The sequence below is a fragment of the Malaya genurostris genome, chromosome 2, assembly GCF_030247185.1.
Source record: "Malaya genurostris strain Urasoe2022 chromosome 2, Malgen_1.1, whole genome shotgun sequence".
Taxonomy (NCBI): Eukaryota; Metazoa; Arthropoda; class Insecta; order Diptera; family Culicidae; genus Malaya; species Malaya genurostris.
Genome location: NC_080571.1, coordinates 116,567,513 through 116,689,408, shown reverse-complemented (window position 1 = coordinate 116,689,408; position 121,896 = coordinate 116,567,513). Strand labels below are relative to the sequence as shown.

General features: G+C 37.3%; 2 protein-coding genes across 2 annotated transcripts; both read left to right on the top strand.

Annotated features, from left to right (window-relative positions):
* The first annotated feature begins 1,073 nt into the window (after nucleotides 1–1,073).
* On the top strand, nucleotides 1,074–61,861 carry LOC131428779 (uncharacterized). Its single transcript, XM_058592824.1, has 10 exons — nucleotides 1,074–1,382; nucleotides 13,021–13,264; nucleotides 13,324–13,425; nucleotides 13,485–14,452; nucleotides 21,742–22,367; nucleotides 22,460–23,056; nucleotides 34,898–35,090; nucleotides 59,761–60,004; nucleotides 60,060–60,161; nucleotides 60,220–61,861. Exons 1-10 carry the CDS (start codon nucleotides 1,195–1,197, stop codon nucleotides 61,186–61,188), a joined length of 4,233 nt encoding a protein of 1,410 aa, XP_058448807.1. The 5' UTR covers nucleotides 1,074–1,194; the 3' UTR covers nucleotides 61,189–61,861.
* A 10,292-nt stretch (nucleotides 61,862–72,153) lies between these two features.
* On the top strand, nucleotides 72,154–80,756 carry LOC131432529 (probable cytochrome P450 28a5). Its single transcript, XM_058598862.1, has 4 exons — nucleotides 72,154–72,369; nucleotides 78,074–78,317; nucleotides 78,377–78,478; nucleotides 78,538–80,756. Exons 1-4 carry the CDS (start codon nucleotides 72,182–72,184, stop codon nucleotides 79,507–79,509), a joined length of 1,506 nt encoding a protein of 501 aa, XP_058454845.1. The 5' UTR covers nucleotides 72,154–72,181; the 3' UTR covers nucleotides 79,510–80,756.
* The last annotated feature ends 41,140 nt before the right edge of the window (nucleotides 80,757–121,896 follow it).

The following is a 121,896-nucleotide window of genomic DNA, read 5'->3' as shown; positions in this document are numbered from 1 at the left end:
TGGACTTACATAAATCAAGAATCATTTTAGCTCAAAATCACTAACCATTGTGTGACGGAAGATCCCTTTAAATATATTATTATTGAATAAAAAAATATGATTCACTGATCAACTGATCTTGAAAAGATTCTTCGGCAGTGATCTCGTTTTGATGAGGTCTTTATTTTCTTTATTTTCTCAGCCCTGTATGCTTACCTAAAACAATAATATATCTGTGTACCCCTAGGAGGAATAAAACAGATGATTTAAATGTTTCATCAATTGTAACCAAATACTTTTGTTAATTTATATAATTGATTTTAATAAAATAATTCCGATTATTTTGTAGTTTTAGTGATATTTTTTAATCTAATGACAGCATGTAATAAATCGATTTTTCCCTCATATTTGTATGGTTTGTCATACATATTGAGAATGTATTGAGATGAATTTTTTCAATTTGAATTCGTGACATGTGACATTGGGGGGTGGGGGGTCTTTGATTCTGTGACAATTTGTGACAAAGGGGGGAAGGGGAGTCAAAAATCGTTAAAAAAGCGTGACGTCTTTTATGGACAGCCCCTAAATAATTATATATCTGTTTCCAATTTCGGGAGGGGCCAGGGCTCTCTCGGGCCTCCCCTCTCTGGCTACGTGACTGGAGGTGGAAGATTATAAATATTGCGCAAGGTTACACAAGCAATTTAATGAATATTACCATAAATAATGTGAGCGAAGCGATCCCAAATAATCTGTCAAAATACCAACAGAACCAAGAATTGATATCTAATATTCAGAGTTCATGCACTATACTGGTTTTTGCATTATTTTCTCACTTCCACATAAGACTGGAACGATAAAAATAAACACTAAACTATGATGGTATTGTATTGGATATGTGTTAGATAAACGGAGACATCGAAATAAATGTCGTATGTGTACACCGAGATGAAAATTTTTAACTTACCACCCCAAACATACATGTTCAGACAGGTTTCAATTGTACTAAAATCCAAAATCGTAAGTCTGCTCGTTCCGCAGCGATAACGGTACTTGGTCTTAGTAAAGTGCGATGTGTTTATCAGGCGGGCTACTAGCATTGACCTTGATCGAGTATTATAGCTAACTGTCTGAACCAAATGATTCCATCAACAAAATCTGCCTTCGAAATATCAGTACGATTCCGCCAGTCAACCGGCAAACAAGCGAGTGAAAATGTTGTGTACTATTCTTAGCTGCCTGGCGGGTTTCCTAGGCGTAGTTTATCTGTTTCTAACATGGGAGTTTGATAAATGGAAGAAAATGGGAATCAACGGCCCAAAACCTCAAGTGCTGTTCGGAAATGTTCCCAACTTATTGAAGAGAAAGAGAAACACATATTACGACTTGGAGAAAATTTACAAGTGAGTGTCTATCGTATAGAATGGCTGCATGCAAACATCGGATAAGTGCAAGGTTTACTAACTTTGAAAAATTCATTCGATCGTTTTTGAATTCGAATCTCTTACGCAAAGGTTACTTAAATTTATCTTTAGAACAAGAGGCCGACTAAAAGTTGTTCAATGCTAAAACCTTATGAAAACTTAGCCGGTTATTCGAGACTAAATACTTCTATTTGTTTTTGGGTTGAAACTTTTCCAGACGTTCGCATCCCGCGGCCACAATGAAAACAAAGAAAGTTTCACAGCAAAAACCGGATAACAAAATTGGCAGTTCTCAAGTTGTTAACTGGCTTCTGCAATTTTCTTGAACCGTTTTTTTACGTTTTAAACGGCATTCAGCTGGAGTTTCAAAGTATGTATCTTATACGCAAAGTTCAAAAATACTAAACTGGGGTTATTGCACCAATTATCTTAACTTATTTTGCAAAACACTCGACTTCTAATCAACGAATTGTAATATAATTGGATACAATATCTTTGCCCCGGATCTGAAAAGAAACATCACAAAAAATGGTGCAACAAATGTGCACTGCTGATAATTTTAGTGATGGGATGAATGATGGAACTGAGATGCAAGAGAATACTGTCACTTATGCAAATAAGAAACGGTTCTGACTATAGAATATAATGCCAATTCCAGAAATATGTGAATGAAAGTTTTTGTGTGAAGAGCAATTCCAGAAATTAATAGCAGACAAAAATGGAAAAAATATCCATTTGCTCAGATTTAGATGACACTTTGTACATGTCTTAAGTATGACAAACTCAACTCGAAAGAGTTAATTGTTTTGAAATTATGACTAACAAGAAGTTGAAGGAATCGATTGGGTTATTTCAAAATATATACACAAAAAAAATTATAACGCCTTTTCAATAATTAAAATTACATTCAGAACAATCATCTGTTTAATTTCTAGTAATATTTTTATTTCAAACTATTAAAATAATCATTGAGTGTTCATTCGATAGTATGTGCAATTTAATATAATAAATTTCCCGCAAAACAATTTTATATCATTTGAAAAAAATAACAAAAATCTACAAAATATAAGCACATAAATACAAAATATTATTGTACATACAAGAAGCCAAATATTTGGGCTTAGCATCTTTTTTGCTGTATGCAGCCGTTTTCAAGGACAGTACTTACTCGAAAAAAAGGCGGATGGGTGATGTCAGAGAGAGAACAGTTGTACGGTGCAAACATAAAATAGAACACACAATAGCAAAAATTTACAGGACAAGACCGATTACTTAAAAAATGAAATGTTCAAATTCGTTTATAAATTCAAAATCTACTACAAACCTATCTATGGCTAGCTAGGATTTCTAAATTTAAGTTAAAAGTTGATATAGCATTAGCTACCATAACATACTTGTCATGCCCATCTCAAAAATGTGAACTATATAGTTATTAGAAAGAAAAACCATAAACTGAAAGCCATCATCTTCGATCTCAACGATTCTACAATTATAAAGTCTTAACATTTAGGGATTTGTTGGTTTGTGCAAAAAGCACATATTTTGTTTCGATTTCTCTGGTGCAATATTATTAAAGTGTTGCATAAATAGTGCAAACTTTGCGTCTGCTTAGCGGTTTAAATTGAACTGCTAGGCGGAGATGGCAGCTCAATTAGAATTATAAATTATTGATATTCATTCGTCCAACATGGATAAATAGTATCCATAATTCATTCAAAAAATCATGAAAAATGATAGAATAGCATTCACTTATATACTGATATGATATGCACTACTCAAACTAGATGTTATGGATAGATCTTGTATAAATATTATTTTCAAAACGTTTCGTAAGCCCACTGCGCTCAGTAACTAAAAATATTCCGTGTTTCTATGTGTCGGTGTTGTACGATACGCTTTGTTCAATGATTCGGTAAATTCATGCGGTTGAAATTTTTCGCGACTTATTTTGGCACTTAATTTCACCTTAATGCTCGTTCATACCAAACATTTTAGAAAACTTGTATTTTGAGTTATTTGTTGTTATCTCATATTACTGCAAAACTTTATCATAAATTGCTAACCATATTTCTAATACTATGAATAAAAAGTTGCTCCATTCCTGGCAATGAAAGAGCCGATATTTTAGCCAAACGTGGTGCTATTGAGGGTGAAATTTATGAGCGACCGATTGATTTCAACGAATTCTATAGCTCGTCTCGCCAAAGAACACTTGCCAGCTGGCAAGCTTCTTGGGATAGAGATGATCTGGGTCGGTGGATGCACTCAATTATTCCGAATATATCGACAAAGTCATGGTTCAGGGGACTGGATGTGAGTAGGGATTTCATTCGTGTGATGTCCAGACTCATGTCCAATCACTACACGTTAGATGCACATCTCCTTCGAATTGGGCTCTCCGAGACTAATCATTGTGCTTGCGGAGAAGGTTATCGGGATATTGATCATGTCGTTTGGACATGCGTGGAGTATCGTGATGTCAGATCTCAACTAATAAATTCTTTGCGTACCCAAGGTAGACTATCCAATATCCCAGTTCGAGACATTCTTGCTTGTCGTGACCTTTCATACATGAAACTTATTTATCATTTCATAAAGAAAATTGGAGTTTCAATTTAATAAAGGCCCCTTTTAAGACTTAGCTCTGATCCCAGCTGCGTCCATGAGTTCAACCAATAGCTAAATTAGAATAAAAATTATGTAATGATACAAACAAACTCGAAACAGTTTATGAAATTATCAACAAAATGTCAAAAAAACAGCTTATTTTATAATTTATAGAAGGTAATCGTTTGGTTCAAATAATATTTCCGAGTAGATTTCATAATTAATGACGAGTTACTTAAGATGATATTTAAGCTATAAGAGAAAATGTTTTAATAAATTCAAAACGTTGTGACTATGTTAGAATTAAATTAGGGTAAGAATATTATGTAAAGAGATGCTACGGCGAAGAAAAACTTATGTAAACTGCCTTAAGAAATAAACGTATTTATGAAAAAAAAAAATGAATAAAAAGTTATGTTGTTGCGTTAAATACAACAAGACATATTCAGACATTTTCTCAAGGATTAAATGAACACAAATAATCTATGAGTTCGCAACATTTTTTATTGAACCTCCTCTCCTATGGTAAATGCCTGCACCATGGACTTAACACTATCCATTAATCTCAATGCAACACTTGCGCTTCCTTTCTTACACACTTTCATTCATTCTTTCTTCAAATCCTTGTCGGTTCCGAAGAGCTTTTCTGTTTTTCCGTGCTTTCGCTACATAATCGCCCAGATTTTTATGATTGGCGTTGGAAGGATTCTTAGTGTCAGTAGGGTCAGTAGGTGTTGAGTGACGTAACCAAAAAAACGCTTAATTTTTTCTCCGCTCAATTTTCTAGGAGATGACTGAATCGATTTAAACAACCTTTGGCTGTTACTTCCCATTCCGTAGTTATAGTGGTATAAGTGACGTAACCGACAAAACGCTTTTTTCTCTCTTCGCTCAATTTTCTAAAAGATGTCTGTATCGATTGCAACTATCCTAGACTCGTTTTAAAACTACTGTTGGATCATTGATCAAGTTCGAAGTTTAAATTGCATATGCTGCCGGTTCCGGAGATATAATTGTACAAGTGACGTACAGGATAAATCACATTTTCTTTCTATCCGAAGATTTTGTCAAAAAGTGACTGATGATCAAGTTTTTGTTTGCCTTCGAGAATGTCATCGGATATGTGACGTAAGCGTTGAAGTCCGCTTTGGTGAACTAATCGAATCAATCTTACTGAACGGTCGAATTGTCGATTCCAAACTGTTTCACGATCCCCTCGCAGGACTGGCCTAAATTTTCCACAACCGAACACAAAATATTTTACTGAAACACTTCTTGGTTAGAATTCATCTCGATAACTACTTGACAAATTATTATGTTAATTTTCACATGTAAAAATTACAGTTTCTTCAAATTTTACCCATCCATTAAAAATTTAGACAGAAAAAAAGTGTTGCAGATATCTGAGATATAAAGTCTAAATATCTCGATGATGACTACAGTCTGCTACAGCGGTACTCATTTTTGAAAAATGGTGAGATCGAATTGTAATCAATAATCAGTTGATTTATTCTCACATTGCATGAAGGACACTACTGCCCTCTGTGTTAGAAAAAATTACACCATTCCACTTTACCTATCGCGAGTAATCGTGACCACGCCCTTATGTAACCGACTGGTCTTCAATGAGAAACGTCACAATAAGTAAATTATCTGAGGAATTATGTTCTAGTATATAAATGACTATTTATCATCAAATCATTCTCGTTTTCTAAACGTCTTCAGATAGTTGTGGCTCTAATTTCTCTAATTGGTTTCAAGAATGCACTAATTACTAATGCAGAAACGTAAACATGCGTTTATTTCTTAATTTGTTCATCGAATACTCTTCCAATTCTTGGAAAAGCATTCAACTTTATTTATTGTATACAATGAGGTCTTTTTTATGCGGAGGACACGTACCGCTCAGAAAAAAATGCATAACTTCGCTTAAAGTACACTAAAACCTCTATTTAAACAAATTTCAGTCACGAGTTTTAACGCGATTTAAATTCAAATTTTGGGCATGTTGAAGGAAATTTCCATTTATACGAATACGAAACAATTCAATATGCTTCAGTGAATTGAATTTTATGAATTGTGCATTACGAAATTGTTTGATTTCAAAGAATCTGGTCAAGATCAGGGGCATCCAAGATCAGATAAAAGAAATCAGTATATTAAGCGTGATTGGTGACATTTGTATAACTTTTGATTACGGTATTCAGCAAATTGACATACTGTGGAAATGTCTGTGGAAGTTCTTGTCCATCCAAAACCTCCAATATAGGCCTTTGAGGTCTACCAACAAAACCGAACACTTTAGTGTGTTTTTGATGATGATGATGATGATGATGATGATGATGATGATGATGATGATGATGATGATGATGATGATGATGATGTAGATGATGATGGTTCCACCTCATACCCCTACAAAGATGCGAGCAGAACGAGTTATCTAAATGATAAATAATATTTTGGCACATATCTCAACCAATAAACAAAAAAAAAACGATCTGATTAATTTAGCAGGTATAGATTCTTCTTCAAAAGAACGACTGACAACAAAATAACATTCTAATATTTCGGATTCACTATCCAGGGTTATTTAAGAAAATTTCCAACCCGGGAAGATCCTTGATCACATCCGGAATCGAACCCGATATCTTTACCAGTATCAGACAGTAATTCACCTGACCCTTCCCGCCGGACCAGTTCATCGCTACAAACATCAGCTGCGATGGAGTAATGAGACTGCGGATGAGCAGAGCCAAGCCCAATTCCATCAACAACTGTCGATCCCAATTAGTTTCCAAATCTATTCCTTAAATTACTAATCAAACATTGCGATCAAAGTAAAGAGTCAAACTTAACACACTGAATGCCAAGACTCTTCGGCCAGTCCTGTTCGCTTTCCAAATAGTCACTACCTGTTTCGCGCGCGAGGCTCAAACGTTTGTAGACTGCTCATTATTTTTAACTCTCAAACAAACTAAAAATCCATCATTATCATACCGAACACAGTAAATTAATACGTCTCACAATAATATATATAAACAAAAAGAACTATTTTGTGCTCCATAACCATGGTTTCACATTCAACTAATTGGATCATTTTGGAGTATAGGCCTATAGATCTACCTGCGTAGCCAAGTGGACTATAAAGATCCTTGTACGCGGTTCATGTTCGTAATACCACATGCAAATCATTTGCTTATTGTGATTATTCTAGGTCATCCAAAAACTACCTGGAGTTCAGGCCTTAAGATCAATCAGAATAGCAAAGTTCAATAACAAACTTATTGATCACGGTCTATACTCGTGATTCCACTTACAATTAAGAAGTTTATTGTAGCTCTGGGTCACACAAAAACTACCTGGATCTCAGGCTCTAAGATCTACCAGCACAAGGAACTGCGTTTACGAACTTTTTATTCTCGGCCCATACCCGTGATACCTGATAAGCTGCTGATTGTTCGTGAAAATCTTAACACTTGTTTTCGCTGAAGCTCTTGGACTACTAAGAACATACCTGGAATGGCTATAACTAGACAAGTAAGCATTTCAATGTGTAGGTCTATAAATATGAACAGCAAACAAAAATTAAACATTAGCCGTTGTAGTTTTTGCTGTGGCACAGTGTAGTCACTGAGGACAATATTCCAAGTAGTTCTTGGATCTTGGAATATCTCTTACGGATTTTCGTAGTCTAAGTATATACTCAGATGGTCCTAGATGCTTTTGAGTATGAACGTAATTGGATTTTTTGTGTTATTTACACTAAAATCAAATGAAATTGAAAAACCCTTCTTAATCCACCTAGTGGTGTGATAATGCCTTTCTCTTCTTTCATAACAGTCTCATGAAAATATATTTCATACTTTTATTAAATATTTTCGGATACTAATTTTGACACCAATTGATTCAGATTGATTCGAGTAGTTCACAAAAGCATGATTCAGTGTTTATGTCCCACAGTCAGCATCATTTTTTCAAACTAGTGCTTACATTTGCGTTGCCTATTTGTATGAGAAGAGTGATGCTAATCTAAAAAAAAACCCTTCTTAGTCCACTTAGTGGAATTTTCATATATCTTGGAAAATCACCATAGGGAGGAGTACATGAAATTTTCGAAATCGAAAAAATAATTTTGATGCCAAAAGGCTTAGAATTACATGAAACGGCGAGATTTAGTGTCATCTCGAAAAAAAAAGTTGAAAAAATCGACTTTTTAGGACCTAGAAAAAATATCAAAATTTTTCCAAGTCCCAGAAAGTTGATTTTTTCAAAAAAAATTTTTTCACAAAATCTCGACGTTTCATGCAATTTTAAGGTTTTTGGCATCAAAAAAAATTTTCGGATTCGGAAATTTCATGTACTTCCCGCTATGGTGCTTTTTTAAGATCGAATATTGTCAAACCTTAACCGCCGGGCAGCACCCCTTACGCATATCCGATTTAGCTCAAATTTTGCATGAGGACATTTTTCGATGTGCTTCAACTTTTGAGCACTAGCGCTTTACGAAATTAGAGGTGATTCCAAAATATTGGCACCCTTATATGTATAAAAGCGATAGAAATCAACGTGTTTTGTCGGTTACGTCACTTATACCATCCCCAAGTAACAATTTTTGTTACGCTAACTTATTTGTGACTAGTTTGCAACCAGAAATTTGAGTGATTGTTACTAACATCTAACCACTAGCGTAACTCAAAAAGCGCAATTTCTATTAGTTGCTAAGTCAGCTAAAAATAAGTTGTGGTTACGTTGGAATGCCATACTGAAATAACTTATCTTTCCATAACTTGAAAATAACTTGTTTCCAAGTAAACTAGTTGAAACTTAGTCACCATCGACATTATAAACATTGAATGAATCCAGAATACTTTTCTATCATCAATAAAAAAGCAGAAGAGTACTTTAAGTCACACACTTGATACAAGGTACAAGTTTCATAACGATCCAAAAACTGTCGAGCGGAATTCAATTTTACTTAACTGTTTTTTATGCGCCTTTAATCAAAATCTGTATATAAAGATATAAAAATAAACAACAAAATAACCCTATAAACCATTGCAAGATACCTTAGATAAATTGTCCGTTTGGGCTGTTCATCTTGGTATCGAATTCTCTGCGGAGAAAACAGAGTTGGTCGTCTTTTCAAAAAAGCATGATCCCGCGCAACTTCAGCTTCATATGATGGGAAGAATAATCGAGCAGGTTTTGACTTTCAAATACCTCGGGGTGTGGTTTGATTCCAAATGCACGTGGGGAGGACACATTAGGTATCTGATAACGAAATGCCAACAAAGAGTAAATTTTCTTCGAACAATAACAGGGTCTTGGTGGGGTGCTCATCCGCAAGATCTAATAAAATTGTATCAGACAACGATACTTTCAGTGATGGAATATGGATGCGTTTGTTTTCGTTCCGCTGCAAATTCTCATATTATCAAACTTGAGCGAATTCAGTACCGTTGTTTGCGAATTGCTTTAGGCTGCATGCATTCGACACATACAATGAGTCTTGAAGTTCTGGCGGGAGTTCTTCCATTAAAAGATCGATTTTGGGAGCTTTCATCACGCCTGCTAATAAGATGTGATGTGCTGAATCCCATGGTAATTAATAATTTCGAACGACTAGTCGAGCTTCGATCTCAAACAAAATTCATGACAGTATATTTTAACCATATGTCACAGGAAATCAACCCTTCAAGATATATTCCTATCCGTGTCAGCCTCCTAAATGTACCTGACTCAACTTTATTTTTCGACACATCCATGCAGCGCGAAGTGCGTGGAATCCCGGACCACCTACGCTCTATGGAAATCCCAAAAATATTTTCAAGTAAGTTCAGGCATATTAACTCTGAGAAAATGTTTTACACGGACGGATCGCGAATGGAAGAAGCGACAGGGTTTGGTATGTTCAACAATAATGTTTCGGCCTCATTCAAGCTTCAAGAACCTGCATCTGTTTATATTGCAGAGTTAGCAGCAGTTCATTATAGCTTGAATGTAATCGTCACATTATCTCCAAACCATTATTTCCTCTTCACAGATAGTCTGAGTGCAATTGAAGCCATTCGCTCAAACGCTGCTGGCAAAAATGAACCGTTTTTCTTGGGTAAAATAAAACAGTGTCTGAACGACATATTGAATAATAATTATCTAATCACAATAGTTTGGGTTCCGGCTCATTGCTCCATTCCAGGCAATGAAAGAGCCGATATTTTAGCCAAACGTGGTGCTATTGAGGGTGAAATTTATGAGAGACCGATTGCTTTCAACGAATTCTATAGCGCGTCTCGCCAAAGAACACTTGCCAGCTGGCAAGCTTCTTGGGATAAAGATGATCTGGGTCGGTGGATGCACTCAATTATTCCTAAAATATCGACAAAGGCATGGTTCAGGGGACTGGATGTGAGTAGAGATTTCATTCGTGTGATGTCCAGACTCATGTCCAATCACTACACGTTAGATGCACATCTCCTTCGAATTGGACTTTCCGAGACTAATCATTGTGCTTGCGGCGAAGGTTACCGCGATATTGACCATGTTGTTTGGACATGCGTGGAGTTTCGTGATGTCAGATCTCAACTAATAAATTCCTTGCGTACCCAAGGTAGACTATCCAATGTCCCAGTTCGCGACATTCTTGCTTGTCGTGACCTTCCATACATGAAACTTCTTTATCATTTCATTAAATCCATTGGAGTTCCAATTTAAATTTTATTTTATGTTAAACTGTTTTCTCTTCCATGAGTTCAACCAATAGCCAACTATAGGATATTGAATATAAGTGGTGAACTGATACAAACAATCCTGAAATAGTTATAAGATCATGTACAAAATAAATGTATTTTATTTAATGTAATTTAAAATAGCAACTCGCTTGATAAAAACAGTGTTTAGATTAACTAATGAGTACCAACATACTAATATGATATTCGAAATGTATTAGGTTTAAACTACTATGTATTGTGGATGCCACGGCGAAGAAAAACTTATGTATATTGCCTATGAAATAAACGTATTTATGAGAAAAAAAAACAAAATAACCCTATGTTCAGAATGCTCAAAATTATTCCAAGTAGAGTGATTTCTCTTCATTTTAAACTCATATATCATGAGAACTATAATATTATCACAATCGATGTTCAATCCCTATATTATTTTCTTCGTGTTTATGACAGTGAATAGAACAAAAATGACTATTCTGCCTTTCACTACTTTCGGCAAAAAGTAGTTTTGAAAACAGTAATATCCTGGTTTTATTTACGTTTCATACACTTCTTGAGACTCCATATTGTGTTCGCCATATTCAAGCCAACAAAGGTTGTTTTGTTTGCATTTTAGTTATCATAACGTTGGGAAAACTTACCGATAACTATCTGAATTAATGAAGAAATTATATGTTATAATCTTATAATATCTAAGTTATTGCTATGTCAATTCACAGTAACGATTCATATATATGTTAACGTATTTATAATGGTTTCGCAACGGAAAATAAACCTTTTTTCAACTAGTAGCTAAAAACATAGATGTGATTAAAGATATGTTAGAATCAAGTAACGATAACTTACAAATGATAGTTAGTTTAATGTTTACGTTATAAAGAAACACTGCTGTCACCTTGTTTTACCCAGTATAACATAAAAAACATGTTCGTGTTCTTATTGCAACACAGTTGGGTTAAGTGGTATCAAAACTAGTTATGGGTTGCTACTATTGAAGTCAAATAAACTTATTTTTAACTAGTGGCTAGAAGCATTGTTGTGATTAGAAATATGTTTGGATTAAGTAACGATAGCTTATGAATTATATTTAATTCAATATGACACAAAGATGTTATGATTGGAAACCTAAATAACTGTTTCGTAACTAGTTTTTGTTATGATGAAACATTGCTGTCACCATGTTTTAACCAGTATAACATAAAACACATATTCGTGCTCTTGTTGCAACATAGTTTGGACTTTGTCGTATTAGAACTAGTTGCGGATTGCTACTTGGGTCATATCTCTGGAACCAAAAATCACAGCCATTTGATCTTTGAATTCGATTAATGGCCCGACAGTAGCTTTCAAACGAGTCCAAGTTTGTTAAAATCGGTTCAGCCATCTCTGAGAAAATTGAGCGCGTATAAATACAACGCGTTTTGTCGGTTACGTCACTTATACCATCATATCTCCGGAACCAAAAGTCACAGCCATTTGATCTTTGAACTTGATCAATGGTCCAACAGTAGCTTTTAAACGAGCATAAGTTTGTTAAAATCGGTTCAGCCATCTCTGAGAAAATTGAGCGTGTATAATTACAACGCGTTTTGTCGGTTACGTCACTTATACCATCATATCTCCGGAACAAAAAGTCACAGCCGTTTTCAAACGAGCCCCAGTTTGTTGAAATCGGTTCAGCCATCTCTGATAAAATTGAGCGCGTTCAAATATCTTCTAAAAGTGCAAAAGTGCACACACACACATACATTCATACCCCCCCCCCCCCCCCCCCCACACACACACACACACACACACACATTTTCCAATCTCTTCGAACTGAGTCGAATGGTATATAACACTATGGGTCTCCGAAGCTCCGTTCGAAAGTCGGTTTTTACAGCAATTCTAATACCTTTCTATAGAGAAAGGCAAAAAACCTTTTTACGCGAAAAAACGTGATACTTTAGTTAGTTTATGCATAAAAACACCCGACTTTGCGCATAAATTGAGGGTCCAGTGTAATCGATTGATTTCCGGCAACTTGTTCTGACAATTATTTTGTACAACTAACAGTTCCCGAGTAAATCTCACTAGAAGAAAGTGCAAACAAAAATACATCCGCCTTTTAAAAATCAGTCTTGAGTCGAATTGGTTCAAGACAAATGGTTTGCTATACAGGATAAACTGTAAAAGTATTCAAGTAGCTCGATAAAAATTTAAACGCTTCAATCAGTTTTATTAAGAGTCGAAAATATTTTATAATATTAATAAGTTTGATTTTTTTCATGCAATTTTCATTGCAGCGACTACAAAAACGAACCCGTGGTTGGCTACTTCAGCTTACGTACCCCACAGTTGATGATTCGAGATCCAGAACTTATCAAGGAGGTACTAGCGAAAAGCTTTAACCACTTCAATGCCAACCAATTCTCCGACCTAGTTGATGAGAAATCAGATCCGTTGTTCGCCCGAAACCCGTTCAATCTTTCCGGGGAAAAATGGAAGACAAGACGAGGCGAAATCACTCCAGCGTTCACAAATAATCGCGTAAGTTTCAATATAGCAGATATGGCAGTACTTGACCTAACAGTACATATTTGTATCAGATAAAAGCCCTTTACACGTTGATGGACGAGGTATGCATTCGAATGACTGAATACGTAAACAAGCAAATCAAATTGAATGGATCGACATTCGATATCAAAGAAGTATGTAGTTTTTAGTATCAGTGAATATTCACCAAGCTTTAATGATTCTTGTTTTGTAGTTGATGGCCAAATATACGACCGATGTCGTGTCCAACTGCATCTTTGCCATCGATGCGCAATCATTCACCAAGGAGAAACCTGAAATCCGAGAAATGGGACGTCGAATTATGGACTTTAGTCTTATCGCACAGTTCGCACTGGCCGCGTTAACATTCTTCCCATCAATCGTTAAGGTCTACAAATTCACACTTGTTCCTAAGGATGTAGAGGAATTTTTCATTCGCATAATGAGTGATGCAATTCGTCATCGGAAGCAAAACAACATTGTTCGGAACGACTATTTGGATCATCTTCTCTCGCTGGAAGCAAAGAAAAACATTTCAGAGCTCGACATTGCTGGTCACGGTGTTTCGTTCTTTGCGGATGGATTTGAAACGTCCAGTCTGGTAATGAGCTATTGCTTGTTTGATTTGGCATCACATCCTGAGGCCCAGAACCATTTAAGGGAAGAAATCCGCCATATTCAAGCTAGTAAGGGAGGCTTGACGTACGAAAATTTGGGAGAAATGACCTACCTAGATCAGGTCCTGAATGAATCACTGAGACTCCATGCCATTGGCCCAGTGTTGGGGAAAAATTGCACGCAGGATATTGTTTTGATTGGATCCAAGGGCAAGAAAATTCCCGTTACCAAAGGTACAACAGTTACTATTCCATTTTTCGTCCATCTTGACCCGGAACATTACGATGAACCGAAAAAGTTCAAACCGGAGCGCTTTGCACCGGAGACCGGAGGCACCAAACCGTACAGAGAGAAAGGAGTTTTCCTTCCGTTCGGAGAAGGACCCAGAATGTGCCTCGGAATGCGATTCGCTCTGGCACAAGCGAAGAGGGGCATCGTAGAGATCATAGACAAATTCGAACTCACTGTCAATCCGAAAACAAAGGTTCCATTTGAATACGATCCCAAACTGTTCTTATTGTATGTGTCGGGAGGAATGTGGCTGGACCTAAAGCCTTTGAATTGATAATCACGTAGCACATTATAGCCCGAAATGAAATTCATTAATTTACACGAAATACAGTATTTTGTTCGTTCTAATAAGCCCAAGCCCCGTAAATCATTTCCGAAAGACATTCGGCATATAACAGTTACTTTAGTACAAGCAGGATTTTAAGATTTCTTCGACAAGGATTATTATGTTTGAAATCTTTTTCTCCTGGTCGATGCACAATGGGGAAAAAACGATCGAAAACGCGACTTTGCTCAATAATTTTATAAAAACCTAAGCAAATATTTTCAAAGTTAGTATTTCTTACGCAAATTTTTCTGTAGAATCGATTTATGATAGTTAGAAGATCCGAAAAATTCACTATCATGCTCGTTTTGCTCCAATTCCTCTTTTTTCTGACTTTACTTTGAAAACTAACTGTGAAACTCAGGAAACAAAATCAATTCGACCAATCGGAAGGTATTCCTGATATGCTCATAAGTTATATAAATGGATTGTTTTTAATAAGATTGACCACAAATAACTATATTCTGTTTTACACCCAGTCATCTTCTTCCATGAATGTACAGAAAAAATCAGTGTGTTTGGACCAATATTGGTTAAACAAGACAGTTCTATGTTTCGCATATAACCTCAAATAATAATTAACAGATAGTCTCCTTGATCACATGCGTCGTGCTACATCATTTTACCCCAATTTTCGCAAAAATATAATTTTATGTTGAAATCAGATTTACAATCCTGAAGCAGGTCCAATATGACCTACCAATTTTTTTTATTTTTTTTATATAGATAAAATAATATTGGTATATGAGTTAAAATTAAATTATTAAGATTTAAATTGGGTGTTCAGCCACAAGTGGTGACTTTTCAGCCCTGTTATATATATATATATATATATATATATATATATATATATATATATATATATATATATATATATATATATATATATATATATATATATATATATATATATATATATATATATATATATATATATATATATATATATATATATATATATATATATATGATTTGGTTATTACCATGAAGACATCATTTGCTTCCGCAATTCTGAGATTTTTGTGTAGGGAAAATTCTAAACCTACTTGTATTGTGTAATGGGGAAAAGGAACTTATATACTAACTTACTAACTAATACAGAGAGCGAATCGATTCAATTGAAGATTGCATCGATTTTTGTCGGAATTTGCTTATAATATTATGTGACATTACATCTAATGGTTCTATATTTGTGAGTCTGTGTAACTCATTTGTACTAAACCAGGGAGGACGCTTCAAAATCATTTTCAGAATTTTATTCTGAATCCTTTGAAGCGTTTTCTTCCTGGTGGAACAACAACTTGACCAAATTGGTACCGCATAAAGCATGGCTGGTCTGAAAATTTGTTTATAAATTAACAATTTGTTTTTTAGACAGAGCTTAGAATTTCTGTTTATAAGAGGATATAAACATTTAATATATTTATTACACATTGCCTGGATTCCTTCAATGTGATCCTTGAAAGTGAGTTTTTTGTCATACGTTAAACCTAAGTATTTAGCTTGATCAGACCATGTCAATTCCAAGCCATTCAATTTGAGAATGTGATTATTGTTTGGTTTAAGAAAAGAAGCTCTTGGCTTGTGAGGAAAGATAATTAATTGTGTTTTTGCTGCATTTGGTTTAATTTTCCATTTTGACAGATAATCACTGAAAATATTTAAACTTCTTTGTAGGCGACTGCAGATCACTCTTAGATTTCTACCTGTGGCTAACAGACTTGTGTCGTCACAGAATAGCGATTTCTGACAACCAACGGGTAGATTTGGAAGATCAGAAGTGAAAATATTATACAAGATTGGAGCTACACTCGAACCCTGCGGAACACCGGCTCGTACGGGTAGCAATTCAGATTTACAATTCTGATAGCTAACCTGAAGAGTACGATCAGTTAAATAATTTTGAATCATTTTGATCAAATAAATAGGAAACTGGAAATCAGACATCTTTGCTATTAAACCTTTGTGCCAAACACTGTCGAATGCTTTTTCTATGTCTAGAAGAGCAACTCCAGTGGATAACCCAGAAGATTTATTTGATTTTATCATGTTCGTTACTCTGACAAGTTGATGAGTAGTTGAATGTTCATGACGAAATCCAAACTGCTCTGGTAAAAAAAATTGAATTCTCATTTATATGAGTTATCATTCTCAACAAGATAATTTTTTCAAAAAGTTTACTGATAGAAGAAAGTAAGCTAATTGGGCGATAACTTGATGTTTCTGCTGGGTTTTTATCAGGTTTTAGGATAGGAATTACTTTAGCGTTTTTCCATCTTTTTGGGAAGTAAGCTAATGAAAAACACTTGTTGAAAATTTTAACCAGGAGTCTCAAGGCAACATCAGGAAGATTTTTAATAAGAATATTAAAAATTCCATCATTACCAGGAGCCTTCATGTTTTGAGTTTCCTAATAATTGATTTAATTTCATCAAAATTCGTCTCAATAATGTCATCGTGTGATAACACTTGGGTTGAAATATGATCATACTTCAGTGAGACTTCATTTTCAATAGGACTCACAACGTTTAAATTAAAATTGTGGACACTCTCGAACTGCTGAGCAAGTTTTTGAGCTTTTTCACCATTTGTAAGAAGTATTTGATTTCCTTCCTTGAGAGCAGGAATTGGTTTCTGAGGTTTCTTAAGAACCTTAGAAAGTTTCCAGAAAGGTTTAGAATATGGTTTAATTTGTTCAACTTCATTAGCGAAATTTTCATTTCGCAAAAGAGTAAATCTATGTTTAATTTCTTTTTGTATATCCTTAACTATGTTTTTCATAGCAGGATCACGAGAACGTTGATATTGTCGTCGACGAACATTCTTCAACCGAATGAGCAGTTGAAGATTGTCATCGATGATAGGAGAATTTAATTTAGTTTGAGCTTTGGGAACTGAAAGATTTCTAGCTTCGATAATATAATGATTCAAATTGTCAATTGCTGTGTCGATATCCGCAGAATTTTCTAAAATAGTTTCATGATCCACATGATTTTCAATGTGAGATCTATAATCCAACCAATTAGCTCTATGATAGTTGAAAATAGAACTAATTGGATTAATTATAGCTTCGTTGGAAAGTCTGAATGTTACTGGAAGATGATCTGAGTCAAAGTCAGCATGAGTAATCGGTTCACTACAAATGTGACTTTGATCTGTTAGAACCAGATCAATTGTAGACGGGTTTTTCACGGAAGAGAAACAAGTAGGATTACTGGGATGAAGAACTGTGAAGTAACCAGCTGAGAGTTGATTATGAAGTATTTTACCATTACTGTTATTTTGCCTACAATTCCACTGGACATGCTTAGCATTTAAGTCCCCTATTACGAAAAATTTCGATCGATATCTTGTAAGTTTTTGCAAATCGCCTTTAAAGAAATTTAATTGTTCGCCGGTGCATTGGAATGGCAAATATGCTCCAGCGATGAAATAAATTCCATGAATGGTTTCAACTTCGATTCCCAAGCTTTCAATAACTTTAGTATTGAAAGAAGGTAAAATTCGATGTTTAATTTGCCGTTGGACAAAAATGGCAACTCCACCACCCATTCCAGTAAACCTGTCAAATCGATGAACCACATAATGTGGATTACTTTTCAATTTGACATTTGGTTTAAGAAAAGTTTCTGTCACAATGGCAATATGGATTTTGTGAACTTCGAGAAAATTATAAAATTCATCTTCACTCGATTTCAAAGATCGAGCATTCCAATTTAAAATATTCAAATAATTATTTAAAATCACTGTTAAATTTTAAATTCATTATAATGTTATTTGCAAATTTCCATCCGATTTGAAATGCTTCAAAAAGTGACGAAGTCGAGTTCATTTGGATGATCATTTGAAAAAGTTGATCTTGTAGGTAGATCATTTTATTTTCAGTTATATCGCCTAAATCGACTTCATTTAAAGAAGCGAATGGCATTGAAGGAATATTTGTAGGTAGACTGTCATTAGAAGAAGATGGTTTAGCCGGTCTACCTATTAATAAATTGTTTTCGTTAGAAGATGAACTGCAAGGCGATCCTGTGTTTTGATTATTTACATTAGAAGAAATGGGTGGTAGATTTCTACCTAATATACCAGCATAACTGACATTGGAAGAAGATGATGACGAGGTCGATCTACCTGTCAATAAATTGTTTTCGTTAGAAGACGAATTGGCAGGCGTACCTGTTTTTTGTTTTAAATTAGAAGAAATAAGTGCCTTAGAAGAATTAGGCGTGGCATTTGCAACGGTTTTTTGATTTTCAGGTATGTTCTGTAAATTTAAGGTCGTTGATTTGACTTGTTGTCTAAGCGAACGAGCATTTAAAATTTTTTCCCTGACAGGACATTTCTAATGATTGGATTTATGATTTCCATCGCAATTTGAACATGAAAATTTATCAGTGGTTTCATTCATTGGACAAACGTCTTTCGAATGCGATTTACCACAATTCAAACACCGTATATCCATATGACAATTTTTGGTTCCATGACCGAAGCCTTGGCAACGACGACATTGCGTTAAGTTTGCAATACGATTATGCCGTTTATAATGTTTCCAATGAATTTTGATGTGGGAAATGAAACGTACTTTTTCTAAAGTTTTCAAATTGTTTACATCACTTCGATTGAAGTGTATTAGGTAAAGTTCATGGGAAATTCCAGAGCGTGGTTTAGAAGTACCATTCGCTCTTTTTTTCATAAGTATTACTTGGGAAGGGGCAAAACCAAGCAATTCTTTTAGTTCATTTTTGATTTCATCAATACTTTGATCATTTGATAATCCTTTCAAGACAGCCTTGAAGGGTCTGTCTGATTTTATATCATATGAATAAAATTTATGAAGTTTCTCGGGCAAATATCGAATAAGACGTTCGTAATCATCCAATCCATCCACCAAGACTCGACATTCTCCTCTTCGTCCGATTTGAAATGAGACTTTTACTTCCGGGAGAAAAGTAGAAAGCTCAGTACGAAATGCTTTGAAGTCGGAAATCATCACCGTCACTGGTGGCATAGATTGATGTTTCTTCCCAGAACGACAAGCGTCCATTTTGGGAATTTTTGAAGAATTTTCTTCTATGTCGCTACAATCGGATTCAGGAAGAATCTCGTAAATATTGTTAGACGGCATAGGATCAACGGAAGGGAAATCCGTCCGTTGTCTTTTATTTTTACATTCAGATTCTATAAGATCGTGAATGTTATTAGAAAAATGTTGAATAACGGATTGTGATTTATTCCGTATTGAATTATTTTTAGCCTTAGGCTTGTTGCCTTTCCGGTTGGACGCAGGCATTTTTGAAATTAATGAAATTTTAAATTAAATTTACTAGGCTAAATTAGTCTTCGATTAGACTCCTAGCTAGCCTTAAAAAAGGCTGATTAATTTCTTAGTCACTCTAATATCACTCTTTGTATCACTTAGTCACTCTTTGTATCACTTAGTCACTTAGTTAGTGATTCAGGTAGCCTTGAAAAAGACTGAAGCCTTGAATCAATGAAACTCTAGGTAGCCAGAAAAAAAATTCCAGGAGCCAAGAGCTATACGCGTGCGGTGCGAACGACTGTTCAACACCGACTATGACCTACCAATATTTGTTCATATTACGTGCAAAACATCTTTGATCCAATTAAACACAATGAGAAGGACAGTACTAGTCTGTTTAACCCGTTTTACCCCAATTTAATTCATAAGTCGTATTTCTGGTTAGACTTTCTTTCGCATACCGCAGGCAGATTGCGGTTAATGAAAATCGATTGATATTACGAAGAAAGACCTGAAAATAGGATTACAAATGAAATCAATGACCGCACGAATCTTGTTATACCGTTTTACCCCAATTTATCCTTGAACTGAGTCGTAAGATTTGGCTAAACAACCAAACACCGATCAGTAGAACTTTTTTTCTGTAAATTCATGGAAGAAGATGACTGGGTGTAAAACAGAATATAGTTATTTGTAGTCAATCTTATTAAAAACAATCCATTTATATAACCTATGAGCATATCAGGAATACCTTCCGATTGGTCGAATTGATTTTTTTTCCTGAGTTTCACAGTTAGTTTTCAAAGTAAAGTCAGAAAAGCAAAACGGGCATGATTTTGAATTTTAGGGATCTTCTAACTATCATAAATCGGATCTACAGAAAAATTTGTATAAGAAATACTAATTTTGAAAATATTTGCTCATGTTTTTATAAAATTATTGAGCAAAGTCGCGTTTTTGATCGTTTTTACCCCACTGTGCTATGGTTCATATTTTTTCCTACGTTCAATAATAACTCTACCTTCTCCGTTACCTTAAAAAAAACGGGTGGGTAATGCGCATGACATAACCGAATTGACGTGAATACGAATAAAAATGGTTCGCTGAAACTCAATCCATGCCCTAAGAAAGCAAAATATCAACAGGTCAAAATTGGGCTAAATAGAAACTATATAATAATATTAAATTCAATATCAAATACGATAACACACAACGAATGTATAGGATATATCAGAAATAGTACTTTACTAAAACGCATGCGGTATTCAATATCATAAACATTTAAACTAGAGTTGTTTTACAAAGCTGTGGAAATATTCTATGAAGAATATTATTTCTTATATCTTGAACCTAGAATCTTGACCTCTACCATTAATATAATTTCGTTAATGTTTCAATTACTGCATTTTTATTGACATCACAATCGTTTTTCTTGTACACAACCCTGAAATTTTTTTATAGTCTAATATGATGACTTTTTGGTTTTGGTTTCGTTAAGTTTGACTTTGTATACACCTTTCGTTTCGTGCTAGAGGTTTTTTAAAGTTAATTTGGTAAATACGTCTTGTTTGGAAGCGGTTACCTGTGATTCGTTTTGGCTAGACGTTTTGGAAGCATTTCCGTGTGGAGTTCTAACTGATCCAAGTTTTACGTGCCGGTAAACCCCGAGTAAACTCTACCAAAAGTGATTGGTTGCTTGCTTTGTGTGCGTATCCATTATCGTCGCTGACAGCAGCTTCATCGACTTCGTTAAGTTCTTCGGTATCCATCGGCGTGTGCTACGAATTTGAAGAGAGACGCAATGGATAAAAAACAATGCGGCGAGTGCCAAAATGAGATCAACGATCTCGAGCCCATGCGATGTGGTTTTTGCGATGCCTTTTTGCATATCAACCAAACCTGCTGCGGCATCAACACTAGGGGTTTGAAGGAAGCTTTTGCTCTCGGCAAAATTATGCTGATATGCACCAAATGCAGGGAGGAGCTTCAAGGTCGTAGCATTCGCGCCTATATTGATGATCAACGTCAAGTAACTTCCAGTGAGCCACCTAATTCTAAGAGTTTGTTACCTGATTTAACAGCTCAAGTACAACAGCTTTCGGATGCGGTGGCTGTCCTGAACGATAAAATCATTAATATAACGGGATCAGTAAACCAGCCCGAATGGCCTAAACCGGACAATCCCACATGGCCTAGAAACTCAAAACGCCGTCGTGTGGATGAAACGACTACCATTCAAGCCCCATCCGACCATGGAACCAGTCAGATCGATTTTAATGATCTTTCCGTGTCTTCTGTTAGTACCAACGTGGAAAAGTTCTGGTTGTACCTTTCAGGGTTGAACCCGTTAGTCTCGGACAGTGACGTCCAGAAAATCGTCGCTCGTTGCCTGGATTTGAATGATCCAATCAACTTAGTACGGCTTGTACCAAAAGGCAAGGATGTATCTGGCATGTCATTTGTGTCCTATAAAATTGGACTGAATCCTGACATGAAAACAAAGGCACTGGACCCATCGTGTTGGCCGGTTGGATTACTGTTTCGGGAATTTATTAACCAGCCAAAAAACTTCGACCGGCGAATGACTCCCCCCAGCTCGAACAGTTCGTAAGGAGGCACATTCCATTGCGATGCACTGCGGACGGTGGAAACCCTAGGGTTTCCACCAGAGGCGAGTATTTTTGTTTAAATCCAGATATTCCAGCACTTGATGACAACGCGTTTCAGCATGGCGATAACGATAATCAAATCTGGATCTATTACCAAAACGTACGAGGTTTAAGGACAAAGGTTGATGATATTTTCCTGGCTACGCATGACTGCTGTTACGACGTCATCATTCTGACGGAGACTGGACTTGACGACCGAATAAACTCGTTACAACTGTTTGGAAACTCATTTAACGTGTTCCGTTGTGATAGGAGTCCAGGAAATAGTAACAAAAGGAGTTTTGGCGGTGTTTTGATCGCCGTTTCACAAGCGCACTCGTGCTCATTAATCGAAACTGTGAATGGTCGTTATCTAGAACAAGTGTGTGCTAGTGCCACCGTGCGAGGCAGGAAACTGCAGATCTGTGCTGTGTACATTCCTCCCGATAAAAGTCAAGACGTTGGTATTATTGATGCGCACATTTGTTCTGTATCGGAGATAATCAGTAAATCATCACCTAATGATATTGTCTTGGTGTGTGGTGATTTCAATCAACCACGCATTGTGTGGACGGATGGAATCGATGGAAATATAAATTCGGGTTTCTCTCAGCTCACCGCTGCTAGCACCGCTTTGATCGACGGTATGGACTATTTGAACCTTTCCCAAGCAAACAAACAAAATAATCACAACGGACGTATTCTCGATCTGGTTTTTGGCCCTTCCGAGCAGCAATTGAATATAAATAATTGTACTGCTCCACTGCTACCCGTTGACCTTCATCACCCTCCCTTGACAATATCGTTTTCAATTAACTGTGATGAAGATATTAGTCGTGCTGCTCCTTTGAATAAACCGAGAGCATTAAACTACAGGAGAATTAATTTTGATGCTTTGATTGAGTTTCTTCGAAACATAAATTGGGAACCTCTCAAGGAGCTCGATCATGTGGATGATATGGCTGTGCAGTTTCGAGATCTTTTGTTGGAGTGGCTAAACTTAAATTTGCCTTTTGTAAAGTGTGCGATTTCTCCTCCGTGGGCAAATTCTCGTCTTCGAGCTCTGAAACGTGAACGGAATTCATGGCAGCGTAAACACCGTCGTTGGCGTTCTACTGAAACTAAGAAAAACTTCAAAAAGTCTAGTGATGAATATCGTTTACTGAATACCGGATTGTACAAAGCTTATGTTATGCGAGTACAGAATGACTTACGACGGAACCCTAAAAAATTCTGGAGCTTCGTCAACTCGAAACGAAAATGCTCGTCAATTCCTCCAAACGTTCGTTTTGATGAGGTAGAATCCACTTGTACATTTGATTCTTGTGAACTGTTTGCAAGTTTCTTCGCATCTGTTTTTGCTAACAGTACCGCCTCTGCCACGCAGGCTGAAACCGCCGCAATGGACGTTCCTGTTAGTCTAGTGGATTTAAGCACATTTGAAATCACTCCGGATATGATCGTCACCGCTGCTAAAAGGTTAAAAAAATCATACTCTACTGGACCTGATGGTATTCCAGCAGTAGTTTATAGTCGATGCGTCCACGTCTTGACTGATCCTTTGTGTGTGATATTCAATAAGTCGTTCGAGCAAGGCGTATTTCCGACAATCTGGAAACAGTCTTATATCTTCCCAGTATTCAAAAGTGGCGATCGCCTAAATGTACGAAGTTACCGTGGTATAACCAGTTTGTCAGCAGCGTCGAAGCTTTTTGAATTGGTAGTTAGCACTGTCTTACTTTCCAAAACTAAAACGTACATCTCTACTGATCAGCATGGTTTTATGCCTGGACGATCGGTGAACACGAACCTGTTGGATTTTACATCTACCTGTATCACTCGGATGGAAGAAAAATCTCAAATTGATGCAATTTATACTGATCTGAAAGCAGCGTTTGATCGAATAGATCATGAAATACTTGTAACTAAATTATCCCGACTAGGCGCTTCGAGAATGTTTGTTAAATGGCTGAGCTCTTATTTATGCGACAGAGTGCTACGTGTGCAGTTAGGCTCGTGTATTTCTTCTCCTTTCACGAATAAATCTGGTGTTCCTCAGGGTAGTAACCTAGGTCCACTATTGTTTGTGCTGTTCTTTAACGACGCTACTTTACTACTTGGCGTTGGATGCAGACTGGTTTACGCTGATGACCTGAAGCTGTATCTGGCAGTTCGGTCTATTGAGGACTGTGTTCGTCTCCAGGAACTTTTAAATATTTTCGTTGGCTGGTGTAGAAGAAATTTTTTAATTATCAGTACCGTGAAATGTCAAGTTATAACATTCCATCGCAAAACCAACCCCATAATATTCGACTATCAAATCGATGGACAAACTCTTGGAAGAGTCGACGTTGTCAATGACCTCGGCGTTTTGCTGGATGCTAAGCTTACCTTTAACCAACACCGATCAACTTTGATTTCCAAAGCAACACGACAACTCGGCTTCATAGCGAAAATTAGCCGAGACTTCAAAGACCCGTACTGTCTAAAAGCGCTATACTGTTCGTTGGTGCGTCCATTACTCGAAAATGCGTGTTTGGTTTGGAGCCCGTACCAACTCGTTTGGAACTTACGAATAGAACGTGTACAGAAGAGATTCGTCCGGTTGGCTCTGCGGCACCTCCCATGGCAAAACCCTCTGGATTTACCACCGTACCCTGACCGCTGTCGTCTGATTGGCCTGGAGTCGTTAGAGCGACGAAGAAAGATGCAGCAAGCGTTACTTGTGGCTAAAGTAATCAATGGCGATATTGATTCACCAAAATTGTTATCTCTTCTTGACTTCCGTGCTTCTCAGCGATCTCTACGCTCGACGAGTCTACTTCAACCAAGATTTCATCGTACTACTTTCGGACAACATGAACCAATGACAGCATGCATACGTGCATTTTCCAAAGTTGAGCATCTCTTTGAATTTGGTGAGCCGACGCACAAGTTCTCACAGAAATTATTAAGTGTATCCTTGTTATAAGTTTGTTCGTTGTACTTCGTGTTATTCATTAAGACTTTTAATTGTCAGATGGATTATTTTAACAAATAAACAAATGATCAAGTGGTGGATGCCAGAATTCATCAGCACCTCATACATTAAAATTCTAAGAACGCAATTTTCGTCTAATGCGTCAATGAAGATATTACTTCTGGGTTCAATTATAGTGTTACTTATATGAAATTAAATTCAACCTCTTTATATGACGCCAGGTTTCGTCAGTCTTAATTTTCGAAATATACAAATTTTTATTTTTAATACATGGCATCCCTGTCCCGGCTCAGTGTGAAGGCAGGTTTAAAGATTTTATCGTTGATTCGAAATGACACCTATACTAGTATAAAGATGTGTTCCACATCAACACTTTCATTTACGCATTGCGTGTGAGCGTTGCTTGTCAATGTTGAATGCGTTAGTGACTTTTTTGAGCTTTCATTTTGAAGAATCCGATGCTTCTGGTAAGAAATGGAGAAATTTCAAATAATTCTATTTGATGATTGGGCAGAACTGAAATGGCTCGAAATTCATTGTGATTTTGGATTTGGATTTTGGATTGGATTTCAAATAAGATAGAACAATCGATTACAAGGGGGATCAGTAGACGTATTTGGAACTCACAATGAATTCCGACTTCAATGCCGGACAACTTAACTGAGCACTAATAGTACTGTTATTGTACCGTTTGATTCTACTATGTCACGTCATTACACTCTCACAAAGTCACTATTTTCACTGTCACTATTTTCACAAAAGTGTATCAAACGTTATAGTACAGACACGTATTTCGGAATGTTATTTACATCCTTCCTCAGTGTATTGGTTTTATAAGTTTAACTGAACAGCGCTCCCATGTTGACTGACTTCCACTGGCAGGCTTTTGGTGTGGTTTTGCTGTGTGCCCGGTTGCAACTGCTCTTCGACACAATTCTGCTGTTCGGCGCTTGCTTCATTCCAAAAGCGTAAGGTCTTCGATGTTGCTTTTCCGTATGCCTTGCATCGACAACCGATTTTATACCGATACAGTTATACAGTAGGAGATATTTTATTTTCTTACTGACATGGGTCAATTCAGACAATCACTTTAAATCAGATTGTTTCAATACATTTTTAAGTGGACAAATTTTGATTTTATTACTAGTTAGATTATATAAATCCCTCAACAGAGAACTGAGCTTCGAGCATTCGGTTTTTCTCCTTGATACTCGTTGATTCCAAACATTTCAGAAAAAAATATTTTGTTCGATTAAATTGATGATCATATTTGCGAAGGCATGTAGCAAAAATTATGCTGATACGTTAGATACAACAAGAGATATTCACAATCAAAAGCTTATCACTCTCTCACAGGGTAAATTTTGAAAAGGCGCTCCATAGTAAAATAAGTCGTATTCAAAACTTATGAGATTGATTATAAAAATCTTCAAAATCCAATTAAAATCGAATGGGCATTAGAAAAAAACATTTATACGCGTATTTATAAGAAAGAGATGTAATTTCTCTAGTAGATGGTTTAAGTATGTTTTCGGCAAAAGATTTTATTTCAACCCAAAAATATGAACATGTATCACTTTCAAATAGCCTCAAGTCATAACGACCAATTATCATCTATTTTAGGTATTTTTCATAATTTTCACGAGCGTTGTAACACGGTCAAAGTTTGTTTGGAATTAAAGAGACTCCATGAAGCACTTGAATAAAGAGAAAGAACAGATTTTTGTATCTGTAGATGGAAATATGAGAATAAGGGAAAAAATCGACGAAAATTTTATAAATGGAAGATGGATTTACATTGAAAGACAAGAAAATATTAATATTTCACTTTAGCAGTAGGGGACACCGGGGCCAAGCCGGACACTTTAAGGAAATTGAAAAAAGTATCCATTAAAACTAGGTTTTTATTCAAACTTTCTATACAGTTGTGTAGCTTAACTCTTCAGCTACAATTCTCAACATATGGTTGGGAAAAACATGCATCAGTTTCCGTAAAAAGTCACGAAGAAGTGACCAACCTAATATCCAAAATTTCAGAAACTGTCATCATGTCAGTCACATGAAAAGGCATTTATAAAGTCAATCCAGCTGTCTGCACGAGCCCCGATCTCCCCTAGTCATGCAGTGCTGAACATTTTCATTTGCATTGACTTATACTGTCCGAAAAAAACGCTATTCGTAGCATTCAAATTTTATTTTGTATCGGAGAAATATTTAGTGTGCACAATAAAAACTTTTCTTATGATTCATTCCTATGGAACTTGCTAAAAAAGGCTAGTATATCACTTGAGTAGCGTTTACAGACCTTTTAAAATTTTTAACGTTGTACAATGGAGAAGATTTTTATTTTGCAATTTGCTGTCTTCCTAGTCAGCCAACTGACAACATTCTGAAACAATTTTATTCATCCAATTTGTTACCAGAAAACCGACAGGAGTATAAGTTGAACCAATCATATTCTACTTGAAACAGTCAGAAATTGGCAGTATGAAAATTAGTAATCTGGAAATTCGTCGTGAATTTTACAACCATTTTGCTTTCAAGTATCAGTTTTCGATACCTGAAAGAGGCGAAATCGTCACGAAATTAGCTTAACTAATTATTCATTGACCTTAACGGTATAAAAAAACAATAGAATCGGCATGGTTATATTTCCGCGCCAACTCTAATCACAAGTAGCAGAATACAGAGATAACTGATAGAGGTGTTGATGCTCTTTCATATTTGGAAGAAAGATAAGCACCACTCATTAGCCATGATTGAATAATGAATGGGAGCGATAATAAACAGAAAACAATTATACACACAAAAAATATTGAATTCAGTTTTGAACAAATAATGCAATGTTAAATAGCATGGGTATTATTGAAATCCACTGTCTAATTTATATTCATACCCGAAAACCTCTTCTTAATCCACCTAGTGGTGTGAAAATACCTTTCTCTTGTCAGTCAAACAGTCTTATTAAAACGTTTTTTTTTTCGTTTGGATAATTTCTGACGCAAATTTGTGCTGATTTTTAACACAAATTTCACAAAAGATTGTTTCGATTAGTTTAGAAAAGCGTGACTCAATGCTAACGTCGCATATTCGACAACATTCTCAAAACCAAAAGTATCAACAGTAATTCATTTAGTTACTTTCTGAAAAACCTGTTTTAATCCACCTAGTGGTGTAATGATGCCTTTTTTTATTAAATAACTATTTATTGGAATATGAGTTAAAATTAAATTATTAAGATTTAAATTGGGTGTTCAGCCACAAGTGGTGACTTTTCAGCCCTATTATAAATATGATTTGGTTATTACCATGAGGACATTATTTGCTTCCGCAATTCTGAGATTTTTGTGTAGGGAAAATGACAACCAACGGGTAGATTTGGAAGATCAGAAGTGAAAATATTATACAAGATTGGAGCTACGCTCGAACCCTGCGGAACACCGGCTCGTACGGGTAGCAATTCAGATTTACAAGTCTGATAGCTAACCTGAAGAGTACGATCAGTTAAATAATTTTGAATCATTTTGATCAAATAAATAGGAAACTGGAAATCAGACATCTTTGCTATTAAACCATTGTGCCAAACACTGTCGAATGCTTTTTCTATGTCTAGAAGAGCAACTCCAGTGGATAACCCAGAAGATTTATTTGCTTTTATCATGTTCGTTACTCTGACAAGTTGATGAGTAGTTGAATGTTCATGACGAAATCCAAACTGTTCTGGTAAAAAAATTGAATTCTCATTTATATGAGACATCATTCTCAACAAGATAATTTTTTCAAAAAGTTTACTGATAGAAGAAAGTAAGCTAATTGGTCGATAACTTGATGTTTCTGCTGGATTTTTATCAGGTTTCAGGATAGGAATTACTTCAGCGTTTTTCCATCTTTTTGGGAAGTAAGCTAATGAAAAACACTTGTTGAAAATTTTAACCAGGAGTCTCAAGGCAACATTGGAAAGATTTTTAATAAGAATATTAAAAATTCCATCATTACCAGGAGCCTTCATGTTTTTGAGTTTCCTAATAATTGATTTAATTTCGTCAAAATTCGTCTCAATAATGTCATCGTGTGATAACACTTGGGTTGAAATATGCTCATATTTCAGTGAGACTTCATTTTCAATAGGACTCACAACGTTCAAATTAAAATTGTGTACACTCTCGAACTGCTGAGCAAGTTTTTGAGCTTTTTCGCCATTTGTAAGAAGTATTTGATTTCCTTTCTTGAGAGCAGGAATTGGTTTCTGAGGTTTCTTAAGAACCTTAGAAAGTTTTCTTTACGTTTCGTCTTAGACTCGTCAGTGCAGAGCAGTTCAAATTGAACTGCTTAATGCAAACTTAAACAGTTCAACTTGAACCGTTTTTACTTTTCGGTGCCAATTAATAAGTGTTTTGCAAGTAGCATTAACTTTACGTCTGCTTAGCGGTTCAAGTTGAACTGTTTAAGTTTGCATTAAGCAGTTCAATTTGAACTGCTCTGCACTGACGAGTCTAAGATGAAACGTAAAGAAAAGTAAAAACGGTTATGTGCCCTAAGCACAAACTTAGGTTTACCCCTAAATGACTTAGAAAGTTTCCAGAAAGGTTTAGAATATGGTTTAATTTGTTCAACTTCTTTAGCGAAATTTTCATTTCGCAAAAGAGTAAATCTATGTTTAATTTCCTTTTGTAAATCCTTAACTATGTTTTTCATAGCAGGATCACGAGAACGTTGATATTGTCGTCGACGAACATTCTTCAACCGAATGAGCAGTTGAAGATTGTCATCGATGATAGGAGAATTTAATTTAGTTTGAGCTTTGGGAACTGAAAGATTTCTAGCTTCGATAATGTAATGATTCAAATTATCAATTGCTGTGTCGATGTCCGCAGAATTTTCTAAAACAGTTTCATGATCCACATGATTTTCAATGTGAGATCTGTAATCCAACCAATTAGCTCTATGATAGTTGAATATAGAACTAATAAGATTAATTATAGCTTCGTTGGAAAGTCTGAATGTTACAGGAAGATGATCTGAGTCAAAGTCAGCATGTGTAATCGGTTCACTACAAATGTGACTTTGATCCGTTAGAACCAGATCAATTGTAGACGGGTTTTTCACGGAAGAGAAACAAGTCGGATTACTGGGATGAAGAACTGTGAAGTAACCAGCTGAGAGTTGATTATGAAGTATTTTACCATTACTGTTATTTTGCCTACAATTCCACTGGACATGCTTAGCATTTAAGTCCCCTATTACGAAAAATTTCGATCGATATCTTGTAAGTTTTTGCAAATCGCCTTTAAAGAAATTTAATTGTTCGCCGGTGCATTGGAATGGCAAATATGCTCCAGCGATGAAATAAATTCCATGAATGGATTCAACTTCGATTCCCAAGCTTTCAATAACTTTAGTATTGAAAGAAGGTAAAATTCGATGTTATTTTTGCCGTTGGACAAAAATGGCAACTCCACCACCCATTCCAGTAAACCTGTCAAATCGATAAACCACATTATGTGGATTACTTTTCAATTTGACATTTGGTTTAAGAAAAGTTTCTGTCACAATGGCAATATGGATTTTGTGAACTTCGAGAAAATTATAAAATTCATCTTCACTCGATTTCAAAGATCGAGTATTCCAATTTAAAATATTCAAATAATTATTTAACATCACTGTTAAATTTTAAATTCATTATAATGTTATTTGCAAATTTCCATCCGATTTGAAATGCTTCAAAAAGTGACGAAGTCGAGTTCATTTGGATGATCATTTGAAAAAGTTGATCTTGTAGGTAGATCATTTTATTTTCAGTTATATCGCCTAAATCGACTTCATTTAAAGAAGCGAATGACATTGAAGGAATATTTGTAGGTAGACTGTCATTAGAAGAAGATGGTTTAGCCGGTCTACCTATTAATAAATTGTTTTCGTTAGAAGATGAACTGCAAGGCGATCCTGTGTTTTGATTATTTACATTAGAAGAAATGGGTGGTAGATTTCTACCTAATATACCAGCATAACTGACATTGGAAGAAGATGATGACGAGGTCGATCTACCTGTCAATAAATTGTTTTCGTTAGAAGACGAATTGGCAGGCGTACCTGTTTTTTGTTTTAAATTAGAAGAAATAAGTGCCTTAGAAGAATTAGGCGTGGCATTTGCAACGGTTTTTTGATTTTCAGGTATGTTCTGTAAATTTAAGGTCGTTGATTTGACTTGTTGTCTAAGCGAACGAGCATTTAAAATTTTTTCCCTGACAGGACATTTCTAATGATTGGATTTATGATTTCCATCGCAATTTGAACATGAAAATTTATCAGTGGTTTCATTCATTGGACAAACGTCTTTCGAATGCGATTTACCACAATTCAAACACCGTATATCCATATGACAATTTTTGGTTCCATGACCGAAGCCTTGGCAACGACGACATTGCGTTAAGTTTGCAACACGATTATGCCGTTTATAATGTTCCCAATGAATTTTAATGTGGGAAATGAAACGTACTTTTTCTAAAGTTTTCAAATTGTTTACATCACTTCGATTGAAGTGTATTAGGTAAAGTTCATGGGAAATTCCAGAGCGTGGTTTAGAAGTACCATTCGTTCTTTTTTTTCATAAGTATTACTTGGGAAGGGGCAAAACCAAGAAATTCTTTTAGTTCACTTTTAATTTCATCAATACTTTGATCATTTGATAAGCCTTTCAAGACAGCCTTGAAGGGTCTGTCTGATTTAATATCATATGAATAAAATTTATGAAGTTTGTCGGACAAATATCGAATAAGACCAATCCATCAACCAAGACTCGACTTTCTCCTCTTCGTCCGATTTGAAATGAGACTTTTACTTCCGGGAGAAAAGTAGAAAGCTCAGTACGGAATGCTTTGAAGTCGGAAATGATCACCGTCACTGGTGGCATAGATTGTTGTTTTTTCCCAGAACGACAAGCGTCCATTTTGGGAATTTTTGAAGAATTTTCTTCTATGGCGCTACAATCGGATTCAGGAAGAATCTCGTAAATATTGTTAGACGGCATAGTGTCAACGGAAGGGAAATCCGTCCGTTGTCTTTTATTTTTACATTCAGATTCTATAAGATCGTGAATGTTATTAGAAAAATGTTGAATAACGGATTTAGATTTATTCCGTATTGAATTATTTTTAGCCTTAGGCTTATTGCCTTTCCGGTTGGACGCAGGCATTTTTGAAATGAATGAAATTTTGAATTTTGAATAATAGTTCTTTGAATAGATAGCCTTAAAAAAGGCTGATTAATTTCTTAGTCACAGTCACTCTAATATCACTCTTTGTATAGCCTTGAGAAAGGCTGACTAATTAGTCTTTAAAAAGTGATTCAGGTAGCCTTGAAAAAGACTGAAGCCTTGAATCAATGAAACTCTAGGTAGCCAGAAGAAATTTCCAGGAGCCAAGAGCTATATGCGTGCGGTGCGAATGACTGTTCAACACCGACTGATGTTATGATGCCTTTATCATATCAATCATACTATTATATATAATACTGTGACCGTGTGAATCTGAATTTGTAAAAATCGGTTCAGCCATCTCCGAGAAAAGTAAGTGCAAAAAAACGTTACATACACACATACGCACGCACACACACACACACATTTTGCGTACTCGACGAACTGAGTCGAATGGTATATGACACTCGGCCCTCCGAGCCTCGGTTCAAAAATCGGTCTTCACAGTGATTGCATAACCTTTCTATATGAGAAAGGCAAAAAGCTGTGTAAAGCATACAAGTGAAAATCCGCTAAAAATCACTGCTGCGTACGACTTTGTACGCATGAACTACCATTGTATGAAAGCTCGAACGCAAGAGCGCCTCTACAGGAGAACTGCTTTATAAAATAGCCATTAAATTTCGTATACAAATGCAAATCTCTACTTGAATGTCTGTTCTCAATGGTACATCCACAGAAAACAGACATTCAAACTCATACAAAGTTTTTTTATCTATATAAAATTCGGTAAAGATCACCGTTGCGTACATCTTTGCGCGCATGAATTACCGTTGCATGCAAGCTCAATTGATATCTCTACTTGATTGTCTGTTCTCTGTGGTACAACTCTAGCGCTTAATGTGTGAAAAGAGAATAAATCATAAACTGGCTTTTTGAAAAGCGATTATTAAGTAACAATTATCGTGAAGAGACGCTGCGAGCGGTTTAGCTAATGTTACCAGTCATGTACCCAAACCCCCCTTTTGTTATTTCTGTAACACATGTCTGAGACATTCTAAATAATTATATGTTTTAGATTTCGGGAGAGGCCAGGACCCCTTGCCCCCAACCCCCCCGAAATCTAAAACATATAATTATTTAGAATGTCTCAGACATGTGTTACAGAAATAACAAGACAGTAAACAGTTTACAGATAGTAAAATCCAATATTAGTTCCAGTGGAAAAGTTTAAAGTGTATGTTAAAAACAGCCGTAAAAGGTACACTGAGAATTAGGTACACTCTTCAGTAACATTATTTTAATGGAATTAGGCACTCTTCAGTAACATTATTTTTTAATCTTTGGACCCCTGCCGAAATGAAATCCTGGGTACGGGCCTGAATGTTACTATACTGTAATATTTTCTACGTGCTAAAACGCTTTCCGTGAAGATTGCTCTGGTTTGAATGTCTATTTTCTGTGCTATCAATACCACTGAATACCAATGTAATCATAAAACTTATTCGTTGAAAAGGTAATTGAACCTAAAGTCGTCTCATTCGTGGAGACACCACATTTTTTGTGCAAAAAAATGTTTGCACAATCCTTCACTTACGCATTATACCGGTTGGGAACCCTATTCTTATTTGTGGAATAAATCGATTCATTGAATAATGTGATATCGTGTAGATCACAAGCCGTACAATCTACAATTTTCTTCATATCACGGTAAGAAAATGGTTACAAACATTACAAAGCATATTCTGAATTAATCGATAGGGAACCTCTGAATAAAAGGATTAAGGACAATTCTGTAAAAATTTAGACAGTATATCATGTCATGTTTTGGAATGAATGTTGTAATCTTGAAATTATTCAAAAAAGCTTTATCTTGTTGTCTTTCTCAAACCTTAATTCCCAAAAATTCATTCATCTCTCCATTGCTTCTCAAAAATTCACCGGGGAGAGTAGGGTCAAATGGCATTCCAATTGCAAAATGAAACCCAACAAAAAAGGATGCTACAGTAAAACGTTTTCTACTGTGGAACAATGTATATAACAATGAAGGTATATCAATTCCTCCAAATAAATTATCATCTAAGAAACATATCACTTGCCGTGATTGTGCATTCGTACGGCTTCGTAAAACGCGAAAAATGATTGCGGACTGTAATAAATATGTTTATCAAGTAGCATCCTCACATTGACCCTGATCGAGTGATGCAATTGACTGTGATTTAGTTTTGCGTTTTGACTGGAAGCGACAGTCCGCTATCATCAGTTCGGTTTCACTAGTTGACCGGTAAGCTTCGGCAACTAAATTGAATTAAGAAAATATGTTGTGCACTTTGGCAGGCTGCCTGATTGGACTCGTGGGAGCGGTGTATTTGTTTCTTGTTTGGGAATTCAACCGATGGAAAAAGTTAGGCATCAAAGGACCTAAGCCAAAAGTTCTGTTTGGAAATGTTCCGAGTATGCTAACACAAAAACGGCATGCGTACTATGATTTGGAGAAAATTTACAAGTAAGTTACGATCGTTAAAGTGTTACTTTTCATTCACGTTTCGTCTTTAACCCATCACCTAAGCAATTTGTTTAATTGTCTATATTGAACCTCTAAGTAACAGTAGGAATTCAATTCGAGCAGTTAGGCATAGGTAAATCGAAGATGAATCGTGAAATGCAAACCTAAGTGCATTGATCCAAAGTAAACACATTATGAATCCCTAAAAATCACTGAACACTGATAAAATTGTAGTGTGTTCAAATATATTTCATCACACATGTAAAATATTCAGTTATAGAAAAGTTATGTGTGATTACAATGGGTGTCAAATTGAGATCTTCGTGACACAGTAGGTGTTTCTTCGATTCATTATCTTTCATCTGTCCGGTAAAGAGATATCACAACCTTTATTTAATTATTCACACGTTCAATTTAATTGAGTAATCATAGCAACTGAGATTTAATGCGGAATTATAATTTCCAAGATGGCGATTGCAACAAAAATACATCAAGAGAAGTCAAATATTTCAAAACAAATTCGACTGCAGGAGGTGATTTTATCAATACATTCTTGTTCGTTCTTTCAATGTCCAGTTTATATTCATTGTATGAAAATTGAAGATATCTTCATATCTATCCTTATCAATTTGTTTATTTAGCGGTTGTTTTACTATATTTATTGAAGATAAGTTAGAACCAGTAAAAATCAGTTATTGTTTCATTACAATAATCATACCAGTATAACTGATTTCCTCTTAACGTTGAAAATACTTGTTTTAGAGAAATTTGTTCCAACTAAGACTCTAATTAAAAAGTTTAAAATAGTAGAATCGCAACAGCTTTCCTATCGAAAATAAACGAGAATCATGATACTGGAAAATTGAAAATTCGATGCGGAATACAAATTCTACGAGGAAACGTCAAACTGTAGTGGTAAATTTTTTTTGACTTCGAAATTTTACTTTGAAACGCACCTTCGATTAAGTTCTGATTAAAGTGAATGAAATGTTATGAAATTATCAAAAGTTGGTACTTTTCAAGAGCTTGCTGGTTTGAAATTTGAATAAAATACATGCCAAACTATGAAATGGTCATTTATATATTATTTACTATTTCTTGCCATTTAACATTTAAATATGGTTTATCCTCATGAACCAATGACTTCACGTATCCCCACAAAAAATCATCGAATGGCTTCAAATCACACGAACGCGTAGTCCAATTCGCCGGTCTATTTGTCGAAATAATGTTGTCGTTGAAATGTTCTTTCAAGAAGGTGATTGTTTCAGTCGCAGTATGGCAAGTGGCACCATCCTGTTGAGACCACATTTCGTCTACATATCTTGAGGATTTGGTAACAAAAATTCATTGATCATGGTTCTGTATCGATTTCCATTCACGGTAACGCATCAACCTTCATCATTAAAAAAAAGGACTGATAATTCCACCAGTCCTTAGACCGCATCAAACAGTACATTGTCGATGGCTTGGCACCCAAAAGAGTGAATGTAGACTGAAATTAGGTAATTACGTTCTTTATGGTGGTCTACAACGGACGATTGTGTGCACCGTGAAATTGACGAAGTGTTCTATAAACGGTTTTAATTGAACATTGATTTTAAAAATATATTTCCACGATTTGGAAGCGTTTTTCTGGAGTTAACCTATTCATGATGATTTGCCAAACAATCCTCAGTAGAGACGTCACTTTACATTGTTAAAACAACTTTCAGACAAAAGAGTAATCCCAATTGAAAAAAATAAACCTCCCGAAAAACGCTTGTCCCCGGCGACAGATGGCGATTAAAAATCCCTCAAGCTTCTAATAGGGAGTTACTTATAAACCCCGTAGACTCTCTGAGATGATGGAGGGGTTTTATACAAGTCAACGTTGCTCTGTGCGGACGTGGTGGGGAGAAGGTTGTTTGTACGAAGTTCACGTAGTCCCATAATTTACTTTATTCAAAAAAATGCTTCGAAATTCAGCCAACTCAGTCCGCCATTTTTTTTTGGCGTAATATCATCATCGGTTTAGTTTTACTCAACGAAAAATTAATTCGAGAAAGATGAATTCGTCATTAGAACCACTCTTCGAAAAAGTCATATTCTGTTTCCTATTGCTCATCTGATTTGTGTATCTTGAATAAAAGATAATTAATTTTCAAAATAAAGAGATTTTCAAAACTTGTACACGAGTTTGCACGGTTCTGAAATTTCTTAATAATAATAAATATTTAAAAATTAAGTTTCTCGGCATAAATCCATGTAACTTTTTGCCTTTCTCATATAAAAAGATTATGCAATCACTGTGAAAACCGACTGTTATATACCATTCGACTCAGTTCGTCGAGTACGCAAAATGTCTGTGTGTGTATGTGCGTATGTGTGTATGTAACGTTTTTTTTTGCACTAACTGAACAAATGGCTGAACCGATTTCCACAAACTTAGATTCAAATGAAAGGTCTTGTGGTCCCATTCAAAATTCCAGAATATTATTTGGATCAGATATCCGGTTCCGGAGTTAGAGGGTTAAATAAGCAAAAAAATGAAAATTTGTGATCTAACTTTTCTCATGGATGGCGCGACCGATTTTCACAAACTTAGGTTCAAATGAAAGGTCCTTGTGATCGATACGTAATTCCTGACGGCCAAACAAACCGATTCCGGGTTTTCTTTCAAGATTCGAAGAAAATCATTTCGAAGAATATCACAGTATTATATATGATAGTATGAATGATAACAGTTCGGCTGAAAAGTTCGTATCGTTTAATAGAAACACACACTTTTTTGCCAATATTCGTTCTTATTATTCAACATAATTGCCATCAGAGGCGATACAGCGATTATAGCGATCTTCCAACTTTTCGATACCATTTTTGTAGTACGATTTGTCCTTTGCCTCAAAATAGGCCTCAGTTTCAGCGATTACCTCTTCATTGCTTCTAAATTTTTTACCAGCGAGCATTCTCTTGAGGTCTGAGAACAGGAAAGAGTCACTGGGGGCCAAATCTGGAGAATACGGTGGATGAGGGAGCAATTCGAAGCCCAATTCGTTCAATTTCAGCATGGTTTTCATCGACTTGTGACACGGTGCATTGTCTTGACGAAACAAAACTTTTTTCTTCTTCAAATGAGGCCGTTTTTTTTTAAATTTCGTCCTTCAAACGCTCTAATAACGCTATATAATAGTCACTGTTGATGGTTTTTCCCTTTTCAAGGTAGTCGATGAAAATTATACCATGCGAATCCCAAAATACAGACGCCATAACCTTACCGGCCGATTGTTGAGTCTTTCCACGCTTTGAGTTCGGTTCATCGCGTGCAGTTCCCTCAGCTGACTGTCGATTGGACTCCGGAGTGAAGTGATGGAGCCATGTTTCGTCCATTGTTATATATCGACGAAAAAAATCGGTTTTATTTCGATATAACAGCTCCAACACTGCTCAGAATCATCAATTCGTTGTTGTTTTTGATCGATTGTGAGCTCACGCGGCACCCATTTTGCACAAAGCTTTCTCATATCCACATATTCGTGAATAATATGTCCAACACGTTCCTTTGATATCTTTAGGGTGTCAGCTATCTCGATCAACTTCACTTTACGATCATTGAAAATAATTTTGTGGATTTTTTTCACGTTTTCATCGGTAACAGCCTCTTTTGGACGTCCACTGCGTTCATCGTCTTCGGTGCTCATATGACCAGTACGAAATTTTGCAAACCACTTACGAATTGTTGCTTCGCCCGGTGCAGAGTCTGGATAACACTCATCAAGCCGTTTTTTGGTATCGGCGGCACTTTTTTTCATCAAAAAGTAGTGTTTCATCAACACACGAAATTCCTTTTTTCCATTTTTTCACAATAACAAAAGTAGCTTCACTCAAAATGCAATATCTCACAAACTAATAACCAGACAGCTGTCAAATTTATACACGTCTCTTTTGAAGGTTGGTGCTAACTGAAAATGGAATGGATTTAATTCTAGTGGCGCCCTCTCATAGAAACGATACGAACTTTTCAGCCGATCTGTTATGAGAAAGGTATCATCACACCACTAGGTGGGTTAAAACAGTTTTTTTTTTGCCATAAAACCAAAAAATAGTAATGTTGGAGCAATCTGTATAGAGTCAATATCAATAACCTTTTCTTCAATAGAATAAAAATATCTTCTGTATCAAACATCGGCTAAGAGTAACCTACTTTGAAAAACCCGTTCAAATATTTGGGAAGTCAAAAACCTGTTTTAATCCACCAGTGGTGTAATGGTACCTTTCTCATCTCACTCGTAATCATTTTTTCAAAACTCATTCCATTGAATCTTTAATATAAGGAGTGTGTCGAAAATAAACCATCCACAAATTTCTCTTTCAAAATATGATAAAAAACGATATTTTATTCAAACTAAAAACTGATCCTTTATTGTACGAGGTTAAACTTGAGCATAATGAAAACCGGATGAAATTTAAGTTATTCCTTCACGAGTTTTCGATCTTTTGATCGAACGCTCTCCATCAAGTTCCGGACAAGTGTTGCATCGCAGTTTTTGGACGCTTGAGCCCAAATTTTTCTGAACTCTTGCATGTTCCCAGCTGCCTTACCAGTTTTCTTGAAGACACTCTTCACGATTGCCCAGTAACGTTTGATGGGTCGAAGCTGAGGGCAATTTGGAGGATTGATATTTTTCTCAACGAAATTTATATCCTTTTCCGCAAGCCAATTCAGAGTAGTGAGCCGACGCTAAATCCGGCCAAAACAGTGGAGGCGTACTGTACTTCTTATATAAAGGCAGCAATCTCTTCTGGAGACACTCAGTTTGATAGATTTCTGCATTTATAGTTCTGGTAATGTAAAAAATGGTTGACTTCAAACCACAGGAACATATTGCTTGCCATACCAGTACCTTTTGACCGAATTTCTCCACTTGAATCGACCTGTCCGCATCGACGACAGTAAAGTATTGTGGACCTGGAAGGGTTTTTGAGTCCTCCTTTACATAAGTCTCATCGTCCATCTAAACGCATGCATCCGGACACTGCAAAAGACGCGAATACAATTTCCGGGCCCTTGTTGCTGCTCGCTTCTTCTGTTCTACACTTTGTTTCGAGATTTTCTGCTTCTTGTAGGTCTTCAGGTGATTTCGCCTCTTGATACGCTGGATCATTTCGATACTCGTTCCTGCTTGTTTGGCCAAATTTAATACATTATACAGGGTGATTTTTTAAGAGCTTGAGAACTTTTTTAAACAATAAAACGCATAAAATTTGCAAAATCTCATCGGTTCTTTATTTTAAACGTTAGATTGGTACATGACATTTACTTTTTGAAGATAATTTCATTTAAATGTTGACCGCGGCTGCGTCTTAGGTGGTCCATTCGGAAAGTCCAATTTCGGGCAACTTTTTCGAGCATTTCGGCCGGAATAGCCCGAATTTCTTCGGAAATGTTGTCTTCCAAAGCTGGAATAGTTACTGGCTTATTTCTGTAGACTTTAGACTTGACGTAGCCCCACAAAAAATAGTCTAAAGGCGTCAAATCGCATGATCTTGGTGGCCAACTTACCGGTCCATTTCTTGAGATGAATTGTTCTCCGAAGTTTTCCCTCAAAATGGCCATAGAATCGCGAGCTGTGTGGCATGTAGCGCCATCTTGTTGAAACCACATGTCAACCAAGTTCAGTTCTTCCATTTTTGGCAACAAAAAGTTTGTTAGCATCGAACGATAGCGATCGCCATTCACTGTAACGTTGCGTCCAACAGCATCTTTGAAAAAATACGGTCCAATGATTCCACCAGCGTACAAACCACACCAAACAGTGCATTTTTCGGGATGCATGGGCAGTTCTTGAACGGCTTCTGGTTGCTCTTCACTCCAAATGCGGCAATTTTGCTTATTTACGTAGCCATTCAACCAGAAATGAGCCTCATCGCTGAACAAAATTTGTCGATAAAAAAGCGGATTTTCTGCCAACTTTTCTAGGGCCCATTCACTGATTTGCAAGCGTTGCTCGTTAGTAAGTCTATTCATGATGAAATGTCAGAGCATACTGAGCAAATAATAATGCATGAAAATCATAACCTCAAAAAATCTGAGCAAATACTAATGCATGAAAATCCTAACCTCAAAAAAATCACCTTTTACAATACAATACAATACATCTTCATGATTAGAGATACCACTTTCTGGTCCAGTTTCGGGTTGGAAGAGCCGGATTTTCTGCCTCTTCCTGGTAGCTCATCCGAAGAATAGCGTTCCCCAAACTTATCAATGATGGTTTTAACACTGGCATGATGAATTACAAACCGCTTCGCCAATATTCGCATAGTAATACCCTTCTCACTTAGCCATGTGTCCAGAACCTTAATTTTCACTTCCTTCTCAATACGCGACATTTTGAAAACGCAAAATTTCAACCGCACAAACAAGTAAACAAACGAAAGCTGACAGCCAAACGCACAGCATGCTGTGATCTGAGCATAAAAAACCATCACAAAAACATGCGTGCAACACAACTGTATGTGGATAGCTTGTTTTCGATACACTCCTTAAACAAAAAAGTTTGTACGTACACAAATTTGTTGAAACAGTTTTGAATAAATAAATTTAGTAGAATTTCTCCCGATTCTCCGTCGTCGCTCTTAATGATGATTTCAAATTTTGAACACACTTCACCCGGAAGTTCCAGATCTAGAAGCAGTATCCGGATGAGATTCAACAGCAGTATATAGAGCCATAATACCTTTTATTTTAAACTAAGAATTTGAAATTCTATTCGGTCATCACTGTAAAAATCAAATGAACTTCGTTTCGAGGTTATAGAATTGATTATTTGGCCATCAACTGATATATCTTTCAAATAGGAACAGTTTTAAGATAAACTTAGAACAAATCTTTTGACTACTGTCTCCGGTACTTCCGGAACCGGAGAACTAATAACCGATAAATCCTAAATCAATTTTTATGGCCAATGAGATTAACAAGACGTACACAACATAATTTTTATAGCTCATAGGATTTTTTTTTTCGTTTTTATCTTGTCATGTATAGAAAATCGCCTTTACAATGAACATTTTTCTACTCATCACCGTGCAATTTCAAAACCGGAAGTAGTATCCAAATAAAAGTCAGTATTGTTATACGAGTATGTGAGAGCTTTCATTTGAATATAAGTATGTAAAAATCGGTACAGCTGATTCTTGTAGGTAATAAGCGTTTAACATGGATAAATCAAGTCCTGGTCAAACATCGCGTTTGAAGGAAAAGCCTTATTCAAACGCATACGCAACACACCATTCAGGACGTCAGGGAAAAAATTCTGCTACAACACTTTCTTTTCAATGAAAAGAACCTTATCGTAATGTAACATGAATTTTCGAAGATAACACGATCATGCACACACATATCTAAGGCACATGGGCTTTCACACACACGAGAATATTATATTTAATGCTTTTATGCTTTAGATATTGTTTATTGTTTGATTTCTTAACGCATCGATATGCTTCAGACACATACCTAAAGAGAAACTGAATGTATATTATAGATTTTTATTCAATATTATAATATAATTTTAAGGCACACTGCTTAAGCTCTAAGATGCCAAGGGTATTTACTAATCTTAATTACGACTAACTTAAAACTAGAATAGTATCATTATGTAATGTAGCGGTAGCGGATTCTCGAGAAGCGATCGGTAGTGGCCGGTGAATTGAATATTGCATGAGGGTCTTCCATATGCCGTTGGCGAAGATCCATGTTGGCCGCATCATTCGGTCCGTGTGGGTCCGCGGGAAACACCCCCAGGCTACGAAGGCCCGGCGGGTGGCCCGCGTGCTGGTTTTCGACTGGGGCGGCCTTCCGTGGACGATGATGGTGATGTTACGGAAGAGAATGAAAAAAAAAAGTAAATATTGTGGAAACGGGGTAAAAAGGGGATGTGGGAACAAAATGTTTGAAAACGATAAAGATCTAATTAGTTGCCATCGAGATGGTGAAGAGACAGGGAAGGGGTAACGAAAAAGTTAGTGACAAAAAAAGATCTTGTTAGTTCCAATGAAGATGGTGGACAGGGACGGGGATCGAGAGAATCGGGCGGATGTTAGTGTCGAACCTGTAGGTGGAGTTTATACTTTCTGAGCGAGGGATAGCACATTACACTTGTATATCAATGTGTTTAAGGTACTGGTATATGAGAAGCATATATAAACTATCCCGACTCGCCAACACATCCCGAACCGGAACCTCAGGCGGTCTACCTCGGGCCCTAAGGGATTCCAGTAGCTTCGACCTGGCGTCACGATACTCTACGCACGACCACACGACATGCTCGATGTCCTGATAACCGTCGCCACAGGTGCAGAGACCGCTCTCCGCAAGCCCAACACGCCGGAGATGTGCGTTGAAAGTGTAGTGATTTGACATGAGCCGCGACATAACACGAATGAAATCGCGACTCACGTTCATCCCCCTGAACCAAGGTTTCGTCGATACCCTAGGGATAATGGAATGTAGCCATCGTCCCAGTTCGCCATTGCTCCATGAAGTTTGCCAACTTTCGAGAGTTTTCTGACGAGAGATACTGAAAAATTCATTGAAGCAGATTGGTCTTTCATAAATATCACCTTCTAATGCGCCCACCTTAGCCAATGAGTCTGCCTTTTCATTGCCTGGAATGGAACAATGCGAAGGGACCCAGACTAACGATATTAAATAAGACCGTTCAGATAAAGTTCGCAAGTGTTCCCGTATTTTCCCCAGGAAATATGGGGGATACTTTCCTGGCTTCATTGCCCGGAGAGCTTCTATTGAGCTTAGACTGTCCGTGACAATGTAGTAATGGTCTTTGGGCAAGGTTTCAATGATCTCAAGGGTGTACTGAATAGCAGCTAATTCTGCGACGTAAACTGAAGCCGGATCATTGAGTTTGTGAGAAGCGGTGATGTTTTGATTGAAGATGCCGAAGCCTGTGGACCTGTTGATGTTTGAACCGTCAGTGTAAAACACCTTTTCACAGTTGACTGTTCTAAATTTATTATAAAAAATATTTGGGGCCACTTGAGGGCGCACGTGATCCGGGATTCCACGAATTTCTTCTCTCATGGATGTGTCGAAAAACACAGTAGAATCAGAAGTATCCAAGAAATGAGCACGATTGGAAACAAACGAAGAAGGATTAATATTCTGAGCCATGTAATCAAAATACAAGGACATAAAACGGGTCTGAGAATTGAGCTCGACAAGCCTTTCGAAGTTTTCAATCACCAGAGGATTCAAGATATCGCATCGGATTAGCAATCGATATGAGAGATCCCAGAATCGGTTTTTCAACGGTAAGACGCCCGCGAGCACTTCGAGACTCATCGTATGAGTCGACTGCATGCAACCTAAGGCAATACGCAAACAACGATACTGAATTCTTTCCAGCTTGATGAAATGAGTGTTCGCCGCGGATCGGAAGCAAAAGCATCCGTATTCCATCACGGACAATATCGTTGTTTGGTATAACCTGATCAGGTCTCCTGGGTGGGCACCCCACCATGATCCGGTTATTGTACGAAGAAAATTGATTCTCTGTTGGCATTTTTGTTTCAGATACCTAATGTGCCATCCCCAGGTGCCTTTGGAGTCGAACCAGACCCCGAGATATTTAAATGTGAAGACCTGAGCTATGGTTTCACCCCCTAGTTGAAGCTTTAATTGTGCTGGTTCTCGCTTCCTTGAAAATACAACCAGCTCAGTTTTCTCCGTGGAGAACTCGATACCCATTTGAAGAGCCCATGTCGACAAGTTGTCGAGGGTATCTTGCAATGGTCCTTGGAGATCGGCAGCTTTGGGTCCTATAATAGACACAACGCTGTCGTCGGCAAGTTGTCTTAGCGTGCAAGATGTGTTGATACATTCATCAATGTTGTTCACGTAAAAGTTGTATAAAAGGGGGCTTAAGCATGAGCCCTGAGGAAGACCCATGTAACTGAATCGTATTGTCGACAAATCACCATGCGCGAAATACATGTATTTCTCGGACAACAGATTATACAAAAAGTTATTCAAAATTGGTGAAAGACCATGCTGATGCAACTTCTCAGATAGGATGTTTATGGAAACTGAATCAAAAGCCCCCTTGATGTCTAGGAAAACTGACGCCATTTGTTCTTTACGAGCAAATGCCATTTGAATTTCGGTTGAGAGCAACGCAAGACAATCGTTCGTTCCTTTGCCCCTGCGGAAGCCGAATTGTGTATCTGAAAGTAAGCCATTAGTCTCGACCCAATTGTCTAGACGAAACAGAATCATTTTTTCGAACAATTTCCGGATACAGGAAAGCATAGCAATCGGCCGATACGAATTGTGATCGGAGGCTGGTTTCCCTGGTTTTTGAATGGCAATAACTCTTACTTGTCTCCAGTCATGTGGGACAATATTATCCTCAAGAAGCCTATTGAATAAATTCAATAAGCGCCTTTTGGCAGAGTCAGGCAAATTTTTCAACAAGTTGAATTTGATTTTGTCTAACCCCGGAGATTTATTGTTACACGATAAAAGCGCAAGTGAGAACTCGACCATCGAAAAAGGTGTTTCGTTTCTGTTTGATGAAGCAACGCGCATGATTGCCTGTTCCGGAGCAGAGTCAGGACATACTTTTTTAGCGAAATCGAATATCCAGCGGTTAGAATATTCCTCGCTTTCGTTTGTGGTGTTTTTGTTGCGCATTCGTCGGGCTGTATTCCAAAGAGTGCTCATTGATGTTTCTCTCGATAATCCGTCTACGAATCGACGCCAATAACCGCTTTTCTTCGCTTTAATCAAGCTTTTCATTTTAGCGTCTAATGCCGCGTAGTTTCTAAAATTATCAGGTGTTCCGTTTTTCCTAAACTCGACAAATGATAAAGTTCTCTCCGCGTTTAATTCTGAGCACTCTTTGTCCCACCACGGGTTGGGGGGACGGATGTTAGTTTTCGCGCCGGGTACACGTTTCGTCTGAGCTTGAGTCGCGGTGTCGAGAATCAAGCCAGCCAAAAACGTGTACTCTTCCTCCGGAGGAAGTTCTTGTGTTGTTTCTAGATTCTCAGATATCAAATTTGCGTAGCATTTCCAATCAATGTTTCGTGTGAGGTCATACGAAACATTGATTGTTTCCGATGGTCTTAATCCGGTGGCGATTGAAATTACGATAGGCAGATGATCGCTACCGTGGGGATCAGGGATTACCTTCCACGTGCAATCCAACCGTAGCGATGTCGAGCAAAGGGATAAGTCTAGCGCACTTGGTCTTGCTGGTGGTGCAGGAATTCGTGTCATTTCTCCCGTATTCAAGATTGTCATATTGAAGTTGTCGCAGATATCATGGATCATAGTTGATCTGTTATCGTCGTGAAGACAGCCCCATCCCGTACCGTGTGAGTTAAAGTCTCCTAAAACCAACGTCGGTGCGGGAAGAAGCTCTATGATATCATTGAGCCGCCGATGCCCAACCGAGGCTCTTGGGGGAATGTAGATGGAAGCAATGCAAAGGTCCTTGCCTTTGATTGTAACATGACATGCGACAACTTCAATACCTGGTATCGAGGGGAGGTTAATGCGATAGAAAGAATAGCACTTTTTGATCCCCAAAAGTACTCCTCCATAGGAATCATCTCGATCCAGACGAATAATGTTAAAATCGTGGAGGTTTAAGGGTATTTCAGAAGTTAGCCAAGTTTCGCACAATGCAAATGCGTCACATTTCAGATTATTTACTAGAAATTTGAAAGGATCTATTTTTGGGATGATACTTCTACAATTCCACTGTATAACAGTGATTGTATCCGTGACCTCGGTGGGTGTCTTAGCCATCGAAGGATACGATCGCTGAAAGAAGGGGCCATTTTGCAGTCAACTGCTTCAAGAATGTTTTAACTGTAGGAATAAAAGCCATTATCAGGCTTTTAAGAGGTTCAGAAATATTGAAAGTAGACATGATCCAGTCCACAATATCAGAGAATTTAACAAACCCAGTATTTGGTAAATTTTCTGACTGATCTTTAGGGACTTTCGAGGGTTTTGAAGTCCCAGGAAGTGATGGAAATTCTTGCTCGGAATTTAATTTTCCAAGGCCTGGAGCTTTTCTCTCTGGTTTTTTGCCATCACTACCAGTTGTTGTAATTTTTCGAGACCCATCAGAGGACATCTTCGAACCCTTACTAGGGAGCTTTTGAAAAGATTTATTTCTTCTCTTTCTGTATGATGAGCTAAGAGGGACAGCCGAAGATGTACCTTCGAGGGGGTCATCATATTCGCTCTCGTCAGTTGCCAAACAAGCGTACAGGTTTACTGGAGGCGTAGCACTCTTCAACATTTCAGCAAAAGAACGCTTTGAATGTTGCTTAAGTGAACGCCTCATCTTATCCTGGCGCAATTTGTACGCGGGACAATCAGAGAGGTCATGCGGCCCCTCCTTACAGTAGAGACACTTTTCATTGTCTCCACTGCAGGAGTTATCCGCATGACTCCCTCCACACTTTATACACCGGGATTTATTGCAACAATGGGATGCTGTATGTCCCAATTGTTTGCAATTAGTGCAGTTCATGACCCGCGGCACAAAAAGGCGAACAGGTAAACGAATTCGGTCCAGGAGGACGTAGTTAGGCAAAGCCGAGCCAACGAAAGTCACCCGATACGAGTCTGATGGGATATAGGACTTAGTGCCATCCTCAGCGGTCGATACTGAACGCAATTGCTTGCAGTCCAGTATCTTAACGTTCTTGAGTAAGGGGTTTTTAAAACCGCCTGCCCCATGCTTAAGAACGTCCTCGCAAGTCAGACTCGGATCGGTGATCACGCCGTCTATCTCGACTTCGCGAGCTGGTACGTATACGCGATACTCCCGCGTGAAATGCTCATTTTGAACGATCTCATTAGCCTGTTTTGCACTGGCTAACAAGACCCTAAGCTTGTCCGGGCGTACTTTTTCAATTTTTTGTACGGTATTGTATCGCGAGGACAGGTCTTCAGAAAGTCTTAGAAGATTCAATTTTTTACCGTTGGCTTTGGTCCGGATGTAAACCGCATACGGTCCGGCCGGGAGTGCAAGTCCATCGGGATAATTTTTTACACGAGATATTTGGCTATAAGATGATTCCATTTTGTCATCTGGAGGGAGGTCAGGCAATTCTGTGCCTTCTGTCATGGCACGGAAATGTGTCCGTGCGGGTAAATATTGGAGGACAAATGTAGTGGTATTGAAGAACAGGGGGAAAAAAGAAAAAGGCAAAAATACTTAGCTTTAGCTCTCAAAGGGTGAACGGCAGACAAGGCCCGGTCCTAGGCAATCGGTGGATATTCCTGATCAATAAAGTGCAAAAAACCTCCTAGAGGAAAAAGCACTTTTTTGCAGTCTCTTTCTGCACTGTACAATGGAATCTTATACGTTTTTTCACTATACACTGTCCAATGTATTTGTTAACAATATAGCAGCAGCGCCCAGCTGGGCGCTGGCTAACGGTACCACACAGTGCTTCTTTACACAACTCACAATTGACCTTGAAGACGGATTAATTCGAACTATCACTCGACCGCACTGATTCAGACAATAGAATACGAAATGACCTTGAAAGCGGAATAAAACAATTTACCGCACCACTGGAGAAACACGAACTTGCGTCCGATCAGCCCGATAGTTGCAGTGGAACTGTGTATATTATAGATATAGATATGTTTAGTTGCAGCTCTTGTATGTTGATTCGAATGCAAGTTCCATTTCTTTCATTGAAGTTCGACTACGCTACCGTTTGTAGTTAATAACGATTGCAGTTGTTCGTTGCACGACACATTTCAACCGGAATGCTTTGAATTTAGAGTCCTAATATTTCGAAAAAAATTTCTTCTAGGAGAATCAAATTTAAATGTTTAAATAACTATTTTTCATCAATAACTCAACTGCCCATACTTGCATATCAGTCCCATATGGAAAATCGGCATGTCGAGAAAGAGACGATCAAAATTTTATTTACAAATTTTTGGATTTATTGTGCTACCTAATACTAAATCATGGTATTATCACATGAAATATCGGTAATACACCTTTGCTATTTAAATATTGCAACAAATGAAATTATTGAAATTTGCACTGCAAGGGACTGATATGCGGCTACTTTGCATATGGGACAGACATGAGTTGATATTTTTTTCTCATTTTACTAAACAAACCCTCAACTTTTATTGCAATTTCTGAGAGTATATTGAGGATGGATTTCATTCCTCAAACTAACTCAAAATTGGCGAAAATCTATATGGGACTGATATGCGTGTATGGGCAGTTAATGTTTCACCAATGTCTGTAAATAATTTAGCTGTAACATCATTTCTGAAAAGATTGCAAAGCAAAGCTCTAGTGTTACAACATTCGTTTTGTAAATTTTGATCATTCTATTTCAAAATACTGCAGTCGATTCTTAGCATACAAAACCATGGTTTCACCATCTTTTCTGTTATTAAAAACCAGAATTGATCATTTGCACTAGACTAAGGGCTTCTTTTGATGACTAAGACTGTGGCTGACAGTTTCACCAGCGTGCCTAGATTTAAATCCCATACTAGGATTCTAAATTTAAGCTAGCGAGAAATGAAATCTCCCGCATCGTCGAGCTCCCGGGTTACGACATCGAATCATAAAATCCGTTAGAAATAAGAGCAACGACCGATGTCGTCGTTTAAAGGGCTAAAATAAAATAATGTAAGCACTTATCTCGAGCAGGGCTATGACCTCCTCGAAGAAGGAAGGAATAGCATAAAACACATGCCTCGAGACAAGTGAATGACCTCCTTGAAGGGAGGAGAAACAGCTGGATTTAACTTGTCATAGTTGGGATCGCAAGCTGGGCAATGTAAGGAAAAGAAGGAAATAAGGGGTCGTTGAATGCCTGTGTTCTCTCTCTTCCTTATAGCATAACCACGCATGCGCACAAGCCTAGGGAGGTAAGAAACACGAAATTCAGGCTTATGCGCAAGCGCGGAATAAATTAAGAATTAACATTAGACGTAAGTCTGTTCTAACTTGTAGTATATAAGCAAAATTTGTCAATTAAAATAGTAGTAGCAACTCAAAGGTTAAACTGTATTTTTTAAAGAAAGAACGAGCCCCACATTGTTTGGTGGCTTCATCCAGAGAGGACAAGCCAAAAAAGAGTTTACCAGTAAAAGTGCTACCCAGGTCTTCTAAGACCTGAAAAGTGAACGAACATTTGTTCTAAGTGATACGCAAGTTAGCGTATAAAGTGTAGTGCGGCCTAAGTCAGGCGCACTAAAAATCGAACATTCGTTCTAAGTGATACGCAAGTTAGCGTATAAAGTGTAGTGCGGCCTAAGTCAGGCGCACTAAAAAAGCGAACATTTGTTCCAAGTGAATACGCAAGTTAGCGTATAAAGTGTAGTGCGGCCTAAGTCAGGCGCACTAAAAAGCGAACATTTGTTCTAAGTGATACGCAAGTTAGCGTATAAAGTGTAGTGCGGCCTAAGTCAGGCGCACTAAAAATCGAACATTCGTTCTAAGTGATACGCAAGTTAGCGTATAAAGTGTAGTGCGGCCTAAGTCAGGCGCACTAAAAAGCGAACATTTGTTCTAAGTGATACGCAAGTTAGCGTATAAAGTGTAGTGCGGCCTAAGTCAGGCGCACTAAAAAGCGAACATTTGTTCTAAGTGATACGCAAGTTAGCGTATAAAGTGTAGTGCGGCCTAAGTCAGGCGCACTAAAAATCGAACATTCGTTCTAAGTGATACGCAAGTTAGCGTATAAAGTGTAGTGCGGCCTAAGTCAGGCGCACTAAAAAAGCGAACATTTGTTCCAAGTGAATACGCAAGTTAGCGTATAAAGTGTAGTGCGGCCTAAGTCAGGCGCACTAAAAAGCGAACATTTGTTCTAAGTGATACGCAAGTTAGCGTATAAAGTGTAGTGCGGCCTAAGTCAGGCGCACTAAAAATCGAACATTCGTTCTAAGTGATACGCAAGTTAGCGTATAAAGTGTAGTGCGGCCTAAGTCAGGCGCACTAAAAAGCGAACATTTGTTCTAAGTGATACGCAAGTTAGCGTATAAAGTGTAGTGCGGCCTAAGTCAGGCGCACTAAAAAGCGAACATTTGTTCCAAGTGAATACGCAAGTTAGCGTATAAAGTGTAGTGCGGCCTAAGCCAGGCGCACTAAAAAGCGAACATTTGTTCCAAGTGAATACGCAAGTTAGCGTATAAAGTGTAGTGCGGCCTAAGTCAGGCGCACTAAAATCGAACATTTGTTCCAAGTCAATACGCAAATTAGCGTATAAAGTGTAGTGCGGCCTAAGTCAGGCGCACTAAAATCGAACATTTGTTCCAAGTCAATACGCAAGTTAGCGTATAAAGTGTAGTGCGGCCTAAGACAGGCGCACTAAAATCGCACACCCGGATTCAGAAGCAGTCGCCGAGCAGCCGGAAAACGGAAGCCATCGCACTACTAGATCATCTTAATTGTTAAAAGAAAACAAGGTAAGAGAGAGAACATGGCGTCGGGAGGGATTAAATACAAACAGAATAAAAAGGGACATTGCCAGCTGTGCGATAACCCCGACTCAGCAGACAATATGGTCTGTTGTGACGACTGCGACAGATGGTTTCATATCGTCTGTGTGCGGTTGGATCATATTCCAACTAAGGCTGAGTTTTGGGCTTGCCCAAAATGTACGATAATAAAGGCGCAAATAAAAGCGCTTGAAGGTGAGGTCGCCAATTTAAGACGATCATCAGAAGAATCGAGCAAGGGTCTCCTGAGACAGTCAGAAGAGATGTTTCGATGCCAAAGAGAGTTTTTTGCCGATCTAGCAAATAACATGAAAGGTGCATCATCATCCAAGCCAGGTGTGTCCAAGGGCGGTTCCGAAGACGCGACCGCAAAAATGGTAAGGATGTTTGCAAGGCAATCTCTGATGGAGTTGCCCTATTTCGATGGATCATTTAAAGTTTGGTCCAAATTCGAGAACACGTTTAAGGAGACAACAAAAGAAGGCGAGTTTTCTAACTTAGAAAATTTGACTCGTCTCCAGAAGCATCTTAAGGGTGATACATTAAAAATTGTGGAACCTCTATTGCTAGATAGCAAAAATGTTCCAAAGATAATGGCTACCTTAAAGGAAAACTTTGGTAACCAACAGAAAATATATAAACTTTTCAGAAACGAAGTAAAGGAACTGAAGAATCCTAGAATGGAAGTTCCAAAAAGTGTCATAGAGTTTGTAACGACGATTGATAATCTCGTTACAAACATAAAGATAACGAACTCTTTAGGATATATGCAAGATCAAGCCCTGATAGATGAAATCTTAGACAAATTGCCATTTAATCTAAGACAAGACTGGGCTCGAAAGGAAATTGATCGTAAGGATACTGCATCAGAAGCACATCCTTATGAAATTCCAACACTAGAGGATCTTCTCCAATGGTTGAGGCCTCAACAAAGAATTGCACAGGAACTAACAGAGTCGAAATTGAGAACTGATAAACAAATGAAACCTAAAGATAAGGTTTATACGCATCAAAGTTTCGATACTAACAAAAGAAAGGTATCTTGTTTTGCCTGTAATAAACAACACAAAACAACAGAATGCCCTACGTTCTTGAAGTCAAATGTAGAAGAAAGAAAAGCCATACTCATAAAGCATAAAGCATGCTTCAATTGCTGCAATTATGCCAATCATCGATTGAAAACGTGCCTTTTCAAGAAAAGGTGTGAGGTAAAGGGATGTACAGGTAAACATCATACACTGATACATCAAAATTCAGAGAACTCAATCCTGGTCTCTGAGAAAAAAGAGAAGGAGGCCGAAAAGGTTCATTATCATGAGGAGAAGGGAAAGGTTTTGTATCAGATTATACCAGTAACATTGAAAAATAATGATAAACAGGTTGACGTACTAGCGTTTTTAGACCCAGGTTCGTCAACAACATTAATTTTAGAGGAAGTTGCCAGACAGCTTGGAATAAGCGGAAAACAGAAACCGTTAACGTTGTCTTGGACAAATGGCGAAGAGCAAGTAGACAAAGGTAGCGAGGAAATATCAGTTCGAATTAAGGGCTACAAGGGGAAGACGTATCTGTTAGAAAAGGTACGAACATTAAAGGAAATGTCTCTGCCTACGCAATCCATTCGGAAGAAGCAACTGGTAAAAAGTTATCCTTACCTCTCAGATGTTGAATTTAGTGATTACGGAAACGAGAAACCAAAACTTCTGATAGGATTACCGCATTCTAATATCATGCGTGCTATCGATACTCGTTCAGGAAGATTTAATGAGCCGATAGCTCAGAAAACTAAAATTGGATGGGTAATATACGGGACACAAATGGACGATCGAAAACAAAATAACTTTTTAATGATGATTAATAATGACGAGACTTCCGAAGAAAAATCCATGAAGGAAATGATGCGTAGTTATTTCTCGACTGAAGAATTTGGCGTTATGGTACCTAGTAAGCCTCTCATGTCTAAGCAAGACGAAAGAGCTTTACAAATTATGAAAGACACGATTAATTATACAAATGGTCAATATGAAATAGGACTATTATGGAAAGAAGATAACGTGTCGCTCCAAGATAGTTATCAAGTTGCCTTAAGCAGACTAAAGGGACAAGAGAAAAGGATGCGTGAAAATCCTGAGTTGCGAAGGTGGTATAATGATAAAATATTGGAGTATGAATCAAAGGCATACGTAAGAAAATTAAACCGAGAAGAGTTAATGCAAGATTCAAGACGAACATTCTACATACCGCATTTTTCAGTTACAAATCCAAATAAAATTCCTCGAAAACCGAGGCTAGTGTTTGACGCAGCCGCAATTATAAAAGGACAATCCTTGAATTCCAAACTACTTTCAGGGCCTGACGCAACTACGTCTTTATTAAGTATTTTAATTAGATTCAGGGAAGGGAAACTTGCGGTCACTGGTGATATTCAGGAAATGTTTCACCAAGTTAAAATTAAAAAGGACGATCAAAACTCTCAACGTTTTCTGTATAGATTTGCAGAAGAAGAGGATATGTGTGTGTACGTCATGCAAGTAATGACTTTTGGTGCAACGTGCTCACCGTCGTGTGCACAATACGTTAAAAACCAAAATGCCATTAAATTCCAAATCGATTATCCAAAGGCGGTAACTGCGATAATTGAAAACCACTATGTGGATGATTATCTCGACAGTTTCGATTCAATAGATGAGGCTAAGGAAACTGTGGGAAATGTAATAAAGATTCACGCACACGGACATTTTAATATAAGGAATTTTGTAACAAATTCCAAAGATTTGAAAAACTCATTGTCTGAAGACAAAATTATGCATAAGGAAGAAATCGTGCTAGGCGATGACGAGCAATCTTATGAAAAGGTTTTAGGTGTCTATTGGAACGTCGTCGATGACACCATAAGATATCGAGTAAAGATGTCAGACTTACCTGAATGGCCTACTAAGAGACAATTACTATCCGCCAGCATGAGCGTTTATGACCCATTAGGTTTGATATCTAATGTAACAATTAAAAGCCGAATATTGATCCAAGACTTATGGAAATTAGGGATCGGCTGGGACGATAAAATCCCCGAACCAATGTATATGGAATGGAGCAAATGGGAAAAGCGAATTGACAGTCTAAAAGGAATCAAATTTCCAAGATGTTATTCTTATCTCTCAGAAGGAGTAAAAAGAGAGATACATACGTTTGTTGACGCTTCGGATAGAGCATTTGCAGCGGTTGTTTATATGCGAACAATATTTGATGACCGAGTCGACGTAACCATAATAGCTGCGAAGGCCAGAGTCGCGCCAACTAAACTCTTATCAATTCCCAGACTGGAACTACAGGCCGCGGTCTTAGGAACTAGGTTAACTGAAACCGTTTTAAAGAGTCTGCGACTTAAGGTAGAAAAGGTAATATATTGGACAGACTCGACGGTAGTCTTGTCCTGGATTCAATCTGATCCCAGAGAATACAAGCAGTTTGTCGGCCTAAGAATTAGCGAGATTCTAGAATGCACATCGATGACGCAATGGAGATGGGTGAACTCGAAGAATAATCCAGCCGATGAAGCTACAAAATCAACAGAAAGAGAATCCATATGGAAGAATGGTCCAACATTTTTGAAAGAAGATGAAAAATTGTGGCCTCTTAGACCGATCAAGTTGAATACCAAGGAAGATATAAAAGTAGTGAACTTAGTCAAAGAAACTAATTTCACGAAATTTGAATTTATAAACATCGATTGGTGTTCGAACTGGAAACGTGCTAAACGAGCCGTAGGAAGAATCCTGATTTATGTCGACATATTGAGATCAAAAATTAAAAATGAATCTTACGAACGGATCGTTACAAAAGAAGTTTTAGATCGAGCAGAAAATATTATACTACGAAAGGCACAGTGGGAAGCGTATCCGGATGAAATGAGAAAATTACACTCGGACTTTCCGATAGATAAATCAAGTAAAATAATAAACTTAACGCCATTCTTAGATACAGATGGATTAATGAAGTCGAAAAGCAGGATCGAAAATGCAACTATGCTTCCGTACGGTACTAGATATCCTATTATATTACCGAAGAAGCATCATGCAACTTATTTGATATTACAATTTTATCACGAGAAATTTTTTCACAAAAAAATGGACGCAGCAATTGCTGCAGTTAGACAAAGGTACTGGGTAGTTGACATTCGAGCCTCGATGAAAAGGACAAAAGGTGCATGTCAAAGGTGCAGGAACGAAAGAGCTCGACCTAATCTACCCAGAATGGCATCATTACCAATATGTCGGCTGAATGCGAACGTAAAACCGTTTACCTTCACCGGAGTTGATTACTTCGGTCCAATGACAGTTTCGATTGGAAGAAGAACGGAAAAAAGATGGGGTGCGTTGTTTACTTGTTTATCAACACGTGCTGTTCATATTGAAGTAGCGAATAACTTAAGCACTGACGCCTTTTTTGTGTGTCTGAAAAATGTAATACACAGAAGAGGAAAAATTTCACAACTTTACAGCGACAATGGTACCAATTTCATAGGTGCAAATAACGAATTAAAAAAGATTCAAGAAAGGCTGGCAGGTGATGGAATAGAATGGTTTTTCAACCCGCCATCCGCTCCGCATTTTGGTGGAGTATGGGAAAGAATGATAAAAGAAGTTAAAAGTATAATGCCTTCACTTCAAACAACTATGCCTGAAGATATATTACGAAGTGTGTTAATAGAAATTGAGTTTATCATCAACAGCCGACCGTTAACGCATATTCCTATCGAATCAGAAGATGATGAAGCGTTGACGCCAAATCATTTTTTATTGGGATGCTCAGGGGAGGCCGAACCAAATTTAAACGACGTCTCAAAGGCAGAAGCTACTCGACAGCAATGGAAAAGAGTGCAGCAAATTACGAAAGAATATTGGTGCCGATGGGTAAGAGAATATTTACCAAACCTCGCTAGGAGACCAAAATGGCAAGAGTCATCGACCTCTCTAAAGCTAGGAGACATAGTAATTTTTCCGGATGAAGAGAGAAAAGGAAAATGGATAAAGGGTCTCGTGGTTGAAGTACGACGCGCTAAAGACGGTATAATTAGGTCCGCCGTCATAAAAACACAAAAAGGAACAGTAGTAAAACCTACAGTTAAATTATCGGTGCTAGACGTAAAGTCTAGTGAACCAAAAATAAGTACCGACACTCAAGATGAAGTGGAGGTCTCACAAATGGAAGGAAACAACCAACAGAAAATTGCCATCGAGTCTAGTAACAAAAGACCAACCCGAAGACAGAATACAAAATTGAAAAATATTTGTTTGGCAGCCTTAGCTTTGATGATGATAATATGTCAAGCATTTGGAACCATTGCTCCTGGATTGATTGCATACGATTGTGCGAATCCGGAGATAAATATAACTACATATTCGTTGCTGGACGTAGCACCATGTTTTCCACCGACAAATAATTTAACGACAATAGAAGTTCCAATACAAGTTTTACAAAAAAAATGCAAAAGGATCTGCTCATGCGTATCAATGTAAAGTCATCTTGAAAAGATCTATACGACATTGTGGGATGCATTCTCACACGTCGGACTATCAATATGGCTATTCTCATTCGGTTAAGGAATTCACGAATGAAGAGTGCAGAATAACTCACTTACTGAATTCAGTACGTTTGACTCAAGAGACTAGAATTAACGAGGTCAAGAGAAACGGAACGACTCATGGAGAAGTACTAATAATCGGTCATGTACAAGGAAGCTCGTGTAAGGGTGGAATTTACCGAACACCATTTTACACCTGGGTAGACGCATTGGTTTACTATGAGTATGCAATTTCATTGTACGACTATACAAGTTCTGTGGATTATGAAAATGATCAGATAACACTACGCAACGGAATAGTTTGTACATACTCCCAAGGGAAATGTTTAGACGGGGAACAAGGATATATGACATGGGATATAAACGGCGATAAACGTTGCGAAGACGATGAATTCGAAGTAATTTATCAAGGAATGGTAAATAAAACTGTGGATGCTGGTAAGAAAAGAAATACGCAAGCCGTGTATAGCGCTATTTCAGACTCACATGTATTTTCCGTCAGAACCAGAGATCCAACTCGTATATGTGGATACAATGGTTACAAAACCGATCATCCGAGAATATTGATCCTAGAAGAAACAGAATTCAAATCGCCATTCAAAAGACGTCCGAATGGAAAAAATTATGACTTGTTTACTTACTTTAACTCAAAAATCACGCTAGTAGAGAGCTACATTGGGCAAAAGTTTGAGGAAATCTATAATACAATTATGACAGAAATGTGCAAGGTTGACAAGACAATAATGGAGACAAAACTGACTCTAGCTCGGCTCAATCCAACGGAGTTCGTTTCAGGGATAGTGAAGCGATCTGGATACACAGCTGTTGTAGCAGGAGAGGTTTTACACATTCTGGAATGCAAACCTGTCTATGTCACGCATAGAACAGCGGAGCGATGTTATCAGGAAATCCCAGTAAAGTATAACGGGACTGAAATGTATTTAGCTCCAGTTTCAAGAATCCTTCAAATGAGGGGAACCGAAATAGATTGTACACCAATCCTTCCTGCGAAGTATATGTTTGGCGGAAGATGGTATACTACAGATGGTCGTTTGAGAGAAACGACGTCGCCAAATAAATTAACTACTGACATAGTCACGACGTGGACGTATACGCCGCTACCAAGCCTAATGCAAAGCGGAGTTTATGATGCCGATAGCATTGAAAAGATGCGTAATATGATTTATGATCAAGGAGAAAAAAGAATCGCTTCAAATGTACTTCATAAAATTTTAGCGAGTCAACAACCAAACCTACAAGGATATAATTTTGACGCCTTAGTATCGGAAAGAGTGATAGAGAACGCTCTGAATAGATATTGGGAAAAATTAATATCTTGGACGACATGGCTGGGAAATTTAACTTCTACATTCTTAGGAATTTACATGATAGGGAGAATATTGAAGTTTGTGGTAGACACAATAATGCATGGGCGTATATTGTACGATATTTATGGATTAGGGTGGCAGTTAATTGCTTCATTTTGGGATTCACTGACTACTTTCTTGTCTCATAGAAACTCGTTGCGAAGGTCTCAACAAGAGGCAGATAGGAACGAAATAAATAACTCAGGCGAATGTGAAAGCGTTCAAATAGAGGAAAGAAGAACTGCACCATTATATCCTACATTAACGAGAAACGATTAATATCAGCCACGGTATTTTGTAAATCGATGTGGTGGATTTACGGGGGTTGGAAATGTGGCTGACAGTTTCACCAGCTTGCCTAGATTTAAATCCCATACTAGGATTCTAAATTTAAGCTAGCGAGAAATGAAATCTCCCGCATCGTCGAGCTCCCGGGTTACGACATCGAATCATAAAATCCGTTAGAAATAAGAGCAACGACCGATGTCGTCGTTTAAAGGGCTAAAATAAAATAATGTAAGCACTTATCTCGAGCAGGGCTATGACCTCCTCGAAGAAGGAAGGAATAGCATAAAACACATGCCTCGAGACAAGTGAATGACCTCCTTGAAGGGAGGAGAAACAGCTGGATTTAACTTGTCATAGTTGGGATCGCAAGCTGGGCAATGTAAGGAAAAGAAGGAAATAAGGGGTCGTTGAATGCCTGTGTTCTCTCTCTTCCTTATAGCATAACCACGCATGCGCACAAGCCTAGGGAGGTAAGAAACACGAAATTCAGGCTTATGCGCAAGCGCGGAATAAATTAAGAATTAACATTAGACGTAAGTCTGTTCTAACTTGTAGTATATAAGCAAAATTTGTTAATTAAAATAGTAGTAGCAACTCAAAGGTTAAACTGTATTTTTTAAAGAAAGAACGAGCCCCACAAAGACGATAAATAGTCGTCCACTTAGTGACACGTCCATAACCACCACGGAGTAGAAATGTGGAAAAATAATATGAAATTTGAAACAATACTACCAAGAAGAAAACTTCAACTCGATCTGTTTCCCAATATCCCATCGACTAAATAGAGAACCTCCAGAATTTTAGAATGGTATACCATTAGTAACTGTTTAAAACAAACATCTTTCAAATCTCGAAGATTAATAAAAGAAGTCCAGAAAAGATTTATTATTCTTAATTTATTGTACTTCTATCCCATTTATCTTTCAGAGACTTCAAGAATGAGCCGGTGGTCGGTTATTTCAGCATTCGCGCCCCACAGCTGCTGATCCGTGATCCAGATCTGATCAAGGAAGTTCTCTCGAAGAACTTCCATCATTTTGCCGCAAACACATTTTCCGATCTGGTGGACGAAAAATCGGATCCATTGTTTGCTCGTAATCCTTTCATGCTGGTGGGAGAGAAATGGAAGACTCGACGTGCGGAAATTACTCCAGCATTCACAAACAATCGGGTAGCGTTTGATATACGAAACATTTACTATTGATATAAAATACTGTATACTGCAGATAAAAGCACTTTATGCGTCCATGGATGAAGTGAGCACTCGAATGACTGAATATGTGAACGAACAACGTAAAGAAAATGGCTCTGCTTTCGACATAAAAGAGGTAAATATTTGGTTTAATGATATATCAAATATAGAATAAAACTTTTCTGCGCTTCTAGTTGATGTCTAAATACACGACGGATGTTGTATCCAACTGTATCTTCGCGATCGATGCACAATCATTCTCCAAAGAGAAGCCTGAGATTCGAGAAATGGGTCGTCGAATTATGGAGTTCAATTTTGTCGCACGCATTGCAACGGCTGCTATCACATTCTTTCCTTCCATCAAACATTTCTACAAATTTTCTTTTGCTCCCAAGGATGTTGAAGAATTTTTCATTCGTATAATGCAGGATGCCATTCGACATCGCAAAAAGAACAAGATAGATCGCAACGACTATTTGGATCATCTTCTGTCACTGGAAGAGAAGAAACAAATCTCCGAAATTGACATTGCTGGTCACGGTGTCTCATTCTTTGCCGATGGCTTTGAAACATCCAGTTTGGTTATGACCAACTGCCTGTTTGACATAGCGTCGCATCCGGACGTGCAGAAGCGGCTGAGAGACGAAATCCGTCACTTTCAAGCAAACAAAGGAGGTGTAATCTATGACAACCTGGGAGAAATGAGCTACCTCGATCAAGTACTGAATGAGTCACTCCGAATTCATCCTGTTATTCCTACTCTAGCTAAGCAATGCACGAAAGATATTGTGCTGGAAGGTCCAAAGGGCAAAAAAATTCCCGTAACAAAAGGCACAACCGTTGCTATACCATATTTTGTTCAGTTGGATTCCAAGTATTACGACGAAGCTGAAAAATTCAAGCCAGAACGTTTTGCACCGGAGACCGGCGGAACCAAACCGTACAGAGAAATGGGAGTATATTTTCCATTCGGAGAAGGACCCAGGATGTGTTTGGGAATGCGTTTTGCTATAGCACAGGTGAAAAGAGGCATCGTTGAAATCATAGACAAGTTTGAAATTGCCGTAAATTCAAAAACGAAAATCCCGCTTGTGTATGATCCAAAACCATTCATGCTTTACCCTGTTGATGGGATTTGGTTGGATCTAAAGGCAATCAATTAAAGGACAATAAAATTGACAAAACTATAAACTAATTCAAAACATTTTCCACGAGTGAAGTATACGATACCGTTTTGATTGATTATTTTCAACAAATTTTAACTAAGAGCGAAGGAAATGAAATTCATCGAATAATATTAAAATTTAAAATTTTCTATACGTTGGAAATAAGGGACCAACAACCGTTCACCACGTTCTTACAAAACATTCAGCCTCTTCCTTTTACAAAAACTTTCCAACTATATCGAATGACATATTTTTCACGCGATTACCCCAAATGTAAAAATTGCTTTTTATTCACAAGTCGTTTGAATCACATATAAATTCAATCGGAATAAAACAAAAATGAAGTTGCGATTTTAACATCAAAACTAAAAGTTGGCGTGATGTGAATGTAGTTGTGATGGCCGTACTCATTTAAAATTTTATTCAAATTTTACATACAACTCATATGCGAGCCTGTTTTTCTGATATCTGTGATTCTACTTTTTCATTCTGCTTCAGAGGGCCAAACTACGAATTTGAGTCACAAAGCATGGTAAAAGTATGTTGCGAAGAATCGATACAGTTTTGTTTTATTCTTAAAAAGTATGATAGCAAACGGGTAATGGTAAGAATATAATCGAATTGAAGTGAAATACAATAAGAGCAAGTCCATCCATATTCAACCTATTAACTGGATATGACACTTATTTACTGATGACATGACCAAATGTTCATGACTTGCGAAGGTAAGCATTGTAGCTTTTACAAAACAAAACTACACAGTAAAAATATCTGACTTAAATATAACAAAAAATCTATGCTGAACTCAAAATGTGTATTAGACATAATTATCTATTGAATGTAATATAATTTTCCAAATATATATTTTCATATCCATATTGAGTTGGTTTCCAATCAATTTTCTTTGCGACACTAATTTTAAAATAGATAAAACGTATATAAATTTTCCATCACGACTGTTTGAGTTTTGCATGTTTCCTGCGCGACCGTATGCATTTATATGTGTTATTTTACCTGCAAATCAGATACGTGCTTTGATATAGAGCAATTCCAGGAATGAGTAGACGAAAAAGTGACAAAATCAGAATCGACCTTCTCCGATTTGGATGAAACTTTGCACATGGCTTCAGTATGGCCAACCATAAGTTTTGAATCGATTGAGAGGGCAATCCAACTCACGACTGATTTTTAAAAAGGGCGTATGTATTTTTACATTTCACCAAAAGTGCCTTTTTCAAATCGTTCCAACTCGGAAACCATTAATTGTACAAAAATGGCGTTCAGGAAAAAGTTGTAGGGAATCGATCGAAAATATACACTGAAAAAAAATTAATTTTGTTTTCTCAATAATTTCAAAATGAACAAAAAAAAATAAATTAAAATAAAATCAGGGTTTCGTTTTTTTTTTTGATAATTTTTTTTAAAGCTTTTATTAAAACCTACAGATTGATGGCTATCCCTCCGTGCCTTTTGAAAAATAAAGAACTTACAGCTCAATCGGTTCAAAACTTATGGTTTGCCATGATGAAGCCATGTGCAAAGTTTCATCCAAATCGGAGAAGGTCGAGTCTGATGATCTGCTAAGCATTTCTGGAATTGCTCTGTACGGACGCACTTAGTGATCTAATGATTCTCAGTTCAAGTCCCAGTCGACACAACTGAGTCCCAGTTTTATATTTGTGTTTGTTTTATATTTCAATGATTAGCTATAAAATTTTCAAATTCCACGCAAATTGGATTTCATTACACAATACCGACGAAACATATAGTCATAAGTTGTGGTTAATTTTCAATCAATTCTTGTGTAGTTCATTAATTTTAGAAGTAGTGTATCAATTCCTAAATAACTTTTTATGTTTCAATTTAAAACTAAAATAAAAATTCACGAGTAATTCTATATACATCCATAAATACATTTATTTCTTAAGGCAGTTTACATTAGTTTTTCTTCACCGCAGTATCACTTTTATCAGGTGTACAACTTTGCTTCCGCCGTTTTCCGATAGGTGGCTGTACCGGCTGAGGCTGGTTAAAATACATAGATGATAATGCCTTTAAAGTGAATGTGTACAGTGCCTAACGAATTGTCATCGCCGTTTCAGTGACAGTTGTTCATGTTTTCGTATTATTCACGCTCGAAAATGTCTGTTTATGCACCCAATTCTCGCCATTTGCGGGAAGTTTTACTTTTTTGTTACAATTCGAAAAAAAATGCAACTGAAGCGCATCGAATGCTTTCAGAAACTTACGGTGATGCTGCTCTGAGTAAAAGAACGTGTCGGGAGTGGTTTCAACGTTTTAAAAATGATGATTTCGGTGTCGAAGACAAACATGATGGTGGAAGAGAAAAAACCTTCAAAGATGAATAACAATTCACTACGAGCTCTTAAAACCGGGTGAAACCATCACAGGAGATCGCTACCGAACGCAACTGATGCGCCTTAGTCGCGCGCTAGAAGAAAAGCGGCCACAGTAGCAAGAGCGACATGGCAAAGTCACCCTCCAACACGACAATGCTCGGCCTCACGTCGCAAAAGTGGTCAAAAAGTCCCTGGAAACGCTGATATGAGAAGTCTTGCCCCACCCGCCGTATTCCCCAGTGGTCGCCCCCTCTGACTTCCACCTATTCCGTTCGATGGCACACGGCCTGGCAGATCAACATTTTCAATCCATCGAAGAATTGGAAAAATGGATTGCTTCATGGATAGCGTCAAAAAAGGACTCCTTTTTTCGAGCCGGGATCCGAAAATTTCCGGAAAGATGGGAGAAAGTTGTCGCTAGCGACGGACAATACTTTGAATAATACATCTGTAAGCACTTTTTCGCAATAAAGCTTTAAATTTTGGAAAAAACGGCGGAAGCAAAGTTGTACACCTAATATATAGAATTCCGTTTTTTTCCTGCACCGGTGATTTTCATAACACAGTGTTAAAAAAGTCCCGGGACTGACCCATTTTCGAAAGTACCAACCTTCAGTTGACATGTGTCAAATTTTCTCGTCAATCGCACCTACCTTTATATAAGTAATGTTATTTACTCTTTTTTGAAAAAAAATGGAAATGATGAGCTCCATGTGTTGATAAAACATTGCGTTTTAGAAGGAAAAAACCGTCCCAGCCTGATCCATTAAAAGCAAAGGTTGGTGGTTATTTAGAGGTTTTGGTACCGGTTTTGTGCACATAACTTTTTTCTATTATCCGTTAGCAGTACAGTTAATACAAAAAAAAATAAATAAAAAAATTGAAAAATTTGTTGTATTTTGATTTTGGCGTGAAAACGACTTACTTTACTATGGGGTGCCCTTTCAAAATAAGTTATATGGAAGAATGGGCAGAACTTAATCGTGAATATCTCGACTTGTATTAAGGGCAGCAACATAATTCTTTCGCCATTTCATCAGAAATATGATCAGGAATTTAGGATATTATTTTGAACAGTGTGAGATAACCTCAAACAACTCAAAAATGAAGTTTTCTAAAACTTTGAAAACAACGCTGAAAACTATTTACTTTTGCTTGGCTTTTCGCGCAAGGACGACGATTTCGAGGTAGTCAGGCACATATCTTCATCTGAATGCGTATAAAAGGGGAACCGTGGTCGAAAATCGTATTTCTTCTTGTGTGTTGAATGGAAGCAAACGTCGTGAGAATGATTTATCATTTGCTTTCCGGTGGTCGAGGGTGCGATATCATCAACCAACAGCGACGGAAAGTGCACCTTCTTCGTGGTTAAAACCTCAAACGCTCAGGTAGCAACTCTGAGTCTGCTCTTAGTTCTTGAACTCAGGTCCAGTTCCTTATTCCAGAATTCTTCTGTTTGATTCTTTTTAGAATCATAATAATACTCCCAAAGAATTATGTGACATTTTATTGTACTCTATGCAACCCATTTTGGTAGTCGTGGCGAGAAATCGTCTTCAAGCTTCAGAGCTTAGTTCCGGAATACGGGTTTAGATTTCAGAGCCTGCGCGCTGAACTGGATTCTGGAAAAATATTCCGGAACTGATTTCAGTTTCGAAATTGTAGTCTACTAAAATCCAACTGAATTCTGAGTCTGTTCTAAGTTCTGAATATAGTTCTTGAGCTCAGGTCCAATTCCTAATTCCAGAATTCTTCGGTTCTTTTGTCCTGAATACGACTTACTTTACTATGGGGCGCCTTTTCAAAATTTACCCTGCAAAAGAATGGACAGAACTTTACCATGAATATCTTTTGATGTACTTAACCCAACAACGTATTTTTTTCTACAAGCTATCGGTAATATAAGGAATTCGTAATTGAATTTTGAACAGCGTGAAAACCCCCTAAAAATAATTGAAAAACAAAGTTTTCTAAAACTTTTGAAAAAAATTCATCACGCTTGCTTGCCTTTTTCGCATCCGGACGACGGTTTTGAAGTAGTCAGGCACATATCAGAATCTACCGAACAAATAGAAAAGGAAATCTTTATATAAAAACTGTTCATTTCTTTTATTGCTACAGACGAAGCTGGATGTCGAGGTGAGGTCCTCCCACCAACATCAGTATAAAGCGTGAAAGTCTCATTTGGACTTCGGTCGTCAGGAAAAGCAGTCGGCAATGACAGTAGACCTTTTGCGTGGTGTAAAGCCTCAAACGCTCAGGTCACAGAGCCAGTTTTCAGGATAATTTGATAAGCTTTGTGCAATTTTTGCAGTGCAAAATTCGCAACAGTGTTTTATATCTTAGAGAATTACACAATTTGGCCCTTCTGAATGCCTCGTACGGCTTTTTGATAACTTTTTTCACTGAAATACTTAAATCAGAAACGAAATGATTGACATCAAAATTCTGTATAGCTCTATTTAGAACAATAATTGTATACCCAAAGAATTATACGAAATTTTCTCCACTATACTGTATACGGCCCATATTCAACCACTTGTAGTTTGTAGTAGAACTTTCTGCTGATTTGCTATATAAAATGCATAGCACCGACTTAGAAGCCATTAATGGAAGGTTCCTTTTCAGAACCCCCATTACTTTATCATAAAGAACTATACTGGTTATTTAGTAATATTTAATTGTGTGTCAGAATGCTTACTGTAACTAATCTGTACTTTAGTTTAGGAGTATCGACGGATGCATTCGATCGACGACGAAACCTACGCCAAGGAAGACTCTCGAGCGCTGCCCGGACCGCAAAATTATACGAAATCGGTGTACCAGGACCTGGACGACGCTGACACCACGGTGGCGATGGAAAAGTTTGGGCAGAAGGTGTTGTTCTTGCAAGCAAGTTGTACCTGTGGTTTGCGGTCGTCGATTTTCTTCACGAAGGGCACAATTAACGCCTAGGTGTACGAGGAAGAATGTTTGAAGAAGAGAATGCTGCCACTGCACAGAAAGCATTAGGCTCCTCCTCTCTTCTGGCCGGATTTGGCTTGAGCCCACTACGCCAACCCCGTTCTACAGTGGTTGTCAAAAAATAATGTACAATTCGTGGAAAAGGACATCAACCCACCGAACTGCCCGGATCTTCGGCCAATCGAAAGGTATTGGGCAATTGTCAAGCGGCACTTTCGGAAGGAAGGTACAGTGTCCCAAAACATGCAGGAGTTAAAAAAAACTGGACAGCTGTCACCAGGAAAGTCACAAAAGTAATTGTGCAGAATTTAATGAAGAATGTCAAGTCCAAAGTGCGAGCGTTTCACAGAAACTAGGATTTTCTTCAATATAATCAGTGAAATGCATAAAAATGTAATTTTTCTACAATATATCGAAAACTGATGTCAAAAAATGTTTTTTTTTTTCGCTAATTCAATAATCAATGTTGCCAACTACTTTTCGATAGACTCCTTATGCATTGTTTCTATTTCTTCCCGTTTTGCCTTCGGCCCATCAGTGCTTAAAGCAGTTCAAATTGAACTGCCATCTCGCTTAGTTCAATGTAATCCACAAGCTTAGCAGTGATGAGCCGAAGAAATAGATACAAAATAAGTGCTTTTTGCATAAATCAACAAAACTCCTAAATATTCAATAGGAATTGGCTTTCAATGTAGTATCCGTGTATCGGCATAAAGGTTGTGACATGAATTTTTTTTTTAATAAGTAAAATGTGAAAACAACACAGAGGGGCTTGCGGAAATTCTTTGACGTGGACCAAAAGTCACGAAATGAGAAGTGCAATCTCTCTGGCAAGAAATATGGGTATACTAGTGGCACAATTTTATTTTATTTCGAATTTATTGCTGCGCAAGTATCAATTGATACCTACAGGTATCGATACTTTATTGCCTTTTGATACCTTGTATCGATTACCCGTACCCGACCCGAACCCGAATGAGCAGTAAAAATTCTACTCGCGCCCGATTAAAACCCGTTGGGTAAAAACCTGTTTTAATCCTCCTAGTGGTGTAAGGATGCCTTTCTCATATTACTTATATTTTCAAAATTATCACAAGAATTTTATTTTTTAATCTCGAATAGAATAAGCAACTTTTTTGAGTATGAACTAAAATAACCTTTTCAATTTGTGTCAAGTTAATAGGAATATTTCTTCATTTTACATCGTCGCACTAAATGATTAAACACATTTTACTCTATAAATCTGGAACCAAAAGTCGGACTCGGATGAAATTGAACTATGAGACTATAGGAACTTTTAGGAACTTTTAATTGAACCTAAGTTTATGGAAATCGATCAAATAATCTCTGAGAAAATTGAGTAAGTCTCGTTTTAGAGCTTCGACCACTATTTCCGGTACTTCTGGAGCCGGGTACTTGAAACAAGTATAGCCGAAATCGGTTGGTTTAGTAAGCCTAATATAGCCTACAAATTGAATCAGTTTTAAGCCAAATCTATAAGAATTTTATCCTTTTTTGAGTCGTCGCTTCAAGTGGCGGTCTGCAATTTTTACCCTATGAAAGCATGATGAAATTCAATAGCAACCTGTGGGAATATGAGATTTTTTATTTAATGAGCGACATTATTTGACACATACTCACTCACATACACACAGACATTGTTCAGCTCGATGAACTGTGTCGAATGATGTAGAACACTTTGAACTTTTCCAAGTGATTGTATAAACTATCTATATAAGAAAGGCAAAAAGTGTACTTTTATAGAAAAGTATCGTTTTCATAATTTTATATAAATGTGCACCTGACTTCGCCATCGCTTGTGAAAAAATACTCATGAAATTGAAAATTTGCACGAATGTCTCTGTAATACCGGAACCGGAAGTTGGATTAGAATCAACTTTCCGGGGACTTTCAAAAGAATTTGAAGACCTTTTATTTTCTTTTATTTTATTTGCGCATTTTTTCATAAAGTTGCACATATTTTTTTGTAATTCCGGAACCGGAAGTCGAATCCAAATGAAAATCAGGAAAATTGTATGAGGCCATAAGACCTTTCATTTGAATCTAAGTTTGTGAAAATCGGTTCAGTCATCTCTGAGAAAATCGAGTGGCATTATTTGTCACGTACACACATACATACATACATACATACATACATACATACATACATACATACATACACACAGACATTCTGTGATCTCGATGAACTGAGTCGAATGGTATATGACACTATTTTTTTTAGTTACAATGTTTTACTGGGATGCAAAATTAATTGTGATTTTAATTTAAATTAATCTGTCAAATATACCAGTTTTGTTAGCCTCACAAACCAACACCCACGATGTTATCGGTAGCAGGTGGTTTTTACAAACAATGAACTTCTATGCAATTTTTCTGAAATAAATGTTAATTTTTTTATGGTAAGAATAAGAAAATTTGAGAAAATATCTAACCAATATTTAATGTAACAATTCTCTTGTATCTAAATGAGATATACGAGGTCTGTTCAAAAAGTACCCGGAATTCTCATTTTTCTAAAAAAAATATTTATTTATTCGTCTACATCTACATGGTCCCCTTCAAAGTAATCCCCCCTAGATAAAATACACTTATGCCTGCGTTTTTTCCAGTCTTCGAAACACCCCTGATAGTCACTTTTTGTAATGCTCTGTAGCACTCTCAGCGATTCTGCCTTTATCTCTTCAATCGATGAAAAACGCTGTCCTTTCATGGGTCTCTTCAACTTTGGGAACAGGAAAAATCACTCGGAGCGATATCTGGTGAATAAGGAGGTTTAACAGCTCCTGAGCGATGGTAATGCGTTTGGAACGAATTTTGCTACCACTCGTTTCATGCCCAAAACATTTGAAAAAATATGATGGCATGAGCCAACTGATATGCCAACTTCATCAGCAACTTCTCTAAAAGTGATTCGGCGATCATCCATAATCATTTTTTCCACGTTTCCCACATTTTCATCGATTATTGACGTGCTGGGTCGACCGGAGCGTTCGTCGTCTTCAACGTCTTCGCGGCCATCTTGGAAACGCTTATACCACTCGTAAACACTTGTTTTTTTCATAGCAGACTCACCGTAGGCTCTCTGTAACATTTCGCACACTTGGTTACACTTTATTTCATTTTTCACGCAAAATTTAATACAAATTCTTTGACTCTTCAATTCTTCCATTGTTTAAACTAACAAAAATCGCCGAGCTAAAAAAAACACGTCTACACCAGCCGCTACAAGACAGAATGTAAACAATGAATACAGCTGAAAATTTCACCATACATTAGGGACATATGTACCAACACAATAAAAAAAATATTTTGACCACCGGACTCTCCAGACGCGCGCAAATAGAAAATTCCGGGAACTTTTTGAACAGACCTCGTACATTATATCTATGAATCACGTAACTTTTACTGGATTATGCATTAAATAGTTTCCAATAAAACCTGCGTAATGGGAGGCGTAGTGTTTCTTCTCTAGAGCCTGTTTCTCTCATGTATTTTGTTTTTGACGCATTTATGGCCTGACAAGTTTATAACAAAAAACTGTATTCGTAACTAGTGCTGATATAAGTATGGTCTCGTTAGTAGTTAAAATATCAAAATTTCCAAACAAGTATCAAAAAGAGCAATAGTTTAGATACGATATGTTGGTCGGGGTCCGATTCTTCTAGCTTCAGCTTTCAGTTCGATGTATGTTTCCATAATCTTCTCAAGGTTACGTGTCACAATATCAATATCGTCAGCGAATCCAAAAAGTTGTACGGACTTTCGGAAGATCGTGCCACTCGTGTCGATCCTCGCTCTTCGAATCACACAATCCAAAATAATATTGAACAAGATACAAGAGAGCCCATCACCTTGCCGTAGCCCTCTCCAAGATTGGAAAGGACTCGAGAGCGTCCCAGATACTCGGACGTAGCACATCACTCTATACGTCGTTGCTTTGACCAATCGCGTCAGTTTATCCGGAAAACCGTATTCGTGCATGATCTGCCATAGTTGTTCTCGATCGATTGTGTCGTATGCCGCTTTGAAGTCAATGAATAGCACACTTCTAGAGTACTTGATTTGTCTTGTCTTAGCGCGGGCTTCAGTAAATCCCGCTTGGTACGGCCCTACGAATTCCTTAGCTATTTGGTGATAGACGACGGCAAAGGATTTGGGAGAGTACCTTGTAGGCGGCGTTCAGCAATGTGATTGCGCGGTAATTGCAACAGTCTAGCTTATCGCTCTTTTTGTAAACGGGACATACCACTACATCCATCCATTCCTGCGGTAGAATCTCTTCCTCCCAAATCTTAGAAATCATCCAGTGCAGCGCTCTAGCCAGTGCCTCTCCCCCATGTTTGAGCAGCTCGCCTGGTAACTGGTCATTGCCCGCGGATTTGTTGTTCCTCAGCTTGCCGATCTCCTTACATATCTACGACAGATCAGGTGCTGGGAATCTGAGCGTGCACCCAAATTGATTACTGTGCCGTTCTCTGTATCTTGTGCTTCGCCATTCAGATGCTCGTCATAGTACTGTTTCCACCTGTCGATCACCTCACGTTCGTTCGTGAGAAGGTTGCCACTGGTATCTCTGCACATTTCGGCCTGTGGCGTGTAACCTCCACGTGAGCGGTTCACCTTCTCATATAACTACCGTGTTTCATTTGCGCGGTTCAGCTATTCCATCGTTTCGCGATCTTGGTTTTCCAGGTGGCGTTTTTTCCTTCGGAAAACCGTGTTCTATCTGTTCCGCGCCTATCTGTGTCGTTCCTCGTTCGCTCTCGTGCGGTGTTGCAGCATCCTCGCCCTTGCTGCATTCTTCTCTTCGACCAACTGCTGACATTCGCCGTCAAACCAGCCATTTTAGAGCTAAGGTAGTGATAAAACACACACACACTAATTTTTTTTTTTTTAATTGCAGGGTGGAAAATATTCACATAACTTTTCACGTAACTATGATGTGATCATTTTTTTAATGAAGAAGAGAAATGTTTTTTTAGAAAAAGATGCCAGTGGTCAGGTCTGGTCCTAGGTGCGAATGTCAAAACCCCTTAAATCAAATTGTTTATTTTTCGGAAGAACTGTTCTGCAATAAAAATTTCTCGTCAACGTATAAACATATTTATGTGAAGTACAGATGGACGGGTAATCGATAGAAAAAAATTACCCGTACCCGATCCGTACCAGAGCGAGCAGTAAAATTGTTTACCCGTACCCGATCGAAAATAAAAAATTTTACCCGTACCCGTACCCGTACCCGACCAAAAACCCGTCGGGTGCGGGTACCGGTCGGGTTTCGGGTAAAATACCCAAGACCCGACCTCTCTAGTGAACAGTAGAAAGAATAATATATCCATAATGGGCATTTGACCAACAAAGTTTGGGAATCTCTGTGTTAGATAAACGGAGACATCGAAATAGATTTCGTATGTGAGAGCTCAGATGAAAATTTTTAATTTTCCGATCCATATTCAATGTTTTAATTTTACTAAAACTCAAACTCGTAAGTCTACTCATTCTGCAGCGATAGCGATAGTTGGTTTGTGTAATGTGTTTATTAGGCAAGTTATTAGCATTGACCTTGATAGAGTATTATAGCTAACTGACTGCCTTCGCAATATCAGTACGATTCTGCTAGTCAACCGGCAAACAAGTGGGTGAAAATGTTGTGTATTATTCTTAGCTGTCTGGCAAGTTTCCTAAGCGTAGTGTATCTGTTTTTAACATGGGAGTTTAATAAATGGAAGAAAATGGGAATCAACGGACCAAAACCACAAGTGCTGTTTGGAAATGTTCCCAACTTATTGAAAAAAAAGAGGAACACATATTATGACTTGGAGAAAATTTACAAGTGAGTGTCGATCGTATCGAACGGCAAGTTTGGTTAATCTCAGCTGGCTCATTTGAGCATTTTCCAATGCGAAAACCGTTTGAGAATATCATAATTTGAATCTCAGACGTAAAATTAATCTTAAGCATAAGAAGCAGACTAAAAGTCGTTTAATGCAAAAACACAATGAAAACTTAACCGGTTATGCCAGAGCAAACATTTGTTTCGGAAAAACGAGTTTAGTTTAGACCGAATTTCGCTGCGAACGAAGAACAATTAGTATATTTGTTACGGGGTCTGAACCACACTGCGTTGCTGAACGACAGTCGGCCCAAAAGTAATCGCATATAGGCATTTGTTTCGGAAAAACCAATCAATCAGAAGTTATAAACCTGTTTTTCATACAATTTTTTGTACAGTTCGAGAAATGAAGATGTTTTACAACAATTTTTTCTTTATATATATATATATATATATATATATATATATATATATATATATATATATATATATATAAATAAATATATATATATATATATATATATATATATATATATATATATATATATATATATATATATATATATATATATATATATATATATATATATTAGAGATGGTCGGGTATAGAAATTCTTATACCCGAACCCGACCCGTACCCGATTGAAAATTAAAAAAATTACCCGTTCCCGACCCGTACCCGAAAAAAAATAAAAATTTTTACCCGTACCCGATTAAAAATTACCTGTACCCGTACCCGACCCGAATGAGTAGTAAAAATTTTACCAAAATTCAGTATGGAAAAAATAAAGTGTTTTAGATATCGAGCCGTATCAGGCTCTAGTTGGTAAGAAAAATACATTAAAATGCTTGTTTACTTTTAAACATATAAATACACTGTGAAGCATGAATAATGTAATGTAACTTTTTATTAAACATGCATAAAAAAACAAACGATTCATCCGAATTCAAAATTTATTTTTTCATATTAAAGTACAATTCTTCCGTGTAATTGTGGAATATAATTTCATTCAAATGGCTGCCTCGGCTGGCCTTGCAGTACGCCATACAGTCGGTCCAGCTTTTTAATACATTTTCGATTGTATGCAGCTTTATTTCAGCTATGGATGCACGAATGTTATCCTTCAAGGCTTGAATTGTCTCTGGCTTGTCCACATAACACTTATCTTTGACAGCCGCTCAAAGATAATAGTCTAACGGTGTCAAATCACAGCTCCGAGGCGGCCAAACGACATCCGAATTTCGACTGATAATTCGATCTTCGAAGACTGTGCACAGATGATCGATCGTAGCGTTGGCTGTGTGGCACGGAGCGCCGTCTTGTTGGAATCAAAAGGTGTCCAAGTCTTCCTCTTCAAGTAACGGGAAGAACCAATCGCTAATGATGACGCGGTACCGCTCGCCATTGACCGTGGCGGCGGCTCCTGCCTCATTTTCTAAGAAAAAAGGCACAATGATGCCGCCAGACAAAAATCCGCACCAAACCGTCACTCTCTGAGATCGGCTTCTCCATGATGACGTGCGGGTTTTCCGTCCCCAGATGCGACAATTTTGCTTAGTAACATACCCGCCGAGATGAAAATGTGCCTCATCCGAGAAGATGATATTTTTGCACACATTCCGCAACATTACCATGATTTTGAAAGTAAAACTGCACTATTTTCACGCGGTCCTCAAGCGTATACACAACCATTTTCGTTCAGCGGAAGGATACAACTATGTTTCTGTCAAATCAGAAGTGACATTTAGGTTACCAATGTCGAAATAACCGCTAGTTCAAAAATAAATGTTAGATGGCGGACCCTGTAGATTTCCAAAGTCTTTGGTACTTTATTTTCATTTACAAATGTCAACAAAAGCGAGTAATATCTACTCAAATTTTTCGAGAAGCATATTTACCCAATATGTCGTAATAACCGTTGTATTCAATTTTGGGTAGGTATGGTTTTTACGAAACAGTGTGACTTTTGATCCAATCCTTCAGAACCACAAGTAAGCGTGCTCATTATCTTGACACACAAATAAAAATTCACATTCGAATCACTTGAAAAATCACGTAAAATAGTTCCAAATGTCAAATTGAATTTTATACGTGACGAAAATGAATGTTATGCGAACATCCCCTAAAATGAATAGTGTGTTATCAGTTCGTTTACGTGAATTGACCAAAGAATCAGACAATGTACGTGTATTCCCGGTGTGAAACATTCAATTTTGAACTTGGTGAACAGTGAGTCCTTCAAGTGTAAGTAGTTTGAACATTCGCAGGAAATTTTTTTGGTTACAATTTTTTACTACAAAGCAAAATTAATTATGATTTTGATTTAAATTAATCAGTCAACTATGCCCGTTTTGTAAACCTCACAAACCCACACCCACGATGTTATCGGTAGCTGGTGGTTTTTACAGCCATTTAACCGGTGGAACCCTCAACGAGTGAACACGGTGAAAATTTGAGTATTTCACGAGAAAAGATTTTCACCCTTACTTTGGCGACTCCACGTTGTCACGCATCGAGATTTTCACTTGTAGTCCAGTGAAAAGAAACGAAAATTAACTAGCAATATAGCCCAACTTGCAGTGCCATCAATCGGTGTCATTTAAAGTGAGGTGACACCACCCAGAAGTGCAGAATAATAAGAACTTCTATGCAGATCCAATCTCTAACCAATATTTAAAATAACAGTTTTCTAGTATCTGAATGTGATATGAGTACTACACTACATTTTATATACTGCCCATACTTGCATATCAGTCCCATATGGGAAATCGGCATGTTGAGAAAAAGACGATCAAAAGTTTATTTCCGATTTTTTTTATTTATTGTGCTCCCTAATGCTGGTCCCGGGTTGGCGGTTCAATGCATAGGACGCTGGTCTTACAAGCCAACTGTCGTATGTTCGAGCCCCGACCTGGAAGGATTCTTAGTGTCAGTAGGATTCATAGTACTAGCCATGCAATGATTCTGTACGCTAAGAATCGGCTGCGAAGTCTGTTGAAACAGAAAGGCCAAATTCCACGAAAGGAATGTAATGCCAAGACTTTTCTTTGCTCCCTAATGCTAAATCTTGGTATTATTACATGAAATATCGGTAATACACCTTTGCTGTTCCAATATTGCAACAAATGAAATGCGGGTACTTTAGCATATGGGACACAGAAATGAGTTGATATTTTTTTATATTTTACTAAACAAACCCTCAACTTTCATTGCAATTTCTGAGAGTATATTGAGGAAAGACTCCATTCCTCAAGCTATCTCAAAATTGGCGAAAATCGATATGAGACTGATATGCGATGATGGGCAGTATATGAATCAAATAATTTTTACTGGATTGTGCATTAAACAGCTTTAAAATGGCAGTCCATTAAAACCTACGTGAAAAGTAGATTCCGACCGCAACATCATAGAGCTAAGGCAGTGTGTCTTATTAAATATGTTATAAACAAAGTATGGCGGGAAAAATTCACATAACTTTTCATGAAGAAAAAAATGTTTTTTTCTGGAAAAACAGGCCAGTTGACAGGTCTGGTCCTAGGCGCGAATGTCAAAACCCCTTGAATCAAATTGATTATTTTTCGGAAGAACTGTTTTGCAATGAAAAAATCTCGTCAACGTGTATATATATATAAAGGGTGATTTTTTAAGAGCTTGAGAACTTTTTTAAACAATAAAACGCATAAAATTTGCAAAATCTCATCGGTTCTTTATTTTAAACGTTAGATTGGTACATGACATTTACTTTTTGAAGATAATTTCATTTAAATGTTGACCGCGGCTGCGTCTTAGGTGGTCCATTCGGAAAATCCGCTTTTTTATCGACAAATTTTGTTCAGCGATGAGGCTCATTTCTGGTTGAATGGCTACGTAAATAAGCAAAATTGCCGCATTTGGAGTGAAGAGCAACCAGAAGCCGTTCAAGAACTGCCCATGCATCCCGAAAAATGCACTGTTTGGTGTGGTTTGTACGCTGGTGGAATCATTGGACCGTATTTTTTCAAAGATGCTGTTGGACGCAACGTTACAGTGAATGGCGATCGCTATCGTTCGATGCTAACAAACTTTTTGTTGCCAAAAATGGAAGAACTGAACTTGGTTGACATGTGGTTTCAACAAGATGGCGCTACATGCCACACAGCTCGCGATTCTATGGCCATTTTGAGGGAAAACTTCGGAGAACAATTCATCTCAAGAAATGGACCGGTAAGTTGGCCACCAAGATCATGCGATTTGACGCCTTTAGACTATTTTTTGTGGGGCTACGTCAAGTCTAAAGTCTACAGAAATAAGCCAGTAACTATTCCAGCTTTGGAAGACAACATTTCCGAAGAAATTCGGGCTATTCCGGCCGAAATGCTCGAAAAAGTTGCCCAAAATTGGACTTTCCGAATGGACCACCTAAGACGCAGCCGCGGTCAACATTTAAATGAAATTATCTTCAAAAAGTAAATGTCATGTACCAATCTAACGTTTAAAATAAAGAACCGATGAGATTTTGCAAATTTTATGCGTTTTATTGTTTAAAAAAGTTCTCAAGCTCTTAAAAAATCACCCTTTATATATATATATATATATATATATATATATATATATATATATATATATATATATATATATATATATATATATATATATATATATATATATATATATATATATATATATATATATATATATATATATATATATATATATATATATATATATATATCGAGATCGCCAAAGTCTGTATGTGTGTACACAACAAATTGAGTGCTCTTTCTCCCTGAATTGGCTGAATCGATTTTCATTAACTTATATTCATATGAAAGGCCCTATACATCGCTCATGAATTTCAGTTAAATCCGAATTCCGGTTACGGAGTTAGAGAGAGATAAGCAACAAATTTTGATTTTCATAAGTGATCGATTTACATGAAAATTGATCTTGCTACGGAAAATAGTGAATTTTCTTAGTACTGTGAAATTTCATCCGGATCCGACTTCCGGTTCCGCAGTTGCAGGGCGATGAGTGTCAAAGTTTTCAAATCGCCATATAGAGTGACAATATGTACTACACCAAAAGAAGAAGAAAACACAAAACGAACAAGGCGTGCTTTGTTCTATTTCGCACACGTTGTGTAGTGATGTTAATAATAATAATCATAAAAATACTAATAATAATAATAATATCACATGTTTTATGCTGTTTAGCTTGACTTACATATGCAGAAGTAACAGAAACACAGGTTCGTTTCGTTTGTTAGATTTCGTTTAATTGGTTTAATCGAAATAGAGCATGAGATAGTAAGTATAGGTTTAACTACGTTCAAAACTGTTCCAATTTGTAGGTCATATTTGTTGGTAGTAAACGAACCTACTTCGGCTATTCCGTTTATCTGAATCCGGTTTCGGAAGAATTGGGAATAGTGATCAAAAACTGCAAAACTAATCTCACTTACTTTTCTTGGAGATGGCCAAACAGCTCCCGAGTTTGAAAAAAGAGCAAACAAAACTACATTCATCATTTAAAAAACACAATGCTTCAGTCGAATTGGTAATTGGTCTCTCCATACGTGCAAAACAGTAGTTCAATTTGAACCATCGAGCAAAAATTAAAGTTTACACATGCTGCAATTAGTATTATTTAATTTGATAGAAAATTTTAGCTTTAAACTTCTAAAAAAAATTAGCTTTAAACTTCTTCATTCAATTTTCAATTTAGCGACTACAAAAACGAACCCGTGGTTGGCTACTTCAGCTTGCGTACCCCACAGCTGATGATTCGAGATCCAGAACTCATAAAGGAGGTACAATCGAAGAGCTTCAACCACTTCAATGCCAACCAATTCTCCGACCTAGTTGATGAGAAATCAGATCCGTTGTTCGCCCGAAACCCGTTCAATCTTTCCGGGGAAAAATGGAAGATAAGAAGAGGAGAAATCACTCCAGCGTTCACAAATAATCGCGTAAGTTTCAATATGGCAGATATGGCAGTACTTGACCTAACAGTACATATTTGTATCAGATAAAAGCCCTTTACACGTTGATGGACGAGGTATGCATTCGAATGACTGAATACGTAAACAAGCAAATCAAATTGAATGGATCGACATTCGATATCAAAGAAGTATGTAGTTTTTAGTGTCAGTGAATATTCACCAAGCTTTAATGATTCTTGTTTTGTAGTTGATGGCCAAATATACGACAGATGTCGTGTCCAACTGCATCTTTGCCATCGATGCGCAATCATTCACCAAGGAGAAACCTGAAATCCGAGAAATGGGACGTCGAATTATGGACTTTAATCTCATTGCACAGTTCGCACTGGCCGCGTTAACATTCTTCCCGTCAATCGTTAAGGTCTACAAATTCTCACTTCTTCCTAAAGATGTAGAGGAATTTTTCATTCGCATAATGAGTGATGCAATTCGCCATCGGAAACAAAACAACGTTGTTCGGAACGACTATTTGGATCATCTTCTCTCATTGGAAGCGAAGAAAAACATTTCAGAGCTCGACATTGCTGGTCACGGTGTTTCGTTCTTTGCGGATGGATTTGAAACGTCCAGTTCGATAATGAGCTACTGTCTGTTTGATTTGGCATCACATCCTAAAGCCCAGAAGCACTTAAGAGAAGAAATCCGCCATGTTCAAACCAGTAAGGAAGGCTTGACATACGAAAATTTGGGAGAAATGATTTACCTGGATCAAGTCCTGAATGAATCACTACGTCTTCATGCCATTGTCCCAACGCTGGGGAAAAATTGCACGCAGGATATTGTTTTGATCGGATCCAAGGGCAAGAAAATTCCCGTTACCAAAGGTACAACAGTTACGATTCCGTTTTTCGTTCATCTTGACCCAGAACATTACGATGAGCCGAAAAAATTCAATCCGGAGCGCTTTGCACCGGAAACCGGTGGCACCAAACCGTACAGAGAGAAGGGAGTTTTCATGCCGTTTGGAGAAGGACCCCGAATGTGTATCGGAATGCGTTTCGCTCTGGCACAAGCAAAGAGGGGCATCGTAGAGATCATAGACAAATTCGAACTCACTGTCAATCTGAAAACAAAGGTTCCATTTGAATATGACCCCAAAATGATCTTATTGTATGTGGCCGGGGGAATTTGGCTGGACCTAAGACCTTTAAATTCATAATCACGTAGCATATTTTTACGCATCAAATTTTACCATATCTATGGAATGGAAAATACGCCATAGGCAAACATGCTTTATTTTATGTAATAAATATGTAGACTATCGAAATATGACAATTTTCACAGACACTACTGATCGGAAAGCTATTTTCAAAGCTTTTTTTCACTTTGCACGAAGTTACAATTACAATTCACTCAAAATACAATTCACTCATTTAAATTAAATACCTATTGAATTATTCCAATAAGCCTAGATCATATAAAGGCGGAATTACAAGGCAATATGTGCAAAACTATGAGAACATGCGTTTTCAATTTTCTCGGAAATTTTTATTTTTACAAACTAAGATGCAAATGAAAGGTCTTGGAATTATTTAAAAAGTCCTCCAGAAGTTGATACAGATCCGACTTTCGGTTCCGGCATTACAATGCGATAAGTAAAAATTTTCAATTTCATGAATATTTTTTACAAGCGATTGCGAAACGAGGTGCATATTTTTATAAAATTTATAGGTAAATTCATCTAGTAGGCAGATTCTGTTAGTTAGTGGATATATAAATATACTTTGGGACTACTAGTCCCCGGTTTCCACTTCCGAACGCACCAGTAATAGTGAAGAAAAGCTCCAAAACCGCAACTCACTTTGATTTCTCAGCAACGATTAGACCGATTTTCACGAATCATGATTCAAATCAAAGCTCCCAGTGTCTTTAAAATATACTGTGCAATTATAGGGCAATGACTATCAAAACTATCAAACTGTCATACAAAATGATGCAAAATCGGTACAGATCGGTACGTGCTGGGACGGAAGAAGAAGAAAACGCGCCCACCTAGCTCACAGCGTTACCTTGGTATTACATTGCTGTAGAGGAATTTGACCTTCTGTTTCAACAGACTTCGCAGCCGATTCAGAGGGTACAGAACCATTGCATGGTTGGTGCTACATAGCTCAGAGCGTGCTATGTTCAATTTTGTATAGCGTGCAGGATTGCCACATTTGAATCTTTATTAACTTGATATAACTGTTTACAAATTGAAAAGGTGATGGTAGTTTATAGGCTAACTGCATATCTCGAAATAGCGATTAAAGCGACACCTTGTGATGGCTGGCGTCGTCAGCGTGGTACTCTGTAATATTCTTAACCAGGGTTTTACAAGTTAAACTCGACTATTTTAATTAATATTATTTGCATAATCAGATGAAGTATAGCACGGTTATTGAACATCTCTTTCAAACTGTAAAATTCCTTAGTAAATCTTTGAGAAAGGGAATAAAATAAGGAAGAGCGAAATGACAATGGGTTTCTCCAGGGAACGCACCAATAGCTCACTAAAACGCGAAAATTTGTATTATCCCGTTTTTTTAGGTATCTTTACTTCTTGTCGATTAAGGAAACTTGCGTACAAAAACGATTAACCACACTTAATCTCACTACATACATTTGAATACTCTTGCATCAATGTTTCTGCCTTCTCTTGTAAAGGGTAATAGAATTATAGAAAAAAACGACTTTTGATCAAGCTCGATCAGACTAACAGCTCGACGAGATCGGAAAATGTTTCTCTGTGTGCGTATGTGTGTTTGTGTGTGTTGAAGGCTGAACCAATTAAAACAATCTTAGATTCGTTTGAAAGCTACTATTGAGTTATTGGTAAAGTTTGAAGATCAAGTGGCTATCCTTACCCGTTCCAGAGATATGATGATATAAGTGACATAAACGACAAGTCAGTTTTTATCTACCAGTAATTGTTTTATTTTAGACTCGTTCGTTATCATTTGTTTCAGATAGAAATAATGAAAGAACATTTTTACACCTCCCTACAGGTTTTGGGAACAACTAAGGAAAAACTAACGCATATTAGAGTGCTACGTTTAGTAAGGAATCTTAAGACACTCATTTCTAAAAATCTATATTCATATTTATTTAAGGCCTAAGCATAGTGAGTCCCGTATAAATTGCGAATCCACCACGTGGTTCCCTTAATTCCCATTTTCGTCTGTGTGTTTAAGAAAGTTATGATGGAAAAACTACATTTTGGGAGTCTCATATCAACTATGGTCCTTATATCGACACCAATGCATTTTAAAGGGCTCATGTGTTCGGCATATTTTTTTGTAGTAACATGTTCTGTATTTCTTCAAAAGGCTTGAATTCACTACCAAGCAATGCATGCAAATTAAAACTTATAACTCACTTCTAAGTGGATTATTGCCAACTTTGATTTTATTCAAAGAAGAAGACAGTTCCAAACAAAAGTTTTTCTGAATGCAATGAAGACCCAAAATCAACTTCTGAAACTCAAACAGAAAACGTATTTTGATGTGGTTGGGACCACTGAGCACTCTGTTAAAAGTGAAAGGATTTTTACAATCTATGTCTTAAAACTATGCAATCCAATTATTGCAATTACAAAAAAAACTTAAAAAGTATACTCGATTTTACGTTTCGTCTTAGACTCATCAGTGCGTAGCAGTTTATGTTGAACTGCTACCTCCGACCTGACGGTTCAACATAAACCGCTAGGCAGACGTAAAGTTAATGCTATTTGCAAAACACTTCTTTGATATTACACTTAAGTGTAATATCAAAACCGACGTCCCGAACGAAACAAGTATATATCAAATCGTAGAACCAATCAGTTGTGTACTGGCTGACGAGAAGACCTTTCTTTTGACCTCTTTGTGAACAACACACAACAGTTCGTCGAACTGAATCGGATGGCCTTCCTTGCATCAGTTAATTTTCCAAAATTCGAGCGAATCCTATACCTAATTTTTTATATTTACAAAAACGTTGTGGAAACTCACCAAAAAAATTTGGGTTTTGCAGATAATGCGGACAGAAGTGTTCAAAATTCCAGTTGCGTTTATGTAAATGAAGAAAATAGAGACCATTGTAAACTTTGTAAGCTATCACACTTTGTTGGACATTTCATGCGCTCGATGCAGCGCACCGCGCTGGAGACATGGTGGCGCTTCCGGAGCTGCGCAGGTAGCCTATACCAAAGAAAGTTTTTAATTTTATTCAAGTTTGAAAAAAAAAATCACAGTTTGACAGAGTCTTCTAGTGATGTTTTCGAAAACATAAGTAATATGAAAAAGGCATCATTACACCACCAGATGGATTAAAAAAGGTTTATTTTTAATGTATTGCTGATTGTAATAAGAATTGTTACCACCACTGCAGAACAATACCAGTGGGCTCACGTTCGGGCCTGTCGGAAAGAGCGCTAGCGCTAGCAAAGAGATGTGAGGTGACCAACCCGTGGACAACTTGACAGCTCCCATGCAAAGCGCATATTAGTAAAAATGTTGGTTCTCTGGTTCCACAATGGCGTCGCAAATGGAATACAATTCGGAAAAGGCGTATCTGTTTTTCTCTATTTTACAATTTCGTTTTGAAAAATAATAAAAACTTTGTTAGCACTTCTTGTCGTCATTCTATTATAACTATTTTTATGAGTTTTACATAAAATATATTTGCCTCACAAACTTTTTGATCAACCTTTTTACATAAATCTGATCAACCTTTTTACATAAATATATCTCCTCTAAACAAAATGATTTTTGTTAATTTTTTTCGAAGGGTAATTCAACAGTTTTTTTTGCTGTTTTTTGTATTCATCGATACGAAGTTTAAAAAAATAATCAGCACACAGTTTTATCAACAAATTCCGATGATTAGAGACTGTATTTCGACTTGTTATGTGCTCAGAACTTGAATTGAATAGTGAGGAATGTTCGTTTACTATATTATAGATAGTCCTATTCATAAGAACGTCAAAATATTTTTCGAAATTGATATGAGTAAACTTGTTAGATAAAATTGTAAATTCCGATTCTGCCATTCTGATTCTGATTCCGGCATATCAAAAGCAAATCTTTGTTTACCTCATCTTTACTCGAGCCACTAAGCAATTCATTCAAGCAAGACTCGCATTTGAGGCACCGAATTAGTCGTGTTTGAACTACAATAGCATATTTTACAAGAGCGTTATGAACGAAAATATCATCAGTGGGATTCGAACCGTAGGATGAAAAATTCATATTTTCATATACCGAATCTTCGACGGAATTAGCAACATATGAAGTCCTGCCATTTATTGACATCAAATGAAATTTGGATTTTTCCTCAGCTACAAGCATTTTTGTTTCTTCAAAATCAAAGCAATTTGCAAAGGCGGTTGAAGTCACTTTGTTATTTTTCAATAAACGTTTGTATGCGGCTTTAAATTGAATCACTGTAGGGTTATTATTATAGCCTTCTCTCGATCTGATAGCTGCGAAAAATGTTTCTATGTGATCCTGACTGTAGCGATAACATACTATTCGATCTAATTCTGATTTTTCTTCCACGTAGAGTTGGAACATATCAAGAAAGCTTCAGATTGCAACCATAAAACCAATAAATCCTGTTTTATTGATTGATTGCACAATGGGAACCCAAGACTTTTTACCTTGTCTTTCTTGTTTGATGCATAATTCTCGAATGTATAATAGAGCTTCGCTGAAAAAAGAACGACACTTTTCTATGTTGTCTCTGCTTAAAGGTTGTTTGAAGCCCTTAGACAAATTATGTTTACTATTCAGTACATCGAATAGGTCATTGAATAAAGTGATGAAACGAATTGTCTCGTCACAACCGTCGGAATCCGAATTCGTCGTTTTAACGCATTTGAGGGCATTAGCGACACTACGACTGAGGGTCTGGGTAGCTAGATCAATACGCATCTTTTTGTTCTGGAAATTAATATGCCGATTCGATAGCTTGCTGGCAAATTTCAATCCACGCAAATTTTGCAAATTATTCAGCTTGTCGATGTAAGTCCATTCTACGAACCCGCTTTTAGTTTTGAGAACTTGTTTCACGAAAAGCGTGTTTCTGACAAGTTTAAGCATGTGGCACACGTCTAGTAAAACAAAAACAGGTTCATTTGTGCATGGATGAGGGAAATTTGTTTGAAATCTGTCATCAATCTTGAGTGACGCACCTAAGGCGTTTACTGTGCTCATATTAGTATTCAGTCCATCGAACGTTAGTGAAACAACCGTTACACAAATTTCATGTAATGTAACGATTAGATTTTCCACCAAAGTTAATTTTTGTTGAGTGTCCAACGAATCAATAAAAAAATATGCAACAGGTATCTTGAAACTCGTGTTTACTCCCGTCACCATAAACACAAGAGCCTCCTTAGCAAGAGGTACGTCATGCAAGGCCTCAGGTAAATATCCTGCAAACTGTACAAGACCTTCTATTTTCTTGGAATGGTGGTTCCATTGCAAATGTTTCCGAATTGACATTTCATCCATCATCAGGCTCACTAATAATCTTTTCTTCTTCTTTTCCGACTCTTGCGCCATTTTTCCTAATGCATTTAACGCTTCCGTGGTTATTCATTGTTCTCCATCTACTGATCGGTACCAACGAGAGATAGAACGCGTGTGTGGCAAACAATTTCCGAAAGATTGTCGAACGAATTGATAAGCACGCGGAGAATAATAATTCAATGTAACTGCAAAACACTTGAGCTCATCAGAATACTCTCTACTCTTACCAGTACGAGAATATAATTAATTTAATAACGTATTGCCTCTACAAATTTCCTGCAAAACTAACATAATAAAATACAATTTGTAAAAATTATGCTAGAAGCAATACCATCGAATGGTCTGTTGCGCGTTGAGGTATCAGATTCTCATCCCGAGCCTGAGTCAAAGCATTTTCCAGTGTATCAACATTCAGTGTACGACATTTTTGATACAAACGGTTAATCGTGGTTTTTGCTGTTGCTAGGGACTTTCGAAGTTTTTTAGATTCATGCGAGCTACACATTAAAAATATTTCAATTAAATGAATATGTTCTTTTTAAACAAAATAATATTATTAATTACCGTTCATGAATAAAATTTTGTTCAACATTAGGCGTTTCTTTGTCCGAATAAAGGAATTCTACATGTTGCCTGTAATTGTATGTTTTATTTTGAGGATATTAGTCAATGCATATGATATGGATACGTACGTATGTTCAAAATCGTTTTTGTTATCTTACAAAGGCACTGCATGATTTAGAAGAACATTTTTGCAGTCCACTTTTTTTTTAAATCATTCGCCGCAAAATGTGAACTGCATTGTTAGTTAATTATAATAAATTATAATCAATCTTATCAAAAACTATGTTGTATAAACATTTTGAAAGAAAAAAGGCGGGTGGGTAATGTCATTGACATAACTGGATGTCGTGAATAAGAAAACAACTGACATGTTCCTTAACACATCCGAATATCAATTAGTTGATCAATTGTATGAATTATGCAAGCATTCCTCTTTTCCACATTTTTCGCAAAAACAAAGAAAGCTTCACTTGATCTCCATTACTATGAATTTCACACAGCGAAAAGTGCACAAATCTAACCAAACTGTTTCAGATTTGCACTAAACTGAGGATATTTACCTTAGACTTGAGAAAAACAATTCCTAATAGTTCTTTAGAAAACTTTTAGAGCCATTAGAACGGCTGATTTTGTGTGATGCTCTTCACCGTTGTTTTTTCACCAATGAAAATGACTGGCAGTTGTGACGTAATCGCTCTTGTCGGAAGCGAAACTAGCTTTGCAAACGACACAAAATACATCTGCTCGCAGTGGCGATAGAATCCAAACTGATCCAATTTTTTTAGGAGCTTTCTTTTTACGTGATTTTGTTTGTAGCTTTTTCACTAATGAGCGGTCTTAACGGCTATAAAAATAGCCGCATAAAGAATTCTAATGTCGATTTTTTCATATTGGATTTGCATAATTTATTGTAGAAACTATCAATGTGCTGTAAGGATTCATTTATAGCATTCAGAAGGACCAAATTGAGGAACTCACTACGATATTCACCACTTTTCGGAACATTTTCCTCCAACGATTTGTTGTACAGCAGCAGATATTTTGTTCTCTTTCTGAGAACGCGTTCTGATTGGCTGGTGTGGACTTGGGTCAAATGAGACAGGTTTTTCAATAGTGTACTATTGAAATACTTCAATGCTGTTGCTATACACGTTTAAGTTGAAAAATTTCGATTCTATTGATACTTAGATTATATAAATCCTTTCACAAATCACTGAGCTATGAGCTTTCAAAATACGAGAAAGGCAAACGCGCCTTATGAATTATCCTCTTTGATACTCGTTTATACCAAACATTTCAGAAAAGTTTAATTTTGAATTATTTGAGATTATGTCAAACAACTGAAAATTTTATCATAAAATTGTGATCATATTCCCGATGGCATGTAGCTAAAATTATGTTGATTCGTTAGATACAAAAAGAGATATTCACGATCAAAAACTTATCACTCTCTCAGAGGGTAAATTTTGAAAAGGCACCCCATAGTAAAGTAAGTGGTATTCACGACAAAAAGAAAAAGTACGGGTGTGTAATGTCAGAGACATAACTGGATATCGTGAATACGAATATGACACGCTTTATTTATGCTTCCGAGTTCGAATTGGTAGTTCATCGATTGTTTGAATTGTGCAACTTTCCCCTCTTTCATTACTAGAAATTTAAACGATGCGCCTAGACTAAATTACAGATTAGTTACATTAAACATTCTGAAACGCAATTAAATATTATGAAATAAGCAGTATAGTTCTTTATAATAAAAAAAATGGTGGCTCTGAAAAGAAATTTTTATAAAAGCGTTCGTGATGAAGAGTGACGATTTGAGTTAGTTCAGCACGCAGACTCTGAATTCTAAACCCATATTCCAGAACTAAGCTCTAACACTTGAAGACGATTTTTCGCCATGACTACCAGAATAGATTTTATAGATTACAGTAAAGTAAATTTCCGCATAATTCTTTAGGAGTATTATTATGGTTCTAAAAAGAACCGAATAGAAGAAGTCTGGAATAAAGAACTGGATCCTGAGTTCAAGAACTAAATTTAGAACCAATAACAGACTCAGAATCCAGTTTCAATTCTAGAATTGCAATTTCGAAACTCAAATTAGTTCCGGAATACAGTTCCAGAATCCAGTTGCAGCACGAATATAGGCTCTGAATTCTAAACCTATATTGCGGAACTAAAATCTGAAAATTGAACTTCTCGTTATGACTTCTGAAAACCAAATGATGGCAGGTGCTCCCTCCGTCGCTGCTGGTTTAACTCCCGCGATGGCAGTCTGCTCGCCATGAAGGCCAGCAAGCGAATGAAAGTTTAGTTTGTGAGATATTGCATTTTGAGTGAAGCTACTTTTGTTATTGTGAAAAAAATGGGAAAAAAGGAATTTCGTGTGTTGATGAAACATTACTTTTTGATGAAAAAAAGTGCCGCCGATACCAAAAAATGGCTTGATGAGTGTTATCCAAACTCTGCACCGGGCGAAGCAACAATTCGTAAGTGGTTTGCAAAATTTCGTACTGATCATATGAGCACCGAAGACGGATATTTGGATATGAGAAAGCTTTGTGCAAAATGGGTGCCGCGTGAGCTCACAATCGATCAAAAACAACATCGAATTGATGATTCTGAGCAGTGTTTCGAGCTGTTATATCGAAATAAAACCGATTTTTTTCGTCGATATATAACAATGGACGAAACATGGCTCCATCACTTCACTCCGGAGTCCAATCGACAGTCAGCTGAGTGGACTGCACGCGATGAACCGAACCCAAAGCGTGGAAAGAGTCAACAATCGGCCGGTAAAGTTATGGCGTCTGTATTTTGGGATTCGAATGGTATAATTTTCATCGACTACCTTGAAAAGGGAAAAACCATCAACAGTGACTATTATATAGCGTTATTAGAGCGTTTGAAGGACGAAATTTCAAAAAAACGGCCTTATTTGAAGAAGAAAAAAGTTTTGTTTCATCAAGACAATGCACCGTGTCACAAGTCGATGAAAACTATGCTGAAATTGAACGAATTGGGCTTCGAATTGCTCCCTCATCCACCGTATTCTCCAGATTTGGCCCCCAGTGACTTTTTCTTGTTCTCAGACCTCAAGAGAATGCTCGCTGGTAAAAAATTTAGAAGCAATGAACAGGTAATCGCTGAAACGGAGGCCTATTTTGAAGCAAAGGACAAATCGTACTACAAAAATGGTATCGAAAAGTTGGAAGATCGCTATAATGGCTGTATCGCCTCTGATGGCAATTATGTTGAATAATAAAAACGAATTTTGGCAAAACAATGTGTGTTTCTATTAAACGATACGAACTTTTCAGCCGAACTGTTATATCCGCAATTATTACTTTTTGCTATATTTTGAATAAATAGATGATGACATTCGTGCCGTGACTATCGGATCAATCGGACGTAAATTCGGCTTTCTTCAAACGCGTGGTGAATTGTTTTATTCCGTTATCAAGGATTCCGTATTCTATTGTCTGCATCAGTGCGGTCGAGTTCTAGTTAATCCGTTCTCAAGGCCGACTGTAAGCTTGTGTAAAGCAGCACTGCGTGTGGTACCGTTAGCCAGCGCCAGCGCTGGGCGCTGCGTATATATCGTTTACATATACATTAGAAACAGTGATAAATATATATAGTGATAAAAAAAACGTTTCATTGGACAGTGTAGTGAGAGACTGAAAAAAGTTCTTTTTCCAGAGGTTTTTTTGCACTCTACTGGAAAGAATATTTACCGATTGTCTCGGACCGCGTCTTGGCGGCTGTTCACCGTTTTGGAGCTTAAGCTAAGTAAAACTTTATTTTCCCTGTTGTTCAATACCACTTCATTCGCACCCCGAATCTGACCGCACGGACACAAGTCCGTGACATGACAGGCGATATAAAATTGCCTGACCTTCCCCTTGATGATCAGATGGATGCTTCTGATGGCAATAAATCGCGCATTAAAAGCTATCCCGATGGGCTTGCACTCCCGGCCGGACCGTATGTGGTTTACATCCGGACCAAAGCCAATGGTAAAAAATTGAACCTTCTCAGACTTTCAAAAGACCTGACCTCGCGATACAATACTGTACAAAAAATTGAAAAAGTACGCCCGGACAAGCTTAGGGTCTTGTTAGCCAGTGCAAAACGGGCTAATGAGATCGTTCGAAGTGAGCATTTCACGCGGGAGTATCGCGTATACATAAGTTAATAATTTTTATACAGTCATTAAATTTTAAAAAAAAACTTTATTTCAAACACTAACCACTACTTAATTCTACGTCCTTATCCTACGATAGTTTAATTCATACTGCACCAGGTGAATTTGCTTCACACGCGACTAGCGTGTAACATTGCGAAAAAATGTCTGCTATCACTGCGGTCGATGATACTAAGAAGAAAGTCTGTTGTTGTTATGGCTGGTTTCCGATACTTAGAATATTGTCGTTGCAGCTGGTGTGAATAATTTCATAAGGTGTGTATTAACTCCTCCTTTGTTGAAAAAACTTTGTCCTCAAAGTTTCATAGGACGGTCTTGTGTTGTCATATTTAAATATTTTTGAATTTCAATGAATCTTTCTTCTGAAACATCTGGATATATAGATAGTTTATTTTCTGGATATATTGTTTTTGACGATTGGTGCTGATGCTATTTCTTTGTTTTCTATATTAACTTTAATCTGTGTCGTTTTCCATCGAATAATAATGCATATTCCAAATCCTACAACTGCTACAAGAATGGTTGAGATGCTTATGGTTCCGAAAAGATGAAATTTCCATTTTAATGATTCATTTTCCAAATATACATGTTGTATCATTGCTCGATGTTTTAAAGTGAGATTTCCCAAATATTCTGGCGATGGAACATCGATAATATTGTTTTCATATGCGATTATTCCTGTTGTTGGTCTAAATTCTTTTGTAGTTATGATGGCATTTGTGCAAAGAGTTTCGTTTATGTATAGATTGCATTCTTCAAATTGTATTAGATATGATCCTTTTAAAAGCTGTGTATTGTTACTACAATTTGTTTGTAGTATAATATTTACGTTGTTCAGAAGAATGTTTACATCATCAATTCGTTTAACAAATCCATCCGAATGCACTTTTTCATAAGAACAATTTGCATGTTGTATCTGCATCAGATTTTTAATGCATTGATTTGCAATTGTTATCAAATCGGGTTCACGTATATCTTTTATGCATTGACTTTTAGATTCATAAACACTTAGTTTATTCATGAGAATATAATTTGCTTTAATATGAACTCGTTTTTGATCATGGATTATAGCATCTATATATTCATAATTAAATGTTTCATTTGATAGTTGTGGTATTTTAAGCATATAGATCACGCAAGTGTTGTTAATGGCAATTTGTGCCGTTGTTCTTGTTAATAAATTTTCGAATGAAGTTACTGGAATATTTTGATGTATCAAAAACGTCTTAATCCTTGAAAAGTCTTTCAGTGATAAAAGTCGACTGCTAGGAATTCCGTGTTTTGCGAGGAGAATGGCATCTTCAAGTATTTCAATTTGGTGTTGTGCTGTATCTATATTCAATATTATTTGAAGAAGATTCATTTCAATAACATGTTGTTCTTTTGATTTGAAATCCAGTTGTAGTAGTTCATTAGTTACCTTACTTAGATGTTGAATTTTAGAATTTATTGCTTCATTTATAAATACTTGCTGATTATTATTATCGATTAGGTTATTCATAGTTTGGTTGATAATGTGTAAATCGTCTGCGTCAGGAGTTCCAGCTATCCATTTGAGAATTTTTCCTATGCTGTCCCATCGTTTTTGGCGATTTTGCTGAGGCACCAACTTATGATATGTTTGTGACAACAATATATTTTTACTTTGAAGTAATCTATATAACTGATTATTATAAATATTTTTTCGAATTAGGTTATCGAAATTATCAATCATTTCTTTTAATTCGGATAAGTTAATAGGCTGCACAATTCTTACATATCCTAATCGAATTTTGGCTTTTCCTATTGGTACAATTGCCAGAGGATTTTTGTTTAAATCATGAATTTGAATTTTTCCTTGAATTGACAATATTGATGGTATGATAAGTCTGAAAATATACATAAAGATAGTTGCTACATTTTTTTCCTCAAATTAACTTTATGAATTTTTCGATTATTTGTATCAATGATATATGTGTCATGATTTTCTTTAACTGTAATTTTTTTGTATTTACTTTTTTTTTTCGAAATATTGTATGTTTTTTCAAATATATTTGATCCTGGCTCGAAATGCGGATAATTTTTGTCTTGTATGTTCTCCTTTTTCTTTTGATACAATTGAGTAATTTTTTCATGACTTTTAATTTTTCTAATGCCCTTTGATCTGCATCGAGTCTTTTATCACTTCCCCCTATATAAACATTATGTGGAGTATTATTTGTAAAGCTTGCTTCATTTAGAATTGGAACAAACTTTTGCTCATATTGTGGCGCTCCTGGTGGACGGATTTGGAAGCTCTTGGCGCCCACGTGTCGGGAATTTTGTCAGCTTCACGTATGATTTTTGACATTCCGAAAATCGACTGTACTTTGTAAACAATCAACATGGAAGCCGAAAGAAGGAAAAAAAATTGTGCACAGTTATTTGGAAAATCCATTGTGGTCTGCATCTAGGCTAGCTAAACAGCTGAAATTGCCCAGAAATACCGTATGGCGCGTTATCAAACGGTATAAGAAAACATTGACGACGATTCGGAAGCCTCAAGCCGATCGTCGGTGTCGAACTGACGACCGGAAATTGCGTGGTAAGATTTTGAAGACGATTAAGAGGAATCCTAATCTGTCGGACCGTGATTTGGCCAGAAAATTCGGTGCTGCCCATAGTACCGTGAGGAGAACTCGACTCCGGGAAGCAATCAAGTCGTATCGAGCTAGCAAACAGCCAAATCGGACCATGAAACAGAATAGTGTGGTCAAAATTCGTGCTCGGAAACTATATGACCAGGTGCTGACCAAGTTCAACGGGTGTCTTCTGATGGACGATGGAACTTGTGTCAAGGCTGACTTCGGTCAAATCCCAGGTCAAAAATTTTACTTGGCAACGGCTCGGGGGGATGTTCCAGCCAAATTTAAATTTGTTTTTGCCGACAAATTTGCAAGAAAATTTATGATTTGGCCGGGCATTTGCAGCTGCGCAAAAAAACGAAAGTTTTCGTTACAAATAAGACAACGACATCGGAACTATACCAAAAAGAGTGTCTCCAAAAACGAATTTTGCCGTTCATTCGATCCCACGACTATCCTGTAATGTTTTGGCCAGATTTGGCAAGCTGTCATTACAGCAAAGTCGTTTAAGAATGGTATGCAGAGAAAGTGGTCCAGTTTGTTCCGAAAAACCTTAACCCACACAACTGCCCCCAGTTCCGCCCTATTGAGAAATACTGAGCAATCATGAAGAGGAGACTCAAGGCAAAGGGAAAGGTTGTCAAAGGCATCAATCAGATGACGACCTGGTGGAATAAGATAGCTAAAACTATGGACGAAGAATGTGTGCGCCGCCTACTGAGCCGTGTTACAGGAAAAATTCGAGAATTCCTTCAAAACCGTGACGAATAATTTTATCCGTATTTTTTCTTAAAAGTATGAAGAAAACGCTACATTTGTATAAAAAAAGATCTTGAATACAATAATAAATAACTGAAATACAGGCAATTGTCTTTGTTCCAATTCTATTTGAAGCAAGCTTTAAATGAATGTATTGAATTATTATATTTGTAAACGGATTTTCTCATTAATTCCAAAATGTTTATTTCTGGTGATTCTTTTTTGATGCATCGTGAAATTTCTCTTATTGTTGAATGACTTCTCTCAATTTGACCATTGGTCTCAGATCTATGAACAGGAGTTTTAAATATACTAATGCCTAATCTTAATCTTTGTTCGATTACATTTGAACTAAATGAACTTTCATTGTCCATTACTATCATTTTTGGTATATTCCATTCGTGTACAATATCTAAAAGAGCTTCTTCAATGTCTAATATTGATTTTGTTTTAATAGATATAAATTTTAGATATTTTGAGAATTTATCAATTGAAGTTAAAAACATGTTGTTTGTGTCATATACAATAATATCGATATGAATAATTTCTCCTGAGTATGTTGGGATCGGTGTTTTGAATGGTATAAATTTTTGCGGATTTCGTTCATATTTTTCTGTGTACATATTTCACAATTTTTTTACAAATTGATTGATATTTTTTTTCATTTTCGGGAAGTAAAAGTATTTAATCATTTGTTTTGAATTTTCATGTGCATTTCTATGCGCAAATTGGTGTATTTTTTGACTTCTTCTAGTTGTCGTTCTTCGTTATTTAAATCTTGTACTTTTATTTGTGAAAATCTAGCCCTAGTTATTCTTGGATCAAAAATTTCTCTGTAAACTTCTTGAATCACTCCCATTATTGCTTCATCGGTATATATACCATTTAAAACTTTTGGATTAAGATATTCTTTTAATTTTTCTTTTAAAAATTCTTTAGAAAATCTATGTTCAATAAAAATATGTCTTTTGTAATTATCAAAAGGAATTACCAAACCATAACTTGAATTTTTTCCGATTTTGAAAATTAATTGATTTTTAAAAACGTTAACGGGAGCTTCCGTTGAAGGGATGTAGGAACTGTCATCATAATCTGCAGAGTGTTGAGTAGCTATCATTGAATTAATTTGTATTCGAGACAATGCATCAGCTACTATGTTAGATTTTCCTGGTTTATAATGTAATTCATAGTCATGCTCTTCAATAAAAGCTTTCCACCGTTTAAGTTTGGCATTATTATTTTTTGGTGAAAGTGCAAAAGTAAGTGGTTGGTGATCAGTATAAATTCTGATCTTATGTCCATATATAAAATTTCTTAGAGGTAGCAATGCCCATACAATTGCTAACATCTCTTTTTCATTTGTCGCATAATTTTCTTCTGTAGTAGAAAGTGTTTTGGATATAAAAGTGATAGGTCTTTCTCCATCATGGAATTCTTGGGATAAAACAGCACCAATTGCTTTATTGGAAGCATCGGTAGTTAACAAAAATGTTTTACTGAAGTCTAGAAAAGTTAAAACATCACTTGAAGAAAGAATCTCTTTCAATAATTTGAAACTTCTTAGTCCTTCATTATCTAAGACAATTTTATGATTCTTTGACTCATTTTTAGATATTTGACGATGTCCATCTTCACCTTTCGAAAATTTTGTCAAAGGTTTAGAAACTTTGGCATAATTTTTCACAAAACGTCTATAATATCCAGATAATCCTAAAAATGCTCTCAATTCTCTCAAATTAGTTGGTTCTGGATATTTTTGAATACAGTCTATTTTCTTTTGATTTGGTTTTAATCCGTCTTTGGAAACTATAAACCCTAAAAATTCAACTTCTTTTTTAAGAAACTCACATTTGTCTGGTTGAATTCGGAAATTGGCCTCTCTCAAAGTTTGAAAAACCGTTTCAATATTTTTTAAATGTTCTTCGAAAGTTTTTCCTACTATTATTATGTCATCAATATATACAAAACAAATTTTTCCAATATGTTCTCTAAGAACATCATCCATTACCCTTTGAAATATTCTCGGGGCGTTTTTAAGTCCAAATGGCATACGAACGAATTCGTATTTCCCATTGTTTACAGAAAAAGCAGTTTTTTCAATATATTTTTCTGACATCAGAACTTGATGGAAACCTGAAGCAAGATCTAATGTTGTAAAATATTTATTTTCGCCTAAATTTGCCAAAACTGTAGAAGTATCGGGAATTGGGTAACGATCACTTATTGTTTTTATGTTTAATTTTCTGAAATCAATAACCAATCTGAACTTTTTTGTATTTGAAGCATCAGATTTTTTTGGAACTATCCAAATTGGAGAATTATACGGAGATTTAGAAGGACGAATAATTCCATCTTCTAATAGTTTATTAATTTGCTTTTCTACTTCTGTTTTTAAACTTTGAGGTATGGATAGGATTTTGAATATATGGGATTGTCATCGCATGTCCGGATTTCCGCTTTTATTTTTGTTGTGAATGATAGCTTACCGTCAACTGGCTGAAAAAGGTCCTGAAAATTTGTTAATACTTCTCGTAAATGTTTTCTTTTTGTGTCTTCCAAATGCGAATCCCTAATTTGAATTTGGTTCACTTTCTGTAATTGATGCGCTAATAATGGAACAGAATTGTTATTAATAATTAATAAATTATTTTTTGTATCAATAATCGCTTCCATTTCTTTCAATGTATCATGTCCAATTATTGCGTCAAATGTTTTTAGTTTTTCCATGTGGTAAAATTTGACATGTTAGAAAAGGGTTTAAAAAGTTTTGCCTGCGAATAATTACAAATTTTTATACTTCCGCCAATGGAGAATACATAAAAAGGATTAATCACTGAATGTGATATTTTTGCAAATTTTGGATGAATAAAATTTTTATTCGATCCAGTGTCGACTAATATTTTCAATGGTTTATCACGATTACCATAAAATAAAAAATATGGTAACGCAGAAGTTACTCTAAAAAATTTAATTCAGCTTCATCTTCTGTAGAAGTTTGTTCATATTCTTGAAAATCTGTATTTGCACAATATCTTTCTAATGACATAGTATTATTTTCTTGTGACAAAAATGGAACCTGTTCGACATATTGGTTTATGTCTTCCTCATCATATGTTATTGTTTCAATATTGAATTGTTTTGGAGCGGAGGGTCTATTACCATAATTAATCTGCTTCGATCTGATGGATGAATCAACTTCCATAGGTTCGGGTTTATTGACTTTTTGAAAATTTTGAGTATATTTTGGGGCTTGTTGATGTTGATTAAATACTGGAGGAGGTTTATGGAAATATTGTTGATTAAATGGTTGAGTGGGCCTTATTATAATATTGTTGATTGATTTGTGGAGGAGGTTCAGAAAACATTTGTTGCGGATGATGGTATTTCATTGGTTGATTAGGATTTTGTGGAGGAATGTGTACTCTATTTGTTTGTGGTACATACATTCTAGGTGATAATTTTGGTGGATTTGAATTGCTAAATGTTGAACTTGTTTCATTGAATTTTGTTCTGATAGCCGTTTTTCTGTATTCTATATTTTGATACGTAATGCAATATGCATATGCATTAGCTAATGATTCAGGTTCGTGATTTTTTAAGAATTTTCCAACTTCCCCATCCAAACCTCGTATAAAAGCGTCAATTGCTTTTTTGTTGTACATATCAATCATTGCTTTTGCTGCTTCTGGGTGATTGTAAGCTGGGCATGTTTTTATTTGTCCAGCTATTAAAGACAATAATTTATTTATTTCATCGTAATACATTTCTACTGTGCGTCCTTTTTGCGTACAACTCATCAATTGGTAATCGAGAGTTGTCAGATCTCGTTTTTCTCCATAATAAGTTAAAAGTGTTTTTTTTATTGCATGCCAATTTATTTTAACGTTCGAATTTACCAATGCATTGTTGGCTTCCCCACGAATTTTTCGTCTAATTGACGTACATATAGCATAAAATTTATTCTTTTGTTCTATCGTACTCAACTCATTTGGTTGGTACGCTTGCACTAGTTGATCCACATCTTTGATCCAATTACTCAATTCATTTGAAACTCCATTAAATATTGGAATTTCATTTATTAAGTCGAGAATTTTTTCTATACACGATGGATCAACAATTGATCCATCTGGATTCTGATATATTAAAATAGGATCTATATAACTAATACTTTCTTCATTTGACAACTGCATTGTTTCCAATGCACATAGTCTATTCAGAATCTGTTGATTCTGTGTCTGTTGTTGCTGCAACTGCTGTTGCAGTTGATGTAATTGTTGGTCATTGTTAAAGTTTTAAATTTCGAAATTAGGTCGTCAATTTTTTTATTTTTTTAAACACAAACACCAAACAGCACTAATTATAATCAATAAAAAAAATCACTTTATAATTATCACTTTATAATTTATTTTTTAATTAAAAAAATCACTTTACTCTTTAGGAACGTAAAAATAATTTAGATTACTTACAATTTTAAAATAGAGTTCATTTCCTCTTTCGGTGAACTCGATTAGTAACAAGAAAGAGTCCTAATTATCCCAGTGAGGCTGCGGTGTTCCTTTTTGTCCGGTTGTCCTTCTATCAGGTCCGGTGACTCGGGGGCAATTCCTCACGGCTGCTTTTGCGGTCAAATTCGGATTTGTCGCGTACTCTTACGTCGCGAATCTTCTCACACTCTGGTCCCTATTCGGGCGCCAGTTAATAATTTTTATACAGTCATTAAATTTAAAAAAAACTTTATTTCAAACACTAACCACTACTTAATTCTACGTCCTTATCCTACGATAGTTTAATTCATACTGCACCAGGTGAATTTGCTTCACACGCCACTAGCGTGTAACATTGCGAAAAAATGTCTGCTATCACTGCGGTCGATGATACTAAGAAGAAAGTCGGTTGTTGTTATGGCTGGTTTCCGATACTTAGAATATTGTCGTTGCAGCTGGTGTGAATAATTTCATAAGGTGTGTATTAACTCGTACCAGCTCGCGAAGTCGAGATAGACGGCGTGATCTCCGATCCGAGTCTGACTTGCGAGGACGTTCTTAAGCATGGGGCAGGCGGTTTTACAAACCCCCTACTAAAGAACGTTAAGATACTGGACTGCAAGCAATTGCGTTCAGTATCGACCGCTGAGGATGGGACTAAGTCCTATATCCCATCGGACTTGAATCGGGTGACTTTCGCTGGCTCGGCATTGCCTAATTACGTCCTCCTGGACCGAGTTCGTTTACCAGTTCGCCTTTATGTGCCGCGGGTCATGAACGGCACCAATTGCAAACAATTGGGACATACAGCATCCTATTGTTGCAATAAATCCCGATGTATAAAGTGTGGAGGGAGTCATGCGAATAACTCCTGCAGTGGAGACAATGAAAAGTGCCTCTACTGTAAGGAGGGGCCGCATGACCTCTCTGATTCTCCCGTGTACAAATTGCGTAAGGATAAAATGAAGCGTTCACTCAAGCAACATTCCAAACGCTCATTTGCGGAAATGTTGAAATGTGAAAAATCTTCGGCTGTCCCTCATAGCTCATCAATCAGAAAGAGAAGAAATAAATCTTCTCAAAAGCTCCCTAGTAAGGGTTCGAAGATGTCCTCTGATGGGTCTCGAAAAATTACAACAACTGGTAGTGATTGAAAAAAAACCAGAGAAAAAAGCTCCAGGTCTTAGAAAATTGAATTCCGAGCAAGAATTTCCTTCACTTCCTGGGACTTCAAAACCCCCGAAAGTCCCTAAAAATCAGTCAGAAAATTTACCAGATACTGGGTTTGTTAAATTCTCTGATATTGTGGACTGGATCATGTTTAATTTCGAATATTTCTGAGCATCTCAAAAGCCTGATAATGGCTTTTATCCCTACTGTTAAAACATTCTTGACTGCAAAATGGCCCATTCTTTCAGCGATCGCCTTCGATGGCTAAGTCACCCACCGAGGTCACGGATACAATCACTGTTATACAGTGGAATTTTAGAAGTATCTTCCCAAAAATAGATCCTTTCAAATTTCTAGTAAATAATCTGAAATGTGACGCATTTGCATTGTTCGAAACTTGGCTAGCTTCTGAAATACCCTTGAACTTCCACGATTTTAACATTATTCGCCTGGATCGAGATGATCCCTATGGAGGAGTACTTTTGGGGATCAAAAAGGGCTATTCTTTCTATCGCATTAACCTCCCCTCGATACCAGGTATTGAAGTTGTCGCATGTCATGTTACAATCAAAGGCAAGGACCTTTGCATTGCTTCCATCTACATTCCCCCAAGAGCCTCGGTTGGGTATCAGCGGCTCAGTGATATCATTGAGCTTCTTCCTGCACCGACGTTGGTTTTAGGAGACTTTAACTCACACGGTACGGGATGGGGCTGTCTTCACGACGATATCAGATCAGCTATGATCCATGATATCTGCGACAACTTCAATATGACAATCTTGAATACGGGAGAAATGAAACGGATCCCTGCACCACCAGCAAGACCAAGTGCGCTGGATTTATCCCTTTGCTCGACATCGCTACGGTTGGATTGCAAGTGGAAGGTGATCCCTGATCCCCACGGTAGCGATCATCTACATATCGTGATTTCAATCGCCTACGGATTAAGACCATCGGAGACAATCAATGTTTCGTATGACCTCACACGAAATATTGATTGAAAATGCTACGCAAATTTGATATCTGAGAAACTAGAAACAACACAAGAACTTCCTCCGGAGGAAGAGTACACGTTTTTGGCTGGCTTGATTCTCGACACCGCGACTCAAGCTCATACGAAACGTGTACCCGGCGCGAAAACTAACATCCCCCCCCCCTAATCCGTGATGGGACAAAGAGTGTTCAGAATTAAACACGGAGAGAACTTCATTATTTGTCGAGCTTAGGAAAAACGGAACACCTGATAATTTTAGAAACTACGCGGCATTAGACGCTAAAATGAAAAGCTTGATTAAGGCGAAGAAAAGCGAATATTGGCGTCGATTCGTAGACGGATTATCGAGAGAAACATCAATGAGCACTCTTTGGAACACAGCCCGACGAATGCGCAATAAAAACACCACAAACGAAAGCGAGGAATATTCTAACCGCTGGATATTCGATTTCGCTAAAAAAGTATGCCCAGACTCTGCTCCGGACCAGAAGGTCTCCCGCGCCGTAACGTCAAATACAAAGGAAACACCGTTTTCGATCGTAGAGTTCTCACTTGCGCTCTTATCGTGTAACAATAAAGCTCCGGGGTTAGACAAAATCAAATTTAACTTGTTGAAAAAATTGCCTGACTCAGCCAAAAGACGTTTATTGAATTTATTTTATAAGCTTCTTGAGAATAATATTGTCCCACACGACTGGAGACAAGTAAGAGTTATTGCCGTTCAAAAACCAGGGAAACCAGCCGCCGATCACAATTCGTATCGGCCGATTGCTATGCTTTCCTGTATCCGGAAATTGTTCGAAAAAATGATTCTGTTTCGTTTAGACAATTGGGTCGAAACTAATGGCTTACTTTCAGATACACAATTCGGCTTCCGCAGGGACAAAGGAACAAACGATTGTCTTGCGTTGCTCTCAACCGAAATTCAAATGGCATTTGCTCGTAAAGAACAAATGGCGTCAGTTTTCCTAGACATCAAGAGGGCTTTTGATTCAGTTTCCATAAACATCCTATCGGAGAAGTTGCATCAGCATGGTCTTTCATCAATTTTGAATAACTTTTTGTATAATCTGTTGTCCGAGAAATACATGTATTTCGCACATGGTGTTGTCAACATGGGCTCTTCAAATGAGTATCGAGTTCTCTACGGAGGAAACTGAGCTGGTTGTATTTTCAAGGAAGCAAGAACCAGCACAATTACAGCTTCAACTAGGGGGTAAAACCATAGCTCAGGTCTTCACGTTTAAATATCTCGGGGTCTGGTTCGACTCCAAAGGCACCTGGGGATGTCACATTAGGTATCTGAAACAAAAATGCCAGCAGAGAATCAATTTTCTTCGCACAATAACCGGAACTTGGTGGGGTGCCCACCCAGATCTGATCATGCTGTACCAAACAACGATATTGTCCGTAATGGAATATGGATGCTTCTGCTTCCGATCCGCCGCGAGCACCCATTTCATTAAACTGGAAAGAATTCAGTATCGTTGTTTGCGTATTGCCTTAGGTTGCATGCAGTCGACTCATACGATGAGTCTCGAAGTGCTCGCGGGCGTCTTACCGTTGAAAAATCGATTCTGGGATCTCTCATATCGATTGCTAATCCAATGCGACATCTTGAATCCGATGGTGATTGAAAACTTTGAAAGGCTTGTCGAGCTCAATTCTCAGACCCGTTTTATGTCCTTGTATTTTGATTACATGGCTCAGAATATTAATCCTTCTTCTTTTCGATTCAAGCTCAGACGAAACGTGTACCCGGCGCAAAAACTAACATCCGTCCTCCCAACCCGTGGTGGGACAAAGAGTGCACAAATTTAAACGCGGAGAGAGCCTCCGCGTATAAAAAATTCAGAAAAAATGGAACACCTGATAATTACCGGAATTACGCGGCGTTAGACGTTAAAACTAAGAACTTGATTAGAGCCAAGAAACGCGGTTACTGGCGTCGGTTTATAGACGGCTTAACGAAAGAAACATCTATGAGCACTCTTTGGAACACAGCCCGACGAATGCGCAACCATAACACCACGAATGAAAGCGAGGAATACTCCAACCGCTGGATATTCGATTTCGCTAAAAAAGTATGCCCAGACTCTGTTCCGGAACAGAAGATCACCCGCGCCGCGACACCAAATACAAACGAATCACCGTTTTCGATGGTAGAGCTTTCACTTGCACTTTTGTCATGTAACAATAAAGCCCCGGGATTAGACAGAATAAAATTCAACTTGTTGAAAAATCTGCCTGACCCCGCCAAAAGGCGCTTGCTGAATTTATTCAACAAGTTCCTCACGGGTAATATTGTCCCACACGACTGGAGACAAGTCAGAGTTATCGCCATTCAAAAACCAGGGAAACCAGCCTCCGATCACAATTCGTATCGGCCGATTGCTATGCTTTCCTGTATCCGGAAATTGTTCGAAAAAATGATTCTGTTTCGTCTAGACAATTGGGTCGAAACTAATGGTTTACTTTCAGATACACAATTTGGTTTCCGCAGGGGCAAAGGAACGAACGATTGTCTTGCGTTGCTCTCAACAGAAATTCAAATGGCATTTGCTCGTAAAGAACAAATGGCGTCAGTTTTCCTAGACATTAAGGGGGCTTTTGACTCAGTTTCTATAAATATCCTATCTGAGAAGTTGCATCAGCATGGTCTTTCGCCAGTTTTGAACAACTTTTTACATAATCTATTGTCTGAGAAACACATGTACTTTGCGCATGGTGATTTGTCGACAATACGATTCAGCTACATGAGTCTTCCTCAGGGCTCATGCTTAAGCCCCCTTTTATACAATTTTTACGTAAGTAATATCGATGAATGTATCAACACATCTTGCACGCTAAGACAACTTGCCGACGACAGCGTTGTGTCTATTATAGGACCCAAAGCTGCCGATCTCCAAGGACCATTACAAGATACTCTCGACAACTTATCATCATGGGCTTTTCAAATGGGTATCGAGTTCTCTACGGAGAAAACTGAGCTGGTTGTATTTTCGAGGAAGCGAGAACCAGCACAATTACAGCTTCAACTAGGGGGTGAAACCATAGCTCAAGCCTTCACTTTTAAATATCTCGGGGTCTGGTTCGACTCCAAAGGCACCTGGGGATGTCACATTAGGTATCTGAAACAAAAATGCCAGCAGAGAATCAACTTTCTTCGTACAATAACCGGATCATGGTGGGGTGCCCACCCAGGAGACCTGATCAGGTTGTATCAAACAACGATATTGTCCGTGATGGAATACGGATGCTTCTGCTTCCGATCAGTGGCGAACACTCATTTCATCAAGCTGGAAAGAATTCAGTATCGTTGTTTGCGTATTGCCTTGGGTTGCATGCAATCGACTCATACGATGAGCCTCGAAGTGCTGGCGGGCGTTCTTCCACTGAAAAACCGGTTCTGGGATCTCTCATATCGTTTGCTCATTCGATGCGACATTTTGAATCCTCTGGTGATTGAAAACTTCGAAAGGTTAGTTGAGCTTAACTCTCAAACCCGTTTTATGTCCTTGTATTTTGATTACATGGCTCAGAATATTAATCCTTCTTCGTTTGTTTCCAACCGTGCTCATTTCTTGGATACTTCTGATTCTACTGTGTTTTTCGACACATCCATGAGAGAAGAAATTCGTGGAATTCCGGATCACGTGCGCCCTCAAGTGGCCCCAAATATTTTTTATAATAAATTTAGAACAGTCAACTGTGAAAAGGTGTTTTACACTGACGGATCAAACATCAACGAGTCCACAGGCTTCGGCATCTTCAATCAAAACATCACCGCTTCTTACAAACTCAGTGATCCGGCTTCAGTTTACGTCGCAGAATTAGCTGCTATTCAGTACACCCTCGAGATCATTGAAACCATGCCCAAAGACCATTACTTCATTGTCACGGACAGTCTAAGTTCAATAGAAGCTCTCCGGGCAATGAAGCCAGGAAAGTATCCCCCATATTTCCTGGGGAAAATACGGGAACATTTGAGAACTTTATCTGAACGGTCTTATTTAATATCGTTAGTCTGGGTCCCTTCGCATTGTTCCATTCCGGGCAATGAAAAGGCAGACTTATTGGCTAAAGTGGGCGCATTGGAAGGTTATATTTATGAAAGACCAATCTGCTTCAATGAATTTTTCAGTATTTCTCGTCAGAAAACTCTCGAAAGTTGGCAAACTTCATGGACGAATGACGAACTGGGACGATGGCTACACTCCATTATCCCTAAGGTATCGACGAAACCTTGGTTCAAGGGGATGAACATGAGTCGTGATTTCATTCGCGTTATGTCACGGCTCATGTCAAATCACTATACATTCAACGCACATCTCCGGCGTATCGGGATCGTGGAGAACGGGCTCTGCACCTGTGGCGACGGTTATCAGGACATCGAGCATGTCGTGTGGTCGTGCGTAGAGTATCGTGACGCCAGGTCGAAGCTACTGGAATCCCTCAGGGCCCGAGGTAGACCGCCTGAGGTGCCGGTTCGGGATGTGTTGGCGAGTCGGGATAGTTCATATATGCTTCTCATATACCAGTACCTTAAACACATTGATATACAAGTGTAATGTGTTATTCCTCGCTCAGAAAATATAATCTCCACCTACAGGTTCGACACTAACATCCGCCCGATTCTCTCGATCCCCGTCCCTGTTCACCATCTTCATTGGAATTAACAAGATCTTTTTTTTTGTCACTAACTTTTTCGTTCCCCTTTCCCAGTTTTTTCACCATCTCGATAGCAACTAATTAGATCTCTGTCGTTTTCAAACATTTTGTTCCCACACCCCTTTTTTACCCCGTTTCCCACAATATTTACTTCTTTTTTTCATTCTCTTCCGTAACATCACCATCACCGGAAGACCGCTCCAGTCAATGACCAGCATGCGGGCCACCCGCCGGGCCTTCGTAGCCTGGGGGTGTTTCCCGCGGACCCTCACGGACCGAAGAATGCGGCCAACATAGAAAATTACCATCGCCATCTGGAATCATCTCATCCTAAATTCAATTCACCGGCCACTACCGATCGCCAGATACTATATTACATAATGATACTACTCTAGTTTTAAGTTAGACGATAATTAAGATTAGTAAATACCCTTGGCATCTTAGAGCTTAAGCAGTGTGCCTTAATATTATATTATATTATTGAATAAAAAAATTAATCCTTCTTCGTTTGTTTCCAACCGTGCTCATTTCTTGGATACTTCTGATTCTACAGTGTTTTTCGACACATCCATGAGAGAAGAGATTCGTGAAATTCTGGATCACATACGCCCTCAAGTAGCCCCAAATATTTTTTATAACAAACTTAAAACAGTCACCTGTGAAAAAGTGTTTTACACTGACGGATCAAACATCAACGAGTCCACAGGCTTCGGTATCTTCAATCAGAACATTACCGCTTCGTACAAACTAAGTGATCCGGCTTCAGTTTACGTCGCAGAATTAGCTGCCATTCAGTACACCCTTGAGATCATTGAAACCTTGCCCAAAAACCATTACTTCATTGTCACGGACAGTCTAAGCTCAATAGAAGCTCTCCGGGCAATGAAGCCAGGAAAGTATCCCCCTTATTTTCTGGGGAAAATACGGGAACATTTGAGAACTTTATCTGAACGGTCTTATTTAATATCGTTAGTCTGGGTCCCTTCGCATTGTTCCATTCCGGGCAATGAAAAGGCAGACTCATTGGCTAAGGTGGGCGCATTGGAAGGTGATATTTATGAAAGACCAATCTGCTTCAATGAATTTTTCAGTATCTCTCGTCAGAAAACTCTCGAAAGTTGGCAAACTTCATGGACGAATGACTAACTGGGACGATGGCTACACTCCATTATTCCTAAGATATCGACGAAACCTTGGTTCAGGGGGATGAACGTGAGTCGCGATTTCATTCGTGTTATGTCGCGGCTCATGTCAAATCACTACACTTTCAACGCACATCTCCGGCGTGTTGGGCTCGCGGAGAGCGGTCTCTGCACCTGTGGCGACGGTTATCAGGACATCGAGCATGTCGTGTGGTCGTGCGTAGAATAGAAGCTACTGGAATCCCTTAGGGCCCGAGGTAGACCGCCTGAGGTTCCGGTTCGGGATGCGTTGGCGAGTCGGGATAGTTTATATATGCTTCTCATATACCAAAACCATAAACACATTGATATACAAGTGTAATGTGTTATCCCTCGCTCAGAAAGTATAAACTTTTCCTACAGGTTCGACACTAACATCCGCCCGATTCTCTCGATCCCCGTCCCTGTCCACCATCTTCATTGGAACTAACAAGATCTTTTTTTGTCACTAACTTTTTCGTTCCCTCTTCCCTGTCTCTTCACCATCTCGATGGCAACTAATTAGATCTCTATAGTTTTCAGACATTTTGTTCCCACATCCCCTTCTTACCCCGTTTCCACAATGTTTACTTTTTTTCATTCTCTTCCGCAACATCACCATCATCGTCCATGGAAGACCGCTTCAGTCGAAAACCAGCATGCGGGCCACCCGTCGGGCCTTCGTAGCCTGGGGGTGTTTCCCGCGGACCCACACGGACCGAAGGATGCGACCAACATGGATATTCGCCAACGCCATATGGAAGACCTTCATGCAATATTCAATTCACCGGCCACTGCCGATCGCCAGCTGAAAGCTGAATTATCGAGAATCCGCTACCCCGATACTACATTACATAATGATACTATTCTAGTTTTAAGTTCGTCGTAATTAAGATTAGTAAATACCCTTGGCATCTTAGAGCTTAAGCAGTGTGCCTAAAAAATTATATTATAATATTCAATAAAAAAAAAAAGATGACGACGGATAGAGCGAATGACAAGTTGGAAACTGAAACACGCACTATTCCGGAAAACATCTACAACTACTCCAAAAACTACCTAAACATATTTATACATATAGTGCAAATTTTAGGCGCAAATAATTTTTCCTCACAGTTCTTTACTATGTAACGCAGTAAAAAACAATATATTTTAAACTTCATTAGCTGTCCTTGCATCGATTGAAATCGATCATGAAAATTACGCCACTTTCAAATGTGTTACCAGTTGCATGTATCGCGGCCGCAGCAGACGTAATGAAATATGGGACTCTCTTACATAATTTTCGTTTCGTAATTCATTGCACCCGTATCGTATCGAAACGCCAGCGCCTCCACAAATTCAGTGGAACATATATGAAACAGGCTCATTTACGTCAAGTTGTTCACGGGTTGGAGGTGACAGTCAGACGGCGAGAACTGACATAACGAGAAGGCAGAAACAAGACTGAAAGTGCATGTCAGAGCAGTCGATAATTTATCAGCCTTTAATTAATCGAATATAAATTAACATAAATTTAATCGCTAATCATTCATCTGAATTCGTAAGTTCAATAGAATGTGTTACAATATATATGAAAAATTTGTAGTCTACAGATTAAACTCTTAAACCAGTGAGAAAATTGTTTGATAAAAGAAATACGCGTGAACAATATTAAAGAATATCATGTATGTAAGTAGTTATGAACTGAAAACCCCGCTTAGAGACATCGAATACAAACGAAATACCGTTCTCGATGGTTGAGTTCTCACATGCGATCTTGTCTTGTAACAATAAAGACCCGGAGTTAAACAGAACTGGTCATAAATGCGCCAAAAACAAAATACTAGAGAAGAAATACTACGCCAACCACCACGAATATTGATAGACGGTGACGATATTGAGGTGGTTGCCGATAACGATCCCAAGTAGTAATCCGCAACTAGTTCTGATACGACTGAGTCCAAACTGAGTTGCAACAAGAGCACGAATATGTTTTTTATGTTATACCTGTTAAAACAACGTGACAGCAATGTTTCTTCATAACACAACTAGTTACGAAATAGTTTTTTAGGTTCCTAATCACCACATCTTTTAGTCATATTGAATTGATTATCTATATATATATATATATATATATATATATATATATATATATATATATATATATATATATATATATATATATATATATATATATATATATATATATATATATATATATATATATATATATATATATATATATATATATATATATATATATATATATATATATATATATATATATATATATATATATATATATATATATATATATATATATATATATATATATAAAATAATAGCGGAAAAAGTGTGTGTTGCTAATGTTCCCTGGTATGCGCGGACCGATCTACAAATGATTTTTTTTTGTTAGAAAGATGACGTTTATGCGGAGGTTTTAGGCTATAGTACATAAGGAAAATCCTTCGGGAAAGTAGAGAAAAACTAGAAAATTGGTTCATTTGGAATTGGAAATTTTCCGCTCAATGCATGCTAGATCTCCAATGTTTGTTTGGCGCGTATCGAGTTATGCAATGCTGCTGCCCGCTGGAGAGCAAAATATGAATACTAGATTATTAATAAAATCGTTTGGCGCCAATTGGTGTTCAAATTTTATTGAGCCTACTTGATTCACGTGTTTCTTTATTTCGAATCACATGTTCAATTAGGTATGGACGCCAAATAAACAGCATACAGGTTTCCATTTTTCGATATATAAATTGTGTTCAATGCCGTCAAATGTGAATTTCTATCTTCACGATGGATCTAATTATTGCTGTCACAATGCGCTGAACTTTCATCCAAAAACTGCTAGATTGAAGTGTGCAACGGAACAATTCCATTTGTTTTATGTTTTTTCGGCTTAAATTTTACATTGAGTGACTATAATCAGAGTGACGACAGCTGTTCGTTTGGAATGACAGCTACCAGTTCCAAACAAGCAAACGACCTGTCAATTCAATGTAAAGCTAATGGAATGTTTTGAATTGTTGCCAACATTACGGATGAGAAGTCGTCACTCTGGTTATAGGCATTTAATTTTACATAAGCATTACCAATGCCCGAAAAGTGAAACTAGCATCACCAGTTGGGGCCATTGGTTCATGTGGATTCAAACGTCTTCAATTGGCCCAGACACGATCCAAATTATAACAACCCGCTCGAGATGTTTTTTTTCTCTAAACATCGGTTTCTGCAGAGTACTTCGACATTCCAAATTATTTGCGTTTATGTGGCTATGAACAGATCCGTACAATATACTCTAACTAACAACTCTTGCTGCTTTTACGGACATCATCGATTGAACGAGGTTTGGAAATCATCACATTGACATTTTTCACTTGTTTGAAACGATTCATCAACTTTCTCACAAACGGAGATTCATTTTATCATTCAACTTCATTGATCGCGAACAATCATGACCACACTCTTCTGATACCGATTTTCACACAGGTCGTTTTATTATTCTTATTTTGTTAGTGTTCGAAATAATTTCCATCCAAAGATAATTTTTCAGCGGTACGAAGTTCGCCTGGACAGCTGTAGGTACAGAAATAAGGGAAACAAGTGCAGAACGCACAGGAACAAGTGTGGAAGGTACATGAACAGGTAGAAAAAATGAAAAAAATACAGAAATTACAGGAACAAGTCCAGACATGAGAGAACAAATACTGAAAATACTGAAACAAGTGCAGAGAGGACAGGAACATGTAAAGAAAGCACAGAAATACAGAGTACTGAAACAGGTACAGAAACTGATACATACAATTCAGAAACAAGAGCAGAAAGAACAGGAACAGGTTCAGAAAGTACAACAATAAGTACAGGAGCAAGTGCAGAAAAAAAGTTCAAAGTTAAGAGGTTAATGGTAAATGTTATCGAGGGAACAATTCCAATGATACCTACTGACATGTCATTCAAATTTAAACGTCATTTTCCCGTCCGTTTAGTTTTTATATTACCGCCAAAAACACAATAGTGATAGTTAGGAGTTTGTGTCATGAAGTTTGAGTTTTTATATGGACAATTGTATGTTGCGTGTTTGCAAACCATCGGTTTGACATATTTTTACCGAAAATGGAGAAACAGAAAAAGTTTTTTTTTATCGCAGAGCAGCTATTCTCAAACTGTCTACTGCGATATAAAAAGGCTTCGTTTTATTGACAATAACCATTATAATTGATTGAAAGAAGTATTGATTTTTTCACATCTAATCTAATATTATTGCGCAACGAAGTGTGCAGGGGTCCGCTAGTAGTTTATAACCTAACGTTACTTAATCCAAACATATATTTAATCTGTGCAATTATGCTTCTAGCTACTAGTTGAAAATAAGTTTATTTGACTTCAATAGTAGCAACCCGTAGCTAGTTCTGGTACCACTTAGCCGAACTATGTTGACACATGAGAACAAACATGTTTTTATGTTATACTGATTAAAACAAGGTGACAGCAGTGCTTATTTATAACATAAACATTGAACTAACCATCATTTGTAAGTTATCGTTACAAATAGCAATAACATAGATATTATAAGATTACAATATACAATTTCTGCTTTGATTCAGATAGCTATCGGTAGGTTTTCTCAACGTAATGAGTTTGACAGTTGAGGTAAACAACAAAGTAGTGCTGGAGTAGCAGCTCCATGCTAATCATTGTATTTTGTTTGCATTTCCTTTTCTCGAGAAATTGAGACATCATTTTCGTAAAGAACTTCAATTTTCGCATCGTTTTCATATCAAGTGTAACAGTTTTGATTCGAAATTTGACAGTTTTACCAGTTATATGAAATGTATAAAAAATAGGTATAGAATTCGCTCAAACTTTAGAAAATTTTTCCGAGGGCCGGAGGACCAAAAGTAATATACCAATCAATTCAGCTCGACGAACTGAGCGAATGTCCGTGTGTGTGTGAAAGGTCTCCCCGTCACCCTGAACGCTATTGAATGGTTTTGAAACAGGGTGTTTATTTTTTGAGTTATACGAAGTTTGATGTTGAAATTTGAAATTTTTTGACATTATCTGTCACATTTGACCGTTAAAACAGAATATGTTTTCAGACTTAGATTCCGCACGGTAATACCTATCCAACAAGCCATAGAATGTTAAAATCCGTCCATTTTCAAGGTATAAAAAATAGGTATAGAATTCGTTCAAACTTTAGAAAATTTTTCCGAGGGCCGGAGGGCCAAATGTAATATACCAATCAATTCAGCTCGACGAACTGAGCGAATTTGCCTCGGACCGATTTTAGCACGGTTCGTATTTGGCAACATAATCGTTCGAATATGACATATGTAAACCAGATGATGGCAGAACTTTCGAGTTGATAGCAATTCCATAATTATATTGTTTTAAACTACTTACAGCAATAAATGCTGGAAGAACATATCACCCATATACCATTCGAATCAGTTCGTTGAGATCAGCAAATGCGTATGTTACAAATAATTTCACTCAATTTTTTTCGGAGATAACTCAACCGTATTATACAAACACAGATTCATATGTAAAGTCGTATGCTCCCAAACAAGGTTCCTGAATTATGTTTGGTTCCGACCTCTGGTTCTGGAACTACAGGATGATATGTGAAACTGATGAATTGAGTAACTCATTTTTCTCATAGAAATCTAAGAATCATCTAAGATTCAAATGAAAAGTTTAAAGATTCTATAAAACATCTTGCTTTTCAGTTAGATCCAACTTCCGGTTTCGGGGATACAGGGCGATTAGTATAAAAATGTCTATTTAACATAAATTAATAACATTTATCGGGTTAGCAGATTTTTTTTTTTCCATAAATACGTTTATTTCTTAGGGCAGTTTACATAAGTTTTTCTTCGCCGTAGCATCACTTTTACATAATATTCTTATCCTAATTTAATTCTAACATAGTCACAACGTTTTGAATTTATTAAAACATATTCTCTTATAGCTTAAATATCATCTTAGGTAACTGGTCATTAATTATGAAATCTACTCGGAAATATTATTTGAACCAAACGATTAACTTCTATAAATTATAAAATAAGCTGTTATTTTCAGACATTTTGTTGATAATTTCATAAACTGTTTCGAGTTTGTTTGTATCATTACATAATTTTTATTCTAATTTAGCTATTGGTTGAACTCATGGACGCAGCTGGGATCAGAACTAAGTCTTAAAAGGGGCCTTTATTAAATTGAAACTCCAATTTTCTTTATGAAATGATAAATAAGTTTCATGTATGAAAGGTCACGACAAGCAAGAATGTCTCGAACTGGGATATTGGATAGTCTACCTTGGGTACGCAAAGAATTTATTAGTTGAGATCTGACATCACGATACTCCACGCATGTCCAAACGACATGATCAATATCCCGATAACCTTCTCCGCAAGCACAATGATTAGTCTCGGAGAGCCCAATTCGAAGGAGATGTGCATCTAACGTGTAGTGATTGGACATGAGACTGGACATCACACGAATGAAATCCCTACTCACATCCAGTCCCCTGAACCATGCCTTTGTCGATATTTTCGGAATAATTGAGTGCATCCACCGACCCAGATCATCTCTATCCCAAGATGCTTGCCAGCTGGCAAGTGTTCTTTGGCGAGACGAGCTATAGAATTCGTTGAAAGCAATCGGTCGCTCATAGATTTCACCCTCAATAGCACCACGTTTGGCTAAAATATCGGCTCTTTCATTGCCAGGAATGGAGCAATGAGCCGGGACCCAGACTATAGTGATTAGATAATTATTGTTCAATATGTCGTTCAGGCACTGTTTTATTTTGCCCAGGAAAAACGGTTCATTTTTGCAAGCAGCGTTTGAGCGAATGGCTTCAATTGCACTCAGACTGTCTGTGGAAAGAAAATAATGGTTCGGAGATAATGTGACGATTACACTCAAACTATAATGAACTGCTGCTAGCTCTGCTATATAAACAGATGCAGGTTCTTGAAGCCTAAATGAGGCCGAAACATTATTGTTGAACATACCAAACCCTGTCGCTTCTTCAATTCGCGATCCGTCCGTATAAAACATTTTCTCAGAGTCAATATGCCTGAACTTACTTGAAAATATTTTTGGGATTTCCGTCGAGCGTAGATGATCCGGGATTCCACGCACTTCACGCTGCATGGATGTATCGAAAAATAAAGTTGAGTCAGGGACATTTAGGATGCTGACACGGATAGGAATATATCTTGAAGGGTTGATTTCCTGTGACATATGGTTAAAATATACTGTCATAAATTTTGTTTGAGATCGAAGCTCGACTAGTCGTTCGAAATTATTAATTACCATGGGATTCAGCACCTCACATCTTATTAGCAGGCGTGATGAAAGCTCCCAAAATCGATCTTTTAATGGAAGAACTCCCGCCAGAACTTCAAGACTCATTGTATGTGTCGAATGCATGCAGCCTAAGGCAATTCGCAAACAACGGTACTGAATTCGCTCAAGTTTGATAATATGAGAGTTTGCAGCGGAACGAAAACAAACGCATCCATATTCCATCACTGAAAGTATCGTTGTTTGATACAATTTTATTAGATCTTGCGGATGAGAACCCCACCAAGATCCTGTTATTGTTCGAAGAAAATTTACTCTTTGGTGGCATTTCGTTATCAGATACCTAATGTGTCCTCCCCACGTGCATTTGGAATCGAACCACACCCCGAGGTATTTAAAAGTTAAAACCTGTTGGATCATTCTTCCCATCATATGGAGCTGAAGCTGCGCGGGATCATGCTTTCTTGAAAAGACGACTAACTCTGTTTTCTCCGCAGAGAATTCGATACCAAGATGAACAGCCCAAACGGACAAGTTATCTAAGGTATCTTGCAATGGTTTATGCAGATCAATAGCTTTGGGCCCAGTAACTGAAACCACGCCATCATCTGCCAATTGTCTTAGTGTACATGGGGTTACTAGACAGCTGTCAATGTCATTCACGTAAAAATTATAGAGGAGCGGACTGAGGCATGAGCCTTGCGGGAGACCCATGTAGCTAATTCTGAATGTTGCCAAATCGCCATGTGAAAAATACATGCACTTCTCTGACAAAAGGTTGTGCAAATAATTATTTATAACCGCTGGAAGTCCATGTTGGTGGAGCTTGTCTGAAAGAACATCAATGGAAACTGAATCAAATGCTCCTTTAATGTCTAAAAATACAGATGCCATTTGTTGCTTTTGAGCGAAGGCAATTTGGATGTCAGACGAAAGTAATGCAAGGCAATCATTCGTCCCTTTATTTCTACGGAAGCCAAACTGAGTATCTGACAACAAACCGTTCGTCTCGACCCAAGTGTCGAGACGTCGTAGAATAATTTTTTCAAACAATTTTCTGATGCAGGACAACATCGCAATGGGTCTATATGAGTTGTGATTGGAAGCTGGTTTCCCCGGCTTTTGAATGGCGATAACTTTCACTTGTCTCCAGTCAGGTGGAACAATATTTTGCTCAAGAAACTTGTTGAACAATTCCAACAAACGTCTTTTTGCGAGGTCGGGCAGATTCTTCACCAAGTTGAATTTAATTCTGTCCAACCCAGGGGCGTTATTGTTACAAGACAAGAGTGCTATAGAAAATTCCATCATTGAAAATGGGTTATTAATAAAACCATTATTTGGAGGAGATTCCCGTATAATGCTCTGCGTAGGAACAGAATCTGGGCAAACTTTCCTAGCAAAGTCAAATATCCATCGGTTCGAGTATTCATCACTCTCATTGCCCACGTTACGATTCCTCATTCGTCTGGCCGTATTCCAAAGAGTGCTCATTGAGGTTTCTCTTGACAAACCTTCGACAAAATGTCTCCAATAGCTACATTTTTTGGCTCGAAGTATGCTCTTGTACTTGGTTTCTAAAACCATAAGTTTTTCAAAATTCTGAGGAGTTCCTCCTCCCCGTTTTAGAAACGTCTTGCAAGCATTTTGTTTTGCTAGTTTCGCCTCTGAGCACTCTTTGTCCCACCAGGGGTTGTTAGCAGATTTGGTTAGTCAATAATCAAATAAACTTTTTTTAGTTTTAGTGGTATTCAGTTTTCGATTCGGAAGGTACCCAAAAATTTAATTCGCACTACGATTTCTCAAAGATGTCTACACTGATTTTCAACCATTTTGAAACAAATGAAAACTATACAGCTACTCAGGTTAATTTATCTGACTTCGGCTACACCGATTTTCGAATTACGGTTCCAGTATCGAATCGTTTCTCAAAGTTCAATCGTTTTCTCACAAAAGCCAAATCGAATTTGAGCTTGAGCTTGTGCTTGAGCGACCACCCCTGGTTGCTACTCCGTTACTGATCGGGATTAGCTGAAATTGTACAGGAAGTTTCTAGATGATCCGACCTAGGACTGGTAAATCATCCTTCAATGTACATCTTCTGGTAATCCCAGAATTTATTGATCAGTACCGGTGCCGGCCAGGCCCGAACGTAGATCGTCTAAGGAATGGAGAGGGATGTTAGTCCAACACTTGTTGTTACTAGAGGCCGTATATACTACTGCGCACTCCACAAGTGTCACGGGAGAGGGATATTTGTTTGTAAAAATTTGAGTATTGGTATTATTCGCGCGCGACTCAGTATGTTTCGGTTTCAAGATGCTCGGATGCACCACTAAACTCACTGACTTCCCGAGTGAATGTTTCCACAATAACCTAAATTGAAGTCAGGAAAGTCCCGATTCACAGCTCTTATTCGAAATTTCACATCTATCTATGCATCTATCTATCTATATCTATATATATATATATATATATATATATATATATATATATATATATATATATATATATATATATATATATATATATATATATATATATATATATATATATATATATATATATATATATATATATATATATATATATATATATATATATATATATATATATATATATATATATATATATATATAAGTTAACAGCCAGCGTTTCCCAAGAACGTCACCAATAGCAGACGATCGAGATTCCCACGGAATGAAGACCGCAGCATCAACAACAATCGTCGCCCCAGCATCAGTCACGTACACGGTAAACAAATCTTGTATCGCGTTACCGGCGCTAGGGAATAGTAAATCGACAGGGTTCTCACGATCGGCAGCTAGCTAGGTTAGGCTTAGAGTAAAGTTAGAACAAAAATAAAGTTTAGTTTCAGTTTAACCTTAGAAGTGAAAAGTGTTCTCTCTTTTTAAAAACCCCTTTGCGAGGGTAGATATTTTAAATGGCGCAGTCGTTCGGATTGTAGTGCGGTTTTTTTTTTCAAGTGATTTCTTTCGGCACGAAGAGCCATCCCCGAATGTACATCGGTGATTAGTGAAGAGATCCAGAAGAAGCTGCACCGGACCCATCATCTAGTTAACAGCGAGAGAATATCGCAACCTAACCGTAAGTAATTTTAATCTTTTAATTAACTATTATCACATAAGTTTAACGCATTTAACATTTCTTAGCTATTGCCTAAAAGTGAGCTATTGACATTGTAGTGAAGTGAAATTAATTTTAGTTAAACAAATCAGTGAAAATGGAACAGCACATCGCTGCTCTCAATCAACAGATCGCCTCACAGGAGGACGAAATTCAACAATTAAGAATGGAGCTTCTAGGTGCGTCAGAAGCTGCCCAAGCGGCTCAAGTAGCAGCTGCCGAGGCTAGAACAAATATGCTACCTCGAGCTGCAGGAGATCCCGAGAGTATTTTAAAATCTCTCCAGACTCCCCAGATCATTCGAGACCTTCCCAGTTTCGATGGAAACCCAATAAAATTGCATTCTTTTATTAGAGCCATTGATAGTTTAATGCCAACTATCAATAGAGCTGTTGGAACAGATTGCCACCAAGTTTGGATTCAAGCAATTCGAACCAAAATAGTGGGAGAAGCAGACAATATTCTAGAATTGTACGGTACAAATTTGAATTGGACCGACATAAAGCAAAATTTAATCACACATTATAGCGACCGACGGGATGAGGTGTCTTTGACACGCGACCTCTTCGCTATTCACCAAGTGAACACTGTAGAAGAATTCTACAGCAAAATCTCGCATGTGGTGTCTCTGTTAGTGAATTTGCTAAACATCAGTGAAGAGCACACAGCTGTGAAAGCAGCGAAGAACAATTTTTATCAGCAGCTAGGACTAAAAGTATTTTTGGGAGGATTAAAGGATCCGTTAGGACCAATAATCCGGGCTCAGGCCCCAACAAATTTAAAGGATGCTCTTCGATTATGCATCGAAGAAGGCAATTACTCTCACACACGAAATAAACCATTTGGCACACCTCCACCAATTCCACAAAAGCCAAATTCATCTCCACAATGGCCCATTAAACCGTTTAACAATAGATTACAATTTCCACCATTTTCACAAAAACCCATTCAATTTCCACCACAACGACCAATTCAATTCACACAACAAAGACCTTTTCCCTTCCAACAACCACGATTCCAATTCCCGCAACAACGACCATTTTCCTTCTCACCGCAAGGACAATTTCAAAATCCCCAACAACGACCATTTCCGTTTCCTCAAAGAGTGACTCAAAACCCACAACCAAAGCCAACTCCAATGGAAGTGGATAGCTCCATTAGAAGTAGGCAGATAAATTATATGAACCGTCCACATTTTCAAATAGAGGAATTTCCAACAAATTGTGATGATTCCTATTTCTATGATCCCAATGAATATTATTATTACGATAATTATAACCAACAATATCAAACTGCGTATGAAAACACTAACGAACCTCCACCAGTCGAAACAAACCCCCAACATTTAGAATCCAATCAAGAAACCGATAGCAAGGAAGCCGAAATTGATGATCTAAATTTTCATCAAGTGGCGGCAGACTTTCATCCGACGTAAATAATTTCATCCCTTACATCGAAATAAACACTTCCAAAGGCTTACTAAAATTTCTCATAGACACAGGTGCAAACAAGAATTACATTAGTACCAAGCACGTAAACCTTCAAAAATGCAGATTTACCGAGCCAACCTCTGTTCAAAATATCAATGGTTGTCATAAAATAAATCAATTTGTTGAATTTAACCCCTTTATTCAGATTCCTGGCACACAAAAATTGAAATTTTATATCTTTGATTTTCATCCTTATTTCGATGGATTAATTGGATACGAGGCGTTACAATTGCTGAAAGCCAATATTCTTACTGCTAGTAACGAACTTCAATTTGCTTCTGGAAAAATTCAAATGCAACGAAAATATCCTCATTCTCAACGAATACAATTAAACTCTAACGAGACGAAATTCGTAAGCTTTCCTGTTAATATCAATAACGGCGATTTCCTAGTATCAGAAGATACTTTTATTTGCAACAATATACTCCTGCACTCAGGCTTGTATAGCGCAGTGAATAGTCGAGCTTGTTTAGCCATAACTAATAGTTCGAACGAGTTATCGCGAATCGATATTAGTCAACCCATGGAATTTGAATTAAATAATTTTGAAACCCAACCTTCACCAAAATTTGCCAAGCCGATAAACCAGCGTTTATTCGATCAATTGCGATTGAATCACCTTAACTCGGACGAAAAATCGAAATTGTTGAACGTCATCAGTAGAAATCAGGGTGTATTTTTGTTAGAAGGAGAACACCTTACCTTTACTAACGCAATAAAACATAGCATCAAAACAAAAGATGATTTGCCTATTTACTCCAAATCGTATCGGTACCCCTTTTGTCATAAGGAGGAAGTACAAAAACAAATTCTCAAAATGCTTGAACAGGGTATTATAAGACACTCTGTCAGCCCTTGGACTTCTCCGGTTTGGATCGTCCCGAAAAAGATGGACGCTTCCGGTCAAAAGAAATGGCGATTGGTAATCGACTATCGGAAGTTAAATGAAAAGACTATCGATGATCGATACCCAATCCCGAACATAACCGACATCCTCGATAAACTCGGGAGATGCAATTATTTTTCTACGCTAGACTTAGCATCCGGTTTCCACCAGATCGAAGTTGAAGCATCAGACATTCCCAAAACGGCTTTTAATGTCGAGAATGGACACTATGAGTTTTTGAGAATGCCCTTTGGACTAAAGAATGCCCCCTCTACGTTTCAGAGAGTAATGGACAACGTTCTAAGAGAACACATTGGCCTAAGATGTTTCATCTATATGGATGATATCATCGTTTTTTCAAGTAGTCTTCAAGAACATCTGGATAATTTGGGAAAAATTTTCGATACACTATCTAGATGCAATATGAAAGTACAATTAGATAAGTGCGAGTTTCTATGTAAAGAAGTTGCATTTTTAGGACACATCGTTACTACTGAAGGAGTTAAGCCAAACCCAGACAAAATTAATATTATCAAAAATTGGCCATTGCCAAAGAGCGAAAAAGAACTTAGAAGCTTTCTTGGAATTTTGGGTTACTATCGAAAATTTATAAAAGATTTTGCGAAAATAGCGAAACCTTTAACAAATTCACTTAGGAAAGGCGAAACCATCATTCATTCTGAAGAGTTCATTAAATCATTTCAAAAATGTAAAGCAATCCTCACTAGTAATGACATACTCCAATACCCAGATTTTGATAAACCCTTCATTTTAACTACAGACGCCTCTAATCATGCAATTGGCGCTGTTCTTTCACAAGGACCTTTGGGTAAAGACAAACCCATCGCGTTTGCTTCACGCACATTGAATAAATCTGAAGAGAATTATTCAACGATCGAAAAAGAACTCTTGGCGATCGTTTGGAGTTGTAAACATTTTCGACCGTACCTCTATGGAAGAAAATTTACGCTCTACACCGATCATAAACCGTTAACTTACAGTTTGAATTTAAAAGAACCGAATCAAAGATTGATCCACTGGCGTTTAAGCTTAGCAGAATTCGATTACGATGTTCAATACAAACCTGGAAAACAAAACGTCGTAGCAGACGGATTGTCTAGAGTTGTTCAAGAAATTAACGTTAACGAAAATGAACTATCATCAGATAACGCAACAGTACATTCCGCAGACACGGATGATTCCGAATACATTCCGTGTACAGAAAAACCTTTAAATTATTTCAGTAATCAAATAATCCTTCAAGTTGGCCCCGAAGAAGATAATATTCACGAAGAGGTTTTTCCGAGAGTTCATAGAAGAACCATTACAAAATTAATATTTGGTATCCCCCAATTGATAACAATATTTAAAGATTTTATGGACTTGAAACGCAATAATTGCATATTGTGTCCCGAAAGTTTGATAAATACGATTCAAATAGTATACAAAAATTACTTTAGTCGATGTAAGACTTTCAAAATTTTCATCACGCAGAAACTTTTGGTTGACTTAAAAACCCTCGAGGAACAAAGTGCCACCATTGAACAAACTCATGAATCAGCCCACCGAGGAGTTTGGGAAAACGAAAAACAAATATCCAATCGGTTCTACTTTCCAAAAATGAAGCATAAAATTCAACAGTTCATCAAAATTTGCGAAATATGTAATCGAAACAAATATGACCGACACCCATACAAAATTAAACTTGGCTCAACACCGAACACGAAAAAACCATTAGAAATAATTCATATTGACATATTTTTAACTCAACCGTACATCTTTTTATCTGCAGTAGATAAGTTCTCTAGATTCGGAGTATTGATCCCAATAAAATCCAGGAATATAGTCGATGTTAGAAGAGGCCTGCTGAAACTTTTCTCAACCTATGGTACACCGGAGCTTATCGTAAGTGATAACGAACCTGCATTTCGATCAGCCGACATAAGAGGTATGGTAAATAATTTGAATGTACAGATGCATTTCGTGCCTGCTAATCACAGTGAAAGTAATGGTTTGGTCGAAAGATTTCATTCAACAGTTGCAGAAATCTTTCGATGTATAAAGCCCCAGTACAATGACCTTACGCACAAAGAAATTTTCTTAATTGCTTGTACTTTGTACAACAACACGATTCATTCAGCCACCGGTTTCAAACCGAGAGAGATTTTCTTTGGGCTAAAGGACGAACACGAACGGCCTCTTGACATTCAGAAAATGATAGAAAAAAGAGACAACTTCTATGATGAGGTAATTTTGGCAAACGATAAGACACGATCAAAAAATTTATCCTTCCACAATAAAGGAAGAGAAGAAGCACCTCACATAGCAGACGAAGAAATAGTTTTCAAAAGGATTCAAGGAATCAAAAAGAAAACTAAAGAAAGATTTTCACCGACTGAAGCTATGGAGGACAAACAAAGAACGATCCTCGATAGGTCCGGCCGGGAAATTCACAAAGAAAACATAAAAAGACTTTGAAATTAATATTTGTCTTTCTTTCAGGATGGACTTTCGGATCATCGCACTCATTTCTCTCATTCCCTTTTCCTATCCTCAATTCATTCAAATACATGACATTTCGAATAATCCGGGTGCGTTAATTATGAAAGTTGGAGAAGGTAGAATTAGTTCAGGCTATGATAAGGTTTTGCACATTATAGAATTAAACCAGTTCCAGAATTCAATTACTACAATTAAAAATGTGTTGAATCGAATCAACAATAAAACAGGAGATTTTTCAAATTTAATCGAATTAAAGCTTTCAATGATAAATGATACATTCATGAGCCTTCTCCCAAGAAACAGAAAGGTAAAAAGATCAATAGAAGTGTTAGGAAGCACTATCAAACTAATCACCGGAAATTTAGACGCCCAGGATTTGAGAAATATTAATGCAGATCTATATGCACTGAAAAACAATGAAAATAGCTTATTAAATGAAAATAACAAACAAATATCTATCAATGCAAATTTTCAAGAACGAATTAATATTGTAAACAATCAGATCAAGGATCATGAGAACAGTTTAGCTAAAATTTTACTTAAAGAAGATTATATCATAACTGAATCCACTAAAATTTCAATCTTATTTCAATTAGATATGCTCTTAAACTCATTACATTCTATAGAAAATAGCTTATCACTCGTCAAGGTCAACATAATAAACAAACAAATTTTATCAAATAGTGAACTAGAGGTCATAGCAGCAAAGCTAACCAAGCAAGGATTCAAGATTGATAGTTTAGACGAAGTTTGCGTGTACCTGACAACTACAGCGTTTTATCAAGGAGATAACATCATTATCAGCATCAATATCCCTAACGTACAGCCTATTGTGTTTGACAAAATGCTTTTATTACCGCTACCTGTGAACAACAAAACAGTGAACATTGACCACAAAGTAATCTTCAAACATGTAAACGAGACGTTAGCCGTTTCTACAGGATGCCAAGAAACGCCCAAAATTACTATCTGTAAACGAGAACTATTGACAAACATCAGTGCAGATGATTGCATCGCACCATTGATTAGAGGTTTGAACGGAAAATGTCCCTTCTCAGAATTGCCACAAACCATCGAATATGAATTACCCGCACCTGGTACCATAAT

Bases quoted from the DNA above. Each gene is read 5' to 3' on its own strand.
- LOC131432529 (XM_058598862.1), top strand. From the start codon at position 72,182: ATGTTGTGTATTATTCTTAGCTGTCTGGCAAGTTTCCTAAGCGTAGTG. The intron at 78,318-78,376 runs GTAAGTTTCAAT...TATTTGTATCAG, and splicing joins CAGCGTTCACAAATAATCGC to ATAAAAGCCCTTTACACGTT. The intron at 78,479-78,537 runs GTATGTAGTTTT...CTTGTTTTGTAG, and splicing joins CGACATTCGATATCAAAGAA to TTGATGGCCAAATATACGAC.
- LOC131428779 (XM_058592824.1), top strand. From the start codon at position 1,195: ATGTTGTGTACTATTCTTAGCTGCCTGGCGGGTTTCCTAGGCGTAGTT. The intron at 1,383-13,020 runs GTGAGTGTCTAT...TTTTCATTGCAG, and splicing joins GACTTGGAGAAAATTTACAA to CGACTACAAAAACGAACCCG. The intron at 60,162-60,219 runs GTAAATATTTGG...CTGCGCTTCTAG, and splicing joins CTGCTTTCGACATAAAAGAG to TTGATGTCTAAATACACGAC.